This window comes from Micromys minutus (genome assembly GCF_963924665.1).
Source record: "Micromys minutus genome assembly, chromosome: 22".
Taxonomy (NCBI): domain Eukaryota; kingdom Metazoa; phylum Chordata; class Mammalia; order Rodentia; family Muridae; genus Micromys; species Micromys minutus.
The window spans coordinates 18,583,343-18,727,521 of NC_137957.1; the positions used below are offsets into that span (position 1 = coordinate 18,583,343).

Genomic DNA, 144,179 nt, shown 5'->3' on the forward strand with positions numbered 1-144,179 from the left:
GCTCCTCTTTGGCTTTCTTCATCAAGCCCCCCCACCCCATATTTCTTCCCCCCCCCCCATTTATCAGTTTTCTGTATTCTCATGAATCCAACCTCACACGCCACCAAGTATTCAGATTGACTTCTCATCAGTGGATGTCACTGGGTGATTGCATCACTGTGTTTAGATCTGTCTTAGTGTTTGTAGGCAATGTAACCCACACAATTATTTGTGTGGTCAGATTCTCTGAAGTGGACTGTCCCCCTTATCTGACTTGAAGCTAAACATCCGGTTTTGCACTTTCTGAAAGCCTCAAAATCCAGTTTGTGTACTTGCTTAATTATTTTCCTATATTTTCAACCGTGCCTGAGTTGAATACCTGGCGTTGTACCTTTTCCCTCAGTGTAAGCCTCTGCCTATAAAGAGGAGGAGGAATCTGCCTGGCTGTTTACAATAGGGGAGAAAAATACATGAGAGTCTAACCTAATTTTTTAATATAAAAATTTTATTGAGATATAATTCCTATAACATAAAATCACTTTAAAAAGTTCCTACTGTTTTATTATAAAAGTCAACATTTATAAGAACTAGTTTCAAAGAATTCAGTTTATTGGTTTTTAGTATGTCCACAGAGCTACACAGCTCTGATGCTTAGTGTTGTCAATTTGGCAGAATTTAGAATTTCCTGGCAGATGGGTCTCTGGGCATGCCTGAGGGGGATTATCCTGGTTTCACTAATTTGTGTGGGAAAAAAAAAATCATTATTGTAAATGAAACCATTCCCTGGCTCAGGGATTCTGAGCCTTAACAGAGAAAACAAGCCGAGCCCAAGCAGACCTGCATTTCTCTCTGTCTGTTTTCCTATCATTAATCAAACGTGACGGGAGCTCGGGCTGCCCTGATGTCCCTGCCGTCATAGGCTCTGCCTTTGAAGAGTCAGTTAGAATGAACACTTTTACTCTTTGTTCAGAGCATCTTATCAACAAATGAAACACATGAGACAGCAACTATCCCCAATTTGTATACTGTTTTTATTCCCTGTGGCAATTCTCCCTTGTGTCCTCTGGCAATCATGAATCTACCTCATTGTCCGTTTTTGTGGCTTCTTTTCACATCTAGGCATTCCATGTAAGCAAAATCATGTGAACTCATGATTCCCTGTGTCTTTTTTTTTTTTTTTTTTTTTTTGGCTTAGCACAATGTTTTCAAAGTTCACCTATGGTGTGGTCTTGCACCAATTTAGGGGATAATATATTAACCTTCCTTTGGACCATCTGATGTTACTCAACTTACAATATATAATATTTTGCTTGTTTTCTAATCAACTGGTAATATTTGGACTACTTTCTCTTTTATGAATAATGTTGCTGTGAACAATTGTGTACAGTCTTTTTTTTTTGTTTGTGTGTGTGTGTGTGTGTGTGTGTGTGTGTGTGTGTGTGGTTATGTTTTTACTTTTTGAGGATGTATACCCCAAAGAGTTGAGTTGTTGAGTTCTAGTTAATTTAATCTTGAGAATCTGTCAGATATTCTTTTCAAACAACTACATTATTTTCCTCATACCTGGGGTAAAAACTTCTAGGTCATATGATAACTCAATGAAGCAGTGAAGGGCCAGTAAACTATTACCTGGAATGACCATATCAATTTACAGAGCTACTGGCAATGTAAGGAAAGCCCACATTTTCTGACTCTTCAGCGATACTACGTATTATCTGTTATTTTGATTCTAACAATCCTACTGTGTCTGAAGTAGCATCTCATTTTTAAAATTTGATTTGCATTTCTCTAATCAGTAATGATGTATAGTATTTTTTTCATGTGCTTATTAACTATAGCTTTGGAGATGTGTCTATTCAGTTCTAACTATTTTTATTTTATGTGCATTGGTGTTTTGCCTGCATGTATTTCTGTGTGTTAGATTCCTTGGAAGTGCAGTTACAGACAGTTGTGAGCTGCCACGAGGGTGCTGGGAATTGAACCCTGGTCCTCTGGAAGAGCAGCCAGTTCTGTTAATCATTGGACCATGTCTCCAGCCCCAATATTAACTCCTTTAATGTTGCAGAATTATAAGAGTTCTTTATTTTCAATGAGGTACAATAGATATTTTCATCTATAGTATAGATTGTCTTTCTTTTTTTATTTTCAATTTATCTTTATTACAAATTACTTTGTGCCATTCATTCAATCTAGTTATAGATTGTCTTTCTAATTAACATTTTTTTGAAAATTCCATACTTCACTATATATCATTTCCCTCTCTACTTCCTCTCATCTCTCTATCAAATTTATGGCTTCTGCTTCTTAAATTACTACTGTTTTACACACGCATGCACACAAAACTTAAAGAGTCCATTTATTGTTGCTCGTCTGTATGTGTGTGCCAAGTCTTGCCTGGTCACTGTGGAAAGAACAATGTGATACAGTTCTCACCCATGGGGAAGAGTCAACAGGTCATCGGCTTTTACAAGGACTGATGGTTGCTTGGTATAAGGCTTTTTTGTATAATCATATATTTTTTGCTTCATGTTCCTTCTCCAAGAAATATTCTCCCTGCCAACGTAAATAACTCCATAATAACAAGAAACAGCATGTGTCCGGGAGGTGAGGGTGTGTCTACTGTTTTCAGCAAAATGCTTGATGCTGTGACCATCAAGACAGCCATTAAGGCTGTGGAAAAGAACTTTGAAAACATGAGTTCAAGAATGTATAATTTCTCAACTATATAAGATATAAGGATGCAATATGAATTGTATGAAGGGCTTCACAGACTTGAAAGAACAAAGGCAGCTGCACTAATAAGCAGAAAGATACAAAGGCAGGTAGATTCCTGAGCAAAGTTAGTCCAGGACAGATCTTAGCATGTTGTGAATAGTAATCTCAGGATGGGATTCCACCCAGCTAAACTTATTGTTTGTTCTTACAGAGGCAGGCAGATCTCTGAGTTTGTTTGCTACAAAATGTACTTACTGTCTCTAAGAATCAAGGGACTAAAGTCATAAAATACTGACTCATGGGATAATCAAAATGAAACCTAGGCAAATAATTGAATTGATATGTTGGTCTGCAAGAGTTGAGCTATCTACACAGTTGTCTGGAGAGCCAGCAAGTGCAGAGCACAGTGCTGTCAGTTTGTACCCATGATTGACTTCAAGTCATTCTCTCACTGCTCCCAAATACCCCTTCCCCAGGAACTCCTCACCAAGCCAGGACTTTTCCTTTACACATGAATAGGACTGACCCACTGGGGTTAGATAACCTACTAGAGGGCTCATTCCAGCAGCCATTGGTTGCATATAGTTTTTGAACTGGGGAGGAAAGCTTTTGAAATTTCCCTCATCTACACTGGCATGTGTCATTATGCACATTTGTGTAGGTGACCATATACCTGAAGTTTCATGGCTGCAGTGTCTTTGTCAAGCCTAGAAGGTACTGTTTAGCAGCAGGTGTATGAGTCCTCTGACTCTAACACTTTCTGTCCTCTTCCAGGATTTTCTTTGAGCTACAGATTTAAGGGTTACACTATAGATGTATAAACTAGGAACCCTATGATTAGCTCAGATTATTATTTTACCATTGTATTAGCTTGCAATTCCCTTGGAAAATTATTGACCATATATACAGTGGCTTATCTACAGGCTCTCAGATCTAGTTCATTTATCTGTATGTTTGTCCATATGAAGTACTACACTGTATTGATGACTAGATTTGTTGTGGCTTTTGGAATTGTCTGACTACTACTTACCGACTCTGGACAACCCTTTCACAGACTCCTCTGTTTACTCACAATGCCAGAGATATGGAGCATGTGGGGATCCTCAAGTATGAAGCGAGTTGCTTCTCAGCAACTTTATTGATAACTCAGCTTTGATCACTCATATCCCATTAAGCTTCTAGCTTTTGTTTTTGATGCTTGTGAGCTTTCATTGTTCTTGTATGCCTTAAAAAGAAAAGGAAACTTTTTATGTTGCTTCCATATTTTTTTAAAAAATGATTTAAATGAACTTTAATATTGTTTAAAGCATTTTATATAGTATTTTTCATATAATTTTCTCCTTTCCCAATTCCTCTCAGATCCTCACCACTTCCTCATTTACCCTCCTTTGTGTTCTCTCTCTCCCTCTCTTCCTCACAAATGTATTCCAAACTGAAAAGAAAAAAGGAGCAAAACAAACAAACATAAAACAAAGAACAAAAGCAAACAATATAAAAACAATAAGACAAAAAAATACCAAAAATGTACACACACACACACACACACACACACACACACAGTGTTCATCTTGTGTTGGCCAACTGCTTCTGGGCATGGAGCCTGTCTTGGAGTGTGACTGATGGATGTACCCAATGATGCTTGATTAGAGAAAACAGATTTTTCCTTTCTTAGCAAGTATCACTTGCAAATAGCTTCTTGGCTAAGGGTAGGACTTTGTGTCCACTTCCTCTCACTGGGCTGAAATATTTGTCTGGTTTGGATTTGTGTGTGCTTGTGCAGTTTCTGAGTTTATATGTGCAATGGACTTCCTTGGAGACATCCTCTGGCTCATACATGCTTTCTGCTTTCTCAGCCTTGATACTGTGAAGGAAAGTGTTTGTTTGATAAAGACATATCATTTAGTGATGACTGCTCGAAGGTCTCTCTCTGATTATTGTTAGTTGCCATTCTCTGTTTTAATTAGCACCTACTCCAAGAAGAAGCTTTTCTGGTGAGGGCTGAATGGTCCACTATCTACAGTTACAGCATTCCTTCACCAGCTCCCATGTTTAAGCAGGGGCAGTAGCCTCTGGGCTTTTACCTCTTCACATTTCTTGTTCTTTTCATCGCATCGTGTATCTACCATCTTGTTAGACCTGTTGTAGTCTGAGTGGGATATTTTCAGTTCAGCTTTTTAATCTTCCATCTTGCAGTCCTCTTTCAAGGTACTACTGTTCTCAAATGACACTATGTTTATATGACTGCACTGTAGAAAGCCTTTCCAATTGACTTCAGTTACAGGAAAAGTTGATAAAGTACCAAACTCTACAGTGTCACTGGAATCTTGTCATACTCTAGATCTTTCTTTCCTTTTTAATTTGTTTCATGGGTTCTTCCTTTCCCTATATCTAAATTACATAGTTTTTGAACAATAATGGTTTCCTACACATTTTGTTGTATTGTTCCCTATATCTCAAACCATCTCCTTGCTCTTTTTCATTGCCCATGACACTTCCAAAATCACTTTTAAAATTTTAGTTCAGACGACTTCCTCAAGTGCCTTAGGACTCCATAGTATTTGTGGCACTGACGATTCTGTGCCTTTGCTTCTCACGTCTTTTGTAGAGAGGTCGATATGCTTTCTTCTACTTGGTTATTGCACAACTTGATTCTCTCAGCTGGACTGTGATCTCTGTGGTTCGGCGCTGTGTTGGATACTTCTTTGCATCCTCAGATTTAGTTTCAAATCTTAATATAAACTCAGGGCTCAACAAAATTTTGTTGAGTTATACATCTGTTCTTTGCATGCCTCTGTAGTCCTGTGGTCTGCTGAGTCTGCTTTTCTTCACCTCCTTCTCCTTATTTGGAGTGCTTGAGGAGACTTTACAGTGTAATGGAGAACATGGATCCTGAAGCCAAATTGACTGAATTCAGAGCCTACCTTGGACATTCTTTTGTGCTTTAGTACACACACAGACAGACACACACACATACCAACCAGTGTTATGGTAACTGATTATGTTCTGACCTATAAATGTTCATAAAAAGTGTCCAGAGTATAGTCACTTAAAATTGTAAACTATTATTTTTATAATTACTTCAGTTAATTTATTAATGCTTGCTTTTTTTATTAGCCTCTCACTACTGGTCTTTAGAGGAAATTACAAGCTGAATGATTGTTTCCAGAGTTGGATCAAATAATAATCCTAAACCCTCGTCTCCAGAAACAATTAAAATCAGTGTTAGCGTATACAGTCTTGTTTTGAAGAAGCTCCATTTTGTTTTCTATATAACCCAACTGTACAATTCCCAGATTTTGTTTAGTTCTTCAGTTAAACATGCACTTTTGGACAAAAATTTTTCATTCTTCAAAGAATTGCCAAGCTTTCTTGTGGCTTTTTAAAGTTGGAAAGGTACAGATATAATTTTGTCCACACCTGTCAACTTGTTGGGTCTGATCAAGTCATAGATGGAAAGCAACAGAATTGTATCAAAAAAGTATCAAAGGAATGATGGGTTTATGGGCATTTCGTTTCCTTATATTTCTTTTTTTCCTTATATTTCTTACTTAATGAAGAACATTCTAGAAGGTTAGTATCTGAGCTACTTTAAAGCCTCAAATTTTAATAGCCTGAGTAACCTTTACATAGAGACACCACAGGTTTTGGAAACAGACCTCTTATGAAAGCCATCACACAAACACACACACATAAAACTTGCACACCATAACACGTCATGCCACAGAAAAGCTTTTCTTAACTTATTTTATCACTTGTAGGAAACATAAAGCACTTAAGTTCATAGTTACTTAAAGACTATGAGTAACCTTCTAATAGCAGTCGTGAGCATTAAAATTAGACAACTTGTTGCAAGGAAAAAAAATAACCCTGATGTATTGTTCTTCACCATCTCTTCCCAAAGAGCTACTCGACCTATGAAACAAACAAATCTCATCATGAGCACAGATAACCCAGACGTGTAATCTGACTGTGGCCATCAGCAACCAGAAATGAGTTTTTTCTAATCAGCTCTCCATCGGTCCCCAGTCACTCATATAAAGGAACACAGGGAGGGGAGGAAGCTCATTGCTCTTCAGCACCAGGGTTCTGGACAGCGCCCCGAGCAGGCAGCTGCCACAGCCCTTCCTCCTCCAACTCTGCCAAGGCTGCCCCTCTGGTCCCCGCTGCTGCTGAGAGAAAAAAATTACGTCGGGATCCATGCAGCCCGCGATGATGATGTTTTCCAGTAAATACTGGGCCAGGAGAGGGTTGTCCTTGGATTCCGCTGTGCCAGAAGAGCATCAGCTACTTGGCGGCTTAACAGTGAGTATGGAAGATCTGGTGCTCTCCAGTGTTCTTTGGGGCTTCAGTTGTCTTAACCTCACCATATGGACACCTGCTGTAGAGAAAGCATGCAGTTCAACTCCCTCCTCCTCTGTAGTCTCCTCTCACTACCTCCCTTCTGTCTGCCTGAGCTCTCCACAAAGTAAAAGCAGCTGGGCACGTTGCTGGTAGATAAACTCTCCTCAAATAGAAAGTGAAGTTTCCTATCACAAAGAATGAAAGATTATATGAACCAATGTGCTAGATTCACTCCTTCAAACCATAGGAGTTGATAGGCTGATGAGGGAGATGTGGGAGAAGGAATTAAATATATCTCTCTGGTTTCTAAGGACAATATTGTCTCCCATGCCCTACAGAACTAATATGTGTATTCTTGAGATTAGGTGCAGGTTTTGGAATAAAAGAAGAACCATGGCACTTCACAGGTCTTTCTGCATGCCACACTACTCCCCCTTAAATCTCAACTGATGAAATAGTTAAAGAAACATTCAGCTTGTCTCAATATTTACAAGATTTGTGTGTGTGTGTGTGTGTGTGTGTCTGTGTTTAAATACTAACCTTAGAGAATGGTATTTGTAAGGTTATAGTTCTTGCAATCTTTAGATCTTAATTTGAGCAACAATTGTGAGATTTAATAAACACAGCACTTTTCGTTTGCTAACATGCAATAAAACACATATCCAGAGTTCTGTCATTAAAACTTTTTAGGGGATACATCACTGTTGTTCTTCCTGTTTATCAGCCAATCGCAAATTCAGCTTGTCAGAGGAAAGTCAGGCTAACGCCACAGCTCTGAGTATGTCCATCCTATTTATTACTTCACAGAGCCCGAAAAACAGCCACAGCGACTTTAATTAGCACCATCTAAGTCAATTTGTGAAAATGAGGCCAAAATGTAAAATGGATTTTCTAACACGCAAGTATCATGAATATTTGGATGAGGTGTTATGTTGAGGAGTTCTGATATTGTAATAAACTGCAAGGAGAAACACACACACACACACACACACACACACACACACACACACACACACAACCCCCCTCAGTTATGGTTAATGTATGACACTTTCCCATAGAAATGCTCCTTAGACATACGAGACCTGGGTATTACGTGGAGAGGAGGGAGCAGATGTTGAGAATATGAAGGTATTTGAGCTTTTTAATGACTAAACATACTGTCAAATGCCAGTGCCAGCATAAATTTCTTCTCTCCCTCAAGTCATAAATAATAAAGTATCCATTCCTATTATATATAAACTTAGCGAGGTTATCTTAATGCACGAAAATAAAACCAGTAAAGAAATAGCAGAAAGACAATGGCAAATCGATTATCACTTGGTTCCATATAAATATGCAGGTCTTAGTCTCATGACGATGTAATAGACTGGTGTGATCATGGTACCGCACCATTAGCAGGGAAGACAGTTCTCTGCCCAATTCTGCATCATATGTAATGAGTACAAAACAGACCATCATAGTCTTACATTGTCTGTCAAATGGAACGTCCCCGGGTTTGCTTTTCAAACTCTGCAATGCTCTCTGATTGCTAGACTCTGTTATTTCTATCTTTAGTCAGAAGAACTTGGTTACTTTTAAATTCTCGTGTGTGCTTCTAATGGTTAGCTAGCCAGTTCTCTTTCTTCTGCCTGCCCAACTGCCTGTCCTATCTGTGGCTGAAATATAGTAGCCACTTTCCAGACTCAGTTGTGCACAGAGGGACTGGGTTGTGCACACGGTGCTGTCACGGACTTCCTCGGTGAGCAGATGGATTCAGACCGGTGCTATGGTAACGCCACCTTGAGTTTGCGTGGTGGGCGGGGCTTGCAGCATTTAAGAAGAATCTCTGGATAAATTAAATTATGGGAACCTCTGGAATATAACAGACTCTTGTGCTCCCACTTTCTTGAAGCAAAATAAAGCTGTCACTAGCAAGAGCGAGGACAAGAAAAGCAGCAAAGGGACCGGCAAAGGCGACACCACAGAGAACAGCAAGACAGCGGTTGTGTTCTCCCTGAAGAATGAAGTTGGCGGACTGGTGAAAGCCCTGAGACTCTTCCAGGTACATGCAGAGCACACATCCTTCTGCACCCTCAAGGTGGCTGTGTGCCCCGTGACAGACCTGTCACCTGTTATCAAGGCCTTTCTGGATCCATTTCTGAATAACATGGTGAAAGAGTCAAAGGACCCAAAGGTCACAAAGCTTTAAAAAGGGAGTTTGCTCTGCCCAACAGTGAAATAAGCAGGTTTATGCGAAGTGTGATTTATTAATTCAGACTCAGCCTATAGCAACTCTGTTAACTTGTTACCAGGTGAAAAGTCTGTAATTAAAAAAAAAAAAAATGCGAGTTTTGAAGTAGAAAATGCAAAGTACACATATACACACAAAACACACATACACACACACACAACACACATATAGACACACATACACCCCATGCTTCAAAACATCAAGAGTCTTTACCCTGCTTTGATTTACTAAATTTGAACTGCACACAGGGAATAAGAGCACCTTTGTCTCAGAACATGAGATAGAGGGGCACAGGCACTCACTTATTCTCCTAAGCCTCATCTCACGAACTCCATAATGTGTGCCTTGTAAAGTGGGGTTACCATCTTTATCTATATTGAAGGAGGGACTTATAGAAAGATAAGGCATAGCCCCTGGTATGAATCCTTGGTTTGAGTCCTAAATTAAGAGCTTGGGTGAGAAGCAAAAACGCCTTGTGCACCTGATGTCTTCTCCACCTGAAGCAAAAACCCTTACACGTTGCATTTTGTTGGGAGCAATGGCTGGTCACCAGAGCTGTAAGATAAACAGCTAGGTTTTTTTTTCTCGTGCCTCGGGCACACAGTTAGGGGATTTGGACCTGTGTTCTGCTGGATTGGCTAACCGCCCTGTGCCCCTCAGTGTGATTCCCTCATTTGTAAAATGGCAATGATGATAATTCCTTACCTAACTGGCTTTGTTTGGATGAAGCAATTTTATAAAATGCAGACAGGAGGCATTATTTGTGATGCCTCTAGATGACCATAGATTGGGAATTAACCTGATTCAGGAAATGTCTCCTTGTTCCCCTTTGGCTTTGAAGAAAGGATCAGGTCCCATAAACGGTGTTAATGGAAATCTAGAGTAGTATTTTACACATAATTACGCCATGTAGGGCTGTGTCCATACGGTGCCTGAAGGCAAGCCAATTCAATTTGACAGCTGGGTGCAGTGGAAAAAAATCCCTGGAGAGGGGGTTTGCACTTTGAATTTGCACTTTGCCATCAGCTATTCACAAGGTCTTAGGTAAACCACTTAACCTATTGGGACCTCAGTGCCCAGCCTAAAAATACCTACTCTGATACTACCAAACATTAAAAGCCCGAAATGGCACAATTAATGTGGAGTCTCTTGGGCCTTGAACTTAGTATCGATCCCACTCTTATTTTAGGCCATTTATAGAATATAGCATTATTGCAGAGCTTAATAAAAACAGAAACAGAACATCCAGGACTGTTTCAGAAACTGCATGGGAACCAGAGGGCAGTGTGTGCATACGGAGTGGAGCGTGGAGAGAACATAGGCTGTAATTATCAAAGGAGAAAGGTGTATCCATGGGAGACTTAACCCAGATTTTTAAGCATCAAAGTCATTGCTCTTCCCGGAACAGCTTGTTTACAAGGAGATTCACAAAATGGCAGCCGCAGAATATAGCATCCAGTGAAGCTAGCCTGGAGGATGCCAAAGACAGTTCTGATGTGGTTCTATTTAGGGGTTATTATTACTTGCCTCTTCACTCTTCCTGAGTTGTTTCTCTTTTCTGCCTGGGAGATTCTCCCTTAAAAGCTGTTCCTGCTTCCATTTTCCCCCTAAGGCGCTGGCTATGCCTTGGTGAATATTTTCCCAATCTTAGGCATTTTGCAAACTATCCATTTGCTGCCTGTCGTTTCAAAGATTCTCTTTTAAAAAAAAGAGTTTATTTTTTATTTAAGAATTATTATTATTATATAGCAGGGTCTTGCTATGTAGCCTAGAAGAATTTGCAATCCTCCTGCCTCCGAGTGCTGGGATTCTACAAGTCATTATGTCTGGCTCTAAATGATTGCTTTGTTCTTAAACCTTATTTTAAAAGTAGGCCCTTTATTGTTATAAGATTAAAAATCTGCATTTTGTGTTTCTCAAGAGTATGGGAATACAAATGTTAGGATATGACTTTATGGTAATGTAATAGACAATCTATTCTTGCCAATAATCATGCCATAGTCCCAGGATGTGGGCCTCTCTGAGAAGTGATATTTACAACCAGGATCTATTTTTTTCTAATTAAATTTTTTATTGGATATTCTCTGTATTTACATTTCAAATGTTATCCCCTTTCCCCCAATCCATCCCCTCTCCCTCCCCTTGCTTTCATGAAGGAGCTCCCTCTCCCAACCACCTTCTTCACCTCAGTGCCTTGGCATTCATCTACACTGGGAAAATGAGCCTTTACTGGACCAAAGGCCTCTTCTCACATTCCATCCATTTGCCTAGGAATTTCATAAAGTCATTGTTTGACCAGGATATATTTTATAGTGTCTTTTATGTGTCTTCAGTGCCCTCTTCTTTTTGATATGAAACAGGACATCCTATTCAGAGGCATGACGACTTGCCTTTTGTATTGATAAAAATAGTAACTGGAAAAGTTCCCATCTATTAATCAGCCAAAGCATAGTCAATGCTTTGGTTTGGCACCTGACGCTGTATTCGTTGACAGTGGCACAAGAGCAGAATTCCATTTGAATGTGATTTAGAGATAGATATCACTCATGTTTCCACAGGAAAAACATGTCAACATGCTTCACATCGAATCCAGGAGGTCCCGGAGAAGAAGTTCTGAAGTTGAAATCTACGTGGACTGTGAATGTAGCAAAACGGAATTCAATGAACTCATCCAGCTGCTGAAGTTTCAGACCACCATTGTGACACTGAATCCTCCTGAGAGCATTTGGACAGAAGAAGAAGGCAAGGGTCATTTTTTCCCCCTTTCTTTATTGGGTGACCTTGGGATATGGAAAATGTTCCAAAGGTGAGTTAACATCAAACCTGCATTGTTTTCAGCAGAACCAGAGGATGTGCCCTGGTTCCCTCGGAAGATCTCTGAGTTGGATAGATGCTCCCACAGAGTCCTCATGTACGGCACCGAGCTCGATGCTGACCACCCAGTAAGTGTCCGTTTCCCCTGCCCTCTCTCAGCTCTGCCACTTTCCAGACAACGTGCTGTGTTCTGTGCTGTAAGGCCTTATTGTAGAGCAATTCCGTGTTTATCCCTCATGACCGAGAGCAGGCTTTCAGATGATTAAGTCCCCTGTGCGTGTGTTGGCACGGAGTAGGTTAGAAAGATGGCATGCTCACATAGAGTTTATTTATAAAATGGTTGGGCATAGGAGAAGATTGTATGCCTTGGAAGGATATTTCTGTGGAATTAGACAGCCTAAAAATATACTTGCAGATGGTGACCCTTGGAAGAACGGGGAACTGAAATGGATCACACCTTTGGGAAACTAGGGAGGACTAGATGTGATGGGGCTCGGTGAGAGAATAAAATTCTTGCCATTTTCCTTGACTGGAGGTAGTTAAGAGCAGAGTTATGTCTTGACTTCAGTCTCAATGGAAAGGCAGGAGAGCTTTAAAATAAGGCCGTGATGGAAGAGGCATCCCTTCCCACGTCTAGTCTGAATCTATCTACCACTGTTCCCTCCTCTACTCCAATAAAAGTGACCATCTTTAGAGAAATATGACACTTGGGTAAGCATTTCCCATTTCCACCCCCTCCCCACTTTATATCGGTTCTTATTTAACACAAGAGACCTGGAACATCTTTATGGCCAGAATGAAGGACGGTGAGGTAAGCAATATACACATTCATTATGAGCGTTCTCTCCTCCCCAAGTGTGTGGATGGATCGAAGTGGGTAGATACAGCCCTGAGATCTAAACAGATCGGTCATGCTTCGTGGAAGCCTGCGTGCTCTGAGGGTAATGGTTTACAGAAAAGCAGTTTAAATGGGGGGAAAGTCAGAGAATGTGATTGTGTTACTCTGAATGGTGGTACCTAGGAGTATAGGACTGGCAGCATCAACAGCATCTAGGACCTTGCTTTCACCAACCCATGGCAAGTTCAAAACAAACGAGATTTCACTTAAAGCAGTCATTCGGCATGATAAATACCAATTCAACCTAATGCAAATATACCAGTAGTTCCAAATAAATGGTTCAATATACCTAATATTATTGCATTATTTGTTAAGAGCCGAAACAATATAAACATGGTGTGTTGTATTTGCAGCATAGCATAAAAATTCACAGTAATTTCTACAACAGCAAGAAAACACTCCTTTGTAAACAGTGGCTTTAGCTACTACCCATGTGTTATCTTCTCTCTCTCAACTTCAGAAGGTCTGGAACCAGTGCAAGCTGATTGAAACAATTAGGAAGATCAAGACTACACAGGTGCCTGTCGCTAGCGTGCAGAATGGCCTTGGTGAGGTCTGTCTACCTCTGTGCCTTAGGGTTCTTTACTGTAAAAAGTAGAAATGCTTATTGAGAAATTCAAAGGGGTTGTTTAAAAAGCCTAGTTAATAAAGCAAAAAAAAAAAAAAAAAAAAAAAAAAAAAAAAAAAAAAAGGAATTTGGCAACAGGAAATGTTTAAATTCAGTAAGGAAATGCCGCAATAAGCCATCCAGATCGCTACTTAGACAGTAAAGGGGCTTTTGAGAACCTCTCATTTCTAAAAGCTCCCTAAGTGAGGGTTGAAAATTACGTAACCTGGAGGAAGGGGTTCAACTGTTTGAATGGAAACACCACAGGGGGCACTGACCTTGCTGTGAACAAAGCACATTCCGACATCAAGAGCAAATTTTTGGCGCTTAATTTTACTCCATTACTCCTAATTACACCTGATTTATAATACTTTCACTTATTTTCTGTGCAGCCACTTAAAATAATTGCAAGTACTTAGCAATCCCCAACGTCTCTTGTCATTTTTAAACCATATATATTCCCCTTAGAAGCGCATACCAAATATTCGTTATGCAAATTTTCATCCTGACAAGATGGTGCTTTTCTAAGTTTTGATTTGTTGTAGACGGGAGGAGTCATCTAAGTACTTTTTATGACTGAGTCATTCTAAGACAGACACAGGGGCTCTTGACATGGGACGGTGCGGGAAAGGTTTGGAATATAAATTATGCTGCTTGGAGAAAGTAGTAGGGCCGGAGAGACGGCTCAGTGGTTAAGAGCACTGACTGCTCTTCCAGAAGTCCTGAGTTCAAATCCCAGCAACCACATGGTGGATCACAACCATCTGTAATGAGCTCTGATGCCCTCTTCTGGTGTGTCTGAAGAGAGCAACAGCGTACTCACAATAAAAATATAAATCTTAAAAAAAGAGAAAATAATAAATATTATTTATTTATTGAAAGCCTATGGCTTTCAAGTTTAATAGACAAAGAAATTGCCTGGAAAACATTTGGAAATACAGATAGTGACTCCCGAGGGCACAAGACTCTGTATTTCTTGAGAGCTTCCAGTTGAAGCTCACATAAGAGGATATGGGACCATGTTTTTGACTTGCCAGGGCCAAGGTTTTCAAGGTGAGGTTCAAGGTCCACTCTTCAGACACTTTAAATGCAACTTCAAGGCGCTGCCTGAGACCAGGGAAGGAGACTTTCCACCAACAGACTGGGGCCCAGACAAAGGATTTTTAGAAGACTCTGATGTGCAGAACCTCTGGGGAAATGGTCAGGTTTGAAGTGTTATTAAAACTCCCCAAGTGGGTCTAATATCACACCAGGTTTGAGCTGTTTGAATGCTTCTTTGAGTGGCAGCATAAATTGAATTGCGCACATTAGGGTTCAGGCTGGGTTTTCAGTTCATTTTGATTTAATTCAAGGGTGGAGCTGTACAGGAGGCTCTCTCTGGGTACTATAGTCACCAGAGTTTTACATACATACATACGTACATACATACATACATACATACATACATACATACATACACACACACACACACACACACACACACACACACATATATATATATATATATATATATATATATATATATGGTTGCCTAGTAAAAGTGGAAACATTTGTCGTTTATCTGAAATTGAAATTTAACTGGGCATCTTGCATTTTATCTGGTATCCCATCCCTGGCTTCAGTTCAGAATGGATTGCCAAAATTTCGCTGTCGGGAAGGGCTGGTGCAGCTAGCAAACATCTCTTACTTTGCCAGTCTATGGATGAATCCAGGAAGCTCTGGATCCCCCCCCACCCCACCAGCTCACAGCATTTGTGTAATCACTGCCTCTCTCGGCTAATGAGACATGATGAGCAAATCTCTTTCGTGCATCTCTGGAAAAGGTGCAGGTGTTTGCTGAGGAGGGCCTTGAGGTTCTTCTGGAAGTCCAGCAGATGATGATGCAGTTACCATGGTGTCCGGGCTGGCAGGAAACAGGGAACAGGTGCTGGGCTTTTCATGGGACTCTTTCCCTGTTTCTCACAGCCCACTTTCTCTTGAGTCATAAACGTGCTTGGAATTCTTCAGCTTCCTACTCCTGGTAGCCTGGTCTACCAGTGAGCGAAGAACCCTCTTTCCACACCCACAGGATCCTGTATAGCCTCTGCAGCAGGAGACCTTTTTATGTAGGCCGACGACCCTTGTGTAAATGGGGGTAACTATGGTCACAAGCTCTGTCTCTAGACCCAGTAGGGTCTTAGGAGCCTGCCTGAGAGCCATAGTTTAAACAGTCTGAATTGGAAGAGCACGAGGAGAAAGAATGCTGGCGCTGTGTGTGGGACACCTCCCTTTTTACAGTCTTTCGAGTGATCCAAGGAGATTTTCCTCTCTTTCCTCCATTACTAACCCTTTTGTTATTCCAAGAACACAGATAATTCTTCAGTTGTGTCCAGCAATGAGCCCTACTAGGAAGGGAGATTCCTGGCCTTGAGCCCCCCCCCCCCCCCGTCTCTTTCAGTTAGACAGGAGTACTGGGCTGTTTTCTACTGAGTTTGGGCTCCTTACAAACATCCCACCTTGTAGAAATGTTTATATTGCTACTTCAGTAGCCTGGGCCCCTGTGGGCACCTCTTAAATACTACTGATTTTTATGGTCCTTAAGGCCTACATGCTACATTTGTTTCCATGGTCTGCAGCCTCGGCTTCATGGTCATTCTTGGTGGTATAGCCATATACACGTAAGGAGTAGACACAGTTCCCCCTGGACTTTTAACAGCTTGAAGAAACAAGTCCAGCAAGAATTGGTTATGTTTAAATAAAAAGAAAGGCACGTAAGAAGCCTATTACCACGAGGAGAGATGGATTAGTAGACCAGGAAGTCCTCTCAAAAGTCCACGGAACCAATAAGTGGCACACTTGGTGTTTAACTTTTCTAGTGGATGGTGTTAGATTAAAAATATTTTTTAATTATTATTTTATATTTTAGATAAAAATCTTGTAGCTGGCTGAGATATATTAGGTTGAGAGTCCCTCAGTGGAATGAATGGAGCAAACCTGCCCTTGTGAATGAGGTTCTCCCTAGGGTTGCACTATGTGATCATCAACTACAGCAAACCGTCTTTAGTCCCTGCTAATTTGGGGATTTGATAATTACCCAGAGTGACTGAATCTTTAATAAATGTTACATTTATTAGTTATTTACATACAGCAATTAAAATTCGGTTGAACACGCTACACCGACCTGTTTTAAATGAATAGGCTAAGATTAACTTGTTATTAGGATCAATTACTTGCAAATGATTCTTGAAAACAGAAAGGTACTATGTGAAATATTAATCTGCTTAACTTAGTCATGCTGCTTGCCCAGTGGAAAGGTAAACTCTGGCCTGAATTCCCACACATCCCAAATCAGTAGATCCGAACTGAAAGAGGTTTTACCGTGAGCACAATTCCTCATTTGCCGTCAAGTCGGTCATCTGAGGATAAGATTTACATTTGGACTGAGCACTCAGTAAACACCACAGTGATTTTCCTTTAGGCCTTCGGAAGCTCATTTCTCTGGACTTTGTTAAGTGACTTAATCTCTTTTCTGTTTAAGGGATTTAAGGACAATGTCTATCGACAGAGGAGGAAGTATTTTGTGGACGTGGCCATGGGTTATAAATAGTAAGTACCTGCCGTAAGTCTTTCTTGCCACTGGCTGGTTAGGAAAAACACATGCTGTGTTGAACCACGCTGTATTCATTTTAACTCTCGCAGAAGACAGACGCAAGGTGTCTTAAACACCGCCCAACACCCCAGGCTTTAAATGCTGGCCCTGTTTGACATCTGGGTGGAGCTGTGAAATAAGAAACTCTGGCTACATCCCAAGTGGTCCATTGGCACCATTGCCTTCGCAGCTCCATCAAGGCAAGGAGCCATTTCTGTTTATTCTGCGAGGCTGGAAAATCGTGCTCCTGTTTGACTTGGACTTTTCAATTACCCATTTCAGTGGCCTCTTTTCCCAAGAAAAGGACAGAATTAGGCAAAGATGGGCAAAGGAATCCTGCAAGCAGCCAGGGGTGGAAATGAAATGTGTTGGCTTTACAGGGGAAGGAAAATGCCCGACGAATTCCAGCCTGGAGTACGGAGGAGTTTAATCATCTCATAGCGGGGTTTGGAGGAAGGTGTCGTGAGGGTTGTGCATTGTGAACGGCAATCAGTGGCGGTGACAGGCTGAGTGTGTGGCTGGCCGGTGGTGTACATATTTTCTATATGCTTTGCCTGGAAAAACACAGAGCAAGCGTTAGGCCCTGTTTTGTCTGCTCTCACTGGTATATGATCAGCAATATGAAGTGTGTCTTTGGAACGAGATGTAAATTCAGGCCTGGTAGGGGTCTTTCTTTTTTCTCTAGTTGAGACTAGTTAAGAAGTTTAACTGACCTCCAGGGCAAAATTATCACTAATGAGAACGTATGATACACACATATATAGAGAACATCGTTGCCTGTGTTCTTCTCTCGCTTCATTTCTTCTGCTCTCTTTCTCTTCTCTCTCTCTCCTTTTACTCCTTGGGCACATACTTTGTTCCTTCTTCCCATCAGTCTGAATTGTGTCCCCCCCTTCTTGTAAGGCCAAGGTAGCCTTCATCTGCTTTCCATCATCAGTATAAAAACTGTATTTACAAAACCAAGAACTACATGGCACGTGCTTTTCTACACTGTCTACTCTGTGTCTTCCTCACATGCTATGCCTTTTGACAGCAACACATGACTGGCCACAGCCCACACCCAGGCTCCTGCCCTGACATCATTGTCTAATCCTATGTCCTGGAGTATCCCAATCGATAGGCAAGAGAGGATTCTGATGGACTGAATTCACTTTTCCTAGAAAGTGTACTATACTGTAGAGCGCTTGAGTGGGTATGGGTTTCTAGAGGGGCTCGCTCTGACTTACAGACTATCTTTAGGGAGTAAGATCACAGATCTTTGAAGGGATGTGGGAAGGCAGTCCTTTGGGGGCATACTCTATCCAGGATATGATAGAAGTTCAATGTCAAGCTGTCTTTTTCCCTTAGAGAAAAATAAACACTATTCTGGCTTCCACAGGTGCTGCACGCGCATGGTACACACACACACACACACACACACACACACACACGTGTGCACAATAACCATACACATAAAGGAGAAAAAGAAACAAATCTAAAACAAAAATAAGGCATATTTCATAATAGATGCCATGGGTAATGTATATATAACTATACATGATTTAAACACAGTATTTTGTGGGCATAACGACCAAACGAGTAGCTTAAATGTTTCTTCTCTCTTCTTTTTAAGAGCCCAGACACTGGGCAAAGATAAGCGGATGTGGAGGGATGTGGAGGTGATATGTCCCTAGGAGCACTGGGAACAGAAGCATTGGCTTGAAGGAAGTGTGTTCATACGAGGAAGAGAATGCCAGGGTTGGGGGAGGGGGTCTAAGCATTAACATTTTATTTCTGTCTCATCACTAAAGGAGTGACACCAAGCTGTGTCTGAAGTAGGACTTAAGTGTCTGGATCAGCTGAAGGCTTTGTGCTGGATAGAGAAGGACTGGGTAAAGCTGGGGCATCTCAGGACCTCGTTTGAGGCTGGTGTGCTGAGTTCAGGCCCAAAGGACCCAACTCTTATAACGGAGGGCTCAGGAGACAGGACTAGGCAGGAAACTGTGAACTCACTACTTGATAGAGACAACCCTTGCGAGACCCTGCTGTCCGACGGATTCTCTTGTCTCCTATAACGGGAGGTCAGGTCACATCTGGGCATTGGTTGGTGAGGTATAGAGCCAATCTAAGAGTGCTTACCCCAGAAAGGCTGTAATCCAGACACATCACGACCTGCTCCTGGGTGAGTGTGTAGGCTACGTAGGCAGAATAACAAAGTACTTTGAAGCTGGAATCAGACCGTCTGGGTTGGAGAGCTGGCACCGTTATACCCACAAGCCCCTTCATCTGCCGAGCGTTACTATGAGCAGGCCGCATCTGACAGGGCGTAGCAGGGATGTAAAAAGAGGATGTATGTGCTGTGCTTGGCACTGTGCCTGGATCCTGATCAGGGCTCAGGGTGTCAGTTGCTATTACTGTCTTCCTGCTACGCTTTGCTTGCTCATTAAGAGGCTGTTGGGTAAACTGATTATTTTTGTGCTGACAACCGTTCTTTTTTTCTGTGGAGAGATTTCATAAAAAGAGATTATACCCCCTCCCCTTTTTTATGTGTGAAAGAAGCTGTCAAGATACTGGTAACAAACTGGCAGTTGTCTTGGGTGCTTCTTGAGAGTGGAGAGCGAAGGAGGTGTTTCTGGGTTGTTGAACCAGGAGGACGTGACCCCAGGACTTGTGATGAGGAGAGAGCAAGGAGATGTCACTTCTGCAGTTTCTCAAACTAGTGTGAGCTATGGTTTGCCTGAGCTTGAGAATGGATAAAGGATAGCCCACGCCTGTGTGTATGTGTGTGTGTGCCTGTGTGTATGTGTGCATATGTATGTGTGCATATGTATGTGTGTGCATGTGTGTGCGCATGTGTGTGGGTGTGTGTGCTTATAAGCTCGTGCTTTTGGGCTCTCACAGCTGCTCCAGTCAGGCGGAGGAGAGGCACACGTACTAACAAGTTCCAAGTGGCCTTGACTGTTTTCTATTGTTTGCCACTTGGCCATCGAAGTTTCTTTTTTGTTTACAGAAAATGAAGATTTGGCTTCTCATTGAGTTGGTGGTTGTGGGTGCTGGTGACAGTCTGAGTGAACAGTGCCGACACGTACCAATGCTTCAGCTTACTTGCATTGACTTCATCTCAGTGTCCTTTGGCCGGATTTGGCAAGCCCAAACCGGGAGTACTGGTCTGAGGGTCAGACGATTTTAAATTAGGGTAGTCTTGACAAGTCAGCACATGAGGTACCCGCCAAGAGTTTGATGCCACAGTTAAGACCATTGGGGGTTGGGTGGAGATGAGGAAATACTGTAGGTCAGGGGTGGAGTCGTTCCCAGCTGACCAAAGACATAAAGGAATAAAGCTGACAAAGACACACACACACACACACACACACACACACACACACTTATAACTTATCAATATTCAATAAAAAGTATAAACAGGTGATGCCTGCCACCATGAGGACAATTTGCTGTCAGTGATTAGGTAGAGGACTTCCTGGTCCCTGGAGAGCACTGGTAGGTTCATGGTCAGAGACATTGAAAGAGATGAAGTACAGGTGTTTCAAGGTTGTTGAAGGGATCACAGGTTGTAGCTGATGGGTCTCCAGGTAAGAAGGTGAGAGAGAGAAATGAGATATGGAATAATATGTATCGAAACCACAGCCAAGAAGCCCTCTAGGGGATTTGTGTTGAATACTGTGTGTGTGTGTGTGTGCGCGCGCTTGCGTGTGTGTTTATGATAGTCTTGAAAGGATAAAACAGGGGGGATCAACACAGGCAGAGAAAAATGAAAAAATTCCACTCTATGATGAAAAACAGCAGGCTCAAAGTCCATATTGCCGTGAACTCCAAGGAGGTGAGGAGAGGCAAAGCGTCCACACGCTGAGAACCACCGACAGACGCCACTCAGGCACAGTTCTGATTGACAGTGCAGATGAGAAACTCGATTGATTACCCAGAGACCTGCAGCCGCCTGCAGACAGCCCCCCTGCTCAGGGTCTGCAAGGCTTAATTGCCTTCCCAATAACAGCATAGGAAATGGTCCTTAGTGCAAGCGGTATTTCTTATGGCAGACCTGGGAATGAACACCCGACCAGCCTGGGGAGGACAGTGTCCTAACCCCTGACATGCAGATCACACCCTGTCCTCTCCAACTCAAATGAAAGAAGTCTCCCTGTAAATGGGGAGGAGCGTCCCTCATTGATGGGCACATAGACTCGTACTTCCAAGGCAATGGGGTTGTGTGTGTGTGGGGGGGGAAGGGCACATGGAAGAAGATAAAAAGAAACGGTGGCTTTGTTGGTGCAGCTTCCAGGGAGCCCGAAACTCCAGGTTTTCTGTCACGAGCACTTTCAGATTTTAACCTTGCTACATTTCTACACTGAACTTTTGGGGGTTGAGATTAGGGAAAAATCAGAAATACATTTTTTTTTTTTTTAAATTAATCAGCAAATACACCACCCCTTTCCCTGGAGGCTGTTTTAATGATTGCCCTTCAATAATGTGCATGCATATTTAATTAAATCATATTTTTGGTGGGGTGGTGGTAGTTATTTCAATATGGTTCTCTTGGAAGAAGGCCCCAAGCTCTGGCTTTAATTATTCCACTGTTGTTTAACTTCATCTCCCTTGTCGCCTTGATGTAAATGTGATTTCTCCTGGTCGAAGTTTAGACGCAGAGGCTTAGGCTGCTCTGTTTTTTAGCATCTCCACTCCACCCCACGTACACCCCAGGAATCTGAGAAGTAAACTGGCAAACAGCTGATGTCCCCAAGTAAGGTTAGCAGGAGGGGTTTGGCATGTCAGAATTCCAGACAAATTTAGGTTTGGAACCCCTGCCCAGTAAGACTCTTGTTAGTAAATTTAGGGACCCACCTGATTTCTTTCCTTTTCTTTTTATCTCTCTTCTTTTCTTTTTTCTTTTCTTCCCTGTTCCCTCCCCTTCTTTCTCCCTCCTTCTCTCCCTCCTTCCTTCTTCCCCTCCTCCTTTCCCTCCCTCCTTCCTTCCCTCTTTCTTTCCGTCTTTCTTTTTTTGTGACAGGGTCCCTCTATGTGGTCCTGGGTGTCCTGGAACTCTCTCTGTAAACCAGGCTGGCCTCCAACTCACAGAACTCTACCTGCCTCTGCCTTCTGTATGTCCAGGACTAATTTCTTACATTTCTTAGCTTAAGTATTCTCCCCTGTAAAATGGAGGTATAAAGAAAGTATTCATTGCTTCACTTCTGGGAGTACTTAGATGATTAAATGAAACATTATGAAGGGGGCATCGATGTACAATGTACCTCATAGTCCCAACCAAGGTCACGGGACGTACTCAGACCTGCACCACCATGTAGATGCTGGCTCCGTGTCGCTATTTCTTGTTTGACCTGAGAGGGGATCCCAGCTTTACTGTTCACCTCTTGACTGGTCAGGACACATTGGTTAAGGTTTTTCTGCCTCAGTTTCCTTTCTGCAAAATGGTACTCAGGAAATGCACACAAGGACTTGAGGGCACTAGTTTCCCACTCCAACAATTCTCTGCCTTTTGCCAGCCTCGTGTTCCAAACCCTTTTATTTCGGGTTGCTTGCTCCCTTTCTCTATTACCCTTGACGGAGGTTCTCTCTGTCTTGCCTTCCATTTGATTTTGAATCCGTATTATTTATTTATTTATTCATGCACCACAGATTTGCCCCCAAAATTGAGCAGCTTAAAATCAAAGACATCTGTTGTTCCACACAGTGTGTGAGTGCTAAGGACCAGGGAGCAGCTCAGCTGAGTGGTCCTAGATCAGGAGTTCTAACAGTTAGATAGAGCCGCAGTCATCCGAAGGCCCAGTGGGGCAGGTGGCTCTGCTTCCAGAGAAGATGGCTGGAGGCCTAAGTTTCTTGCAGTGTGACCTGTCCAATGGGCTGGCTGAATGCAATATCATCATGATATTGCAGGTGACAGCCCTCCTACCAAGTGCTCCAAGTGAGAAAGCAAGTCAGAAGGTGCAATATCTTTGAAAAATTATTAGCAATATTAATTTTATTTAGACTGGCAGGGTCTTGTGAAGTCCAGGTTAGTCTTAAACTCACTATGAAGCTAAGGGTGACTTTTGACTTTTTTTCTTTAGTTAAAAAGATTATTTAAATTCATTCATCTTGTGTGTACCTGTGTTATACATTCGTGGTTATTCTATATGGTGTAGGTGTGCTGTAGCATGCATCTGGAGGTCACAGGTCAACTCATAGAAACCAGAGCTCTTCTACAAAGTTGATCTTAGGGATCAAGCTCAGCTTGTCTGGCTTGGTAACAAGTGTCCTTGAGATTCTGAACCTGCTGCAACCCCCCCCCCCCGGGACTCTGGGCACATACCAACATGCTTTCTGGGGACTGAATTTAGGAGTGTAGGCTACTGGGTGAGCCTGCACCAGCTGAACCACCAGGAACCCAGTTCCATGATGCCTTTTATAATCTAGCCGTGGGAGTGACATGTCTTACTGGCAAGATTCTTTTGGATTCACAGATTAACCTTGAAAATGGAAGGGTTAAGGGTCAGGTCCTTTGGGGGGGGGAACCATTTTGGGGGTTAGTATCACATTTATCTTGTAATCTATTTCTTTAGGACCCTCTTTAGTGGCTCTCTTATGGTGAGTGCTGATGTATGAATAGAAGGCTCCGTGGGCACAAAGAATCCTGGAGACAGGAGAGGTAGCTGCTGGAGTTCTTTGGAACCTGGCTTGAATTCTCACCCAACACTTACAAGTGCTGTGGCCTGGAGTATCCCTGTCTCAGTGTTAGCATTCTTCTCTTAAAAATTTGGGGGCTGGAGAGGTGGCTCAGTGGTTAAGGGCCTTGGCTGTTCTTCCAGAGGTTGTGAGTTCAGTTCCCAGCAACCACACGGTGGCTCACAGCCATCTGTAATGGGGTCTGGATCCATGTCCTCTTCTGGCACACAGGTGGACACGCAGATAGAGCACTCAAATACATAAAAATGAATCTTTAAAAAAAATTGGGTGCCGTTTCTATCATGTATATTGGAGGGAAATACCAATTGTAAGCAGGGTTCAAGGGATATTGGATAAGTGTTAGATATTATTACTATTTATTATTATTATTATTGTTGTTGTTGTCATGTGTTAAATTAGTAATGGTTTCTTAATTCCCTGTAATTAAGTGTTAAGGCTCATCTAAAATGAATAAATGACCTTTAAATTTTTTTTTGTAATTATATTTATGTACAGAAAATGTGGTATACATTTAACCCAGTTTAGTGGAAAGTTCTTTAGCCTTTGCCTTTTCCAGCTTGGCAATGCGAGCCACAGACTTAGGACCCAGAACGTTGCCTCCCCAGTGGCAGCGGATCTCGTCATATCTGTCATTATAATTGGTCCTGATAGCTTCCACCAGCTTAGCCAGAGCACCCTTGTCTACTGAGTTAACCTGTGGAAGGCAACAGTGGTGCATGTCTTCCTGTGGACCAGGTGCCCCAGCCTGGCCTTTCCCTTAGTGATGCAGTGAGGCACCCCCATCTTTCGACACAGGGCAGGCAGGAAAATGCCAGCCAATAGGGTCTACATCATAGGCAGTCACCACTAACTGAGCCTTCTTGTTCTCCACCAAGGTGGTGACTGTATTGACTCCTGCTCGGAGGACAGGTGGTCTCTTAGTTGGAACATCCCCTTTGCCAGCAGCTTTCTTCTTAGCACGGGCCAGCAGGCTTTGCTTCTTCTCTTGCTTTGTCTCTGGCTTGTACTTGTGGGCAAGTTTTAGCAGCTGAGTAGCTGTTTGCCTGTCCAGGGCCTGGGTGAACTGGCTAATGGCAGGAGGTACTCTGAGCCACTTATAGAATATGGCTCTTTGCCTCTGCAGCCTGATGCAGCGTGGCCATTTGACAAAGCGTGTTAGATCTCTTTTGGGCTGGATGTCCTGCCCAATGCTGAACTTCTTGGGCCTTTTCTCAAACAAAGATTTGACCACTTTTTTGACCTCCTGCTTCTTGATGATGGCAGAGGCTGGGGCCACCTTCTTCCCCTTGACCTTCTTTCCTTTAGGCATCTTGCTTGGCTGGAGGAGATAGTAAATGACCTTTATGAAGGGGTTGAATTAAGGAATTTCAGTCTCTAGCTTCTCTAGATTGTTGGAGCGTAAAAACAACAGCAACAACAACAAAACCACATTTGTATGTGGAAACAGTTCGTAGTTTCTCGTATACATATAATTTGCTTCTTCAGTATGAAGTACTGACCCTTGTAACTCTAGGCTGTGAGTCAAAGGTAGGCTAAGGTTGGAAGGTTTGGTATGAGATTGGCAACACCGCGTTCATCACTGGGTAATGATGGGAAGATGCTCATTATAGTTGGTTTCTTAAGGCTACAAGCTCAAGAATCTTCTTGTTCAGTTCCCAGCAAGTGCTGGGCATTGTGTCAGGCAAGCCCATTTCTAGTGTGTCATTTAACCCGGAAGTAGCATTTGAGGTAGACTTACTGACGGTGAGGCGCACCTAATCATCTCACTCTATCAAGTTCCAGTCATTGCCGTTTTAATCCTTCAGAACAGAGCGCTGAACTGAATAGTAGAACTTGGTGTTTCCGATACTTGCTGTCTGGAATGCCTTCTTTGAAGGGTCAGTGTAGCAGTGATGGGCTGTTCTGCTTTGGCTCCCGATGGATCCCGCCATGAACTATCTGCTCTCTCTCTCTCTCTCTCTCTCTCTCTCTCTCTCTCTGTCTCTCTCTGTCTCTGTCTCTCTCTGTCTCTGTCTCTCTCTGTCTCTGTCTCTCTCTGTCTCTCTGTCTCTGTCTCTCTGTCTCTGTCTGTCTGTCTGTCTGTCTGTCTGTCTCTCTCTCTCTCTCTCCTTGGCGAGCTCAAAGGTTGGGCAGTTCTAATCCTCGCCGTGGCTTACACACATTTCCCTCCTGTAATCCTGGTTTAACGCCCTCTAATTCTATATTTTATCTTTGTTGCCTTGACTTCTGGGCGGCTCCCTAGTTTTTGCTGTTCAAGATGATTCTGGACAACCCTATTGGGGGCCGCATTACTTCTCACCTACATTTTGGATGATTTTCCTTGTGCAGCTCTAAAACTGATCCATATCCCTCCGAATAGTGACCATTCTGTCTCTCTCTTTCCTTTTTTCAGTTCTAAATCTAAAGGTCCCGCCCCGTCTTCCTCTGCCCAGCCATTGGCTGTACGGCAATTCTTTATTACCAACCAGAGCCAGCTGGGGGCAGGCTTCCTTTAGCCTACACGCCGGACACTGCAAACAGGTTTTGGGGATAACACAATTAGAAAGAGAACACCAGCTGCTACAGGTCAGCCCTCTTGGGGAGTGTTTTGTAGAGTTTAAACGTCTATCTTTGCCCACCAGGCCGCCCCCACTCCCCGCCCCCTTTCATTTTGTTCTGAAGTGTGTGTCAACTTCCACTTGACCTAGGTGCATGTTGAAAATAGCATCAACAGCAAGAGTGATCTGGCATCTAAAAAAAGCAATTCACCTCTTTGCAGAAGTCTCAGCAGAGTTGAATCACACAGTTCTTGTCAGAATTTAATTCACTCGAAGCTTTATGCAATCAGGGCTCCAATCAGCCCCTGGGTGACTTCAAGGCTGCGTGGTCTGTCGTAGGCAGTATATCTATCTGGTCTAGTCCCCGAGCCGATCCTGTGGCGTGATTTTTCCTCATGCACCTTACATTGTGAGGCTTTCCCCTCCCTCCCAACCACCAACCCTCCCAACCCATTAGGGAATGGATAGAAATAAACGCAGCTGGGCTGAGGCTTCAGAAACAACCAGGGAGCTGCCACTACGTTTCCTTCTTCACCAGTTGCTGTCTTATTTCTCTCATGATTTCTTGATTTATCAAGTGGCACCCTTTGTGAATTGCTCTGCCCCTAAGAACTCTGTAAAATAGAGACCCTAAAACAAATGCGGGACTAGCCTATTTGAAAAATGCAGCCACCAGCGCAGCAGGCGCATTCAATTTGGGAGAGCCTGTGCGCCCGGGCACCAGCTTCCCTGGGGAGAGGGAGGAGAAAGTTTAACAGAGAGTATGTGGATTCCAACCTATTCATTATAGAGAAGAGGGGAACTTTCACCACTCCCTCATCCTTACCTGCACCACTAAATACTAAGGGATGCCGAGATGGAGCTCAGTAACGTGCACTCAGGCGTGAGGGTTTGAACGGATGCGTAAACACCGAGGGATGTGTTCTAGGACGCACAGGCCGGATTTCCGAGCCAGCTTTTCCTTTCCCTTTTCAGGGCTTTGAAATCTCTTTCGCTACACAGTTCAGCAGGGGGCAGTCAATAGTTTCTCAGGGAAAGACGAGCAGAGGCAAAGAAAGGTTAGTCTCCAGGCCGGGAGCAGAGTTACCTCGGGGACTGGGGACCGTGCATACTGTGTGGGGTTTCTCCTTCCCCGTAGCTCTGTGTTTGAACTGAAGAATTACCGAAGCCGAGTGTTTCCCAAGGGGCAGGGAAAAATAAGCGGGGCGGCTTTCACCTCTTCACCCTTCCCAGAAATTTCAGTTGACCCTAGCGTTTCTCATTTCATTCAAGAAGAGGCGTGATTAATGGACCCAGCTTAAAGGAATACATTACCAACGGGAGTCAGGGGCCACTGTACCTACTTTTAGACAGGCGAATCTTAATTGGAAACAAAGAATAGGAGGTGGGAAGAAAGGAAGGGGAGGGCTAAGCTTTCTCAATACGGACCGACTTGATTTGGAGGTAGCAAGTTTTAAATTTTTTTTTCATTTTTTTTTATTGGGTAACGTTTTTAATCTTTAAGTGACGATGTTCTTTGTAAGTTTTACTGGCTGATGGTCACCTTAATGAATCGTGGGCTATCCTTCGATGTGAGAGAAAAAGTTTTAGTTTTTACTTTTTGTTGTTGTTGTTGTTGTTGTCTGAGAAGAGTCACCTTAGGAACAAATATGTGTTTCTTCCCTGCCTGGGCTAATTTTATCTTTTCCCCATTATCCTTCATTGATTTGCTTTCCCAGGTTTTGAATGAAACTGAGATAAATGTGTCTGTTTGGGTCCCTTTGCCTCCTGCATAAACACCAGTTGTGGATGCTTTAATTTCTCTGAAATGGAGCGGTAAATTGAAAAGTGGAACCAACCCAAATATTTGTAGTTCTGGGGTCATTTCCCTGATGACAAGGCTCGTTTCTGAGGGAGGGTCACATTAGAGGCTCAAGAATGCTTCCTTCGAAGAATCTAAACGTCTGTGCCACTGGGCCACGCCTCTCTGGTTTTTCTTTCTTTTCTAAAAAAAAAATCAAACGAACGAATAAACAAAAGCAACTGCACAGTGACTTCCATTTAACTCAGGTGGTACCTCGGGTGGGCTGAGCAGAGCCGTGCAAATGAACGACCAGGACTTTTAAACTCTCCAACGCACAGAGTAAAAGGTCTGGCCTTTACAGACGGCTCAGGCTCAGCCTGTTTCAAACGCATAGCCCCTGAAGGATTTAAATGACACTAGGCTATATGGAAGAACCATTTTCATGCCAAATACTTCCCACTACCTGATGTTTAGCTGAAAGACTTGAAAGGGAAGTGGGGCCCTATTGCAAGGCAAGACAAAAGAGATTCACTTGGAGAAAGGTTTTGCTTTCCATGTTTATTTTTTTTGGGGGGGGGTTGGGAAGAAGGGATCTGTAGGGTTTGAGGCATGCGCGCGCGCGCGTGTGTGTGTGTGTGTGTGTGTGTGTGTGTGTGTGTGTGTGTGTGTGTGAATGCCACAGTGGGCACAGTGGGGTGATGTCTGATTATAGCATGGTTCTTTCAGCTGTGGAAATCATTAACTCAGTGTGGCCCTGTATCACTCTCGGACAGGGACAGAGGCTGCACCAGATTCTAATGTGTTTCACAGAGAAAGAGGCAGGGATATTTTTACTTTAAAATGATTCCTGTGAACACGAAGGATTCAAATTACTTCCACCAGTCTTGTCCGGAGAGTTGAAAGGATTTATATGGAATGGGGCTGTTTTGTTATCTCCAGACCTATTCCCAGCCCTGCAGGGAACTGATGAAATTTCATTCATTTCATATACCTGGAGGACGCGGGAGCCGGCTGCCCTGAGTATCTGTGAGGTACTAGGCAATGGTTCCTGGTGCTTTTCAAACAGTATCGTGTCCAGTCTTCAGTTCTGCAATTGTGGAAGCAGAAAGCCGAACCGCAATTCTGGGAACACGCTGAATCTCCACCTTGCGCTGAGGTCTGTTGATTAAAAGAGGGTTTCAGGTTGTGCCCGGCACCAACACTGGGCAGCTTACAACTGCCTGCAACTCCAGTTCCAGGGGACCGGATACCCTCTTCTGCCCTTGCACATACCTGTGAACGTGCACATATACATATACTCAGGAATACACACATACATAAGATAATAAATCTGAGAAAAGAGCAAGTCTTGGGGCTGGTGATGTAGCTCTGTTGGTAGGGTGCTGACTTACCATTTACAGTGCCCCAGCGCCATATAAACTGCATGTCAAAATAGGGAAGATCAGAAGTTGAAATTCATCCTCAGCTAGAGAAGTCCACTGACCTGGACTACATGAGACCATGAGAGAGGGACAGGGAGAGGGAGGGAGAGGGAGAAAGAGAGGGTGGAGGGGGAGAAGGGAAGAGAGGGAGAGAAGGTGGACAGAGAATGAGATTTATAGAGCTAGCTTTGCCAGTTCTGAGTCCTTGCTTTGCCACATAAGAACTGACTGGCTTCAGATCCCTCAACCATATAGTGGGGGTATTAATAGTCAGATTCCTGAAAATGAGCTTAGCTGTACGTAATGAGCTGCCTTATTTATCCTACTGTTTCAGTCAAATGATGGACAATTGCTATTGTGGCCACAAGTCAGCACCATTTAATTTCTGCTAGCCTGGTTCCAAGACAAACCAGACTGAGTTTAGAGCTCCGAGGGACGCTAGCTCTGGGTGTCTTTATTTTAGTGGCCAGAGGTGTTTGCCTGCTGTTGGTGACTTGGGGACTGAGGTCTTTTCTGTGTTGGGATCTTTGAGTGTAAGCATCCGTGTGCTGGTTCTGCATGAGCCTATTGACGGGTGCCAAGCCTGTATGTAGGTGTTGTTAGATCTTGCAGATGAAGATCTCTTCTCTGTAATGTGAAAAGGACCTTCTGCAAGGTCTGAGAATGACAAGAAGCCCTGTCCTATGGGGCATAGGACAAATAAAACACACAATTTCCAGGAGTTAAATCTTCCTTCTCCCAAGGCCCCTTGGGTGAAGTGGTTTATTTTCATTATGTCTCTTGTAAGGGAAGCGCCAATATTAGCAACGTGAACTAAACAAAACCAACAATTTTATTCGCTGCCATATAAAAGTTCCTTAGGGCCCATAGACTCATTTTCGAAAATTCATGTACGAGAAACCCATTTGCAAAAGCAAATAAAATACGTGATCACAAATGCTCCTTACCTGACTGGCCTAAGGGAGTTGTTGGAAACGTCGGTGCCTTTATGCGTACTCTCTGGTGTGGCTTAGCAGTTATGTCCCCTCCCCTCCCACTTATGCCAGACCAGTTGAACCTATAATTCAGCTGGTGGGTTAAGCTGCTGCAAGAATCTACCAGTGTCCTTTTGGAAGACATCCTTAGGTGTTTGTGCCCATGTCCTTGAAAACATTTTGGTGTGTCCAATCACCAGGTTACCTAGCCAAAGAAGCATCCCCGTGTTTAGTCATGTTCAGACTTTTATGTCTTTTGGGGTTTCCATATGTTGATTTTTTTTCCTGGTGGAAATTATGCCTCCAGATGTCTGGGTGTGGGAAGACGACGGGGGTGGAAAGCTGTACGGAGAAGAACCAAGAGACAGGAACGGTTGTATGAAAAGTTAAGGTGCAAACAGGCCACATGAAGTGACCAGAGAGCTTATGGGGATCCCAAGACCTTTAGCTGCAGTTTCCATAGCTTGAGATACACAAGGCAAAAATGATGTAAGACAGCTATTTATTTGCCCGATTTCCTGAAGCAGAACTGTAATTTTTTTCTTTTTCTTTTTCTGTAATTTTTTTCAGTACTTAAAAATACACCTTGCTTTAAGCTGACGGCTGGATTTACTCGTTCAGCAAATATTGCTTATTAAGCAGCAGCTTCCACTCTAGGTGTCAGAAATACAAAATGAACAGATCACCAATCCCAATTAGACAACCTTAAACACACGCACACACATGCACAAGCACATATGCACACACATGCACATACATGCACATCCTCGTATATATGAGATACACTAAATGGAATTATCATGTGTTTATGTTTATAAACATATATTGTTGGAGTTTGAAGATGGAGGGAGAAGAAGGGACATATGGAAACACAGTATTCATGTATCCCCCAAAAATTAAATTAAAAATGAACAAATAAAATAACATTTTTAAATCAATGAAGTCTATATCTTAACGACAGATAGATTAGAATATTAATATATATACAACTCTGATTATTTTAAAATTATAACTTATGTATTAATTGTGCACATCAGTTGGGGTCAGTGTGATTTTCCCAAACCATACATCATGTGTACTGAGAAAGTCCATTTCCCCATTATCCAGGCCTCTCTACTTTCTGGACACAGGGAATATGGGGTTCTTACTTCTATATATCTGGTTTACTTCACTCTTTCCCTTCTCCGGTTTTCTCTCACACTCACTCACTTTATTTTATGTGTCTGCATGTCATGGTTGTATGTGTTTATATGCGCGCGGTATCCATAGAGGTCAGAAGAGGGTATTGGATGTTAAAGTGGGGCTCTGGATCATTGGAAGCCACAGTGTGGGTGCTATGAATGGGACCTGGGTCCTCTGCAAGAGCATGCAGTGCTCTTTACCGCTGAGCTATTTCTCCAGCCTCCTGAGTTCTTGACATATCATTTTCCCGAATAAGAGAACCCCCAAGCATTTCTTCTATATCCTTAGGTCCGAGAAATATCTTGTATTTGGTTAAAACCTTAATGGACCACATCCAATCTACACAGGGTGTTTCTTTCTTCTGCCAACATTTTTTTTTCTTAGTTTCGTACGTATAAACTATTTTGCTATTGAACAGCCATCCTTTTCTAAGTCCCCTGCAGGTGATTCGATTTTAGGAAATGTAAGGATTGATCTCTGGTCATCAGGAAGCATGCTCAGGAGCTACTGAAATTTCTGATTACTGGCATCGCCTCGACTGCAGACATGGGAGAAACGCTTACTAACAATTAAAAGTGAATGTTGTGAATGGGCAAATTAAAAATCATACTTGATCAAAAGCTGGCTCTTATAATGAGATAGTCTTAGTGTATGTTGTCACGTGATTTCCCGGAGAGGGAGGAAAGGGGCTGTGTTAGAGATGGCTCCCAAGAGACTATGCATCAATCAAGCTGTGTTTACAGCTCAGCGTAGCAAAAGCCTCTCAGGAGTCAAGGAGAACGAAGACAGAGACCACTAGTGTTGAAGTTCCGGGAAACTTGCTCCAGAGGCCCTCCCATCCCTCAGAGGCCGACTAATTGCTAATAAGCTGTATTTTCCATTTCATCTCTTCCCATTTTCCTTCTGCAACCCCGGGTAGGAGGGTAGGAGTGTCAATCAAGGGAGACTCGATTTGATTCGGGAAGAATGAAAAGAGGCAGGGTCCATTTCAGGTAGGTGAGCAGGTCTTGAATAAGCGAGGCACCTCATGCCCCCAGGGATGGGTAACAGGATGAAATAGAAAGACAGGTTCTTTTATGTTTGCTTGTTTTGTTAAAAATCAGATTCTCCCATCTGAGCCAATTCTCCAACTCCCGTTGGCTCTGCCCTTGCTTCTGAGAAAACCCGACTGTTTACGATGGTGATTTGTGCTGTGCTCCACCCAGTCTTGCTTTCTCCATGTTAATACTATTGACTGGGACCTGCCTTGTCTTTCATCACTGAATAACCGAATGGGTTCCCCATACTGGAGTGCCTATAAGGTAACACAGGCAGAGAAATGACATCTTGGACTGGGAATTCTAGCAGCAAGGACTCTAGGAAGTGACCCAGAAATGCCACTGCACACAAACAAATATTTTGCAGTTCTCCAATTTAAAAAAAAAAAGTGTAAGAAAATGACATTGCTCTCTGTAGTGCTGGAGAAGATCGGACAGTGAAGTGAAGTGAAGGTCTTGTTACGTATTGATTTGGCTGTAAAAATGATCCCAGACAGCTCAAATCTCTGTGCTGCGTGAGCCCCTACGTGTCTGTGTCAAAATGTATCTGGTAATCGACTTTGCTCACACAAGCTCGGGACTTGTGCAGAGTGCTTCCTTTGTACCTGCTCACACCTGCTTTGTCTGTGTCTCTTTCAATTTTGTTTCTTTTCTTTTCTTTTTTTGGTGGAAACAGGTAGGACTTCCAGAAATATTCCCTAGTTTCCAGGAAGAATGGGATTTCTTTCTTTTCTCTTCCTCCTACCTTCTCTTCACCCCAATCTTTTCTATGATTAAGACGGAATCTGAGACCTTGTATATGTCAGGCAAGTGCTCAATCCTAGACACCCATTTTTTTCTCGTGTGTGTGTGTGTGTGTGTGTGTGTGTGTGTGTGTTTCTGTGGGTACGTTTTGTGTGTGTTTGTATGTGTGTACACTTTTGTGAATGTCTGCATCTGTGTGTTGGGTGGGTGTTTTGTGTGTCTAAGTGTGCCCTTGGGTGCAAGTGTGAATGCATGTGTGTGCTTGTGTGGGTGTGTTTCGTGTGTGTTTTCTGTGCATGCTTGTGTGGGTGTGTGCACGTATGAACGCATGCATGTGGAGGGCAGAGGTTGGTGTTAGATATCTTCATTACTTTCTACTTTACTTTTTGAGACACCTTCTCCCTCTGAGCTTCATTTTCTAGACTAGCTGGCCAGTGAGCATCAGGGACATGCCTGCCTCTCGCTTCCCTTCCCTCAGCTCTGGGGTTTGAGAGACTCTCTGCTGTGCCTGGCTTTCACCTGGGTGCTTTAGACTCAGCTCCTCACGCTTGTGTGGGAGCCATTCTGCTGCCTGCCCCACTTCCCAGCCCACACACGACAAGAAAGAGCCCGCTAATAGATTTCGGTATTTCCAAAGAAAGCTTGTTGTCTGAGAAAGCTCTCAGTTTTCATGCTTTCCCCACTGTGAAACCTACATCTCCACACTGGCCATTGGCGCCTTTCTCATCTTGTCCCCTCATTTAAGAGGCTCTAGGTTGTTGACATTCTAGGGCAAGAGGGTAGAATCTACAGTGACTAAGAGCAATCGAAAGTCACATCTGCCTTTCTGCAGAGAACTAGGAAGCCATGGATAATAATTTGATAGTTGTTGAGGATTCCACAATCCCAGCTAATTCTATAAAAACGGAGGAGACTCCATAGATATCCAATTAGATATTTATGTATAATTAGCTTGCTGGGGAGTATTGTATTGTTGGGATTTATAGCAACACAAAATACTTTTCCTACTCATTGCTTTCAACTGTATCGTGTTGAGTCCCACTTTTCTGCAGGGAAGCAAGTTCCTTAGCAACATCTAATATCCTGTCATTTTCAATTATTATGAAAGTCTCACTTGGGTATTTAAGACTTGCTCCTGTTCATTTAAAAAGGATGAATCTCAAACTTGATTCAAAGAGCATCTTCTTTCCCCCATGGTTCTTTGGATTCAGTATGAGTGTGATTTTAGTGGTTTGGAGGTATCTCTGAGCCAGGGTTCTGAAATCTCTCTTTTCCTCTTGACCCAAGTTCCTCTGGTGATAGTGTCTGTCGGGTAGGAGAGGGAAGGAAGCAGGGAGCTAACACATTTTTGTTTTGTTTTTTCATGTGATTGTTGGAAGGTCCAAGGTGAACCTTAGAGCACACTCTAGCTCAGACAGCTTCTCTCTGACAAGATTCTCTTGGTTGGAGTGGTGGCATGTGCACCGTGCTCTGTGATGTTTTCTGAGGGCGCTGTCTCTCTCTCCATTACTCTGCATGCAGAAAAATGCTCTGCTCCCTTTGCCTTGTCTTCATTCACATCTCCGATCTTTCCTCTGAATCAGACACACCATTGCTTGGGACCCTGTGATGCCTCTTCAACAAGGGGTGAAGGCGCCCAGTAGAGGCTTCTGTCTGCAGACAACTGAAAAGAACTGTGGAGAACTAAACAGGGCAGGCTTTCTTAGCTTCCTCCCATGAACAACAGACTGGAAATGTCTACATTTTGCTGGACATTAGGTTGTACATCCAGGCTAACCTTACATTTCAGAGGACACGTATGAAGAGGGTACGTTCTCCCTTTCTAGCGTAGTGTACCATAGTCCCAGGTTTCCAAATGATGACCTGGGGACAGTTCTCCTCTGGAGGCAGTACCAAGGGGTCCTGGGGCTACCGCTTTGGCAAGCTTCATCTGGGAAAGTTAGTAAAAGGTGACAGGAGTTTATAGTTCTTAGAAAAAGTTACAGGCAGTGGCCTAAACTCCTGATAGAAGGAAGAGGAAAAAAAAAACCCTGCTCTTTTCAGCAAATTTTGACACCTCCCCCCATCTCTGACCCATATAAGGCTGGCAGTTGAGGTCTGTGGTCTGGTGGACAGGGTGGTATGGGGGAGCTGGTTGGTGGTGAGGACCTGGAAGGCTGAGTGTTTTCTCCCTAGAATGTAGACTGTTTAAGTCACTTTATTTCTAGTCCAAAGTAGAGTTTTAGGATGCCGAGGCAAGAGTCTGCTATACCCTCATCATAGCATGCACTTGACTGTGTTCCCAGAGGTCCCACGTTCAATTCCCAACAACCATGTTGTAGCTCAATAACATCTGAAATGGGATCTGACGCCCTCTTCTGGTGTGTCTGAAGACAGCTACAGTGTACTCATCTACACAAGACACATGAATAAACATGGAGCCAGTGATAAATGTATAAGAATATATATATATATATATGATATCCCACACCTCCAAAAGTCAGGACATCCCTTCAGCTAGCTTCTAGGGTAGAATTATTAGACTAAGCAAACTCTAACCCACAACTCTCTGCTCACCCACAGCAAATTTGAAGAAACACATGTTTGGGGTTTTCCCATGGCTATTTTTATTTTTCCAAATGTCTCATTTCAAGGGGTTAAAAAAAATTCAGGGCCGTAGAGATGGCTCAGGGATTAAGAATACTGACAGCTTTTTTGAAGGACTCTGGCTTGACTTCCAGTACCCACATGAGAACTCACAAATGTTGTAAATTCAGCTCCGGGTTATCTTATAAATTTAGCTTCTGGCTTCCTCAGAGCATGAGGTTTGTAAACATACATTCATGCAAAACATCCATATGTTACTAAAATGATATAATTAAAAAACATTGAAAATCCCATATTGATGGCTTTACATCTCTAGTGCCCCAACTCCATGTTTATTCTGTAGGGGAGCCCTGTCCTACCTCTGGTCTCTGTGAAAATGCCTTTTGTGATCTACAAGGACTCATAGGTTAATCTTGCAGACACGAATATAGGTCATATTTCTACATACATTTATATATATGTACCTAAATACCTTACTTTAGCTTGGTATATGTCATGAGTTAGTGTCTGGAGTGTGGTTTTACTCTCACGGGTATAAGCAAAACAAGGAAAACTACCACTTTAGACCAGATAATAAGCCTCACTCCAAGATTTTAGACAATCTCTTGGAGTCTCCATTTCCTTATATATAAAACGTGTGGATAAGGACAATATCTATTTTTGGAGTTGTGAGGATGGAATGGGTTTACTCATGTACAAGTGCTCAATCTTCAAAGAGTATCTGGCGTGCAGTCCGAAGAACATAGTATGCACTTCTTGGGTCCAGACAGAAAACGGAAGCTTCTTGTGTTTGCTGTATTTTGAATATTTCCCAATAGATATAAAATGGATTAAACTCTTCTTTTGGATAAAGTTTTAGACTGTTTAAAGAATTATCCAGAGTAGGGGGTCCAGGTGGTGCGAGAAATCACTCCTCAAGACTAGAGGTGCCTCACCTGGGCTCAGGGTCCCAGCCGTCGTCATCATCTCAGAGAGCAGGTGAATGAGCTCCCCCGGTGGGGCAGGCATGCAGAGACAGATGAGAATATCCACAGCCATCCATATTCCCAAGATGGCGCTGCGGGAAATTCATCAAGTACCAGACCTGCGCAATTCTCTCTTCCTGGGCTAATTCACACTTATTCTTCTTTGGTACCCTGTTGGCTACATTCGGCTCGCCTTCGAAGCGCTGCGCATCTGCAGATTGATACAGAAGGGGAAAAGTTTGACCTAACGATTCTTTTCAAATGGCTTTTCAATATTTCATTTATTGTTTCGGCCTCGTTGCCTTTCCACCTCCTGATCATGCACAGCTCTTGTTCGGTTTATTGGCCTGCCTGACTCATCGATTCAGCTGAATTTCTGGATCCGGAGGCAGCCCACTCATACATTTCTTTCTTGAGTCTTTTCTATTTTTATTTTTTGCATATCAAGCTTTTGTTCTAAATTCTCTGTGGCTATGAGGACTTAGCAGTCTTGATCTCCCCAGCAAATATTTGCCAGGTTGTAATTTCTCATTTGTTGTCAACAGCCAAGTTAAACAAGGCCAGTCTTCTTTTAATTTGGTCTGCAGAAACCCTTCTCTGGGTACTTACAGGAAGCAAATGCTCATTTTTAGTTCTACCTTCGGTACGTGTTAGTCCCCCATTCCTCATATATTTTGATTAAAAGATAAACAACCTGTGTGGGGGACAGTAGGAACTACATTTGGATGTGAATGTGAATGCATTATGACAGGAACCTAGGAATGTGTAGAGGGCTGCGGTTGGGAGACCGTGGGGAGATCTGTTTGGGGCCTTTCTTGGTGTCTGATTCAGAAGAGTTTTCGTTATAACCTCAGGGATTCTTCAGAATTATCTCAGCTCCTTGGTGCTGTCCTTCTGCTGCAGTGACAGGGGCTTTCTTGTCGGAGGGTAGTGACAGTAGGTGATTAAACACCTACAGTAGGAGATTGCATTTGAACTGCTAGGTTCCCTCCCTCCCTCCCTCCCTCCCTCTACCCCCCTCTTTCTCTCACTAACAGCAGGAATAGGGGTCAATGTAGGCATTGTGGGTATGCTGGGGTAGCTGTTAAGTAGATCATGATAGGACTTCTCAAACCTAACTCAAAATACCTATGTTGTTTGTTTGTTGTTTTTGACAGGGTCTTATGTAACTCACATTATCCTGAAAGGTTCTTCTTCCTCAGCTTTCCACACACTGGGATATCCCTGGATACAGACTAGATATTCCAGAGAGATGCTAAGTTCAATAGTTGGCTGCAAGGATCCACCTCTGTATTTGTTGTACTCTGGTAGAACTCTCAGGAGACAGCTATATCAGGCTCCTTTCAGCAAGCACTTCTTGTTATCAGCAATGTTGTCTGGGTTTGGTGGCTGCATATGGGATGGATTTCCAGGTGGGGCAGTCTCTGGATGGCCTTTCCTTCAGTCTCTGCTCCAAACTTTGTCTCTGTATTTTCTCCTGAAAATATCTTTTTTCTCCCTTCTAAGAAGGACCAAAGCATCTGAACTTCGGTTATCCTTCTTTTTGAGCTTCCTGTGGTCTGTGAATTGTATCTTGGCTAATATACACTTATCAGTGAATGTATACCGTGGGTGTCTTTTTTTTTTTTTTTTTTAATGTGATTGGGTTACCTCAGAATGATATTTTTTTAGATCCATCCATTTGCCTAAGAATTTCATGTAGACATTGTTTTTAATAGCTAAGTAGTACTCCATTGTATAAATACCACAATTTCTGTATCCATTCTTCTGTTGAAGGACATCTGGATTCTTTCCAGCTTCTTGCTATTATAAATAAGGCTGCTATGAACATGGTGGAACATGTGTCCTTGTTGTATGTTAGAGCATTTTTTGGGTATATGCCCAGGAGTGGTATAGCTGGGTCCTCAGGTAGCATTATGTCCAGTTTTCTGAGAAACCTCCAGGCTGATTTCCAGAGTGGTTGTATCAGCTTGCAATCCCACTAACAATGGAGGAGTGTTCCTATTTTTCACATCCTCACCAGCATCTGCTGTCACCAGAGTTTTTGATCTTAGCCATTCTGATTGGTGTGAGGTGGAATCTCAGGGTTGTTTTGATTTGCATTTCCCTGATGACTAAGAATGTTTCTCAGCCATTTGATATTCCTCAGTTGAGAATTCTTTGTTTAGCTCTGTCCCCCATTTTTAATAGGGTTATTTGGTTATCTGGAGTCTAACTTCTTGACTATATTATTGTATATTGGATATTAGCCCTCTATCAGATGTAGGATTGGCAAAGATCTTTTCCCATTATGTTAGTTGCTGTTTTGTCCTAATGACAGTGTCCTTTGCCTTACAGAAGCTTTGCAATTTTAGAGCATTGTTCAGCTTCCGTGTGTACATGGGCTTTCTGTTTTTGTTATTATTGAGAACTAGTCTTAGTCTAAGGTGATCTGATAGGGTGGATGGGCTTATTTCAATCTTCTTGTATCTGTTGAGGGCTTTTTTTGTGACCAATTATATAGTCAGTTTTTGGAGAAGGTACCATGAGATGCTGAGAAGAAGGTGTATTCTCTTGTTTTAGGATGAAATGTCCTATAGATATATGTTGAATACATTTTGTTAACAACTTTTGTTCATTTCACTGTGCCTCTGTTTAGTTTGTTTCCATGATCTATGGAAACATGTTGAAGTTTCCCACTATTATTGTGTGAAGTGCAATGTGTGCTTTGAGATTTAGTAAGGTTTATTTTTATTAATGTAGGTGCACTTGCATTTGTAGTGTAGGTATTCAGAATTGAGATTTCATCTTGGTGGATGAGTATAAAGTGTTCTTACTATCTTTTTTGATGATTATTGGTTGAAAGTTGATTTTATTTGATTTTAGAATGGGTACTCCAGCTGGTTTCTTGGGACTATTGGCTTGGAAAATTATTTTCCAGACTTTTACTCTGAGGTAGTGTCTGTCTTCGTCACTGAGGTATGCATCCTATATGTAGAAAAATGTTGGGTCCTCCTTACGTGTCTAGTTTGTTAGTCTCTGTCTTTTTATTGGGGAATTGAGTCCATTGATGTTGAGAAATGTTAGGGACCAATTATTGTTGTTTCCTGTTGTTTTTGTTGTTAGAGGTCAAATTATGTTTGTGTGGCTTTTGGGTTATTTGAAAGAAGATTACTTGCTTTTCCTAGGGTGTAGTTTCCCTCCTTGTGTTGGAGTTTTCCATTTATTATCCTTTGTAGAGCTGTATTTGAGGAGAGATATTGCGCAACTTTGGTTTTGTTACGGAATATCTTGGTTTCCCCATCTATGTAGCCTGGGCTTGCATTTGTGTTCTCTTAGAATCTGTATGCCATCTGCCCAGAATCTTCTAGCTTTCTTAGTCTTTGCTGGGAGGGGTGGTGTGATTCTGATAGGTTTGCCTCTATAGGTTATTTGACCTTATTAATTTTGATTACTGCTTTTAATTTTCTTTGTTTTGTGCATTTGGTGTTTTCACTATTATGTGACAGGGGGAATTCCTTTTCTGGTCCAATTTATTTGGAGTTTTGTAGCCTTCTTGTATGTTTACAAGCATTTCTTTTGTAAGGTTAGGAAAGTTTTCTTCTATAACTTTGTTGAAGATATTTACTGGTCCTTTAAGTTGTGAATCTTCACTCTCTTCTATGCCTATTATCCTCAAATTTGATTCTCTCATTGTGCCCTGCATTTGCTGTATGTTTTGATTTAGGAGATTTTTGAATTTTTCATTTTCTTTGTTGTGTCAATGCTTTCTATGGTATCTTCTGCTCCTGAGATTCTTCTATCTCTTGTATCCTTTTGGTGCTGCTTGTATCTATGACTCCTGATCTCTTTCCTAGGTTTTCTATCTGTAGGGTTGTCTCCCTTTGTGATTTCTTTATTGTTTCTATTTCCATTTTTAGATCCTGGATGGCTTTGTCCAATTCCTTCACCTGTTTTGTTGATTTTTGTGTTTCCTCTTTAAGGGCTTCTACCTCTTTACCTGTGTTGTCTTGTATTTCTTTAAGGAAGTTATTTATGACCTTCTTAAAGTCCTCTAACATCATCATGAGTTATTATTTTAAATCAGAATCTTCATTTTCTGGTGTGTTGGGGTATTCAGGACTTGCTGTAGTAGGGAAACTAGGTTCTGATGATCCAAAGTGGCCTTGGTTTCTGTTGTTTGGGTTCTTGGACTTGCCTCTCACCATCTGCTTATCTCTGATGTTAACTGGTCTTGCTGATTATGACAGTGGCTGCTTGACCCTCCTGTAAGACTTTGTGTTAGCATTACTGGGGACAAAGAGTCTTGGTAGAGAGAACTGTAGCACAGGTTCAGCACAGGGCACAGACACAAACTGGAAGGATCCTGTCCCAAACAGCTTCTCAATTTGATGGTTCTGAGCAGGTCCCTAAGAGTAGCAGTGGTAGTCTTACCTGTGTTCTCAAGTGTGTCAGCACTTCTGTGAGACCGGCTTTCTTCCGGGGGGGGGGGGTCTGGATACAGAGTGCTCTGGCACTGGGTCAGCTCCAGGCACAGAGAGAAACCAGGATATCCAGCCCCCTTCTCTTAAAGGCCTCAGGGACATTGGGAGCCATATTCTTTGCTCATGGCTGCTGTCTAGTGTTAAATCAGCACTTCTTGTTACTATGCGGGAGTTCTAGGTCCTCTGTCAGCTCAAGACGTGCGTCTTCCCGAGAGTGTTCCATGACTGAGCTGATCTAAAATGTCAATAATCCAACACTGTCACCAGCACAGAGATCTCATGACCCAAAAGCTTATGACACTTACGATACTTATCTGATCCTGTTCATGGGAACTTCGTTAACACTTATCTTGAAGTAAGAGGATGTCACACGTCTGCCTCTCAGTATGATCTGCAATAAACGTTTCTCATTTCTGTAGTTTGCAAAAACTCTTTTAAATTCAGCAGAGCCGTTTAGTATTTGCCAGACATTTTGGGCACTGAACAAATAATCACAAAATTACACTTGGAAATTGGGGTGAGTCTGGGCAAGGAACAAAGAAAGCTCAGGAAGCAGTTTTATTTTCAACAAAGGGCATTCAGTTATTGGTGTTGTTGAAAAGTCTCTCCTAAGACTTTTGTACTTAAAAGCGCCACATTCAGACAGAGAACTCTTACTTCTTACCCATCTCATCTCAAGAACATAAATCTTGGCAGTGGGCAGATGGCTCACTGGGTAAGAACACTCACTCCGCAGACACAAGGAGCTCTGTGAAAGGCTGGATATGACTACATGCTTGTCACTTTGATTCTTAGTGTGTATGGGGGAGAGAGGAGGACGCTGGGGATGGCAATCTGCCAACCTAGCTAAAAAAAAGTAAGTTCCAGATCCGGAGGGAGATCCTGCCTCAAGGGAATGAGGTGGGGCATGCTAGAGTTGGATACTTAAAGTCCTCTTCTGGACTCTGCATGTATGTGGACACACCACTTCATACATGTATACATAGCCATATACCCCCTCCCAGGGACAGACATGCATAGACAAAAACCACATGTCTTGTCATGTTTCTAAGAGGATATGGGAAGATGTAACTCATTAACAACTCTTACAAGGATACAACTATACACACAGAGTTGTAGGGTGGCACTTATTTCAGTACATAATGGAATCCTTTCAGGCACTTAGTTGCTCCAGTGTGTGTGTGTGTGTGTGTGTGTGTGTGTGTGTGTGTGTGTGTGTCTTCTCTTTCATCAATGTCAAACAGTTTAACCCAGTGGCTGTTTTCTCTTCTTCCCTGCCTAGTGGCCAACCCATTCCCAGGGTGGAGTACACAGAAGAGGAAACTAAAACATGGGGCGTTGTGTTTCGGGAGCTCTCCAAACTCTACCCCACTCATGCTTGCCGAGAGTACCTGAAAAACCTCCCCCTGCTGACCAAGTACTGTGGCTACAGGGAAGACAACGTGCCACAGCTGGAAGATGTCTCCATGTTTCTGAAAGGTAAGACCTCACAGGCTGCCTCTCCTAGTTCCCCATCCCCCACCCGATTTTCGGGGACACAGAGCACATCAATAGCCCCCTTTTCAAAACGGAAAACTTGTGACTTAAGACAAGGAGCACAGACCCAATGATCAATCCAAACTCCCAGGGGGCCGCAGAATGGGTACTTGGCTGGAGAAATGGATTTGGCTATTTATGAAGCTCTGGACCTACTGAGACCTTTTTTTTTGGGGGGGGGGGCTTGCTGTTGTATAGCAAGCCCCAAAGGACACCTGTAAATACTATCAGCTTGGAGTGTCTTCTCAGCACAAACTATTACTTATACTTAACACTGGAGATTAGACATGTATGATTCAGGTGTTGAAGGGGCCATATCCCTTTTGGGGGGCTCCTGTTCCTTTGCCCTTTTCAGCTGTTGGGGGGTTACCTGAAGTGTTTGGAGCATGGCTTCTTCTTTACCATGCTAGCCTCTTATTTCCGTCTCCACCACCACGTCTTGTCTAACTCCTTCTCCTGCTTCCTTCTTGTAAAGACCTCTATGATTTGAACCCACCCCCCCCCCCCGCTGGATAATCTAGGATAGCATCCTCATCTCAAGAGCCGTTATTCTTAGATCGCATCTCTAAACTTTGCTTTTACACATGAGACAACATTTGCAGACTCAGAGTGATCAGGCTGTGGGCATCTTTAGAGGGCTGCTATGTGGATGTAGCCAGCCATCTTTGTCTCTACCTGGACTCTCCCAGGCTGCCACATTGAGCTTTGTGACACCCTACCCGTCTAGTCCCCCCCCTTTTATTCTACCTCTTCTACCCACATTAAGGTTTCCACCATTTTGCCACCTCAATACCTAAGCTTTTCCTTTTATTCTTCTGCCAGTTGCTTCCACACAAACCTCCCTTTTCTGAAACATTACCTAAAATGTCACCTTTTCCCTCACAGATTGGCTTGGAAACTCTCAGTGGCTGTTAAGGGTAGGGCTAGGTTAGTAAATATTTTGAGTTTTGTGGTCTAAGATTTTTAAGGGAATCGTGTGGGCACTTACATAGTCATTTTATTGTGTACATGAAAAAGTATAAAAACTATTCTCCTGCTATCAACAGGATCTCAGTTCGGACTCCTCTCTCTTTGCTCTGGTGAATGTGTTATCCACCAAAGGAATTCATATAACAAGACACATAGAGAATAGTGTAGCAAACAGAATTTATCACACAGTAAAGCAAAGTACACCCTCAAGGGGTGAAAATGGATAATAACCAAAGGGACCGACATTTCAATCTGTGTTTTAGGTAGGTTTTTATATTATTTCCAAATTCCTTAGAACAAACAGTTTTTCCTGTGGGACTTTGTCCTGTCATTTGATTGACAGGCCTGTTTGGATAGACTCTTACAGGAGGGGACAACGGTGTGTGTTGTTCTTTATTAGAATGCCTCCTGCTAGACAGAGATGTGACAAGGTTAGGGCTTCCTAGAGCCAGGTTAGACATTTATTAATGACCTTCTGGTGTGTTTGAGATCTAACATCTCCTCCCAGGAACAGAGAGAGAGAGGACTCTAATCCCATTCCTTTGATAAGAAACTGGACTCCTATTGTTTCAGCTTTTGGTTTATAGGTTATTGACTGAGAGGGAGGTATCTGGTCCTCAGGTCTTCTCAGAATACTAATATTCCCCTGCCTGATAAACACCAGGTCACCCAGACATGGACCAGGAGAAGTACGAACTGCTCAGTCTGTGATTCTTGGTTGTGACAGTCATGACTCCACTGTCTGCTTTCATTCTGTGTCATTTGCAGAACAGGATATAGCCTGACAGCGGGGCCACTGAGAGCCACCGTTAGTCCTGGCCAGGGAGAAGGAGCTTGAGTGTGAACATTGTCCACTACCCTGCATTTGTCACTGAGGAGGAGAGATAGAAAGCCCTGGCCAGCATCTCTTCACTGGCACCTAGTTGTATAGTGCATTCTGCTGTGGTTTAGTGAGTCTTTGTTCTCCTAGATACCCTGCTGCTCACTTTTCTGCTTCCCACAGAGATGCATGAATCTGGATGTTTATAATGGGATCCATTTCTCATACCCAGGATTCACGTTTTGCTCTCTTGTTCCTCAGTCTTAGTCATAAGTATATTATCTCTCAGTCCTTTTTGCCATAACTGTCTCCCAGGTTGCTATTTTCATGTGAGTCAGTGTAGAATTCATTTTCAATCACTCTCGGGCACACAACAGAAACAAGGCAAGTTCAAGTGTGTGGGTTTTGGTTTCCTTAAATTGACTCATTAAAAAAAAAAAAAAAAAAAAACTTGTTTCTATAATACAGAAACTTCTAAGCCAATAATATATACAAAGTTAAAGTTTTCAATGTCGACATTTTATAGCTTTCTAATTTACATGAAACAAAGTACCAAACTATTAAAATAAAAAAACGTTCCTCAGTATCCCGACTCATGCCCCCAAATAGGATACACTGCTGCAATTGACATAATTTAAGAAAAGAAGAAAATACATTTATGTTCTTGATACTCAGGGGAACAATCTAAGGTGGAAATCTCTTGGCATAAACATAGTACTGCTAGATTTACGGCCCCAGGGAGGCCTGAGAACAGTGTGATTTCCATGTTTGTACCAGAAATCCCAGGACAGATTTGTTCTATAAACTTAGTTGCTGTTCCCAATCATCTTGAGGTTCCCCTAATAAGCTGAAAATTTCAGAACAGGGGCTTGTTCAGTGCTCGAATCAGGGGTAATCCCTGGCACAGACGCTATGCTAAGAGCGATAGCCAAAGCCAGAAAGACAAAGAACAGGTAACTCCATTGTGCACGGAAGCTAAAACCGTGGACTATACAGAACCAGATATTGGATCAGTGATGGTCGAGTGGAGGGCGTGGCAGATGTTTGTCAAAGGGTACAAAGATGCAGTTATGCACGGTGCTTAAGTCTAGACATCTAACTTACGTCCGGGTGATAATGGCAGGGCACACGGTGCTTTGTAACGGTAGGTGAGAGGAGATTTTTATGGTGCTCTTACCATGCGCATGGAACTATGCAGAGGTGGGCATATTAGCTTGACTTCAGCAATCGTTCGACTGTGTGTGTGTGTCTATAAGTATGTTTTACCATTAGGTGGAGCTCGGAGAATCTTTCCGGAGAGGGAGAGGATGGGTTGTAGGGGCCAGAGGGGTCAAGGACACCACAAGAAACAGTCTATAGAGCAGTGAACCAGGGACTGACCCGACAATCAGGGCGACTGTATGGGTCTGCACTAGGTCCTCTGCATATATGTGTTCTTGTGGGACTCCCGCCTAACAGTGTGAGTGGTTCTTTTGCCCGCCTTTGGGACCTTTGTCCTCCTACTGGGTTGTCTCTCCTTGATATGAGGGTATGTGCCTGGTCTTATTGTACCTTGATGTCCCTTGTTCCATCGATATCCCTGGGAGGCTTGCCCTTTTCTGAAGGGAAGTGGAGGAGGAGTGGAGAGTACATGGGAGTAGGGAGAGGAGGGGAGGGGAGGGACAGGGAAGAGAGGAGGGAGGGGAAACTACAGTCAGGATGTGCTATGTGAAAAAATAATAAAGCAAAAAAACCTAAAAAAGCATGTTTTACATTTAAACACATACATTTTTACTAAGAAAAAAAGACCATATGGTCAATACAAAAATAACCACTTTAAAATAAAATATTTTAACAAAACACCTTACTCACAGAATTGAGACTATTGGTGAGCTGGAGATTCATTTAGCTGATGGTGACTTTAGATTTTCATCAGATTCTTATTCTCCTTCTTTCTACCATAAAGTGATATAATATGTGGCACTTTAGATTGTCTTTACATCGTTGTGATCCATGCAATGGGACAAAGAACAATGATATTGAGTTACGTTAGGACTCGTGCACGTGCACACACACACACACACACACTCACACACACACATACTCACACACACACTCATACACACATCACACACATATCACACACACACACTCACACATACTCACACACACACTCACACACACACATCACACACACACATCACACACACACACTCACACACTCACACACTCACACACATCACACACACACACTCACACACGCACTCACTCACACACACTCACACACACACACATCACACACACACTCACACACACATCACACACTCACACACATCACACACACACACTCACACACATCACACACACATCACACACTCACACACACATCACACACACACACACACACACACACACACACACACACACTCACTCACTCACACACATCACACCACAAAGGAAGTATTCCAAGCCCTAGCTAGTGGAGGGATTGCACGAGCTGTGTACTACTCAACAGGGCAAGCAGGTTGGTTCTCAGAGGAAGAATTGGGAGGACATAGTAACCTTCACTTTAGGTTATAATCTCCTACGAATTTGAGATTTCTGATTCTAATTTGGCTCTTGAGTTTAAGTGCCTAAAAATATTTTTACCCTTCCTTTTTAATGAACATCTCGTTCCCCTGGAAACTGTCTTTTGTGAGCATATTTTAGTCACCAGAGTTCAGAAATGTGATGTCTGTTAACAGATGTCATTCATTCATCAGCAGTGATAGAGCCTGGATGACTCTTTCTGGAACATCCTCACAAATAATTGAGGCCCTAAAAATTTATCATGGATGAATGTATTATTTAATAACCATCATCGCCAAAGACTTTTCCCAAAGGGTAAAAGCATGCACGGCAAAGTGTCAGAAATGGTAAACAAGCCTCTAGTCCTTAAAAGGTAATTAAGAAAAAAAACTCCTTATGCTAACGACCCATGAGTGGGCCCTCGGATCCTGAGGTTTGAATTTAGTTGATTCTTGCTCTTGCCTCTTTAGAGCGATCTGGCTTCACAGTGAGACCAGTGGCTGGCTACCTGAGCCCAAGAGACTTCCTGGCTGGCCTGGCCTATCGAGTTTTCCACTGCACTCAGTACGTGCGGCATGGCTCCGACCCCCTCTACACCCCAGAACCGTGAGTATTGCAGTCAGAGCTAAACCGAGTGAAGGTCACTGCACTGTAAGATGGTCAAGGTGGACTTGACTCAATTTCATCTTTTTTCTTAATTAAATTTTTATTGGACATCCTCTGTATTTACATTTCAAAGGTTATCCCCTTCTCCCCTCATCCCCCCTCCCGCTCCACTTGCTTCCTTGAAGGTGTGAAAGTGCTCTTTCTCCCAATCTCCCTCTCCACCTCAGTGCCTTGACGTCCCCCTATACTGAGAAAACGTACCCTCACTGGACCAAAGGCCTCTCCTCCCATTGATCCCAGACAATGCTATCCTCTGCTACATATGCACCTAGAGCCATGGGTCTCTCCATGTGTGCTCATTGGTTGGTGTTTTAGTCCCTGGGAGCTCTGGGCAGTGTGGAGAGGGATGAGCAGGCAGGATGATCAACATCCTTAGCTGGGACCTTGGGCCTCTGATAGCGTAGTTCTTAGCTCTCCCATTAGCAAGGAGAGGATGGATAGTATGGGCCACACAGAGAGTCTTGAGGAAAGCTGACAGGCAAAGAAGAAATATACACATCATTGCTACCTGGAAGTTATAAACAACAGAACATTCAGGGAGCTAAGACTGCAGAAGGCACATAATAGAATTCTGAGTTCAAGAATTAACAAAGAAAAAAAAAAAAGAAAAGAAAGAAAAGAAAGGGGGGCATATGCTGTGATGTCTGCATGGAACCCCAACCTCCTGAACCCAAGGGAAGCCTCCCAGTGAGAGACACATGTGTCCCAACTGTGTTCTGATGTTTCCCTCCCTTTCTCATCAGCCATGCAGACAGGCTCAAGCAGAACATTTAGTGTTGCAGAGAAGTAAGAGAGGGAAGAGCACACAGAGAAGCACTGTGGTTGTTTCCTATGATGACATCATGGGTGGGCACTGGGGGTGGGGTAGGGACTTTGAATCCCTACGTGTTAAGCAGCTCTATCCCATATCTGATTCTACAGTCTACAAGTGCCAGATGCCCTGTATTCTACATGCCATGCTTAAAAGTGCAGTATACATTGGATTTATTGGGAAACACCTATGTGCTTGGGTAGTTTGGGAATGAGACAAAACCCTGCTGCCCCTGGCTGGCCTGATGGGAAGCAATGGTTAGTGTGTAAACAGACAGGTGGCAAGTATCAGTAGCACCAGTGAGTGCTGGTAGGTACCCAAAGGCTGATGGAGCAGCAGGGTGATATAGAGAAACTCTTGCTTTACATTTTGCTGTGGGTCCCCCGGGTACTCCATTGGCAGATGACATTAGAGCAGAGATCTGAATGTAAACATTTGAGGGTAGAGAATTCTAAGCCAGAGAAAGAGCAGAGAAGGAAAGATCCTGAGGCTGGGAGCCGCCATGGTTGTCTGCTTCCCTGGGCTCTGTTCAGATGAGTGCCTTGCCCCCCCCCCCTTTCGTCTTAGGCTAATTTCTTGCCCACTGTTCTTCAAGGTTCTCGAGTTATCACTTTGCTTATGATGGTGTTGTACTTGAATAAGCGCATGATTAATGGACTGCCAAGGTCTTCACTGGGGAGCAGAGAGCCCTCCAGGTCCAAGCAGTTAAGTGGCTGATAGCCTCCAAGGTGGGCAGGGATTAGAGCTAAGCTTCTGGAGCCCCCATCCCCCACCTAGGCAGGCACGATCTGCTGGCCAGGTGGGTCCCCGTAGGGTCACTTCATTTTTTTTTTAAAAGCTCTGTTCAGCTTCTCTGAAAGTGTTTTAGGATAAACAAAGGTTACTTATAGGACTCCAGACATTTGGAAAAGAAATGCTTCTTATACTGGAGTGCTCAAAGGAGCATTGTCAGAGTTAGAAAGGCAATCTCTAAATCTAGCCCTGAGGGTTTACAAATGGCCCTGTTTACAAATAGCAGGCACTTTGTTAGCTCTCTTTGAATAACTGGCCCTCCTGAGACGGGTGATAGCGTGCCAATAGGCATGCACAAAAAGAGGCCCAAGAAATGAGATTTTAGCCGCAGAAGTCTATAAAATTTGGGGATAATGTGTTACATTTTTACCAAGGTACTTTTAGCCGATCCATTCAGCAATATTTATGTGCAGTATTAGCAGGGAGGTGCAGCCAGTTTAAAGAGGTGAAGAAAATATAGTTTTGTTTTTGTTTTTGTTTTTCAAGGTAGTTGACATTCGGGCAGGGAAAATAGAAGCACAAATAATCAGAAAAGAATTTGTTTAGGGTTATTTCTTGGGTATATGCAAAGCATTAGAGGATTCTAGAGGACAGAATCATTTAGAGAAGGTAGAACCAGAATAGAATTCAGGAATGGTGAGCAGAGAGCTCATTTTTGGACAAGGTCCCATGAAGAGAGAAAAGAAGACTTTCCAAGCCAAGGGAACAGCAAACACAAAGTTGTGGAGCATTCAGAAGGTATCAAAGCAGGTTTCATAGACAAGAGTGGCTAGGGCACAGCTTACAGAGAGGTGCAATCATCAGAACACATTATAGTTATTTGTCAAAGTAGGACAAACAGGCTTGGTTTTCCCGAGGCACTGGGGAACTATCCACGGTCCTGAAGCATGCTGGGGTATTTGTGTTTGAGAAAGATGACCAGGGACTGCAGATGTGTGGAGAATAATAAAGAAGAAGGGTTAGTCCCTGGGAGCTGTTCCTATGTTCCATATTATGTGTTGAGATAGAAAAAAGTCCGTGCAATAGTACAAGAGGATGTCGATTTGATGTTCTCTTAGCCACATAGGAAAGGGTTTAATAGTATTTTGTGACTGGAGTTAAAGACAAGGAGAGGGAGGACATCCTCCCACCCCCCAAGGTAATGCGTGGCAAGGCTTCTATTGAAAAGGTAAATGACATGTTATTCATGCAATTATTAAGAATATCAGAAGAGAAGTCTTGGGGGAAAGAGGAAATGAGGAAGAGAATTGGACTGGAATATGCTATCTTTGAGGTGCTCAGAGTTGGAATTTCCTGATGAAGAAGACCTTAGTTCTGGAGTTGAGTAAATTTGAAGATTGTATTATAAAGAATTGAGACTGTGAATATTTTATAATTCAATTATTTAATTTAATGTATTTTGATCATAACCCCCCCATTTTCCTCATACTTCCTCCCAAATCCCTTCCTACCCCTCTACCTTCTTAACTTTGTTTCTTCTCTGTCTTTATAACCCATTAAATCCAATTGGTGATGCCCAGATATTCCTAAATCTAGTGGCTATACCAGAGGTCACACCCTTAAAGACAACAGAGTCTTCCCCCAACCTATAACTGAAGATGACTCATGAACTCCTTCCCTCTCTATGTGAGGCTATTGATTGGCTTGACTCTGTGCATATGATCATAGTTGCCATGAGCTCATGTGTCCAGCCAGAAGACACTGTATCACTTCTGCCTTTCCTGGCTTTTGGAGAACGTCCCTTTTAAATTACAGGAGTATTACAGGACTCCTGTGGACATGCAGACAAGTGGAGACTGAGCTGTGGAATAGAAATTAGAGATCCACAAATCTGGTGCTCGGGTTTTGATTGTGTAGTCTATGTGTATGTTTGTATGTTTGTAAGTATGTATAGGTGTATAGGTGTGAAGGGTGACCCTAAGTGTCATTCTACCTCAGGTGTCATTCACCTTGGGATCCTAATGCTTGTGTGGCAAGGCTTTAGGGATTATGCTATCTCCTCAGCCTTAATTTTAATAATATTTATTTGTTTAAAATTATTATTTCATAAAAATGGATACACATATACACAGGATACACATATAGGGCTTGGAATTCATCCCTGTCCAGAGGTCACTCCTGATAGTGGTTTCTATTATATCCTTCCAGAGATACACTATGCAGAATAAATTTTCTGTAGAGCTTTTTTTAATCCTTGCAGGTCACAAAATCCAGTCTCCTCTTAGCCATGCGGTTTGGACCCATAAAACACTGTACAGGAAGTGCCCTTTTCTGCCCAGCCACTTTCGCAGGCTTTGTCTTTATAATGAAATCCCATTTTCTCAATTGAAAACCATCAAGAGGGCAGATTCTCCAATCTGTGAGGTTCAACTCAGTCACTGCATTTGGTGCCTGTTCTCTGCCTCTAAATTACAGCCCCAGTTGTTGAACTGTGGTGCTGGAGGCCACATTAATGAGACAAAGGTGAGCTGTGAAGACCCAGGTAGAAATGGGAAGGAAAGCAACAAAGACGCCTTACCTGAGAAAAAAGACCATTAGAAGATGTCTAATCAGTCTAGATAAAGTACATTTTGCATCACAACTTTCAACACACACACACACACACACACACACACACACACACACACACACACATGTTTTGGCTTGTTTATATGCATTCCTCTTTAAATATATATTTACTTCATTAATTTTAATAAAGAACAGAGGCTAGAAGAGGGCACCAGAACCCTTGGAACTGGAGTTACAGACGGCTATGAGCATCCATGTGGGTACAGAGAATCCTAACACTGTCCTCTGCAAGAGCAATGAGTGTGCTTAAAACTGCTGAGGATTCTATCCCTCTTCTGCCTTTCCCTTAGCTTCTATTTTTATCTTATTTTATGGAGAAGACTGTTTTCATGTAATATATTCTGATCATACTTTTTCTCTTTCTCAGCTCCTCCCAGAAGCTCTCTATCCACCCAATTCCATGTCCTTTCTCTTTTTCCTTAAAAAAAAACCCAAATAATAAAAGACAATCAAACATGAAAAAACAAACCAAGAAACACACACACAGACAATAGACACACAACTCTATAAACACACAAAATCAGAAACCAAAGTATACAAGCAATGGGCCAATAAGACAAAAAATGTCCAAGCAAAACTAGATGAGGCAAAATGTTTACAAAAATATTATTGAATTCATTTTAGATTGGCCATCTCCTCTTGAGCATGAAGTCTACCCCCAATCATGATTAATATAGTCAGTGAGTCTTCACTGGATAAAACTGAACTTCCTTTGCAAGTGGGTACCAACTGTAAATAACTTCTTGGTTGAGGGGCAGGCCATGTCAGCGTCTCCCTCTTAGCCCTGAGAACCTGTCTGGTTTGGTCTTGTGAAGTGCTTATGAATGCTGCTACAAACTCTGGGAACTTATATGCAGATCAATTCCATTATGTCCGGAGAACACTCTTAGCATCATTTGTCTTCCCTGGCTCTTAACATCTTTTTGACTCCTTTTCTGCATAATTTCCTTACCCCGGAGGGGAGAGTTTGGTGAAGACATTTCATTTAAGACTGGATAGTTCAATATCTCTTGCTATGTCACCCTGTTAAGTTGTGGATCTATGTGTTACTTCCCATCCATTGCAAGATGTCTTTCTAATGATGGCCGAGCAAGGCACTGATTTATGGACATAGCAGAATGTCACTATAAGTCATTTTATTACCAAGTTTCTTTAGCAGGATAATAATAGCAGATTTCCCCCTCAGCCCATGGCCTATTGGTGTCAGGTTCTCTGCTACACTGGCAGAGTCGGACATGGTTCTGTCATATGGAGTGGGCCTTAAATTCAATCCAAGAGTGACTGGTTACTCCGACATTGTGCAGGAACATAACAATTGTAGGTCACAGAGTTTGTAGCTCAACTGGCAATTCTATTTCTTCTCTGCTGGCATGCAGAGTACATTCCACAATCATTAGTGCTGAGCAGTAAGAGTGAAGCCTCTAGTTAGACACTGGCTTGACTTCTTTATGTTCAATAAGATATGTAAGTGTTGTCTTCAGCAATAGGGCCTTAACATCAGTTTGTAGAGAGTAACCAATAGACTTGGCAATAGTCTGAGATGTTTAGGAGTTTCCATGAGGCCCCTTTAGCCAACAACGCAACTAGATAGAGCCCATTCCTGCTACTGAGGACTTCCCTTTGTGGTATAAGATATCTAGTTGGAGCATTCTCTCCTCTATTATTTGGTGACTCTAGATTTCTATCATATATTCATATATTTTAGGATTCTTCTTCAGTAATAGGTTTTCAGTGGGCTTTCAAATGGCCCCTAGTGTTTGTTGTCACTTCCCATATTCGCTTGCTTGTCCCTCTCTTCTATTCCTTCCTCATTTGATCCCCCACTTTAGTCTCTCCATACCAATACATTCTATACCCACGTCCTTGGGAGAACCTCCGCTTCCCCCCATCCTTTATTAGGTTCCTAACCTCTGTGGTTATATGGATTGTAGCACAAACATTGAACCCCTACTTCCTTCCTTCCTTCCTTCCTTCCTTCCTTCCTTCCTTCCTTGCTTCCTTTCTTCCTTCCTCCCTCTCTCTCTTTCTTTCATTTTTTTCTCTCTTTCTTAGACTGGTTTTCTTTTTTTTTTTATTTAAATGACTTTATTTTGCAAAACAAAGATAAATGTACAGATTTTAAACATTTTTTGCTTAAAATTATACATTTTTGTCAGTACTGTTTTTTCAGACATTAAAATAAATTTTACATAAAACAATGTGAATATATTTTTTAGTCAGTACTTGATTTTTTTCAAGGGCTTGACAGTATGCATTGAAAACCTACTAGTTGCAATAAGCGTAAAGTACATGCAAAACAAAACGCAACATGGAAATAGTCAAAGTCTTCTTGTTTTGTGAATATATGTATATTTTTTGTTTTCTTTATTTCTTGAACTTCATACTGTGAGTTGTTTCTGGGGGAGTGCAAGCCTCTGGGGTTAGCATCCCACTATCAGTGACTGCATATTATGTCTGTTCTTTTGTGACTGGGTTATCTCACTCAAGATGATCTTCTCTAGATGCAGCCATTTTCTTAAGAATTTGGTTAAGTCATTGTTTCTGGTGGCTGAGTAGTATTCCATTGTGTATATATACCACAATTTTTGTATCCATTCATCTTCTGAAGGACATCTGGGTTCCTTCCAGCTTCTGGCTATTATAAATAGAGCTGCTATGAACATTGTGGTGCATATATCTTTGTTGTGTATTAAAGTGTCTCTGGGGTATATGCCCAGAAGTGGAATAGCTGGGTCTTCAGGTAGTACTATATCCAATTTTCTGAGGTATCGCCAGACAGAATTCCAGAATGGTTGTATTAGCTTGCAACCCCACCAACAGTGGAGAAGTGTTCCTCTTTCTCCGCAGCCTCGCCAGCATCTGCTGTCATCTGAGTTTTGGATCTTGGCCAAACTGACTGGTGTGAGGTGGAATCTTAGGGTTGTTTTGATTTGCATTTTCCTGATGGCTAAGGATGTTGAGCACTTCCTCAGATGTTTCTCCGCCATTCGGTGTTCCTCAACTGAAAATAATTTGTTTAGCTCTGATTCTCTGGTGTCTAGCTTTTTGAGTTCCTTGTACACCTTGGATATTAGGCCTCTATCTGATGTGGTGTTGGTAAATATCTTTTCCCATTCTGTTGGTTGCCGTTTTGTTTTCTTGACGATGTCCTTAGCCTTACAGAAACTTTGCAATCTCATTAAGTCCCATTTGTTAATCTTTGACCTTAGAGCTTGAGCCATTGGTGTTTTGTTCAGGAAATTTTCTCCTGTGCCTATGTGTTCTAAGGTTTTCCCTACTTTCTCATCTAATAGTTTCAGTGTATCTGGTTTAATGTGGAGATCTTTAATCCACTTACACTTGAGCTTTGTACAAGTAGATAAAAACGGGTCTATTTTCATTCTTTTGCATGTTGAGTGCCAGTTGGACCAGCACCATTTGTTGAACAGGCTGTCCTTTTTCCATTGAATGTTTACTGCTCCTTTGTCAAAAATCAGGTGACCATATACATGAGGGCTCATTTCTGGATCTTCTATTCTATTCCATTGATCCACCTGCCTATTTCTGTACCAGTACCATGCAGTTTTCAGCACAATTGCCTTGTAATATAGCTTGAGGTCAGGGATAGTGATTCCCGCAGATGTTTTTTTGTTGTTGAGGATGGATTTCGCTATTCTAGGTCTTTTGTTATTCCATATGAAATTGCACATTGATCTTTCCAATTCCATGAAGAACTGGGTTGGAATTTTGATGGGGATTGCATTGAATCTGTAGATTGCTTTTGGTAGGATGGCCATTTTTAAGATGTTGATCTTTCCAATTCATGAGCATGGGAGATCTTTCCATTTTCTGAGATCCTCCTCAATTTCTTTCTTTAGAGGTTTGAAGTTCTTGTCATACAGGTCCTTCACTTCCTTAGTTAGAGTCACACCAAGGTATTTCATAGTTTTTGTAATGATTGTGAAGGGTACCTTTTCCCTAATTTCTTTCTCCACATGTTTGTCCTTTGAGTATAGGAAGGCTACTGATTTGTTTGAGTTAATTTTGTATCTGGCCACTTTGCTGAACTTGTTTATCAGCTGTAGGAGTTCTCTGGTGGAATTTTTGGGGTCACTCAAGTACACTATCATGTCATCAGCAAAGAGTGATGTTTTTATCTCTTCCTTTCTGATTTGTATCCCCTTGATCTCCTTTTGCTGTCTAATTGCTCCAGCCAGGACTTCCAGTACTATGTTGAATAGGTAGGGGGAGAGTGGGCAGCCTTGTCGAGTCCCTGATTTTAGTGGGATTGCTTTAAGTTTCTCGCCATTAAGTTTGATGTTGGCTGTTGGTTTGCTGTATATTGCTTTTATTATGTTTAAATATGGGCCTTGGATTCCTGTTCTTTCCAGGACTTTTAACATGAAGGGGTGTTGGATTTTGTCGAATGCTTTCTCAGCATCTAGTGAGATGACCATGTGATTTTGGTCTTTAAGTTTGTTTATATGGTGGATTACATTGATGGATTTCCTTATGTTAAACCATCCCTGCATCCCAGGGATGAAGCCTACTTGGTCATGATGAATGATCGTTTTGATGTGTTCTTGGATTCGGTTTGCAAGGATTTTGTTGAGTATTTTTGCATCAATGTTCATAAGTGAGATTGGTCTGAAGTTCTCTTTCCTTGTAGGGTTTTTGTGTGGCTTAGGTATGAGGGTTATTGTAGCCACAAAAAATGAGTTGGGTAATATTCCATCTGATTCTATCTTTTGGAATAGTTTGGCGAATATTGGTGTTATATCCCCATTAAATGTCTCATAAAATTCTGCACTGAACCCGTCTGGACCTGGGCTTTTTTTGGTTGGGAGGCTTTTGATGACTTCTTCTATTTCTTTAAGTGTTATAGGGTTATTTAGATGGTTTACTTGGTCCTGGTTAAACTTCGGGACCTTGTATCTTTCTAGGAATTCGTCCATTTCCTCCAGATTTTCCAATTTTGTGGAGTATAAGTTTTTGTAGTAGGATCTGATGATTTCTTGAATTTCCTTAGTTTCAGTTGTTATGTCACCACTTTCCTTTCTGATTTTGTTAATTTGGATACTCTCTCTTTGCCCTTTAGTTAGTCTGGCTAGGGGTTTATCAATCTTGTTGATTTTCTCAAAGAACCAACTCTTTGTTTTGTTGATTTTTTTCAATGGTTCTTTTTGTTTCTATTTGGTCTATTTCTGCCCTAATTTTGATTATTTCTTGCTGTCTACTCTTTTTGGGTATATCTACTTCCTTTTGTTCTAGGGCTTTTAGCTGTGCTGTCAGGTTGCTGATGTGAGCTCTCTCCAGTTTCTTTTTGGAAGCACTTAGGGCTATGAGTTTTCCTCTCAATACTGCTTTCATTGCATCCCATAGGTTTGGGTATGTTGTGTTATCGTTTTCGTTGAATTCTAGAAAGTCCTTAATTTCTTTCTTTATTTCTTCTTTGACCCTGCTATCCTTTAACAGAGCGTTGTTTAGTTTCCATGTGTATGTGGGCATTTTGTTGTCTTTGTTGTTGTTAAAGACCAGCCGTAGACCATGGTGATCTGAGAGGATGCATGGGAGTATTTCAATCTTCTTATATCGATGAAGGCTCGTTCTGTGTCCAATTATGTGGTCAATTTTCGAGAAGGTGCCATGGGGTGGTGAGAAGAAGGTGTATTCTTTTACTTTAGGATAGTATGTTCTGTATATATCTATTAATTCTAGTTGGTTCAAAGTCTCTGCTAGTTTTGCAGTGTTCTTGTTCAGTTTCTGTTTCCCTGATCTGTCCATTGGTGAGAGTGGGGTATTAAAGTCTCCCACTATTATTGTGTGGGGTGAAATGTATTTTTTGAGCTTTAGTAGAGTTTCTTTTATGAATGTGGGTGATTTTTTATTTGGAGCATATATGTTAAGGATTGAGAGTTCCTCCTGACAGATTTCCCCGGTAATGAGTAAAAAGTGTCCTTCCTTATCTTTTTTGATAACTTTTGGTTGGAAATTTACTTTATTCGATATTAGAATAGCCACTCCAGCTTGCTTCTTGGAGCTGTTTGCTTGGAAGTTTTTTTCCCACCCTTTTACTCTGAGATAGTGTCTGTCTCTGTCTCTGAGATGAGTTTCCTGTATGCAGCAAAAGGCTGGATTTTGTTTATGTATCCAGTCTGATAGTCTATGTCTCTTTATTGGGGGAGTTGAGACCATTTATGTTAATAGATATCAAGGAATAATTGTTTCTGTTTCCTGCCATTTTTGCTTTTTTGGGTTGAGTTGTGTCTGTGTTTTTTTCTTCTTTTAGTTTTCTTGTTTAGGAGTTTTCTTGTTTTTACTAGGCTGTATTTTCCCTCCTTGTATTGGGTTTTCCACCTATAATTCGTTGTAGTGCTGGGTTTGTGGTCAGATATTGTGTGAATTTTGATTTGTCTTGAAATATCTTTGTCTCTCCATCGATGGTGATTGATAGTTTTGCTGGGTATAGCAGCTTGGGCTGGCACTTGTGCTCTCTTAAGGAGTGCATGATGTCTGTCCAGGCTCTTCTAGCTTTCATAGTCTCTGTTGAGAAATCGGGTGTGAGTCTGATTGGTCTGCCTTTATATGTTACCTGACCTTTTTTCCTTACTGCTTTTAGTATTCTTTCTTTACTTTGGGCACTTGATGTTTTTACTATTATGTGTCGGGAGGTATTTCTTTTCTTGTCCAACCTATTTGGAGTTCTGAAGGCTTCTTTTATGCTCGTGGTCATCTCATTCTTGAGGGTAGGGAAGTTTTCTTCTATGATTTTGTTGAAGATATTTACTGTGCCTCTTAGTTGATACTCTTCTCCCTCTTCTATTCCTATTATCCTTAGGTTCGGTCTTCTCATTGTGTCTTGTATTTCCTGGACATTTTGGGTTAGGAGCTTTTTGTTTTTTGCATCTTCTCTGGCTGTTTTGTCTATGTTTGCAATGTTGTCTTCTGCCCCCGAGATTCTCTCCTCGATCTCTTGTAATCTGTTGGAAATGCTTGCTTCTGTGACTCCTGATTTCTTTTTTTGGTGTTCTGACTCTAGGGTTATCTCTTTTAGCGCTTTCTTTATTGTGTCAATTTCTGTTTTAATTTCCCTTTTCCATTCCTTTATTTCTTTGGTTCTGTTCTCCTCTCGTTCTTTGAGTTCTTTGTGTGTTTTTCTTGTTTCTTCTTTAAAAGCTTCTGAATCTTTTTGCTTTTCCTCCCTTTCTTATTTAAGTAACTCTATCAGCGTCTTGAGGCATGATTTCAGGTCTGTGTCTTCTTTTTCTGGAGTGTTTGGAATTCCGATGTTTGCTACTATTGGAGAGCTCGGTTCTGGTGTTGCTAGATTGTCTTGGTTTCCTTGGGATATACTCTTTCTCTTTCCTCTTGCCATTTTGTTGTCAGTGATATGTTCTTGCCTTTCCCTTGTATCTGGTCTGTGTCCCTGGTACACTTTTCGTGTGCACTCTGCAGAGATCTCTCTACTCCCAGGCAGCCCAGGTTCCGGGTGGCAGCTGGGCCAGGCTCCGCTCTGCGTCCTGAAGTCGCCTCCGGGTGGAAACAGACGTTCCTAAGATCTGTTCTTGGTCACAGATGCTCAGCCTCTCCGAGCCACCTTTCCGGCTGGCAGGTGGGCCAGGCTCCGCTCTGCGTCCTGAAGTCGTCTTTGGGTGGGAACAGAAGTTCCTAAGATCTGTTCCCGGTCACTGGATCGGGGAGGACAGGGCAGGTCAGGGCAGGGGGTGCCCTTTCCGTGTGCACTCCGCAGAGATCCCTCTGCTCCCCAGCAGCCTAGGTCTCCCACTCACCAGTTGCTCAGCCTGTACGAGCCGCCTTTCCGGCTGGCAGTTGGGCCAGGCTCCACTCTTAGACTGGTTTTCATATAGCCCTGGCTTGTTTTGAATTTCTCATGTAGCCAAAGATGGCTTTGAACTTCCAATCTTCTTGTCCCTCCCCTAAATGCTGAGTAACTTATTGTTTATTTATTTATTCATTTATTTATTTATTTAATTATTCATTTATTCATTCATTCATTTATTCATTTAAGACAGGGTCTCATGTTCATAGGCTCCTGGCCTTTATCTCACCATGTAGATCAGAGTGACCTTGAACTTCTGGTGTCCCTGCCCTCACCTGTCAAGTGCTGGAATTACAGACATTCATTACTTGGCCCAATTTATGCAATGCTAGGGATCAAATACAGGCCTCACATATGCTAATCAAGCAACCAACCAATTGAGTTATATATCCAGTTCCAAATTTTGCATTTTAAAGACTCTGGGTTCTTTGAACTTGGACAGGCAATAAGACTTGAATTAAAAATGCAGTGACTTATTGGCTCGCTTCCTTGGGAACAGTCTTTGCAGCCTGTAGCACTGTAGACAAGTCTGTTGAATCAGTGATTCCTGGCTTTCCATTTGTTTATGCTTAGACTGAAGGTCACTAATACACCAGGAGTGCAAGGATGCTTGCTTTTTATTCCAGCAGTGCCTCAGGCTACGGATCTGTTCCTCAGGGTAGGCTAGTTGCACTCTTTGATCAGCTGTGATCCCAAATAATGCTGTGATTAATGAAGTATCAATATGAACAAATAATTTCCTTTACAAATATATTAATTGGTCAGTTAATTATTTTAGCAAGATTATGCCTCTCACACAGTGAAATGAGAGAGAAGGGTTCAGAGAGTCAGAGGACAGTGACATATGAACATAATTTATATGACACAGCGAGGGTTTTGAAGTCCTCTTTAAGGCTTCCTGGTCTGAATTTTATCTGTGGGCTTCGCCATGTTTTACCTCTGGCCACTCCATCTTTTTTTTTTTTGGACAGACTTTATTGGCAATTTGTGGCTGCTGCTGCTGTGTATGGGGAAATGTCCTGTGTATTTTGAGACATGTAGGGAAATTGGTAGGCACCACCCATTAGTTGTCAAGAGTATTCTTATTGGACACCCTTCCCATTTGCAGAAAACTACGTGGTGCACCCAGAGGGTAACATTCACTTGGGTTAATAAATACTGCAAGAATAAGAGATCTAACTTCTGCCAATGACTGCGCGTCTCTTCCCTTCAGACACCACCTGTAGATGCTTGTCTTCTTAACATAAAGACCTAAAACTAGCATTTCTTCATTTAATTTTGTTAATCTTCATACACACACACACACACACACACACACACACACACACACACACACGAGAGAATCTGATCTTATCAAACCATTAACTAGCTCCTCTAAAATGCTCCGTGGGGGGGGGGTTGGGGGGGAGGAAAAGGGAGAGGAAAAAAGAGAGATGGAGAGAGAGACAGAGACACACACAGAGAGAGACACACACAGAGAGACAGAGAAAGAAAGACAGGGAGACAGAGAAAGAGTCTCAGCCTTCTGTGAAAGGCAAGCAAGGAGGTTCATTCTGCCTGGAGCAACTCTATCGAAATCCATTGGATTCAGCTCAGTTTCAGCCTTTGGAACACTGGCAGTGTTTCCAACACCAATAGAGGCTGTAATGCTAGGGCATCTTGATTAGCAAATTCTTTAATTTTTAAAAAATCCCTATTAGGGAACAACCCATTATGGTGATTTGCTTTACTTTTAGCACGATAGTTTTAGGAGAAAAGGCAGCTATTATGGAGCTGAGGAAAAGGAGCTAAGGAAGTGTGAAGGTTGCCTCTATAATCCCTTAAAGAGAAAGAGATGAGGTAGGGTAAGCAGAAAGAGACCCAGATGTATGTCATAGGGTGTTAAAAATGTGTTTGTTTTAGTCTCTGGGTAACTGTTTTAGTTAGGGCTTCTATTACTGTGATAAACACTATGACCAAAAAGCAAGTTGAGGAGGAAAGGCTTACACTCCCACATCATGGTCCATCACTGAAGGAAGTCAGGGTAGGAACTCAAACAGGGCAGGATCTGGAGGTAGGAGCTGATGCAGAAGCCATGGACGGTGTTGCTTATTGGTTTGTTTCACATGACTTGTTCAGTCTACTTTCTAATAGCACGCAGGACCACCAGCCCAGGAATGGCACTACCAGTGATAGACTGGGCCCTCCTCCTATTGATCACTAATTGACAAAATATTTTAAAGTTTTTGGAGGCATTTCCTCAACTGAGAACCATTCCTCTCTGATTGTGTCAAGTTGAGACACAAAACCAACCAGTACTGTAACTAATTTTAAATATTGTTTTATGTTGAAGGTTAAAAAAGAGATTTGCCTGCCTTACAAACAATTCACCTCAAGCTATATTCAAAATTATACCTGAGCCATGTTAAATATTAAGGTAGAAACTTAGAACAAAGCTTATGATAATGACAATTTCTGCCTTGCATTTTGGTGGAGGTGTCTAAGGGGCTGGTGTGTCAGTATGTGTGTGGGTGTTGTAGTTGCTGGTATATGGCTGTAAAGAGGCACTATGACTAAGGCAACTTATAAGAGGAAGCATTTAATTGGGGGTTGTCTTAAAGTTTCAGAGGTTTAGCTCATAACCATTCTAATGGGGAGCATTGCAGCAGGCAGATATGGTGCTGAAGAAGTAGCTGAGAACTCACATGTTATCCAAAAGTTGGAGACAGACAGTCAGAGAGACAGTCAAATAGTCAAATAGATAGACATAGAGAGACACACCCAGAGAGAGATAGGGGGAGAGACAGAGACAGGGACGGAGAGACTGGGCTTGGCTTGGGCTTTTGATATCTCCAAACCCACCCTCAGTGACACACCCACTTAACAAAATGCCACACCTTCTAATTCTTCCCAGGCAATTTCTCTAACTGGGTGCCAAGTACTCAAACCACCACAGTGAGTGACACTGAAGTAGGTAGGAGCTTCTTCCCCAGGGAAACAACTGTACTAGGAAGTTAGGGAACATCTAGATTTGTCAGTAAAGTCTTGTGGGGATGGGTGGCAGATTTGGGAGTTGATTCAGTTGAGGAAGTTGTTGAAGTTGGAAAGAGAATCTTCCCCCACCCCTGGCCCTCCAAGCATCTTACTTGGGTCTGGTCTCTTACATCAGGTTTCTGGTTCTTGGAGAGACATTTGACTTTTCAGTTGCTCTGTTGGTTCTTCTCCTTTGTGTCTGTTTTAGTTCATTTGCCCCCCCCCCCCCTTTTTTTTAATTTTCCTTGCTAATTCATTCCAGTGGGATTGCAGTCTTGATTCTTTGGAGGTTCCTGTTCTTTAACGTATCCTATGCTAAGTAGATGTTGAATACTGGTAATTTCATTTGCATGTATACATTTACATGTGTATATGATTTGTAATTCTATTAGTTGTCACTGTAGCCAGTGATACTGCAGAAATGAAGAGTTCTTTAATAAGAATTACAGTTAAAACATCCCCTAGACTCATAATCCACGCCTGCATTAGTCACATTTTTGTTCCTGTGGCAACTTATAGAAGAAGGGTATTTTTTTTTTTGTCAATGGCTCTGAAGAGATAAGTCTGTTATGGGTAGTCATGATGGCAAACAGTAGTTATGGTGGCTAAAAATTAATTCTAAGGGCTCATGTCCTTTACCATAGCATGAAGCAGAGAGCTGAAATCCTACCTCAAGTGACATACTATCTCCAACAAGTCTGTACCACCAAAACATCACCAAACAGTGCTACCAACTGGGGACCAAGTGTCCAAATGCCCGAGACTATGGGAGACATTCTTGTTCAAATTGCTATACCACCCTTCTTGAGATGCTGAATAAATTGATTGAGGTCGAGGACACGGAAGCAGTCAGGCGAGGAAGGTTCTACTTTCCAAATTATTGCTACATGTCTCTCTATATTAATAATATAGACTTGTTCTCTTCAATATAGGCTAAGCCTGCCATGGTCCAAATATATGGATGGAGAGAGAGGTGTCTTATGGCTCAATGTCTTGTGCCCCCTAGAATGTAAACATTCTTTACAACAGTGTGAGAATCATAGCCAGAGTCTGACTTCCTAAAGTAATTTCCATTTTTTTTTTTCAGAGAAGGGCAACCAGAATTTAAAATATAAAACACTTTGGCATTGTTAGTTCAAGCCTGTGCCATATGCTTTTCCAGAAGAGGTATAACTTAGTTTGCTTTCTGTTGCTGTGATAAAAAAATGCCCGTCAAACAACTTGGAAAGGGTTCATTTTGTCAAGTGAAGTCAGGGCAGGAACTCAAAGCAGGAACCTGGAGTCAGGAACTGAAGCAGAGGCCATGGAGGAATGTTGCCAGCTTGATCCTCATGGCCTGCTTGCTTTGATTTCTCATACCATCCAGGAGTACAAGCCCAGAGATGGCATTGACCCCAGTGAGCTTGGCCCTGCCACATCAAGAATTCATCAAGAAAATGCCTTGCAGACTTGCTTCTAGGAAATCTGTTGGAGACTTTTTTTTTTTCTCCCAAAACGAGCTTTTTCTTAGACAACTGTAGTTCATGTCAGGTTGACAAAAAAACCAGCCAGGAGGGGAGCCATTGCCGAAGTAGAAGAGAGAAGCACAGATGCACCAGAAATTTCTTTAAAAATGCCTCCATGAAAGCATTAGCAATTACAGATTTTATCTGACGTTTTAGATGCTGTGTTTAGCATATCTGCAGTACGAATGTGCTTGAGACAGCAGAACATATGCTCCTTAGATCAAGGAGCTGGATTTAGTGCTGTGTTGGGATCATAGTTCCTTTGGCACATACACATGGGACATAACTGCAGCCCTGGTGCCATGGCTTGTCAAATCATGCCCTTGGCCATTAGAAATAAGTCACAATGCTATAGATGAGCCCTGCAGGCTTACTGTTATAATACACCCAAGTGCATGCATGTGCAATGCAAACACAGCCTTTCTGGCTCACGGTCGAACAGTTTAGGGGCAATTAATGCTAGTTTTAAATATAACTGTTTTAGAGTCTACAGAAGGTTTTGCTGCAACTAGGTGGTGCTTTTTTTTTTTTTTTTTTTTTTTTTTTTTTTTTTTTTTTTTTTTGTAATCACTGCTGTGTTTCTACTTAACAGAAAGAGTAAAAGGGAATTATCTCAGACCATATTTTTTATTATGTCAAGGGAAGTAAGTGCAGTTTAAGCTTAGCCCTTGCTTATTACAACAGAATTCTCCCAGGGCTGGCAGAGATGTGGTCTTTTTTTCTTTCCTTGGGGCTCAGATGTAAATTGTTGTTTGTTGCACAAGAACAGCGTCGGGTAAGGATGTGGACGTTCACATTTACAAAGGTTGGCCGGTCCTCTCGCTAAGTCTGTAACCAGAGCACAGATACCGGTCTTACCTTTCCTGTCCTTCTCTCCTGGGGACGTTGGGTTCTCACGCTGGTCAAGCATGAACCTGGCCACCATGAGTGTTTTCAGGATAAAGTCTTCCTAAAGACTGGTCTAAGCCTGGTCTCAATGTAAGAGTTATTTAGATGGGACTGTGCTTAAGTTTCCTCTTTCTCAGAGGACACATAAGTAAAGCACCAAGCCTGCCCAGCACTCTGGCTTTCTTTTTGCTATTGTTCCCCTTGCTGTTCAAGGCTGCAGCAGTGACTGAGATGATGGTGTGTTCTCAGAAAGCTTAATACATACATCTGGACTGCCCGTCCTGCCTTTCACCCCACAGCTCACATGCCCACTCTGGTAGCCATCTTCTCCCTCAGGAAAAATTTTGATATACTCAGGGCCAGTGAAGGTGGTAGAGTCTTGAAAAACATTGACATCACTTGTGTCTTAGTGAAGGTTTTACTGCTGTGAACAGACACCATGACCAAGGCAACTTGTGGACAACATTTAATTGGGGCTGGTTTACAGGGTCAGAGGTTCAGCCATTGTCATCAAGGGGGGAGCATGGAAGCATCCAGGCAGGCATGGTGCAGGTGAGCTGAGAGTGCTACATCTTCATCTGAAGGCTGCTAGTGGAAGACTGACTTCTAGGCAGCTAGGATGAGGGTTTTAAAGCCCACACCCACAGTGACACACCTACTCCAACAAGGCCATGCCTCCTAATAGTGCTACTCCCTGGGCCAAGCATATACAAACCATCATACCTAATATTCTTGAATCTTAGTGATTTCAACAGGCACCACCATTACCAATGTCATGGTAGCAATGATACTTTTTCTAGTAATAGCAAACAAGTATAGTTTATGTGTCTACTAACAGTGCTGGGCACTCTAAGTATTTAACATGAAGGAACTCATTGAAAATGAGTTGTTTTGAATTTATGAATGGGAAAATGAGGCAGAGAAATGTTAAATAATTTGCCCATGGTAACATAATTAACAAATAGGGAAGCCAGGATATAAACTGGATCAATGATTATAATAATTTGTGGGTTTAACCACTACTTTTGATAAATAGACACACAAAATCAGAACTTCCATATGTGTTGAAACCGAACAGTTTTCTCAAAATCCTAATTATAAAGTTTATACAAGACTCAAAAATGACTTTTTCCCCCTTTGGTTGTTCTCTGACTACTCTCTGTGCCTATTGGAAAGACTAACTCTGTGCTTTCTGGTCTAGTCTTGTCCCAATTACCAGGCTTGCTGGAAGGTGGCCCTCTCTTTTGATCTTCATAGGGTTGAAGCTGCTCATCCCCTAACCCCCATTTATCATGAGGAGGCAAATCTCCCATGCCACTTGAAAAAAGAAGGGCACAGCACCCCAGGACAGCATGCTGAAGCCATAGGAGACCGAGTGTGCTCTGTCCTCAGGCAGAAGCATGCAGGAATCCATGCCCTGCAATTCATGCCTTACCCTCAGTGCTCAGTGTGACACTGGCAAGCCATTTAACCTCCCTGTGTGCTGTGTGATGAAGCAACGCTTTGATCTTTGGAGAGAAGAAAGCTTGACAGAAATACCAAGTAGGCCCAGTCACCTTCTGCACCTCTTTACGCTCACATGGAGACCGACGCTTCTCATAAAATCCCAGAGTATTCTTAGCAAAAGGGTGATATTCCTGGGCACAGAGTCCCAGGTTTCCAAACATAGTGCCTTGTTTTGTGAAGTGCCTAGAAGCAAACCAGCAGCCCTAAGACTTTTTACAGAGCCCGTTGTCTCAGGGGCGTGAGTACCCTTCATGGTACTAAGGTCCCTTTAAAAGAGTCCTCTACATCGTTTAAAGCCTGTGCAACGAGAAGCGGGGTTTGTGCCTAAATGCCCACTGGAACCTGAGTTTTGCGCTTTGAAGATAGCTGCTCTGGCTTGTGATAACATAGTCCCTCTCCCCCTTTCCTTCCTTTAAAGCTGATTTCCAGCAGCAGCCCCCCCCCCCCCCATAGTCCCTGTTCTACACCCAGGATTGTCTTCTATGTTTGGTGCCCAGGATCCAAAATTAGAGCACTCAGAAGCAACCACACCTGGATGAAAATTCATATTCCTTCAGCTGGCTTGAGTCGGGGAGAATTCATTATGCATCTTCAGGTGTGTAGGATAGTGATGTCTGGGGAGCATTTTTTTTTTTCAGAAATATTTGCATTTTTAAATTGAAAGTTCAGAAGACGAAATTCAAAATGATTGAATTCTAGGGAGAAAAAAGAGGTAATCGCCATCCAAGCCTCTTCATTGTCGTGTGAAGAATGACACCCGTGGGTAGGCTCGTCACAGACACTGCCATTAGAGGAAAGGCAAAGGAAGCTGACATCTCCCCCACACATTCTATCTGTCTGGCATCAGGCCGCCCAATTTGGAGAGGTCTGTGAGACCTTCACCATCTTACAGATGGTGATTCTAAGGTTCAGAGGAGTCAGGTAATTTCCCTAAGGTCATACAACCTGAAAAGAGCAGAGCCATGATTTGGTCCAGAGCCCTAATGTGATTGTGGAGATTAGGAATGGTGCGAGTTTCACTTGGATTCTTCCTGGTGTGGAGCAGTGGCGGCTCTTCAACAGCTGCTGTGTTTAGGTGAGTTGGCCATTTCTCATGTGCCAGGCTCGTCCCAGCACTAGCTACTCAAAAGGCATGTGGTATGACCTCTATGCTGGGTATGCTTACAGATCCTTCATAATAAAAAGTAGAGAGAGGGCAAAACTCACTCAGATATGAAAGCTGAGACATAAACTCAATTTAGTGCAATATGAGTGATAATATTTAACATATGGAAACATGCTTTCAACACATTGTATTTCTACATTGTTTAAAGGTGAAAGGGACTCATAACCTTCATCTCTCTAGATGAAAAAAAAATAGTAGGTTTCTGTTGACCAATATGATAAAATATGCCTCCTGGCAGTTATTAAGTGAAATTAATTAAGGTTATAAATCAAATATCCAGCTGCATTAGCCACATTTCAAATGCTCTGTAGTTATTACGTCAAGTGGCCATTTCATGGCACAGTACAGACAGAGGGACTCTGTCACTGCACAGTGTCCTGTTGAATAGGGATAAGTCATTTGCCTTCGTGGGGGGGGGGGTGGGAAATCGACCTAGGAGATGACTCCAGAAAATATCATAAAAAATTTTTTATTTTAAAATGTTCACCACTGATAGTGGTTTGAGTGATTTTCGCCCTATAGGCTCTTGTTCGAATACTTGGTCCCCAGTTGGTTGGACTATTTGGGCAGGATTTGGAGGTGTGGTCTAGTTAAAGGAGGTGTGTCTTTGGGGCAGGCCTTGAGGTTTCAAAAGCCCATAGAATTCCTAGTTACTGCTCTCCTCCCAAACCCCTCCTCTCTGTCCTGTGTCCTGTGTGCCAGATGTAAGCTTTCAGATGCTGCTACAGCACCGTGCCTGCGTGCCACCATGTCCCCTACTATGGTGACCATGGGACCTCAAGCTCCACAGACTGCATGCTTTCTTTTATAACTTGCCTTTGTCATGGTACTTTGTCATGGCAATACAAAAGTAACTAAGACCAATGACATCTGTTTTAGCGGTAGATCAGGCCCAGGGCCTTGCTCTTGCTGGCACAAAGCGCTACCCTGGGGACAAGCCCCCTAACTCCCAGAGTATCTGCTTTTACAGAGTGTATCTTATTACTGGTTTAATTTTCGTGAAGTGGGAGGGGATTTCAAGTCTCTCTTGCTTTTATGAGGAAGGTGAAATGTTCTAGAAGTAGAGGGGTATTAGTGACAGAGGAAATGTCGCTGTGGCCTCTACTCTGTGTCATTCTGGAAGCTATTTCTTTTGTAGAAAGAGAGTTAATACTTTCGGGTCACGGCCAGTTTTGGATAGCCAACATAAAGGTAACCTTCTCAAGGTGTTTTACCAAAATCATACCTTATTTACTTTTAAACTGTGGCTCCTAATATAGTACCTAGTGTGTATGAAGCACATAACAAACCCTTTAGAGAAAGACAGAGCCAAAGGATGCCTCAGCAGGTAAGGGTACTCATGAATTCATATCTCCAGTGCCTATTTAAAAGTGGGGCATGGCTGTGTATAAACCCAGCCCTGTGAGGGCAGAGAGAGGAGGGTCACTACAGCCTGTGGTAGCCAGCCTAGCTCCTGGTTTGTGAAAGACCAGCCTTAAGGAAATAGGTAGAGAGAGATACTGCAGGGCAACAGATGTTCCCCCAGGCCTCTACACATGTGCACTGACACATGCAGTACTCCACGCATATAACAGACACACACCACAGACAGACAGAGACACAGGTAGACGTGCATAGACACATGCACATACACAGGCACACATACGTACAGCACAGACATAACACACACAACAGACAGACAGATAGACACATATAGAGAGACACATATAGAGACATGTACACACAGAGATACACACAAAACACACATAACACACATACACACGGCACAGACATAACATACACAATGGACAGACAGACAGAGACACACATAGAGACACATACATACATGGAGACACACACACAACACATATACAGACACATATATATATATATATATATATAACATACATGACACACACATGACACACAGACATGACACACATAGTCAGACATGCAGACACACAGGCACATACAGAGACACACACAAATACACACAGGCATACCCAGACACACCTACACAGACAAACACAGACACATACACACCAGAACACATACAGAATACACATACACACAGAGGCACAAACACAGAGATTCATACACAGACACACAGACATACACAGACAGAGACAGACAGAGAGACAGAGACACAGAGAGATCTGTAACATTATTGATAGTCCGAAAAGACTATAGTGAAGAATAAGACTGTTAAAAATCCTTAGGATTCTTAAGGAAGGAAAAGTAAAGATTTCCTCCCAGGCAGCATGTGAGTGTGTGACTTTGCAAAAAGAGGGCCACATTTCTGTTTACATATTCTCTGATGGGCTGCAGGTGAAGTAATTATAAGAGCCGCCAAAAATACTTATGTGGGCTTGATTTTATTTGTCAATTTTTGGAGACAGTCGCATGTAGCCCAAGGGCTGGTCTTGAACTTGCTTTCCAGCAGAAGCTAGTCTTGAGCTTCTCACCTTCCTGTTTCTACGTCCCATGGCCTAGGCTATGCTGTGTACCACCAGGTCTGGCTTATTTATTTTAAATCTGAACTAAGGGAGACTCTGACTGCCTAGCAACCTCCACGGACAGGTTGCCTCAAAACCAAATTAGTTCCCCATTATCATCCTAGTGCAGTAAAAACAAAGCAAATCTGCTCTGCACCCCACACATTTATCCCACATGACCTGCTTTCCCACGAAATGTCCTGTGAAGAAATACTGTATTCTGGATCCCAGCTCACCCTCCTGCTTATTCTCACCAAGGCAGACCCCCCACTTCTCCCTCTTATCCTCTTTCCCTTCGTCTTATGATTTAGTGTGTCTGGCTTCTGTCAAGCCGAACAAACAAAACCCTCGGAGACGTGTTTAAAAGGACCGATGCTATGCGTTGCCTCGGGTTGGGGAACCCGCCTCACACACCTACTCACCGCCTCTCAAGGGCTTTCATTTACGGCAAAAATAAAAAGCAGTCGTTGAACACTGAGCAAGAGGAGTCGGCTTTGGAAACTGATAAGAGGAGAGAAAAAAATGCCAGACTCATCTTGAATTTGAACGTTATAACAACCTGGACCTTTATTTCCCTGCAGCAAAATGATGTCGACTATTTTAGAGTGATTTAAGAATTCCCCGGAGACGCTTTGCCCGGGCCCCTTTGTGGGCCCATCTCAGCGGCTTTAGAATCCTCCTAACTGGGCTTATCAGAGAAGATTCCAATTTAGAGCAGCAAAAGTCTAGTGTCTGATATCAGTACTAGCCTCCCCCCCTTTTTTTCCCCTTTAAGAGACATGATGTTTTACAGTGCTAACAGTTTTGAAAGGTCCTACGTTTGCAGGCAACAGAGCGCTTTTGTGTGAAGGGCTCTGAAAAGCATTATTCAGGAGAAAATGCATCAAAAGGAATTGAAAAAGAAAAAAAAAGAGAGAGAGAGAGAGACGTTTGCTGATGTAGAGATTGGGAGCAGCCCACGCTGGCAGGCGCAATTATGACCAAATAATTGAATCTTTTAAGAGAGATAAGATGAGATAAAGCAATAGTTGTTGTTTCCCGACGGGAGCAGGTTTATTAGATACTAAGGGGTCCAGCTGTGGAGAAGTCAACTTGCAGAGGCGCCTTGGTGTGCTTTACACTCAGGGCCTAGTGAAGTCAGGGTGAGAGGCAACACGGCTTCAGCCCTCTGGACTTTAATTGGCAGGAAAACTTGAGAGGAGCCTGGTGCTCAGGACCCTCAATGGGATAAGAGGTCACACTCTGGAACCTTTCAGACCCCTAAAACCACTAGCATCCTCAGCTCTACCTCCTTCAGAAAGAAACTTCAGGGAATGGAACCTTTCATAGCTAACAGGTTTTTTAAAGAATTGCTTCAGATCTGTTTATTTCATGCACCGGAGTGTTTCTGTTTACAAGTATAAAAGTGTACAACATGCCTATCTGATGCTCACAGAGGCCAGAGAGGATATTGGTACCCTGGAATTGGACTTTAGATGGCTGGGAGCTACCATGTGGATGCTGGGAATTGAAGCCAGATCCTCTGCAAGAACCACAAATGCTGTTAACTGCTGAGCCAGTTCCTTAGCATCCAGTGAACTGTTTTATTTTAAACCAGCAATGCTGATCGTCTTTCTTTGCTCATTGGTTAAATTCTTTGCTCATTTGCTCATTGGATGCCTCCTTCTTTGTCGCTAAGTCTCTTTGTCAAAGACAATGGGAGACAGAATGATACAATGTTTAGCTTAATGTTCCACTAGCCTCAAAGGATAACAACCTTGTTCTTGATCTTGAAATATGGGACCTCTTAGCCTTGGCCCGTGAGAAGTAAGGTTCCTGTGACTTCTGCATCCCTATTTTCATTGGGAATATTTCTCAGGGTTCTTGCATGGGGATGATGCTGAGAGAAGAGCAGAAAGTAGTGAAATCAGGCACAATCATTTCTCCTCGTAACAGAGCAGAGGGCATCCCTAACGGTCTGTTAAGGGTTCCGTTAGACATCTTGCTTCGGGCTTTCATCCTTAATAGAACAATGTAGCTCACTCCGTTATACTGTATAACTCGCTTCTTCCAAATCTATCCTTTCTTTCAGCCTATATACAGTTTGCTTACCTTGTCATTGTAACGAGCTTAGAGGTTTTGAAGTTTCTGTAGTGTGTTACTGTCTTCTGATAATGGCACCTTAATTTAAAATCCCGGTCACAGGTCTTTTTTTAGCCAAGGGGAATTGATTCCTTACCGCCGTTTGTCAGCCTCTGTGTGCTTTCTTTCTTTTTTCCTCTGCAGCTGCAGACCTTTACTTTAAAGCAAATTTTTTGGACTCTCTTCTTACCTAGGTACACGGGAAATTGCCCTTCTATGTCAGGCCTTTCAGTTTACATTAAATACTAAAATAAGCTTTCAGTTTTTTTTGAAGTTACCCCAAAAGATCAACCCATATATTGTAGCTATGACTGACTCTGTTATACTGATTACAAGATTGTAAGCGTGACCACACACTGCTACGTGATGCATCTAACATCTCACCTCTTCAGAATTCCCTGGAATCCTTACTTGCCTCTTTGTTCCCTTGGTTTACTAATACTGGGCTAATACCAGTCTTAGTATTTTTTCCAGGACAAGATATCTGGTCTGCTGCGGCGTTATTGTCGACTTCTTTCTTCTAGGATCAGGAGGGTGTTTTAGTATTGACATCAAAGGCTAATGTGGGAGTACCCAGAGTTTTCCATGGCAGGACACTTGACCTCAGTCTCAGCATTGATGTAGACTCTTGGACTGAGATCAAAGACTCCACTCCCAGGATGGAAGTGTTGGACATGTGCCCAAATTGAGTGCAAGTGGAAGAGTAATTAGTTACCTGTTATTCACGCTCAGCTTTTCATCCTTCTTCAGGGTCATGGTGCAACTTTAGAGGAAATCAGCTTAGCATCCGCACATCATACAAGCACCTTCAACCGCAGTTTGTTTGTGAGCCTAGCTTTTAACATCTGAGTCATCTCTCCAGCTCAGCCACTGGTTAGTTGTTTTGTAAGCCTGCTGGGAGACAGCCAGTGCCATTAGCGGTGAGAATGGGTCTCGGCTCGGGCTAGGTCTCATTTTCACCTGGGGAGCTTTAAAAAGTGATTTTCTGGTCAATCCCAGGAAGCCTGATTGAACTGGTCATAACTTGGTACTTTTTAAAAGGCCCCTCAAGTGCTTTGGAAGCATGAGGCCAGGGAATGGCAGAAAAAGACTCGGGCGCGCTATCTATGACTTTCTTATGCTAGTCATGTGGGTTATGCTCTCTGTCCTTGTGCTAAGCATGGCCTTCGTCCTCACTGCTGCCGTATCTGTAAAACTCAAACAGCAGAGAGCAGAAAGAACACAGCTTTAAGAGAGAACTTCCAGCCCCGTCTTTCTTTCACCTAAAGTATGACAACCAGGAAGATTAAGTTTCCTCGTTGATCCAAAGGATATTATGAAGCTTCTTTGCAAGGGAAGGTTACATCACTAACATGATACAAAACCTTAAGCGATATTTCTGATTCATAAAGCTTCAGTATACTGTCCTATGTGCACCCACGCATCTGTGCGTGTGCGTGCATGTGCATGAGTGAGCGTGTGTGCACATGTGCATGTGTGTGAAGGTCAGAGGTTGACATAGGGTCACTACTCCCCATCACTGTTGTGGCAAGCTTATCTCCATCTCCTAACTCTGGGGTTATAGATGCCAGGCTTTTGACTTGGATGATGGGGATCCAAACTCAAGTCCTTTTGCAAGGGCCTTAAGCACCGACTGGCATCCTCAACCTCCCGTTTATTCTTTCTTACCACATCCTGGCAGAGCTTCAAAGATTGGGGCAGAGCAGGAACGAAGAGAAAACAGACCCACAGACACACTAAAGCCGGAGAGGCTGCTGCAGTACCATGAAAGCTGAGTGTGTTTATTCCATTCAGCTGACAGGGAGGTGGGGTCATTACATCTTACTCAACAAAGGGGCGGGGTTATCACATGCCTATCAACAGTCAACCTGGTCGGTCTGTAAAGTGTTTGACAAGGTTGGTCATGTAGCTTGAATTGTTAGAACAAGGTTATTTGTTTGAGTGACTGCCTGTTTGATGTGAGTATCAAAATCATAACATTTGCTGTCAGTCACTATTTGGTCATCCAACTTTATCTTTGCCATAAGGATGGTAGCACCAGACTTTGGTTATACAGCACTTACGAAGTAATACATTTCAGAGAAGCTCGGGTGAGTTCAGAAACATCTTTCAGTTACTGTGTAATCTTTTAGGACTTAAAAAAAGTTTTGGTCATGAGCATAAATCTTTCTACATCTGGATCCATGCTCAGAGAATTATGGGAAAATTAATTTCAGTGTAGCCTGGTAGCAAGAAACAGTTTATTATTCACGACAACAACTTTAGGAAGTCCACGGCCTTAGACACATACCCATCCCTTGCCCACTTATCCAGTTCCAAATGGAAGCTTAAGCAAATAAACGAAGGCAGGCTTTTGTTATCTCCAGGGTCTTGTACAGGTCAGAGAACTGGGAGAATGTTCCGAAGGCACTTCTCAAAGGAGGAGCGCATGTCCCAGCCGATCAGCTGTCCGAGGAAACGGCTTTGTTGACAACAGGTGATTCTCTGGTGTTTCTCAGAGCCACGTGAAGCCTAACAAGGACTCTGTGCAGATTCAGGATGAGCACAAGGTTTTCGAAATCGTGAGAAGCTGAACTGAAATTTTGGCTTTATTGCTATTACTAAAAGGCAGAAAATTTAGTTAAAAAACTGTAATATGTTCAATTGAAAGCAACATGCTCGAATGCGCGCGCGCGCGCGCGCGCACACACACACACACACACACACACACACACACAGTTGGCTTTTATTTGTGATCCCTGAATTGGGCTTTAAAACCACAATAAGTCAAGGCTGCAAGGTGGTCATAGAATGATTATGGGCACAAAATGGAAGTGACCCACAGGGACAGCTTAATTGATGATAGCGGGCGATTGTCTTATTTGAATCAGCTAGCTACCTGTGATTGAACTTGAGCTGCCGGAATCGGCTCTGACTCAGCTATTTGTTATAAACCGTTACTCCCAAATTAGGCTTTCAGTTACTCTGTACCAAGTTTGGCTGCAGTTTGTTACACAGAGACTCAATTTCAAAGGCGTCCTCAGGCCCAAATTTAATTTAGTTTATTACTACTTATGCCTAAAATCAGCAAGCATTCTCTCTTAAAGGGCCAGAGAGCAATTATTTTAGAATTTGCAGAACTGTGATCCCAGCAACAGCTATTGGACTCTGCAGTTCCTGACAACAAGGACTGTAGACAGTCTGTCTATAAGTGGGCGTGGCTGTGTTTAAGAGGGCGTGGCTATGTTTAAGTGGGCGTGGCTATGTTTCAGTCAGACTTTGTTTATAATATAGACAAATTGCCAGAGAATTGGTGGTTTGCCCATCCGCGCTGCAGGATCTCACACCAAGAAGTTCCGGTTGCTAAGGCTGTCCGGAGGATAACTATGTAACACAGACACTATGTGCTCAGGATGGAGTAACACTCAAAAACAAGCAGCTTCCCAAGGTCATGCCTGTTGGGGAAGCTTTCTTCCGGAGGAAGCACATCAGGGAAGATTTCAAGTTCCAGGCCTCTCTCGGCTGATGGGCAGGACCACGTCTCCCAAAAGTAACGGCTTTTATTCTGCTTTATTAAAAGTACTGTCTTCCAGTCTGACGAAATGTCTCAGTTGGCAAAGTGTTTGTCTCTTAACATGAGGACCTAAATTTGAGCTCAGAACCCATGTTTAAGAAAGTCAGGTTACTGTGGTGAAGACACAGCAGGGGCTCACTGGCTGGGCAGGCCAGTCTATGAGGTGAGTTTCAGACCAATGAAAGACCCTGTCTCAAAAAACAGGAAAAAGAAAAATGGCGCGGAGCGCCAGAGGTCGCCCCTGGCCTTCATAGGCACGTGACCACACGTCCTCTCATATGTGCTGTCTCTCACACAGGATTTTATACCTTACCCGAAATAACATCTCATCCAGCCTAACCTCTCATTAATCATATGATACATCTGCATTTCAGGTATGATTAGTGGTAATTATAAAATAACATATTATATAATAAATTATATATAATAAGATTATATGTAGGGTCTTCAGTCTTGTTCAACAGGTGATACTTTGAAACTTGTTGTGTAACATGTGTTTGTGATTGTTTTTGTTTCCTCACAGAGACACGTGCCATGAACTCTTGGGACACGTGCCACTGCTTGCGGATCCCAAGTTTGCTCAGTTTTCACAAGAAATAGGCTTAGCGTCTCTGGGAGCCTCAGATGAAGACGTTCAGAAACTAGCCACAGTGAGTTACTTTTCAACTTAAAAAAACTGTTCAGTGCCTAATTGTATGATGAAATAAAGCTCATGGCCTTTGACCATGACTCCTAGACTAATGTTCTGGGGAGAGCATGGTTTTACCCTAACTTTGCTCTTGTTTTGCAAAATGATAATGAACTCTAGGTTTATTAGCTACCAGAATATGTATTTTAGTCTTCCTGTTTAGTTGGATGGATGGCTATAAAGGGGTAGTCAATATTTTAGGGTTGGAGCCTTGTAATCACTGTCAAAATTAGCTCGGCTACCGTGGAGCAAAAAAGCAGCCGTAGAGAATACACAAGTGAGTGAACATGGGTATATTCCACTAAAACTTCATTCTCCAAAAGCAGGGGTGGGTTAGATTTGGTCTATAGGCTGTAGTTTATCGAATCTGGTGGAAGTATTGTCATAGAGAAAGGTGTACATTGGCAGAGGAGTAGGGATTGCAGCTAGCACTATTTCTTTGACAAGTTGATGTGGTTATCATCAGACATGAGGTAAGGACAGTGGTAAGAATCTGAGCTTAACAGTTCTTCTAAGTAGAAACAACAACAACAAAAAGATGGACCAGATGTTAGTTATGATACCAGGAACATTCTTCCCCAGACAAATGATGGAGGAGGAAAAGCAGGGTTGGATGTTGTGTTTAAGATGTTAAAGGATCACATCTAGAAAGCTTTTGCCACCTGCTTCTTCCTTATTTCAGAGTCTAGGACTACAAAGACGTTTAGAAGCTCACCGATCTGCCAGGCTAGGAAGCTTAAATGAGTATAGCCTCCTGGTAAAGAAAGGAGGTCTTAAACCGAATGTGTTTGCTGCAGTTATATATCGAAACATGACTCTTTACTCCCAACAAGAAAATTTTTCTTTCAGTGCTAGGAGATGGCTCAGTGGGCAACGTACTCAGGATGCAAGCATGAGGACCTGGGTTCTAATCCCCTGCACCTAGCTATCAGCTAGGTATGGTGGCATGTGCCTGTAATCGCAGTATTGTGGTGGTGGTGGTGGAAGACAGAAAGATTCCTGGGTCTTTCTGGACAGGGAGTCTAACCAGTCAGTGAGCTCTAGGTTCTGGGAGAGATGTTTAAAAGAATAAGGTAGAGGGGGAGAGAGGAAGATGCCTAATATTGACCTCTGACTTCCAAGCAGGTACATTTACCCATGCATATTCATACACTATATGTACACAGATAAAAAGTAAAACTACATTTCCTTGTGTGTGTGTATGTGTGTGTGTGTACGTGCACACTAGAAGATCTTCACCCTAGTTTCTTGGAAGTCAGTTTTCTCTTTTTTTTTTTTAAACTGAACAACTTTATTTTAAAAAACAAAGATAAATGTACAGATTTTAAGCATTTATGCATAAAAGTATGTGAATACATTTTTGTCAGTACTTGTTTTTTTTTTAAAGGTTTGATAGTATGCATTAAAATCTTACTAGTTACAATGAGCATAAAGTACATGTAAAACAGGATGTAACCTGGAAATAGTCAAAGTTTTCTTGGTGTGTAAAGATTAAGCATAATGGGTTTTCTTTTTCTTTTTTTTTTTAACTGTTTTTCTTGAACTTCATATAGTCTGTGAGTTGTTTCTGGGGTGTTCAGAGCTTTCTGGGGTTAGTATCCAATTATCAGTGACTGCATATTATGTCTGTTCTTTTGTGACTGGGTTATCTCACTCAGGATGATATTCTCTAGATGCATCCATTTTCTTAAGAATTTCATAAAGTCATTGTTTCTGATAGCTGAGTAGTACTCCATTGTGTAAATGTACCACAATTTTTGTATCCATTCATCTACTGAAGGACATCTGGGTTCTTTCCAGCTTCTGGCTATTATAAATAGGGCTGCTATGAACATGTGGTGCATGTGCCCTTGTTGTATGGTAGAGCTTCTCTGGGGTAGATGCCCAGAAGTGGAATAACTGGGTCTTCAGGTAGTACTAAATCCAATTTTCTGAGGAATCGCCAGACTGATTTCCAGAGTGGTTGTACCAGTTTATAACCCCACCAGCAGTGGAGAAGTGTTCCTCTTTCTCTGAATCCTCACCAGCATCTGCTGTCATCTGAATTTTTGATCTTAGCCATTCTGGTTGGTGTGAGGTGGAATCTCAAGGTTGTTTTGATTTGCATTTCCCTGATGGCTAATGATGTTGAGCAGGAAGTCAGTTTTCTACTAGCAACCTTCAGATGAAGACGTAGAACTCTCAGTTCCTCATGCACAAAGGCTGTCTAGATGCTGCCATGCTCCTACCTTGATGATCATGGACTGAACCTCAGAACATGTAAGCCAGCTCCAAGTAAATTTTGTCTTTATAAAAGTTGCTTTGGTCATGGTGTCTATTCACAGCACTAAGTAAGACAAGTCTCAAGTGTTGTTCTTCAGGAATTGCCCATCTTTTTTGAAACAGGATCTCTCACTGGTCAACCCAACCCAACCCAACCCAACCCCCAAACATATGTTTGAGACTAGGATTTTGAGGGCAGAACCTAAAAAAGACAGTATTCGCTAACTGCAAAATAATGATTGGCAAGTGAGGGAGGACCAAATGTCCACTGAGAAGGGCAGCTGGCTTGCAGTCCTGCAGTGATTTTGACTGACAGAAAGCTGAGTGTAAGCTTATGCGAAACATTCTGAGTCTCTGTCAGTATAGTTGAAATGTACTTGTGTACATGCGTGAGTGTGTGCATGTATGAGTGCGTGTGTGCCTGTGCATGTCTGTGTGTGTTTAGTGACCCTGCTTGATTTACTCACTTTTATTGATATTACCCAACCTCCCATTCCCAATCCCTCCGACTTTCGGAGGCTTCCCAGCCTAACAGTTTCAGTTCCTTTCCATTCTGTTAATTGTTTGTTCACCTTGAAGCGTGGCACAGCAAAGAAGTATCTGGAAAGAATTTTCTGTATGGTGAGGAAAATGAGAAGGGCACTCATACTGTAGTAAAGCTGGTGACTTTCGTGAAACAGGAATTCAATTGCTGTGGGCATCTGAGAGCCATTACCCATCTCTCTGTTAAAAACAAGAGAGGTGGGAAAGTCCTGGAAGACAGTACAGGTTCTGACCAGACCATTTCAAAGTACAGGCTGAATAAATAGCCCGCTGGATACCATGCATGTTAATGGCTTCCAAACCCCATACTAAGTGACTCACTTATAAAGAGTGAGAGTTTACGCTTTCAAGTCCCACTGGCAGTGAAGTTCAGTGGCTGGAGAGAGTTGTGGCTGGCTAGGCCTCATGAGAAGTGGAGCTATTACTAGTCCATTTAACCAACTCATTTGCATCAAGAGCCCTGAAGAAGTAGTAGGTGAAAAGGAGAGATGAGCTGTACCAAAGGAGAAAAATCCACAGAGAGGACAGATGGAAAACTACATCCATTGCTATTTATGTATGACCGTGAGACAGGCTGCATTACTCCTATACTCTGGGTGAGATTTATATTATTAATGCTTCTGTTTATACAGTGCCTGCTTTTCCTTGTTTATGGTGAATTTAAGCACATATAAAAAAAGAATTATGACTCATGAAAGAAGACACTTAATAACTTTCTGGAATGCACTGTCAACAGATCTAAGGAGAAAAACAACATCCACTCAGACTAATTGGCATCGCTAAGCTTGGTTTTGTCTAAGGCTGCTTTTGGACATCTGGGACTGGTTTCCAGAGGGTCCAGACTGCATTGCCTGTAGACACTCTATCCCCTTGCTATATTTCTGCCTGATATTTATTTTGACGTGTTAATAATGTTCAGTTTTGAGAATGAAGCTATCTCAGCTGCTTCTCTGTGGGCAATGGTTTTTATGCCCTGAGAACAATTTAAATGAACCTCCTTTGTATCTAAAGAAATTGATGATGATGCTTGGCGAGTGTATTTCAAAGGCATTGTTACACATGTAAATAATTTGCCCTCTGGTGGGTAATGAATAAGGCCATTAGTTTTGGCTGCCAGATTCTTTTCTTACTCCTCCTAGCTGTCCCAGTTCTGTGCATGACAGATATGCAAAAATATTTCCAATAAGGGCTACATGGCATGTGTTATAATTTTGAGATAAACCATTTCCCATTTCTGGCTAAGGTGGATTTAATACATTAGTGTGCACATTGGGTTCGTAGACTTAAATGCTGTCAGTGGCCGGGTAGGTGCAAACATCTATGAAGGAGCCGGATATAAATGAATAAGAAGCTTTAGAGTCTTGGAGAACTGGAGAAAACACATTATGACTAAAGGCCTTCAGATGCAAAATTAAAACAAAACCAAAAGTCCATCGGTAATGAATCACATCTCTACGTAGAAACTGAACTATAGGTGGCCAGCTTTTGTTTTGGACTTGAGAGTTTTACACTGGACTACACCATGTTGAAGGGACAAGATCACATGATCCTTATGGTACACTGTATGTCCTCAGTTATGAGGTTCTGTTTGGTAGACAACAGAATATTTTTTGTAAAACGGCTACTACAGTAAAGTATCTTATTGTGTTAAAAAGCAAGTTGATTTGAATGATCATTTAAGTATATCTGTTTACATACTTGTTTTTTTTGTGTGTGTCCATCCGTGTGTGTGTGTGTGTGTGTGTGTGTGTGTGTGTGTGTGTATGTGTGTGTGTGTGTGTGTGTGTGTGCACACATGTGTGTGCCTTAGTACAGTGTGAAAGTCAGAAAACAATTTATGGGAATTGGTTCTCTCTTCTACCAAGTGGGATCTGGGGATCAAATTCAGGTATTTTAGCTTGATGAAAAGAGTATTTTATCAGCTGAACCATCTCACAGACCCTGAATTATAACTCAAAATGGCTGTAACCATGATTTTCATACATGTATCCTGAGCACGTTTCAATTTATTAATCCGGAAAAAGCAGGGCAGTTGGACAAGGTGCAACTCTAGGAACTGAGACTTTACAGGCATGGAAAGAAAGAATTTCATAGTTAGGTATAAACTTGTTTATGTTTCTGTAGGCAGTAAAGCTAGAGCTTCCTTATTTGTTCAGGACAAAGTCACAGGTAGCTCAGGCTGGCCTTGAATTTACTATGCAGTAAATTCCCCACCAAATACAGCTCAGGATCTTCTGCCCTGGGACTGGTCGCTCTCACAATTAAGGCTATTTGGAAACTACTTATCCTCCTGCCTCTACCTCCTGAAATGCTGAGATTAAAGGAATGCATTACCGGACAGGGCCTTGCCTAAGACCACAGTCTCAAGGTTAGTTTTTCTACCAGATGCATACCATTTGCATGTCCAATGGACAAACACCATGGCAAGATCAAGGGAAGGGTGAAGAGGTTTACTCCAGCTCAGGGCTCAAGGGTACAGCCCGTCACTGCAGGGAAGCCAAGGTAACAGAGGTCCCATAGCTTCCACGATGCAGATGCAGGGAGGGCATCCATGTGTGATAAGCTCTTCTGCTTTTCTCCAGGTCACCATCTTCTGCTCAGGGACCCTTCTGCTCATTATTAAGATGGGTCTTGCCATATCAATAAATATAATCAAGACCATCCCTTTGAGACTTTCTCAGAGGCTAACCTTCATCTAGACAATCCCTCCCAACTTATCTTTAGATCTGTCAGTTTGACAACAGCAACCCTGGCAGTTTGGTAGCAAAAGGAGCTGGTGACATTGAAGAGAGGTAGTTAGACAATGCTCCCATATGCCTTTCCTAAGTAATCTTCCAGCGTCATTTGTATATCTGAGATCCCTTTTATGCAAACACTAGAACTGTAGAGTGTCCTCTTTGTTATGAAACGTCCTGCTGCACAACCTGAAAGAGGACCCTGGCAACTCTAAGAGCTGTCAGTGAGCGGGTGCTGTTTTGTATTCTGCTATTCTGTCTGCAAGACTAGTTACTCATCTGCACAGTGACGCACAGACAGAAATGTACTGATCAGAGGAACTTAAAAACCCAGCCCCGGAAATATACAGCTGTCCCTTCCTCCCAAAGTTAGGATATAGAGGAGAGAATCTGTCAGCGAACAGTGCACCCCCTCCTCTGATGCAGAAGGCTTTTTTTAAAAATTTTTTTATTTTTTGGCAGTTCACTCCTTACATCATGAAGGAATTTGCAACTGACCATGTGGTACATCATCTGGAGGAGAAGCAATCAATCTGAGCACAGATATTTCCTAAGCAGAATGAATTGGCCCCTGGCCCAGCTAGAACTTTCCGTTTATATAAGGTTTTAGGTCATCCATTTGGTTCTGCTGACCCTGAAATGTGTTCACCTTCGCTTTCCGATTGAAGGGATTTTATTAGTGGGTCTCAATAATGCTGACGAGAGGCGAGTGCTAGCCAAGGGCAATGAAGGAATAAGCCATCTTTCCCAGGACCTGTTCCCAGAATGTCAGTCTCATGCAAAAGAAACAACTGTGGGCACAGTTTGGGAAACAACTAAGTAAACAAAAAGCTTTAACTTATAGCGCAATGTAGGACCTTAAATGAGATAATATGCCCAGTGAGTCTTCACTAGTGACAAAAGTTAATTTTCTAAGTTTGTCACATGTCCTCCGTTCTGAGATGACAGCTGTATGTAATACAGGCTAGTTTAATAGTAGGCTTCATTTTCTTAGTTGAGATGGAACTTTCAACTAGCCCACATTTTTTTTTTTTTTTTTTTTTTTTTGACATTGAGAAAGATGAAGGTTCACTCTGAAAAAGCTAAAAGTGTGAAAAAACACTGAACTTGAACATGAAGAAAAGACCTGAAGCGGCGTCCTCGTTCATGGCCTGCATGTTAACACGTTAGCCTCCCATTCTGCTGATATGCCAAGAAGCATGGTTCAGGAGATGGATCTAATGACTGTCTTCTGAAAAAGGTAGAGGCCTGGCCGTCATCTAAATTATTCTCTGGTAAAAATCATCAGGATATTCACAATACTGAGATCTGTTTGTACTTTCTTATCAAACAAACACATTGTTTCTACAATAGTTTCTGCTGGCTAGGGATTTGAGAACCATCATCAAATGTGCTTGGGTTTGTGAGTCTAACCTGTACTTTCCTTTTGTTGGGAATATAATCAGTCTTAAGCTAAGAACCAATCAGAGTTCACATTACAATTGTAGTTTATAAGGTCAGACTTAGTTTATGAAGTTCTTGTTTATATTTCCTATGTTCTGAGCACACCCACTTTTTTCTTGAACTGTCTTTTTTCTTCACGGTAGCTGCTTATGGGTGAGCAAACTTGGGATACTAGGAGATGTATGCGCATCTTCCTGAACACGGATGACATTAAGAATGACCACTTTAGTATCTTTGTAGGAAGCCTGAGTAAGCCTCAGGCTTATTTATTCTCTGTAGAGTCTTTGAACTGGTTCAGCTGTTTGAATCATTTGATACAAAGCTGACAAAGGGCTGGAAGGAATGCGCTTCTCTATATCCTTAATTGAGATGTTTGGGTGAATGATCAGTTTGTATGTTATTACCAAAGAACTTAATTAAAAGTTAATAATATCTATTCCAACTCATTACTCTCACTTTTCTATCTGCTGCGCAGATAGAAAAGTAGAATCCTCTTGGAAGCGACGCTTTGCTTCTTTAACTAACTTGTTTGTGTTGGCTTTCTTCATCATTCCTCTGCTGTCCAGATGCCCCGAGGCCCTGCTGCCTTTGGACTAATTTTCTTCTGAGAACATTTAATACTGTGGCCAAGGCTGTTTGGTCCCATCCCTTTGTGTTTTAGTCACTGTGTGTGCTGTTCGGTTGTGAAGGATTTGTCATCAATTCATATTACAAGAGTCCTGCCTCTTTCCACCTGGTTCAGGAACAAATCTATTTGTAGTGTGAAATGGTTGTACACTTTAGCACCTCAAATCTTTCTTGGTCATTTATAACTGTATCCTAGGGGCCTTCGAGAGCCATCATCTAAGAGAGAGAAGAGAACAAATATAGACCACATAGTTTAGAAATTTGGAGACTCATAAAAACAGTTACTGTGGTAACTTTATTCTCCAATCACTGAGGGAACGTGGGTCTATTTGCTATATTCTAAGATCAGTTTGTCCTGACAGTACCCCCAGAGCCAATGGCTGGTTCTCTCAGTGCTCCACAGACACTGGTGGAGAGGATATTTGGGCTGTCTGGCAGGTAGCATAGGGAAATCTCTACCTCTCTTTCCCTCTGGTCCTGGGGATTGAACTCAGGGCCCTGCCCTTGTCAGGCAAGAACTCTACCCCAGCACACTTTCCCTTTGAAGGCTCAGTGGAGTCTGCTGAAATGAAGTCACACTAGAGATTCGCGAAAGACAAAAAAGCATATAGATTTATTAGTATGCACAAGCATAGGGCTTATGTTTAGAAATTAAAATATCAACGTGAAACATTGATTTCTGAGCCCCAAGCACAGTGAAAGGTGCCACACAAGGGGGATGGACAGAGCCTACGTGTAAAGTCATCATAGGTGGATTTGAGTGGCAGCTTGACTAATTCTCCATGTGTCCTCAGGCTAGGCACTAATTCTGTTACCTCCTTAAGTCCCCAAAGCCTTCAACAAAACAGTACTATCATTTTCTCACCCACTAGGGGGCGAAGAACAAGTGACATGAGCCACCCTTACCTTGGGCACCGTGACATCATTGGTACCCTACTCAGGCATGGCTGCACTTGCTCTCATCACTGCTAAAGAAACCCTAAGAAGCTGTTAAAGAATTCTAAAGCCACTTCAGAACCACAGTCCTCCAGATTGTACTGTGCCTTAAAAGTCCCGACACGGAGGTCTTCTGACTTTTTTTCTTCTCAAGAGGAGTTTGAATGCTTTCATCAAGTACAGGAGATTTCTGTAGTCACTTTCATTTCCATGAAGATATGCGGGAGAAAGAGGTTTCCGGTTTAACTACAATGGCACAGGCTATCAGGATCTTAACTTGCATTAACAGAAATATCTGCGGCGTCATTCCATTTCCAGCAAAATTGGAAAGAAGATGGTTGGCATTTTTTTCTTTATGAGCTAGAATAGTGGAGGTAATGTTATATCAAACTATAGGAATTTAATTACCCCATTCCACAAATGTAGTTTTCAAATAAAGGAGTCAAAAGGATTTCCAAAGCCATTCTTTTGAACTGAGATATAAAAACTCAGAGTACATTTAGGAGATGTAAAATGTATTACTGTACATTATGAGGCTCTGCGCTGAATGGCAGGCAGCATAGACACCCGACGTGAGACTGAACACACAGTGATTAAAAATCCCGTTCGTTCTTAGCAATACTGCAATTTTTCTGGGGCTTTACATGCTTGTCGCTGTAAGGACGGTCATCTGGGGAACAGTTCTGGTGGGTGGATTGAAACTTCAGGACAGGTCTTACAGACAGCAGAGACACCGTCATTCAAAAGCTTAAATCTAGACAGAGGTGTAAGGGAGAAATGCAGTTAAGGTTGGAAGGAATAAATCATGAAGTGGCTCACCAGGATTCTTTCCAGTGCTTGAAAGCCTGTCCTTTACAGTGCCCATAAAAACAGCAGTAAAGGTGTTCGTGCATGCGTGTGCATGTATGTGTGTGTTTGTGTGTGTGCATGTGTGTGCACATGTGTGTATATGTTTTTTTGTGTGTATGTGTGTATATGGGTGTTGTGTGTGTGTGTTTGTGTGTGTATGTGTATATATGGGTGTTGTGTGTGTGTGTATGTGTGTATATGGGTGGTGTGTGTGTATGTGTGTGTGTGTGTGTGTGTGTGTGTGTGTGTGTGTGTGTGTGCTGGGTGTCTCAGTAATTCCACTACTACAAAGTCTTCCCAAAAGCCATTGTTTCTCCTTCTGATGGGAATGACACACGCCCATTATGGAAAGTGTTTAAAAACTGGATAGAGAAGGAAAAGACAACACAGGCCATTTGTAATCTCACCTGCAGCCATGGCCACATTTAGCATTTTGGCATAAAGCCCTCATGTTTTCCTTAAAAGCCATTTTACCACATCAAATGAGTACTTAATGTAAGTCCTGGCTCTAGAGGAAGGACGGATGAGGTGTTCGTTTGTTTATCAAATACTCATGCTGCCTGGACAGAGCATATCTTTTACCTCTGCAGAAAAAAGAACTGGGAAAAAACCATGGAAAGTGAAGTTCAGTAGCATTTTGCTCACTGATGTCTCAGTGTGGTTTTGTGACCATCACATAGGGCTGATGAGCTTGGTTGGTTGTTCTGACCATATCTCGTCATCTTTACTTCTTTCATCTGTCATGGTCCCTCCCACTAGTAAGTGATAATTTATACAATTTAACGGATCCTTACCTCTTTTTATTGCTTTCTTTCTCTCTCTCTCTCTCTCTCTCTCTCTCTCTCTCTCTCTCTCTCTGAGTAAAATCATACACATGTATCAATAGCCAAAGAGTTCCCCAGCTTCTCCCCAGCACATGCCCCCAGGACACTTATTGCAGAAGGAGTTAGGGAAGACCTGAGATCTACAAAGCAGAGAGACTTCCACTCTAAAATTCCCGAGCCTGTGCATTGTAGGGGCCAGCGTGAGAGGCAGTATAGCGTAGTAAGTGATTCATACTGGGGTCCAAACCTGGGTGTTGTCAACTACAGGCTGGGTATCATGAAAGCTAATATTATGTATGATATAATGGTCAAAGAACGGTAAGGCAAACTTGGTTCATTGCTATCATAGTCGACCCAGGGGGACTGTGATGGGCTTTACAATAGGAGATAGTTGGGCTCAACTTCTAGTACACCAAAGACAAACAAGACGTTATAGTCACTGTGCAGAAAGGGGGTGGTCACTGCATGGCAAGTTCCTAAGAGAATCCTGAGGAATGAGGAGGCATTCTGTTTATTCTGATGTTATAGGACTGTGGCTGAGGTTACCTGGAAGAGGATGGGAGACAGGAACCCGTTGAGATTCTGGGAATGGGGGAATCTGGCCACATCAAACCAACACGTTTCTTCTTAAAACGGGACAATGTAGGAGCATGGAAGCGTACAAATCAAGGCCTGGCCGGAAAAGACAAGACTCTGGCCAAGGCCAGAATCATAATAACCTCTTCCGTGTTTGGATGTCATTATCTTTAAAATGACACTAATAGTGCTCACTCAGGCCAGAGAGATGTAAAATTGATGAGCTAATGCACCGGGAAGCTGCTTGGCACGGTGGTGAGTGTGAGAATCCTGCCAGCTTGTCCATTTCACACTGCTGTGCTCCCAGGCACCCAGGTGGCCATGGGAGTGAGTGCTCACACACAAGGGAGGCCCCTGGAGCACTTCTGCTTTTGCGTGTGACCTTGGGGGTAATCTGACTTTCAGCACCCCAGCGCTGTCTTTCTGAAATGCAGATGGTTTAGTTTACTGCATAAAGGAATCTTAGATGGGGCCAGTTTGCTATTTGACAATGGAAAGTGTTTTCTCTATAAATAATAGAAGAAAGGGCCTCGGCTGGAATGAAGTCAAACTTCCCCCTGGAGATGGAGGAGCTGCCTCTGACTTAATAGCACACCTCCCCTGAGCAAACACAGAGAAACAGACAGGTCACAGGAAACAGCTTGGGAAAATAAATGAGGAGATATTTGTGTGTGCCAGAGAGAGCACATGAAATATGAATTCCTGACGGAACTTCTCAAGCAGATTAGCCGTGATGCTGTTAGTCAGAGCAGCCCTCCCTTAATAGCCAAATGAAGCACTGCATTTGGGGGCTCAGGTCTTGGCTGCTCCACCTTGTGAGCTTGTGCTCCGACGACCCCGTCCAGGTGTTCACGGTTTGGATGGAAGACGACTGAATTTAATATAAAATTATATAAAGTGGCTGCTGGGTGAGAGCCAAAAAAGGTTGTTTGTTCGAGTCTTGGATGCACTTCGGTTTCACCTCCACATGTGCACACGTGGGTCCTATGTTGATGTTCAATCAGCAAGGCTTAAAAACTCTTTGCAATGAGCCAAGGGGAAAGCACCTTTAAATGGTTTGCTTTAGAAACACTTAAATGCAAAGGTGGGTTATCTGTCTGTCTGTCTGTCTGTCTGTCTCTCTATCTATCTAGTTGCTTACTTTTTTTTTTCTCAAATGCAACTAAGAATTCTTGATTCTTAATGAAGATGAAGTCTTAGCCAAGATAAAGTCAAGGCTATGGCTGATGAGTGAGCAATGGATTCTGATTCTTTACAAAGGCATTCTAGCAGAGCAAAAGAATCTGAGAAGCTGACTTGCAGTTCTTATGTGGGTGTGTGTAAATATATTCTTGCGTGTGTGCACACACACGTGACACACACATATACCTGTACCTTGTTTAAATTAAAAAAAAAATCGCCCACATTTGCCCAGCAGAACTTTTCATACAAATACCTGGATTCTCAGATTTCCAAAGCAAAGCGATCTGATGTCTTCGTGCAGTAGGACAATTGGCTGGAGCTGAGATGCTCTTGTACCATTAGACAAGGCTCAGTGTGACTTCCATGTTTACCCGGTTTTCTTTCTCAACTTATTAAGTAAAAGGGAAAGCTGGGGGATGGGATTGTCATTCCCGGCAGTCACAAAACAGCTTACCTAGTGGCCAGAGAGCTTGGTAAAACGATTCCCAGAAGAATGCAGAAATAGCTCAAGTCATGGTATTCTTTATTGTCTCATGAATTCTCAATGATCTAGAATTAATCTTGTGGCTATAAACGATGCATCTAAATCAAATGCAAACATGTATTGGTGTAGTTTAGCACTATATTTTTACTCGATTTTGTGCTTTGTAATATGACTTTTAAGCTATAAAAATCGTGCCTTATACTTCTGACCTAATGTCGTTTGTCATAGTATATAGTCTTGGCTCTCTCAAACTATATTCTTCTCTTTGAAGTACTGTTTTCCCCAGCAAGTTCCAAATGACTTCCTTCATGCCTGGTTTATAGCATGGGTTTCTCACTGGCTTCCATTGGGTCTGTATAGTGATATCTAGATGATCTAGGGGTCATAAAGGAGGTGAAGGTACCCAGCCCAGAGTAATCTGTAGGGGATAGCCTTGGAAAGGCTAGACAGACTTTAATCTGTTCTGGTGTTGTGAATTCCACTCTCAAGAACCTTAGTTCTAATGTCCCACGGTGTTCAGTCACTTTGGGAACAGAAAAAAGACATTGATATATAGACACACAGAATTAGGGGCCAGGTTCACATGCTTATAATCCATCTTTATTTGTTCCTTAAATTGCAAATCTACTCAACCCAAGCCTCAGTTATTTTATCTGTAGAATGGGGGAGGGGTGTGTTCACTGAAATATAGTAAGAGTTTAAGAAATAGTTACTCACAATATTTTCCCTGTTTTATAGACAAAGAACTTAAGACACAGAATTGGTAGAAATAACTTCCTGGAGGTTAATGTGGGGATTGCCCCTGAACAATGGTTCTCATTTCAAAGTCAATGTGCTCAGACTTCCAAATGACATCATCTCCACGGTGCCTTCCTCTCACGGCCACTGTGAGCAAGCTGTAAAGTTCTCCGTACTGTGGCTCATGAAGTGTAGGCTCCAATACCTGGCAGTGATTATTGTTAGAGTCAGGAAAGCTCACATGAGCTTGAACACTGTCTAGAGTTTCAATTCTTATAGACCATCATGCGACAGGTACTCAGATTCAGGAGTACATCTTTCCAACCCTTTTTACACATACAGATGGTTGGTGTCATCTGTGAGCAGGAGAGATGAGGATGGTGGTGGTGGTGGTGGTGATTAGAAAAGAAACAGGACCTCATTAATAAAATCATAAAGTAAGAGGTCTGATCAATGCAACGGAGTGCTGAGATCTGCTATTTTTCCTGCTAAAAATACCTTTTCCCCTCGACAACTTTCCAGATATATAATAATCTTTTAGAATTCTTGGACTTGCCTGGAAAGAAATCAGTGGGTAAGTGTAAGGTTGTTAGCCCTAATGTCTGGGAGGGTGTTGCTTTTCGGAATGCAGGGATAAAAATAAAATGACCCTCTAAAGAGGGTGGCTGCCCACAGCTCATTTGGAAGTCAGTAAAAAACCTCATTTTTTATCTGAGCATTGGAGAGCTGACCTTTAAATTCACCACATCTGGGGAGAATGTGTGATTTGATGCAGAACATTTTGGGGGCCATGCCCAAGGATGGATGGCCAAGGATATGCTCATCACTTTGCTGTTCCTTCAAGGAGCACAAAATTGCTTAGGTTACGAGTCTGTTCTTGGGTAGTTCCAAACCTGTAGCATATGCTTAAATGGGTCTTCTGTGCAAGGAAGATTAAGCGCATGCATAGATTGAATGCTGATCCATGCATCTGGTAAGAAAATGATGTGGGCATGTGTGTGTGTGTGTGTGTGTGTGTGTGTGTGTGTGTGTGTGTGTTCACAGGAAAGTCGAGTTGTTTTAAGGCAGCTGGTTGGTTGTATAATGAGTTAAATGAAGTCTTTAGGAAAGAAATATTGGTATTGCTTTAAAATCAAAACGGTATTTTGTGAATTCCAGTTATAGAGATGTCGCAATGAGGGGCCCTTGCACTGCCTCCAGGGTCTGGGAGGCAATACTGAGAATATAAAACTAGCATTTGATTTGTGAAACTCAAAATACCTGCAGGTCCATGGAGTATGAAGAGAAGCCTATCTGTATTCCTAATATGCTTTTAAAAGAGCAGTGGATATTGTGGGAACAGAATGGGATGGATGGACATCTTAGAGAGTCATCTCCTGGAGAAAATAGCATCCTTCTGATCTTCTGTGCTATCATCAGCCGAGTGAAGGTCTGGGCGGTGATGCTGACAGAAATTCCTTGTAGCTGCTAATTCTGAACAGTCTGGATGAGGAGGCACTGTAGTGCCTGAATCTGTCGCATCATAAACTCCTTCACGTTCTGACCAAGGACTGTTAGCATTTTCCCTGGCTAGGCTTCAGTTGGCTCCAACCCTGAGAAATAGCAAACTGAGAAACTTTCCCCCTGACGTTTTTTTTCAGACGAGGATCCAGATGTCAGAATCAACTGAGTTTTCAGCCACCACTTGTAACGAGGAGGCCAGAAGCCATTTAAACACCAGGGCTGCCTGAGTTTCCGAGCTTCTGAGGCAATGCCTGCCAATTAGTCTCCAGTCATGCTGCTAAGAGCCTGTAATGCCAGGAGCTTGGCTGTGGCCAGGAAGTCAGTTCCACCTTTCCTTACTCACGTGGGGATGGGTGAGGGTGGGGAGGCTACCGTTAAGGTAAAACGTTGAATGAGGTTATGAATGGGTAGATCCATTTCTGAACCTGTAATTGAAAATCTGATGGCTACTATAGAGAAGTTCTCTCTCTCTCTCTTCTCTCCCTCCACCTCCCAAATCTGTAATATTAAAAAAAAATGGCTGATCTTAGTGACTGATAATTCAGGCTGGCTGGTGTTGAATTTGTAGGCAGGGCCCCATTCTCTTCTTATTCTTCATATTTGTTGAATACCTACTATGTGTCAGCTAGTGGAATATGGCAGTCAATGGAAACACTACCACAGGAAGATAAAGCATGTTCCCTGACTTCAGTTAGCTTAGCGTAGTGTGGGGGAGGGGGGCAGGCTTAAAGGGAACATGGTGGTTTCAGTATGACTCTGTCCTAGGAATGCTGTGTTAGGGATGGAAGGAGAGCCACCAGCCCTGGAAACCAGCAGGGATTAGACAATGGCTGTGTGAGAGCCTTCCATGCAGAGGAAACACAAGTGTAGAGATCCAGACATAAGCAGAAAGGCCAGTCTGTATAGTTGCCACCGGTTTGAGGGTCATGGGGCAGGATGCTTATATAGAGCCTAGAGAAAGCAGGGGTAGGAACATGGAGTCTTTCTGTCACTTGAATAAGTTTTGACCTTAACTCCAGGGCTGTGGTACACTGCAAAGTCATGATGGGAACACCATCTGGCCACTGCTGTCACATAGCCCTTTGTCACATCCCTGCTAACTTCAAGTTAGGTGGCTCTCCTTACAGCTCCAACATAGCATTCCTAGTATGGACTCATACCGAAACCTCCAGGCTTTGACACTGAGCTCTAGGTGTGGGCGTGTCCTAACTGGGTCTTATCCGAGTAGAAGGATGGGCCCATTGCTTAGATGGTACTGATGTTAAGTAAATGCATGGCATTCCCATTTACCTCCATAGTGGGTGGAAGAAGCCAGGGGTATTTCTTTCTTCTTCTCTTTCCCATTAAAAAAAAAAAAAAAACATTAAATTCTGACATAGGAAATGCTAAACGATAATAAGTTCGGTCACCTTCTTTGAAATGGAAAATTCTCTCAGATAAGCTGGAGATGAGGCAGTAAAGCTGAAATGGCCAGAGGGCTCTTAAAAAAAGTCATGCATTTATTTCAACAGCGCACACACACACACACACACACACACACACACACACACACACACACAGCTGTGAGAAACAGGAGTTATTTAAACACACAGGAAAATTCCCACTAACACAGGTAACTGAAAACTGCCTATGTCGGTGTATTCAATAAAAGTTTTTTTCGTTTTGTTTTGTTTCTTCTTCTTCTTCTTCTTCTTCTTCTTCTTCTTCTTCTTCTTCTTCTTCTTCTTCTTCTTCTTCTTCTTCTTCTTCTTCTTCTTCTTCTGCTGATGCTTTTTTCCTCTTTAAGCTCGCCTCTTATATTTGATGATCAATTTCCACAAGGTTTGCCTCAATGCTTTCTCAGAGCACAGGACTTTGCGTTTTCATTCACTCAACGAGTGCTTGCAACTAGAACCATGTTTGTTTGTTGTTTTCACTACTTGGGGGTCACCCACAGCTGACAGGATGAGTCTCAAGTCTAGACTTGGGTTTCTCTGCTTTGGCTGGAGGGCTACTGGCAAAAGAAATGACTCCCCTCCCCCATTTACTCCTTGTCCTCTTCTCCTTCTTCCTCCCCCTCCTCCTCTTTTTCTCCTTCCTCCTCCCTTCCTCCCTCCTCCCTTTTTCTCCTCCTCCTCTCTGGATCTCTCCTGTCTCTCTGAGACAGTCTTATGTACCGTGAAGTGGCCTTGAACTCAGTATGCAGCTATATAGCCAAGGCTGGTCTTGATCCTGTGATCCTTCTGCCTCTACTTCCTCAGCATTAGCATTATAGGCGTGTATTATTGTGCCTGGTTTATGTGCAGCCAGGGATCAAAACCCAGGGCTCTGGGAATGTTGGGTCAACACTCTACTGCAGAGCTATGCCCACTTACAAACTGCAGGTCCTGTGGTTGTAGTTGATCTGGTCCATTTTAAAAACATTTATTTATATATTTACATCCTAAATGCTGTTTCCTCCCGGTTCCCCCTCACAAGGTTCCTCCTTCCACCCCTCCCCTTCAGCTCTGAGAGGGTGGTCCCCCCTTGAGTATCTCCACACCCTGGTGCATCAAGTCCCTGAAGGACATCTGGCCATTTTGTAATGCACCTGTCTGTGACGTACCTTTGTAAGCCCTCAAGGTTCAAGGTTCTGCAGGAAGTACTGGCCACTCTTTCCAGAAACTTTCTTCCTCATCCAGTGACTTCCTTCCTTAAAGCTCATCTAGGAATTCTTTAAAGTCCAACAAGGGCTTCAAATTCTCCCCAAACCATCATTTTAAACTAGAGTGAGAAGCTTGGGGGGGGATTACACCCGGGACCACTTAAAATCATAATTGTTATTCTTTCCTGATCTATATTATTCCATCCTCGAGAACAGAGAAGTCTCTTCCCTTGAATTTTAACTGAAGAGCAGTATAGTAGAATTTGAAACACACACACACACACACACACACACACACACTCTTTCACACATTTTTGGGTTTGGTGCTGGAATCGAACCCATGAACTTGTGCATATCAGGCACATGCTCTTTATCTATCTGGGCCACATCTCTAGCCTCCACCCCCCAATTACAAGCTTGGTCTAAATTGTGACCCACTAGTGTGTTTTATTTAGAGATCTAGCAGGTTTTATTTAGAGATATGCTATCTTACTGGGAATCAGAACACTGGGCCAAGTCTGAGACTTTCACTTTCACACTTTTATTTTACAGAGGGAAACCAACAGACTCAGAGCAAACCAACAAACCAGGCAAAATTCCTTTCTTTCAACAAGTCAGATTCCTGTGGGGATTTCCCTCCTCAGGAACCTTTGCCGCAAAGATGGCAGCACTGGACGGTCACTGTTTTGTGTACAACTCTTAGAAGTCGTTAAGAGTTCAAAGGGTTGAAGAAATGACAACAGAAACGGTTGTGGAGGGGGAGGAGGTGGTGTGGCATCCCCAGGGTACAGAGATCCCCATGGTTTAAGTGACACAACCATTAGTTTCACCTTTGTTATCAATATTTATTTTTACTGTGCTAATATTTCTATTATAAAGCTTTCTGCTCCACTACCGGGCACCGTTCTTATTGCAAGCCCCATTATCAATTGCGGTTTAATCAAGCGAAAGGAATTTTGGCTAAAGGCAGGAAAGCATGCACTGTTTGAGAACTGAAGTCCAAATGATGCTAAAATTCAAACTAGCCAGGGGTGGGTGCTGTGGTCGGGGGTGGGAGTGAGGGTGGTGGTGTGAATGTCATAAAGGTGTGTGGGAGGGAGACTTGGATGTCTTCCTCTCAACAACCTTGCCAAGCGGTACGCTGAAAGGAAGTGGAAATAATTCAGCAAATACTCCAAAAGGGCCAATGACCCCTTTATGCTTCTATCTTGACCACACCACAGATTGCTGGTACCGGAACACCTTTCCGAAGCATTTCTTTTCTTTCCTTTTTTTTTTTTTTTTTTCCTGAGCCTTATCCTTTGGCTATGACAGGGACAACCATGGGGCAGATATTTGTTGTTCTTCCTGTCCTGTCCTGGACTACCTATTTCTGCAGGCACTAAGCCTTGATCTGTTACATCACAAAGAAGAAATGGTGGTGATGATGGTGGAGACAGAACCCACAGGGGACCGCAGAAGGATGGTTTCCAAGTGGAGGGATAATAGCCACTTACTCCCTGGGAACTATTTCAGCACCAGGCCCTGTCTTGCCAGCATTGTCACGTCACAGCATCTGGAAGCTCAGTTAGGAAAGGTGCTGAATGATCTGAGGCTGGAAACTCAAGTTTGATTCATAACTAGTAGTTCCAGAATTTTGGGTCCCAGCTTTCTCAAGCAAACAAAGCAGCCAATAACTTCTCCGTCTGCTTCACTGGCAGGTAGGAAGAAGCAACTTACGTAAGACTGCTTTGTTAAGCCTGGCTAGGTTGCCAGCCAATGCTTTTAAGCTCTAAGTAATTTCTACTATCTAGTGAGTCTGGAAGCACCTTGCTATTTAATTGCTGGATACTGTGCTTCTGTGCCTTTGGCAATTTTGGCTTTTCTCCTTGTGTATTGTTCTTGTTCTCTTGTTCTTTGAGGATCATGGTTTCAGTCAGGCTCTTTCCAGCTTCCTTTGTGAACGTCTTGTCTGGGTAAATGGACAATTGCGTTATAGGTGTGAGAGAGTGTGTGGTTGTTAAATAAAAATATACACAACTACTATGCAAGAAAGGATTTTTTTTTTTTTTTTTTGGTTTTGGAAAGGTGACAGAAAATATGCCATTCATCTTCCCAGCTAGTCAGGAATTTGGTAAGTGATGTGCTGAAGTTTGTTTCCCAGACAAAAGAGAATTAGCATCTTTAGCCTAGAAGTTCCTGTGTACCATTTGAACCAGATTTATCAGTACAGAATGACTCTCAGAAGAGGGACACCTAATTATTTTTGAGCATACAGGGGGTTTAGAGGTGGAAGGCCAAGAGACTCTTCAACAGAGAAACAAGAAGAGAGAATGTTCATTGAAAGTATTCCACGATAGAGCTAAACCTCTCTTTAACTAAAACATGCGGCCATAGCAAGACCCTCAAGATGTTAACCCCAAACGTAAGGGCAGTGTTGCAGAGAGACCTTTTTCTTCCTTCCTTCTTTTCTTTCTTTCTTTCTTTCTTTCTTTCTTTCTTTCTTTCTTTCTTTCTTTCTTCCTTCCTTCCTTCCTTCTTTCTTCCTTCCTTCTTTCCTCCCTCCTTCCTTCCTTTCTTTCTTTTTTTATTACTTTTATTTATTTATTTATTTATTTATTTATTTATTTATTTATTTATTTATTACAAAAAAGTCATTTCCCCCTTCCTACTCTGCCCTCCCACAGTTCTTCATCCCATTTCTCCTCTCCTGTCTCTAAGATGATTTCTCCCCCGACCCCGAGGCCTTTCCACTCTGTGGGGCCTCAAGTCTCTTGAGGGTTAGGTGCATCTTCTCTCACTGAGGCAGACCAGGCAGTCCTCTGCTGTATATGTGTCACGGCCTCATATCAGCTGGTGTGTGCTGCCTGGTGGGCAGTTCCTTGTCCTAGAGATCTCAGGGTCTGGGTTAATTGAGACTGCTGGTTTTCCTATGGGGTCGCCCTCCTCCTCAGCTTCTTCCAGCCTTTCCCTAGTTCAACCACAGGGGTCCTCAGCTTCTGTCCATTGCTTGGGTGTAAGTATCTGCTTCTGTGTCAGTCAGCTGTTTGTTGGGCCTCTCGGTGGGCAGCCGTGCTAGGCTCCTGTCTGTAAACACACCACAGCATCGGTGATGGTGTCAGGCCTTGGAGCCTCCCCTTGAGATGGATCCCAACTTGGGCTGGTCACTGGACCTTCTTTCCCTCAGTCTCTTCTTCATTTTTGTGCTTGCTTTTCTTTCAGACAGGAGCAATTCTGGGTCTGAGTTTTTGACTGTGGGATGCCAACCCCATCCCTCCACTTGATGCCCTGTTTTTCTAGTGGAGGTGGGCTCTACAAGTTCCCTCTCCCCACTGTTGGGCATCTCATCTAAGGTCCTGCCCTTTGAGTCCTAAGAGTCACCCCCCAAGTCTCTGGTAATTTCTAAAGGGTCCCCCTGCCCAAGGTTGTATATTTCTATTCTGCTGGACCTCAAGCTATCTCCGGTGTCTTTTTGCACCCCCATACCTGATAATGTTCCCCCTTTCCCTCCCCTCTCTCCTCTCCCATCCAGGTTCCTCTTTCCCTCTGCCTCCCATGATTGTTTTCTTCTCCTTCCCAAGTGGGACTGAAGCATCCTCACTCAGGCCCTGCAGAGAGATTTTTTTTTTCAATCACCACATGAGACCATTCTGTATTATTTTGTCATGATTTCACATTGGTGAACTTGGTTCTTTTTTTTTTTTTGCATTTTTTATTGGATATTTTATGTATTTACATTTCAAATGTTATCCCCTTTCCTGGTTCCCCCTCTCCCATTCCCCCTTCCTCTTCTTCTATGAAGATGCTCTCCTTCCCACCTCACCACCCTGGAATTCCCCTACACTGGGGGAATGAGCCTTCACAGGACCAAGGGCTTCTTCTCTTATTGATGCCAGACAATGCCATCCTCTGCTACATATGCGACTGGAGCCATGGGTCCCTATAGTCCCTGGAATCTCTGGGGGTTCTGGTTGGTTGATATTGTTGTTCTTCCTATCTGGTTGCAAACCCCTGGTTCTTTCAAACTTTGATCACTGTCAGGGCAGATCTGTCTTGAGAATGATGTATTACCCTCAGTGATCTGAAGATGGCAGCATTGTGCGCCCTATCTGTGTTTTTTTTTTTTTTTTTTTTTTTTTTTCCTTTCTGAGCACTCCCTAGGTGTGTTCTGCAGCCCTTCGGAGTTCAGATTGTCACTCAGGCTGTCTTTTCTCTGCTTAATGACTGTGAATGTAAATTACTCTGCTTTCTTCTGTGGAAGAGGTCCCATCTATCATTCCTGTTTTGGTTTTAAGCTAATGATTATATGTAATTATATTCAAATAAAATATTTACAAATAATTATATGTCACTAGTGCGAATAAGATTTGGAATTCATGGACGTCAGCGTCGATGAAGGTAGCCTTCAGTTTGTGAGGCTTTATCTCACTGTTATTATTTATTTTTGTTTAAAAGACATTAGCGGCCGGGCATCAGCAAATCTCGTTCACAGGTGTTTCTTTTACAAGGCTCAGTGTTTTTATTTTTTTCTTTACCTTTTGAATATTTATTCTGTGATAATGGGGAGGACATTTGTCTGGAAAAAAATCTCCAGGGAATATATTATAGATCCACATCTGGAGAGTCTTTTTGAGGGGAATAAATTACATTTTCTTAAAATTTCCAGAAGCAGTTAGCTATCCTTGAACTCTTAAGACATTTTTAGGGGGGGGTCATTCAGTTCAACTCTAAGCTGGCTTTGCATAGAAAGCCAGGCAGTAGACATGTGTGGTCAGTCCCTCCCTCCAGTCAGTGATCTGACGGAGGTCTTCACTACTCCTGAAAGCAAAAAAAAGCATCTCTAGCAAGTCCCTAATTCCAACTTTGACAACACTTCAGCTTTAGATGTAATTCTTCATTACCCATTATCCGTTAGCCACACACAGAGCTGACAATGGAAAGACGTGTCAGAGCAAAAGGTCTGGTTCTATGAGGAAAGCCGGCTGCCGACGCTGCAGCCAGGGGCTTTCTTTATGATGAATGCAGGAAGCCCAAGGGGAAGGTAGGCAGACAAGGAACAGATGGAGCCCTGTAAGGGCAGAGCTTTTGAGGGGACTCCCAGATGAGGAAAGGGGGCAGAGAGCACTAGAGTCATGGGAAGGAAGATCCACAGGGCTCTTCTTCCCTTGGAGGCCATTCTGTTGCTACAAGTGTGTTAGCTAAGGAAACACTGGCTAATCCACCACTCAGCATTTGGCTTTTTAGTCAAACCAATGCAGGCCTTTACATTCTTGCTAAAAAATCAGACAGAAGGCCAAATCTAGGGATGATGTCGAGGCAGATATGGTAGAGTTTCCTCAGGAGCCCTGTCAGCCTGTTTTGATTTGGGTGGATAGCAGTGGCTTAGCATTATGTATTTAATGATGCTATGTGGGGGAAATTAAAAACGCACTTAATTGTTGACCTAAATACTCCTGTAGTTGGCACCATGCGTGTGTTTCGAATACCTTGCATATGATGACACATTTGCCCACAGACTTTTCTACGTCCAACATTGTTTCCAAGGATGTTATGTGGTGAGCTAAAGATGCAAGATAAATCAAGGAGGCGAACCAAAAGCAGTCTAAGGAGACACCATGAGCTTCCAGCTTCCTTGTTCCAGGCCTTCACTTCCCCATCATTTGGTTATAAAGGGAAATCACACACCTACTAATTTTTAATTTAGAAACCTTAAGTGATGGCAGATGCTGATGTTGGGCTTCGTAAAAACACTGAGCTCTGGATCTTGTAAATGGCACTGTTTCGCTGAGTCCTGGATATATCACCCACCTTCCTAAGTGTAAGCTTTTCATTCTTTTGCGTCTCCCAGGCTTCTCTGTGAATATTAAATACCTTGCTTCACTGTGAGCAGGATTGTCCTCAGTTGTTCGGATGACAGACTTGAGGCTTTTCAACATGTTAGCAACTCTTATTTTTGGTTCTTCTCGTGAGACCTCAATGAGACCGACTTCTTCTAACAGCTTGACATCCTGACCTATGGCCCCCTCCTCATCCTCCCGTGGTGCTGAGGATAAAGCTCAGTTTTAACAAACAGAGTATTCCTAGAGATTCGATATCATCCCTGGTCAATTTATAGCAACTCCTGAAACACTGAAAGAGCTTGTCAAGCACTAGTGGATAAATATTGAATTGATAGGTAAATAAATGACAAGTTAGGTTTGTGTGTACTCTAAAGTGAAGACATCAAGGACCTGAGTTGTAGTCTAGCATCTGCTTCTCTAAGCTAGGTGACCGGCAGTGGCTTCCACCCATGGCCTCATTCACCTACTCTATAGATATTTCTAGCAATTATTTGATGCTAGACTCTTGTCTAAATGTCAAGATTTTGCAATGAAGAAGAAGGCAAGCCCCTGGTCCAATCATGGCTCATAACTACTGAGCAACAGCAGTCATAACAGTCAAAGGATAGGATGATGTTGGGTGGAAGATGTTCTTCATGTAACATATCAGACAGATACTAAGCAGAGAACATGGCTCCTCTTGTGGTCAAGGTAGCCCTCGATAACAAGGTTGACATTTAAGCTGTGATCATTTTCATGAACCAACTTTTAACTGAGAAAGGACAGTTCAGAGAGGCTTTCTCCAGTAGCTGATGGGAGTGGTTGCAGAGATCCATTGTGTGGAGTGACGGTCTAAAATTGAGGTCTTCCTCGGAGATCAGGGAACCCTGCAGAAGGCAGAGAGGAAAGACTGTGGGAGTCAGAGGGGATGGGGGACACCAGGAGAAGAACATGGTACAGTGAATCAACTAATCAGGGCTTACAGAGGCTGGAATGGCAAATACAGGACCTGCGTGTTATGCCTGTTGACTTGGTGTTCTTGTGAGACTCCTAATGGTGGGAAGCAGTGCATATCTGACTTTTTTGTCTGCTCATGAGACTATTTTCTTCCTATTGTGTTATCTACTCCAGCCTTGAGGGAGGGCCTTGGGCTCATCTGATTGGCCCTTGCTTTGCCATGTCTAGTTGTCACCTCTGAAGGTCTGCTCTCTTCTGAAGATGAACCAGAGGGGGAGTGAGTCTGGGGGAGAGAGGAGATTCGGGGAGCTAGAGAAGGATTTATTTCCAATAAAAATTCACAGAAAAGAACAAAAATGACCTCTATATGAATACCTATTGAGAAGAGTCTACTACCAGAGGTGATAGCAAACACAAAGTCTCTGGAGCCAGATTCATTTATTATTTCCAGGGGCATCAGAATGCTACTGTATGGTGAACTGGGCATAAAAATACAGTCAGTGAGATTGCAAAATCCAGTGTGACATTCCACTGTTGTAACTGTGTAGAAGCTCATGGAGATGACAGACTTTGGATCTGGTTAATTTTGGTGTGTGATTTTTTTTTTTTTTTTACTTGCACACTCTTTATAACATGGTTTTAATAGACAAGCCACTGTCTTAGCTGCAACAAAACATGGTGACCAAAAACAATTTGGGGAGAAAAGGATTTATTTAATCTCACAGCTTGGTGCTATTATCCAAGGCAGGCAGATCAGGAACACACTGCAGGCACCTGGAATCTGGAGCAGGCTTAGAGATGCAGCAAGCATGGAGAAGGCTTACTTACTGGCCCGCTCCATCTGGTTTGCTCAGTTTTTCTTACAGCAACCAGGGACACCTGCCTAGAAGTGATGCCACCCACAATGGTCTGTGACACCCACATTAGCCGCCAGAAACCATCAAGAAAATGCCCCCCACAGGGCAATCTTATGAAAGCTTTTTTTTTTTTTTTTTTTTTTTTTTTTAAATTAAAAGTCTCCATTCTATTCTGAGACTGCCTCATTTGGGGATCCACCCCATATGCAGCCACCAAACCCAAGCACTATTGCTGATGCCAAGAAGTGCTTACTGACAGGAAACAGACATGGATACCTCCTCAGAGGCTCTGCCAGAGTCATACAGATACAGTTGAGGATGCTTGAAGCTAACCATCGGACTGAACACAGGGACCCCAATGAAGGAGCTAGAGAAAGGACTGAGGAGCTGAAAGGGTTTGCAACCTCATGGGAAGAACAACATTATCAACCAATCAGACCCTCCAGAACTCACACGGACTAAAACACCAACCAGTGAGTACACATGGAGAGACCCATGGCTCTAGATGCATATGTAGCAAAGAATAACAGTGTCTGGCATCAGTGGGAGAAGAGGCGTTGGTCCAGTGAAGGCATTATTTCCCAGTGTAGGGGAATGCCCAGGCACTGAGGTGGAGAGGGTGGTTGGGAGAGGGAGCACCTTCATGGAAACAAGTGGGAATCGAAGTGGGGGGAGGAAAGCGGATATCATTTAAAATGTAAATACAGAGAATATCCAATACAAAAGGTCTCCATTCTGAGATATGTTTAAGTTTGTGTCGAGTTGACCAAAGCAAGCAACACAGCCACTTTATGGAGCTGCCTGAGGTGGGGGATTTTATTGGGACGTAGAATGACAAAAAGTATCCTGTAACACAGGACAGCCTCTCCAAACAGAGATTGTTGTAAAGTATCAATGGCACTAGAATTTATTTTGCTTTTAAAGAATAATATGTGCTGAATAGACTTTATACTTAAGGTGGAGAGACAGATTAAAGCAGTTTGTATGATGCACAGAAGTATCCCAGATACTGTCAAAAAGCAGCAAGAAAATGTGGGATAGGGTAAGGAGGCATATTCACTGGAGACATGGTCTTTAATTTTGGCTGTTTTTTTGGCAACTGAATCAGGAAGGAGGCCCTGCTTCTGGAGGTGAAGCCCCTTGGCTTAAAAGTGGCCAGTCCTTGTTGCAGATCAGTTATGCAGACCATAGGACCACTCAACCTCCGAGGTTATCCCTGCATTACAAAGCAAACAAAACCCTTGAGAATCAAAGGACATTTCAACCTCCAGGTAAAAATAGGGCAGGTTGTCATGGGCTAGAAATGATAATTATTTTCTGTCCCCTTTCAGGAGTGTTTAAACTCTCTTCTTTCTCAACACCTTCGGTGCCCTAGCACCGCGGATGCAGGACAGTGCTAATTTCATTCAATTCTTATTATGTGTTGCTAGCATCTCACTTCTTGATTAGAGCAAAAAACAGTGTGATTCCAGCCCCTCGCAAGTGTTTCATGACTGTGCAGACTTTTTCTTGTCCGGGTTGATCCCTTGAACCAAACAGAAACAATTGCAGATTTTATTTCAATTTCCCCCCCTGCTCTTTTATTACTTTTTGAGAATTTTGTATAATGTATTTACCCCGTATAACCACATTCACTCTGTCTCCAGCTCTTCCCAGATTCCCCTGTCCTACCCACCCAATAATCTCCTTAAAAAGTATGAATAGACATGCATCTACATATGTATATATTAGTATCCATATAAGATTTTTACTGAAAACACGCTGACACTACAGTTTGAATAGCTTGGTAAGTACATACACTTGTTTTCTTTGTCTCTCTTGCATTTCTCTACTAAACACTAGCACCTAGTCGTTTTTCTACAAATGCCGCTAGAAAGACTTGGTTATTTACATATTTGTTTGTGTGTTTTGTGTCTATTTATGTGCATGAATGTGCTTGCTCATGTGAGGGCCAGAGGTTGACATTGTGCATCACTATTGTCTATTTTTGTCCACCTTAGTTTCTGACATAGGGCTGAGCCTGAAGGTCACTGTTTTCCTAGATTGGCTGGTCAGTGAGACCCTGGGGTCTGACTGTTTCCCCTAGCACTGGGGTCACAGACATGTGTTGCCATGTCCAGCTTTTGTGGGGGTGCCAGGGGTCCAACCCCCCCCAAACTCAGGTGAACACACGTTACCACTGGTAATACTGGTCTGATCTCCAGCCTAATGAATGTCTACCAAGGGGTTAGAGATGGCTCAGAGGTTAAGAGCACTGGCTGATCTTACAGAGGTTTTGAGTTCAAGTCTCAGCATCCACATGGTGGCTCATAACCATCTATAATGAGTTCTGGTACCCTCTTCTGGCTGAATCATGTGCTGAAGTTAAGCAAAGTTCATTGAGTTATACAAACCAGAGTAGGATCATTAGGCTAGAGAATGAATTACAATAAATACTCCTAATTTAAATTTAGTTAAAATTTTAAGGCAATTATACACAGCACATTTTATTTTGGGTGCCATTTTATTCCGTGACGAAGCTTGTTGACCAGTTCACTGAATGTGTATCCATCTTTATTCCCCCTTTCTTTTTAGTGCTATTTCTTCACAATCGAGTTCGGCCTTTGCAAGCAAGAAGGTCAACTGCGGGCGTATGGAGCAGGGTTACTTTCGTCCATTGGAGAATTGAAGGTATGAAGCGGTGAATGAAAACACCCGTCCCAGGCAAACTGGTTCAAGGTCATGGAAGATATTGATTTGTTTGTCTGAGCTTTCTACTCACAGCTCCCCATACATATTTAATATATACGATCTGGCACCTCAGATGTGGGTGCTGACCTCCCTTTTTGCAGCTCTGAAAATGGGTCAAGCCTTTCTGTGTTCGTGGTGTGACTCAAATGGATGAGCAGCTATGAGCCCACGTCAACAGGAATGACAAATGTATACTCAATGCCAGGGAACAAACGACTGGCCTCAACTTAGTGCTGAGAGCAGGCAATGAGTTGACAGGATGCTCCTGATTGACAGGGATGCTCCTGATTGACAGGGATGCTCCTGATTGACAGGATGCTCCTGATTGACAGGGATGCTCCTGATTGACAGGATGCTCCTGATTGACAGGATGCTCCTGATTGACAGGGATGCTCCTGATTGACAAGGATGCTTCTGATTGACAGGAATGCTCCTGATTGACAGGGATGCTCCTGATCGACAGGGATGCTCCTGATTGACAGGGATGCTCCTGATTGACAGGATGCTCCTGATTGACAGGGATGCTCCTGATTGACAGGATGCTCCTGATTGACAGGATGCTCCTGATTGACAGGGATGCTCCTGATTGACAAGGATGCTTCTGATTGACAGGAATGCTCCTGATTGACAGGGATGCTCCTGATCGACAGGGATGCTCCTGATCTGTTGGGGAGCTGAGCTTTGCTGCCCTGATTTCTGTCTCCCCTGTGGCTCCATGGACAACTTAGCTTCTACCACTTGAAGAGGAATTGGAGATTATTTAACCTTCTTCAAAATTAATTATGTTAAAATACTTTTTCATTTGCAGGGCAGTGGTGGTATATGCCTTTAATCCTTGTACTGGAGAAAGAGAGGCACACAAACTCTGAGTTTGAGGCCAGCCTGGTCTACAGAGTGAGTTCCAGGACATCTAGGGCTACACAGAGATACTCTGTCTCTGAAAACAGCAGCAGCAGCAGCAAGAACAACAACCAAAAAAAAAATTGTGTATATTAACAGTCTAAAAGAAAATAAACAGAATAAGTGTAGAGTCAAGGAGACATTTTATATGTATTAGTGATGCTAAAATTGCTATTTTTTTGTTAAATAATAAAACGATCATTTATCTGAAAAGGTAGGCTCTGGAGCATTCTGATAATTTTAGCATTCTAGTAAGTTTTGATGCATTTAGAAGGCAATATGATGTATAATCTGGAGATCATGCTGAAAATCATCTTTTTTTTTTGATTATTCAGACTAGGATCAGGATCATGGACTAGCTTAGGGTGTTCTCTTCAGCACCGACTGCTGTTCTTTAATATGGTTGGGAATGCCTTGTTGCTGGAATGCTTTGCTTATTCGAATTCTCAAAAGACACAATCTCACTGCAGTTTTATAACCTTGATAATTAGGTAATCTATTCATTCCCAAAACCTTTCCTCACAGTGTGGCCTGCACCAAGCCAGGTACTGAGGATCCAAAGACAGAATGATGAAGAACATGGATCAAAGGAAACAACACAGCTTATCAAACTCTTAAGCCGTGTTTCGGGTTTTTGTACATATTAACTCAGTCCCCAGAGGAACACGATGTCATCATTGTTAGCGAGGAGACAACCGAAGGCATACAGAACTTTCCTAAACCACACACACAGCCAATGTGCTAGAGCCAGCCCCAAATGCAGGGGGTAGACTGCAGCGTCAGCGTTCTAGAAACAACAGCCCAAAGCTCTTACTATTCAGGACTTGACATCGAGTTCCAGATAAAAAACCAAGTAGATAATAAAAAAGTGTGACAGTTGTGTCTAGCACATCCCGGGCCATGCTTGCGAAGGTTTGCTGAGGAGGATCCTGCTGCTCACTGTGAGGTTTGAAGAATCGGGAGGGGTGCTGGGAAAGGAGCTGATGCACAGACAAGCAAGGGACCAATGGAGTGAGTAACAGCTGGGCTGCAGTCAAAGCTCTGCACATCTGGGAAGCTGACTAAGGCTGGGTGTGGCTAGGATAAAAGACAATGGTCAAAATAACAAACACTTGGTGGTGTGTGTGTGTGTGTGTGTGTGTGTGTGTGTGTGTGTGTGTGTGTGCGCAAGCGAATTCCACAGCACATGTGTGGTCAGAAAGTAACTGCAAAATTGGTTCTCTCCTTCTGCCATGTGGTTCTGAGGATTAAACTCAGGTCGGTAGGGACACAGCAAACCCCTTTACCTGCTCTGCCATTTTGCTGGCTTTAAAAAAATAGTCAATAATAATATAGTTGGTGTTATTCTTAATTCACCAGTCAAAGCCTACAGCAATAATTTGGCATGATTCCCTATCAGACCATCCTCTCTAAGAGTGCTTCTTAGTTCCCCTGAAAAATTCAGAAAACAAAACTCCTGAGCTGTATCTAGTTACATTCCCTTCAGATGGCTTATAAATTATTCCAGAACCAAAAGAAACAAATCTCTCTCATGGCTCCCAACTTTTGACAGGGTCTCTTGGTCTGGTTAATGAGGCATGTGTAGGCAGCATTGGGGTGAATCTGTTGTTTTTGTTTCTACTGGTGTGGACAGAATCATCTAGAAATGGAAATCAGCTAGAAATATGTACGGCAAAGGGCATTGTTTGCCTTTCGGCTTCCTGTTCAGGTCCATCACCTCTGGACATTAGCATTCTTCCGTTCTCAGATTTCAACACCTCAGCATCCCTATGATTGCTGTTTTGGACCGTTTTTATAATTTAGATGTTTGTTGCATAAGAAATACCTTCTAACTGTTCACAGAAAATACAGAACTCTGGTATTTTCTTTAGCATCCCCTCTCTCCCTGTCTGTCTCGTTCCTGTAAGTGTTCAGAGCATTTTACAGCTCATTTGAATACTTGACAATTATATTTGTGTGAGTTTCTATGTGTGTGTGTGTGCATGCGCACAGGAGTGCAGGAGCTCACAGAATCCAGAAGAGGGTGTCAGACCCCCCAGGTGGTTGTGAGTTTTTCTCTCATCTTCTGAAAGAGCAGTGAGCACTCTTAGTCACTGAGCTGTCTTTCCAGTCTTCCTTTTTTCTTTTTAATTTGAAGAAAGATATGATCCTAGACCCACTGTAGAAATGGCTTTATTAATAGCACTATCATAATATTTTTGTAAATATTTTTACAATTTTGAATGATGTTATCTATGTCAATAAAGTATTTTCTACTGCCTCAACTAATGCTCTAATGTAGGTCCCTAAGTTGCTGGAGGCTTTCAGTCTCCATAAATTTCATCTAAGTGGCCACAATTCACCTTTTCTCTCAGAACATAAAACTTCTAAGATTTGTGCTGTAATTTTCCCGAGGGCAAAGATGTTGCTCTTCAGAGCTGGCCAAGTGTTTCTAAGCACAGTATTTGTAGTTTGGAGGAGGACTTTCACTTTTTTTCATATATATATATATATATATATATATATATATATATATATATATATATGTATATATGAAGAAAGATATTATGATCCTAGACTCAATGTAGAATGTAGGATGGCTTTACTAATAGCACACACACACACGCACATGCACACGCAGACACATACACATAGTATCACAAACAAAACGAAGTGATAAAATCATACATATATACATATATATCACTTGATTTTTATTTCAGAGACAAATAAGGCAAATATGACACACACATATAATATCATAAAATGAAGTGATAAAATAAAATCATACACACACACACACACACACATACACATATATCACTTGATTTTATTTTCAGAGACAGAAATAATTCAAATATGAGAAAGCTTATAAAGGTGAGCACAAATCTGAATGAAACCCAACCTCAGCATGATGGTTGACATGCTGGGAGGAACCCCAGAAGTCTGTGAAGGTGGGACCTTTCTACATGTCTTATCTCTGCAGAGAATAGTTAACCATGAGCTAAATCATATGGAAAATCAACCTTGAAGACCAGATTGCAAACTGGATAACTGGGCCCTTTTACCAACTGCCTAGCATGTGTCTTGCATGTCACCCTCTCCCCCCCCATTCTACAGTTGATCTAACAGTATAACCATTATTTTTCATTTGTTATTTTCTTGTTTATCCATTCACTTTCTTCAACATGTCCCAAAGTTGATGGCCTGAGTTGTGAGAAACAGTCTTGTAGGAAAAGCCTGAGAAAGGGATTAGTATGTTACAGAACCAACAGTGAAGGGTGTTTACTTTGGGAGGGGTATGAGGTATTTTCCGTGTCATCTGGGGTCTTAGTCAGGTTTCTTTCTGTTCCTGCACAAACATCATGACCAAGAAGCAAGTTGGGGAGGAAAGGGTTTATTCAGCTTACACTTCCACTTTACTGTTTATCACCAAAGGAAGTCAGGACTGGAACTCAAGCAGGTCAGGAAGCAGGAGCTGATGCAGAGGCCATGGAGGGATGTTACTTACTGGCTTGCTTCCCCTGGCTTGCTCAGCCTGTTTCTTATAGAACCCAGGTCTACCAGCCCAGGGATGGCTCCACCCACAATGGGCTGGGCCCTCCCCCTTGATCACTAATTGAGAAAATGCCTTACAGCTGGATCTCATGGAGGCATTTCCTTAACTGAGGCTCCTTTCTCTGTGCTAACTCCAGCTTGTGTCAAGTTGACACAAAACTGGCCAGTCCACCTGGCTAAAGCATCATGGGGAAGGAAAGGTTGCATTTGGTTCTCAAGTTCCAGGGAAACAGTACATCGTCTGGGGACGGCATGGTGGTAGGAGTGTCTGGTCACTCTGGTGGAGGGAGACGGTGATGTGCCTCGTTCACACCTCGCTAACTGAGGCAGAAGCAAGAGCAGTGCTGGGCTGCAACTCTCGACCCAGCAATTCACTTCCTCCATCTGGGCCCCACCTCCTGAAAGCTCCTCATACACCTTCCAAAACAGTGCCACTACTGGAAACCAAGTGACTAAATTCGTGAGCCTATGGAGGCACACTAGATAGTAAAGAAATGAATGCTAATGATAAAATGTGAGTCTTGCCTTAAAAAAAATTAATCTACTTCAGATGCAAAAGGGGCAGTTTCTACCCCCCTTCTTTTCACGGAAAAGGGTGAATTCTAGTTCTTCCCTCCAGGGCAAGGACTTGGTGGCTTAGTCTCTCCTCTACAGTAATTGCTGTAATACTACGTATAAACATGTCTCCTTCGTGTTTCAGGTTTAAGCAGTTTTGACTACCTGGTTTTGGCTTTGGTTTCAGGATGTCCTCGCATGGTGAATTTTATATAGCTATTAATCAGCATTCTCCAAACAGCTCTCTATTTATTACAATCATTTGAATTTACTGCCACTTCTAGCAGTGCTGGGAGGTGGTCAGAGTTAATGCCAGGCTGTGGGGAGAAGCCTGGCGGGCCTTGCAGGTTTTCCGAGTTTACCTGGAATGTTAGCGTTGCTGCTGGGGTGAGGGTTCAGCTGCAGAGCTCCCCAGCCTCCTGGGCTCTGGTGGTTCAAGCTTCTGTTTCCCATTCTTTCCCTTTCCCGAAGGAGATCCTGTTACTAAGAACAGAGTTATTAAGGAGAAGGAGGACGGAGGGATAGAAACTCCTGAGCTCGGTCCACTGAAGAAGAAGGCTGCTCCCTTGCCTATGGCTCTTATTCAAACCAAGAAAGCCCAGCATCACTGAGGAAAATTAAGTGTGAGGAACCATTGCTGAGCTTGGCAATAGAGATATTGATCCAGCAGAGGGATGGATTTAATTAATGGCATTATCATAATCGCTACGTAAACATCCTTGCAGTTTCCAATGAACTGCAAGGATATATATTACACTGAAATATTTTATACTGTTGCAACGATTGGCCTGAGGTTGGTCCCTCACTTGCTGGAGGCTTTGGCATCCACAATTCATATTGTGTCTGGTTAAAACAGTGAGCATACAAGTGAGGTTTAATAAGCCATTACCTACATGCCTGCGTTTGTGTCTGTGTGCAAGAGCAACTCTACCTGTTCCTTGTCTTGTGATAGTGGAAAGATGACTGTGGTGTGAACATAGGAGTCTGCAAAGCCTTACTTGAATTCTAGGACCCAAACTCCTCATAAATCTGACTTCACACCTGAGTTGTTTTTTTTTTTCCTCCAAATTTAACTAGTCCTAATATAGAGACTGAGGATAGCAGGCTCACATCTGCAACAGCTGAGATAATACCTCTGTAGAAACTGGTGTCTGAGAGGAAGGATGATGTCAAGCTGTTGAGCCAGAGAAGCTACTATTGTACTTTGAGTCTTACAAGTCTCATACTGGGGCCATTCTTCCCCTACAGGGTCTAGACCTCTGGGGGTGAGGGAGGACACGCTTAACGGGCAGCACATAAAATCTTCTCTAGGACAAATTAGGAATGATAACTAAACACGTCGAGCATGTCCCATGATAGACATTTGCATGTGTTTCCCATTTAATTCTGACTACAACCTTGGGCTGTAGAATCCATTAGGTTCCCCAAAATCTACAAGAAGGAGTAGAACCAAATTTAATCTCCAAGATTAAGATGTATGCATTAAATTATCTTGTATTATTATCTATCAGCAACTGGAAGTTTTTGATGTCAAAAGGATATTGACCAATACCAAGTAACTGGTGTTTGGTCATCAAGGGTGACATGGGTAACCTCAGGACCAATAGGAAAGGCAGTGTTGGTCAATTTACACCAACAAAGTAGAGTGTGTTCTATGCTTATAGGTCTTGTTAAAATTATACTGCAAGAAGATTCTTGGATTTGTGTAGGATAGACCTTTTATATATGCCACAGAGGAAACTGCAGCTCATTTTGAGATACTTCCTCATTTAATATTACAATATTACTGAGTGAAGTTTTCTCTTCAGCACTTGTCTTCTTGACAAGTTGAGAAACAGCTAGATCAAGTAGAAGTTTATTTAGCAAAGAAGTTGTAGATACTCCAAAGGGAGATTGGAACAGGGGACCTCAAAGGGAGAAGCAGACGGGAGAGTTATGAATCGATTCCTTCAGAAACTTTGATGAATATTTATTTATCTCCTTTAAGGTGTTTTCTTCCCATGATCTTGAAAAGATTGGAAGTGGGTGGGAGTTTCAAAACCGTGATGCAAATGACATTATGTGGATGCCAGCATCTTTTGAAGATGCAGACTCTTTGTTAGTGTATATATGAGACAACTGTGCAGGTTTTCTGGGTGCTTTAGTCTCTGATACAGCAGCAGGAGCCTAACTATAGCTTTCAGATGCTTAAATCACAAAGGGGCATTAGAGTTATCAAGAAATACAGTTTCCATGGGCCAGCTGCCATTTTTCTAGGTTCCTTCATATTTAATGCTGTGCCTATGCAGGCTTAATATGTCTACACTTTTGACATGGTCATATTGAGAAGCCAGGAGTTCTGGTTCCAGTCATGTACCCCTGTTTTTAGCATTATGGGAACAACCAAAATAGGTTCTTTTAGAGCAGTGGTTCTCAGCTTGTGGGTCTCGGCCTTTTTGAGGGCTGAATAACCATTTTGTAGGGGTTGCATATGAAATATTCTGCTTATCAGATATTTACAATATGATTAATAACAGTAGCAAAACTACAGTTATGAAGTAGCAATGTAAATAATTTTATGTTTGGGGGCACCACCCATGAGGGACTTTATTAAAGGATTGCAGCATTAAGAAGGTTAAAAACCACTGTCACAGAGTTTTCAGACAGGAGCAGATGACTCTTAAATATTCTTGCACATTTGCAATGGCTTGAGCATTATAGAGCTCTCCATAGAAAAATCAAACTAATTCCTGAACATTCCAGGGCTTCAGAAGGTCAACACTTCAGAGAGAATTCACCATAGAGTCCCTGTGGGACATTAAAAAAAGTTAAACAGTATTCAGAGGCCTCTTCCAGAACATTCAGGGGAGGGCATAGTGGCTGATTCTCCAAAGTGAGGTGACTTACAAGAACAGGATAGACTCAAGAAACCTATTTGGTCAGTGGCTTTTTGTATTGAAGGAGACATGGATGCTATTTTTCATCTGTTGAAACACATAGCAGCGTTCAGACATGAAGACCTCATGGGCAGCCTGGATATTGCAGTCAGTCACCACAAAGGTGAGCTGGTTGTTAAGTAGGTGAGTCTAAAGCACGGGAATTTCATTTGCAGGCTTCTCCCTCAACTCCAGACTCTTATTATTTTTCAGGCTAATCCATAGCTGTTATTAGTGTCCACACATTTATTAACAGACGAGGGGTAGTCCTGCTTTCATGCTTTATGGGTAGAAAGGACATAAAGAGGATATGAACCAAAATATAATATAAAGTTTTCTGAGAATAAATCATAGTTTTGACCACTTAAAACAGTAACCTCTCTGCTGGGTTTGTGTGGTGCTTTTCTGTAATCACCATGCTTGGGAAGCTGAGACAAGAAGATTGTGCAGGAAGCCTGGGCCACATAGTGAAACCTGTCTTAAAACAACCAACCAACCAACCAACCAACCAACCAACCAACCAACCAACCAACCAACCAACTAACCAGTTGAACAACAACAAATTCCACTCAACTTCCATTTTTCACTAACGTATTATATTGGCTAAGTGCCATGTGTATGACCTAATGATCCTTGCCTTAAACGATAAGCTGTGTGCTCAGTGGGTTTTCTCCCTTGAAGTCTAAGGTAGGGCACCTTGTCCTCTGAGGATTTTCTTGATCTACTCTAATCCTCTTTTCCTGCTAAGATGAATGGGTGCAGACATCTGGAGAGTCAGTGAAATAACCTCATGATGGATGTTTCAGAGCCTATGCTGGTTTCAGCCATGGTCACTGAGTACACACATTGTGCAGGTTCCCTGTGCACACACCGACTGGTTGCTAAAGTCTTCTAGAGGCTTTAGAGATGGGTAGGAGTCACTGATGAGCTCCATTTCCTTTTTAGCTTGTCTGTGAAAAGTGTTTGGCTCAGCAGAGATGTCCCAAGGATCCATGGCTTAATTGTTCTCATAGCTTTTGCTGCTACCAGTCTGCCTCTGTCTCTCAGTACAGGGAACAGAGTAGGAAAATTGAGGACACTGAGTCAATCAGTGTCCTTCCTTCCGTGCACCAATGGATGAATGGACAATCTGAGTAAGACACATCGGTTAAATGTAATCACAGCATATGGCTACAGTGAAAGCAACTTCTAATTCTGAAAGCCACAGCCAAGAGGAAGCTAGCTCTTCTCAAAGGGGCAGTAGCTCTCATCAAAAGACATTTTTGTTTGTAAAACTGTGAAGTTGTTTGGAAAATGTGGACAGGATTTATTGGTCATGTGGAATCAAATTTCCCTGATGTTCAATGTTCTGTGCTGAGTCCTGCAAAAGAGTGTTTGTAGGTGTAATGACCTTCTGCTTTAGAATAAAGTTGTTCTGCAGGCCAGAAAAAGAATGAGCTCATTCCGAAGGTCTTCTACTTCACCTACAGTCCATGATCCATATATGCATTGATCTTGATCTGGACAACAGGATTTTTGTGGAAAACAAATTATGAGCCCTTTGTCTCCTTCTGCTCATGTTGGTATGGCTTCTCAATTGTGTTTCCAAGCACGGAAGACCACAGCCTTCCTTACCAAAGGCTGTAAATAATCGTGTGCACTTTGAAATTGTTGGAGGGAATGCACTTAGAATTTCGATGAGGAGGGCATTGGTTTGAGCATTTTCAAGAAATTCTCACTGTTTGCTTGAGAAGGCAAAGATGGAGAGACATTTTTTGGATGGACAAATAGATGCATTAGCATGTTGAATACAATCTGTGTTTTAATACTCAGCTCAAGGCAATTTCTGCTACCATCTTCTCCTTCTCTACCAATGGAACTACCTCTTAAATTATGAACAAAACCTACAGAAGTATCGTTCAAAAACACTTTATGTCAGAGTCACCTTGGTTGCTTATAAAATACTCTTCTGGATTTCACCTAGATTTAAGAGATAGAATGAAGGCCTAGGTATCTGAACCATCCATTGAGAGTTTAGAAGCAGGGAGGTGGCATATGGTAAGAAATGACCATTACTTTTAATGTCACCGAATTTATTTTGAAGACATAGTTACTCAGGATTCTTTACTGTTCTTAGTGCCAAGGCATGTGGTGAACTAAATGGAGCCATCAATGGTTCAAAGAGTAATTATACTGGCTTTCCTGGTTTTCTAATGCCTGCTTTGGGCTTAAGTATAACTATTAATATTGGTTTCTTGCACTCCTACCAGCAATATTTATTTGCTGTGTATTGCTCTACTGTACTTTGTCAAAGGTGAATGAGCACTTTGCAAGCACCCTCCAGTATACAGGCCCACCCCAGTTCTCTGTTGGTACACAGTACCTGGCCTCAAAATGTCTCCCAATGAGTTCACAAATAGTTGAGCGAGAGTCTCAATTACCGCTTCACGCAGGTAATTATTACTTCTGCCATTTAAGTGAAATTTCAGTACATTGCTTATAGAAACACATTTAGGAGCATATTTCTGCTACACCTGCCTCTGTTCAGAGGGTAGATTTAAAATTCTATTTGTGTCAGGGGATAGTGCTAAACTGTCCTTCTGCATGGAATTGGTTGATAGTATATGAAATATTAAGATGATCTCATTTTCTCCAACAACTTCTATAATAGACTTTAAAAAAAAAGCAAAGCAGACAAACAAACTCCTTCCCTAACACTCAATTTGCCTGCTGCAAGGAAGGTTCTATGTCTGTGGTAGACTAGTGGCTGAGATGGTATATGGCTTGCTGAGCTGGGAAGTGTGCTGCCTTGGCATTTTGAAAATCTCTTTATGGTCTTGACTGTGTTCTGTGGTATCTTGCAGCATGCTCTTTCTGACAAGGCGTGTGTAAAAGCCTTTGACCCAAAGACAACCTGCTTGCAGGAATGCCTAATCACCACCTTCCAGGATGCCTACTTTGTTTCAGAAAGTTTTGAAGAAGCCAAAGAAAAGATGAGGTACGCTTCTTTTTCTACCTTCTATAGAAAGTAACGTTCATATTTCTCTGGCCATTCCTTCTGTCTGTCTGTTTCTTGTAACCATGGTGGTTGATTGTGTTTCCTTCTGTTTTTGTTTACTCTACAGGGACTTTGCAAAGTCAATTACCCGTCCCTTCTCGGTATATTTCAACCCCTACACACAGAGCATTGAGATTCTGAAAGACACCAGGAGTATTGAAAATGTGGTGCAGGACCTGCGCAGTGATTTGAACACAGTGTGTGATGCCTTAAATAAAATGAACCAATATCTGGGGATTTGAGGCCTAGAACCAGTGTTATTGTCAGCGTGAGCTCTTGGGGGCTTAGCAACAACGCAGTTACTGTTCTCCAACATCAACAACTTTCTGTGGCATGGCTGGCTAGTAAGCATGTAATTCTGTGTGTCTATACCTCTGAGTAACTTAATATACAAAAATGCTCTAAGAAACCCATGCAAATAACCATTCACCATTTGAAAGATTGTGATCTATTTGAACACCTCAAGTAGAGTTGACATTTATGATTAGTGAACAAACTAACTTAAGCAAACTGTGTCTTTAAAATTTATAGCAAACGTTCCTCACACAATTTTAGTTGGCGAGTTTTTGACATTTTCTTCCTTGGACCGAGAATTTCCTCTGTGTTCATTAGATAAAATGAAAATAGTTGGGAGATGGTTTCTATTTTCAATAGTATTTGTGTTATTTGAGATAAACTAGAGTTGCTTCAAGCTTTGCATTATAGCAACAAAAGATTTAATATTCTACTTCAGAAGCTGTTCAGAAACACAGCGGTTGGAATGAATCTGGATGGAGTGTTCAGACAGTGCAAGAAAAGAAAACTTTTGATAAACAGGATGTATGGGTTGCACTGACCTTGTTGAAACCAATTTGTGGCAAGCTTCCTGAAGTGCTTTTGGAAGGAAACATTTTGATGGAGACTATTTGGAACGCTTAAACAGAAGGGAACAAAATCCTGGAACTGTGACTGTGTCATTAGAATAAAGTAAATTATTGCAGGCATTTGACTTCTTTCTCTTAGATTGAGAACCCCAAATCCCACCAGGATGTAAGTACCATCTCTGATTCCAAAGATTTGGAAACTGAGTCATAGAGAAACAAAAGGATTTGCTTCAGTTAGGTCTGTTGGGATGTGCTGCAGTCATAATCCACTGCCCTTTTATGCTGGACTTCTGACAAGTCTACTGTAGTGTGCTTATGTATTGATACAGAAAGAAAATAATGCTTATAAAACTAATGCTTCTCAATAAACAGAAACTTGCCCCCAACAGGGTATCTCTTATTTTTTCTCACAGATCGAAAACAGGCTCCATTTGTGGTGAGGGGTCTATTTTCTCAAAGTCTGGGCAACTCTGGGGTAACAATAGTGATTTGCTATAAATTTTGGTGGTCCTCGCTATAAAACAAACAAACAAACAAACAAACAAACAAACAACCCCCACCGCAAGTATCTAAGTGAGCAAATGAAAAACTGCTGAATCAGTTAATTGTCTTCTAATGGATTCCCTCAGTGAACAATCCCCCTAATTCTGCTTGTTCTGGGAAGTAGTACAGAGGTTGAACATAATGGGAGGGGGTAGGAAGAAGAAGTATAGAAGAACAAGATGGAAAAATAACTTTGAAGTTATTGTATTGGTTTCTTTTCTATTCCTATGGTAAAACACCATGACCAAGGCAAGTTATAAAAGAAAGTGTTAAATTGGGGTTATCCTTCCAGAGTGTTAAATGATGGTGGGATAAAGGAATGGAGGCAGGAGCAGCCAAGATCTCACATCTCAAACAGTGAGTGGGAAGCAGAGAAAGTTGTGAGTCTTTTGAATAAAGCCTGCTCCTCAGTGACTCATATTCTCCCACAAGGGCAAACCTTTTAAAAATATTTATGTATTCACTTTAATTCCCAATATCAGCTCCCCTCTAAGTACCCCCCAACAAAGATCCTCCTTCATACACCCCTATCCCTTTCCTCTGAGAGGAGAGAGCCTCCCAAGCACATCCTTTACCACTGAGACCAGAGAAGGCAGCCCAGTCAGAACAGTATCCATAGGCAGGCAACAGGTTCAGGGATTAAACCTGTACACCTTAGTTGTTGGACCCACATGAAAACCAAGCTATACATCTGCTACACATGTGCACAGGGAATGGAGGAGGTAGGTCCAGCCCATGTTTGTTCTTTGGTGGGTTAGTCTCTGAGAGACCCAAAGAGTTGAGGTTAGTTGGCTCTGTTGGTCTTCCTGCAGAGTCTCTGTCCTCTTTGGGTCGCTCAATCCTTCCCCAAACAATTCCCCCAAGATGGACTCTCTGAGCTCTAGCTAATGTTTGGCTGTGGGTCTCTGTATCTCTTTCCATTGGCTGCTGGGTGGAGCCTCTCAGAGGACAGCTGTGCTAGGCTCCTGTCTGCAAGCATAACAGAGCATCATTATTAATGTCAGGGATTGGTTCTTGCCCATTGGATGGATCTCAATTTGGACCAGTCATTGGTTGTCTATTCCCTCTGTCTCTGATCCATTCTTAATAGTTTCAAACAGTTCCATTAACTGTAGACCATATATTCAAACAGACAAATCTTATCTAAACCACCCCATCCTCCTCCTTGGTGCCCATATACTCGTGGCCATATTGCAAGTCATTTAATTTAACCTTAAAAGGCCCCATCATCTTTTAGTCTCAACACTGTTCAAAAGTCCAAAAGTCCAAGTCTCTTCTGAAATGCACCTTCTGTAAAACCATAAAGCAAATTATAATGTACAGTGGCACAAAATATACATTAACATTTCAAAAGGAAAGATTTGAGGGGCATAGTGAAACAATCCCAGGCCAGCAAGACCGATACCCCGTAGGGAAATTCCAAATCCTTTGGCTCCGTTTCTGATGTCAGGGTACTTCAGTGGCTCTTTCCTTCCTTCATTGTTGCCTGCATCATACTTCTCTCCCTTAAGATGGCTCCACTCCTTGTCTGCAGCTCTCCTTGGCAGATGTCTCACAGCTCTGGCATCTTTAACATCCTGGGGGGGTCTCTGACTCAATCCAAATTTCACAGCTTCATTCAATGGCCTTTCCATGGCCTCTATGAAGGGACATCTCTGTCACAGACATTTCCTGGCCTCCATGTCACTCTGTAATCTTGGAGGGAGATTTTACAATCTCTTTCCTCCTTTATCTGTCATGACTTTAAACCCAGCACCACAGGAATGAACCTGCTGAGCCTGGCTACTTGCTGGGATGGAGTCTGGCCTCCTTGAACCACATTTGTAGCAGCTTCTGTTTGTTGTTCTTTCCTAGGAGTAGACAGTTCCTTACACTACCTTCATTACAAGTCTAGCTGAGTTGGGTGTTGCTCTGAGGGTATTTTCCCTTTTTTACAATGCAGATTTGGTTCTTACTAATGGAGCTAATCTCATAACAGTTAACAAACTTTAGCTGTAGCATTAAGCTTGCCGGTGTCCTGGTGTCCTTTTCATCTGGAAACTGTAGAGTTTTACATTTCTTTCTGCCCCTGTACACATTTCATGGTGTAACCTACATTAGAATGACTGCTCATAACTATGTAACAGAACCAACAGCATGCTGTCTTTTTAAAAAAAGATGTATTTATTCATTATATATGAGTACACTGTAGCTATCCTCAGACACACCAGAAGAAGGCATCATATCTCATTACAGATGGTTGTAAACCACCATGTAGTCACTGGGAATTGAACTCTGCACCTCTGCAAGAGCAGTTAGTGCTCTTAACCACTGAGCTATCTCTCCAGCCCCCAGGTTGTCCTGAAATGCCCTCCCCTAAAGAAATTAGTCCAGTGCTTTTACATTTAGCCTCAGGCAAATTCTTAGGACAGAGTGAAAGACAGCCACATTCTTTGCCAGAATATTACTGGAATGCTTTCTAGACCAGTTGCTAATATTATTAGCTGGATCCTCTTGACCTAGGCCTCCACAGTCTACATAGCTCTCAGCACTATCATCTTCCAAGCTCCTTTTAGGGTGGACCATTAAGCTTCATTTACATTGTCAACCATTTTTTCAGGTACAAAGTTCCAAAGCCGCCTGCATTGCCCAAACAAACAAACAAAACAAGCAAAAACAAAACAAAACAGAAAATTCTGCACAATATCACCATCAGCATGTTAGACCTGTCACCATGATACCCCATTCCTGGTACCAATTTCTGTATTAGGTACTTATCTGAGCTGTGATAAAGCACTATGACCAAGGCAGTTTATACAATAAATTGCCTAATCGAGTTGAACAGATGGGGGCTTACATCTTAAACTGCATGCAGGAGGCATAGACTACATCAGGACAGAAAGAAGGATTTTGAAGATACAAATTTGCCCCCACACTTCCCTCCAAAACAATTCCACCAACTGGGGACTATGTATTCAAACATGAACCCATGGGGGAGCATTCTCATTCAAGCCAGCATAGTTAGAAACCTATTTAGATTAGAGCCTTGAGCAATTTATGAGGATGCCCCATTAATAGCACATAACATGAAATTTAAAATCAACTCAGAATCTTATATGGGACCTATTATTGCTTAGATAACTTAGGTCTCAATATATGTGAAAGAAATGTTCAAATATGTATCAGTGAGCGGTCAAACTAAGATGAAAATTCAGGGTCTGAGAATGGATCTCTTAGCTTATTGGCAGAGTAGTTGCTTAGCAACTGTGAGGGCTTAGGCTCAGTTTATAGCACCACGAAACAAAAAACAAAGGAAAAGAAACACACTAAAGACCACCACCATCACCACCAACAAAAATAAAAACCTCCCACATTATAACAAACAACTAAAACACAAAAGGATGAAAATTTCTAGAAGCTTGAACATTGAGTTGAACATTGGTTACATAACTATAGAAATGCTGCCCCTTTAGAAGCATCCTTGGAACAGCTGAGTTCTTATGAAGATGCTTGGTCTATAGAATGTGAACATCCTGTAGCTTGTTTGCTGCTCTAGGTGAAGGCCAAAGTGTCTTGGGAAGTTATTGGTAGCAGAGAAATGATGATCAGAAAAATGGGACACGAAGTCAAAAAATTCTAGAATGATCCAATAACTGTAGATTTTAAGTTTTATAGAACCATTACTATACTTCCTTATACTTATTTTACTAGATCTAAATGATCTTGAATATTTCCTGATAAATTACATCCCAGAATAATCTCCTGGAACAATAAACTCTAACATGTTTAGAGTAAGTTGCCGAGTTTTCTTGGAGGATAAAATTGGCTATGAAATCCTAAACATGTTCCATCCCCGCTGTTTTTGTGATTGAGTATAGCTTCCCACACATGTCCTGCAGAATGCTGTTTAATGCTATATGACTAAAACCAAACAGACAGACCATAGCCAGAGTAGCCAGTGAACTGTTTGTCTGGAGAGCTGTAAAAGGACAAAGTCTAAGTTAAATGTACTTGAAAGAGAATTGTATTTAATTGTAAACAAGTCTCCTAGACAAAAATAACATTTGGAGTGTCTTCTGCTTGGCTGATTGTGAAATCTTCAGTTTGTTTTTCACATGTATAAGAACCCATTCTGTTTCAAAAATAGAAGAGCTGCAAAGTAAGCAGGCTTTCCCACAGAGTTTACATGGGTACCACAGGAGGAGGAGAAATTAAATGATGCTTTTTAGATTTGTCCTCCATTCAGGATAGCAGTAATCATGGCTTTCACCCTGTGAAACAATGGAATCATGGTTTTCATTTGTTGTGAGCATTTAACATGTAAATGCCATTACAGCTAATGGTGGGAAAAATCCTATAAAATTTAATAGCCATTATAGGAGAAGTGTTGGCTGAAAAAGTCCTCAGGTGGCAATAGTGCAACAAGATGATCCCTAGCAGCCTCTTGTCATGTCTGATACCTGCTCTGTGCAGTCATTTGTCTCAATTATGCCTTGTGACTTTAGACTAAATTAAGTAGATCCAAGGGCAATTATAAATTTAAAGACCCTTGCTCACTGTCATCTTGTAGTGAGTCACCACTTCATTTTGGCATTGCTTCTGACTTCTATAATCAGCTAATCAGAAATCAACGCCTATTTCACAGCAAAATCAAGTTTCTTATGTGTTGCTATTTGTAAGAAAGAGACAGGCAAAAAAATATGATTGGTATAGGCTGAATTTTGAACATTTTTGAACGTTAGGAGACAGACAGGGTATCTAGTGCGTTCCTGACTGATCTGTTTACTTGATCCAGTAGAAATGCAGCGGACAATATGCATATCTACCTCTTAAAAGCAGGGAAGTTTGAGTAGAGCTTTAGTATTTTCTAACACATTAGTGGAAGTGTTGTAGGGTGGGTTTCTAGCTCAGTCTCATATGTTTACTGTGTAATTTAGAAATAATGCTTTAGAACGACTCTATATCTGTGCTTGTCTAACTTGCACAATAGTAAATGGGCCTGATCCTAATAAATGTAAAATATTGAAACATTTACCAACATAAAGAGTCTAAAATGATAAAAAAAAAGAGAGAGAGTGCTTTAATGTAGAAGAAAATAGAAATACAAAGTCTCATTTTCATATGAAGTCATGGCTCACATCACCTCATTGTCTTCATTCGAGGAAGAGAACATTAGCACGAGATGCAGTTCTCCCATTCATTTGATCTAATTTCCAACTTCCAGAGCGCTGAGGCACTGATGCTTTCTCTCGTGAACCTTGTCTGACTTATAATGAAAAAGAAAGTAGCCTAGAGTTTTCTGGTGTACTTTAGACGTTTTTCTTCCTTTCCTCTTCTTCAATTTCCAGAAATACTATCTTAGCTTGTAAAAAAAAAAAAGGACTCATATGTAGATCACCATATTGTAGGAAGAGGCAAGACACTTAATACTGGGTCACAGCTACTCAACATTAGGTTTGCATATTTCAAAACAACTGGTGAAATATGAACTGGTGATTTTTAAAAATACTATTTAGTTTCTCAAAACATTTTCCATCCCCCTTTGGCTCAGAGCATACCAGGATCTATTTAGGGCACAAGAATGAAGTGGGGAATTAGGCAGAGGAGGTTTATACCCACTTCAAATGTTTATCCTAGTGGGAAAGACACAGGTACAAAAACAACCCATGTGGTTTGAAATGATACCTCTTATGATGAAAGTAATCATTGTGATCTGAGAAAAAGCAGTGGGGTTTCTGTAATATCCTGTGTCTGTTGTGAAGAGAAGTCTTTTTGGCATTTAAGGACTATACTTATATGTGGGTATAAGGACAGAGGGTAGTTGGGGGTTATGTTGGTTTAGTAAAGTGGTGGTTGTGTCTTCTTCAAGATACATTATTTCACTAGTCCTAGGCCAGATTTCCAATAGCAGGTATACTTTCCCTCTCGGTGAGCTGATCTAAGTCTAATCAGAGAGCTAATGGTTTTGAACAAAGTACATTTGCCATTACCACAACCTTAGGGTTATGGTGCCATACTGGCTCATAGTGTGTCATAGCTGGGTTGGACTATTAGTTGTTTCTCTCCTTTCAAAGCTTGCATGGTTATTATAGAAAACAACACAAATCAAAATGCAGAGTTGTGGATCCAAGTCTTAATGGATACAGCTACAAAATACTTTTGTACCTAAGGGATATGGAACATTGTGGAAGAAGGAGAGAAGACTGTGAGAGCCAAATGATCAGGGAGTTTGCTGAGAGACCCTGTCTCTGAGTAATTTCAGAAGCTACACTTGTAAAGTCTCACTAACATGACTGCCTAAACACAAGCCAAATAAAGACAACAATAGACATAACAAAGTGGACTTATGTATGTACAATGGGGAAAGCTCAGTCCTACATAAAAAAACTACAGGCAACTACGGAATCTTGGGAGTAGCAGGAATAGCCTTTCAGTGGGGATTGGGGGGGCATGCTTATTGGTTATTCAAATGATCAGCCCTGAAAACATACAAGTAACATAATACAGATTGAGCAGGTCATATGTATTACATACATATATGCATACCATATATGTACACACAAACATATATATATGTATATATATTTATATTTACATATATTAACATCAAATAATAAAAAGTAGGCTATGAACTTGTAAGAGAGTAGGGAAAGGCATATGAAAAAGGGATATTCAGTAAGATGGGCTTACCTGTAGATGACATTGGACCTAGAACCATGGTATCAGAAGCCAGGAAGGAAGAAGCCATAAATAGAGCATCCCATGAGGAGATGACAGTAAGGTGACTGGAGTAGAATGACGGGCAGGTGGAATCCGTGTGAGCTAAGGTGTAATTCCATAGCAGTCAGGAACACTCTTAAGGCACTGTCACGACTAAACAGCTGGAGGGAAGACATCGGTAAGATGCACTTTCTACAAAGAGATTACTGACTGCTGTGTGGTAATGAGTTGGTGTGGGGATAAGAATCCAAATTGCAAAACCAATTAGAAGGTCATCATAGTATTGAGTTCTGCAGAGCCAGGATCTTGCTGGATCAAAGTTCTAGACTAATGTGGGCAAGAAATACCAGAGGAAATTGCAACAACCCGTACACATGTTAGGTCTCCTTTGGTTGGAAAAATCATTTATCCAATGAGACCCTTTGTCTTTATCAAATTCTTAAAATGCTGACAAAATAACGAGGCATTGCAGTTTCCCTGGACAACATGTAGATAAGCTAGAATGGAAAGAAAAGATATGGTCCTTGTGAAATTCAAAGACCCCGAAGAGAAATAAGGAAGGTACTGATATGTAGGGTAATTCAGGACAAAAACCCCCCATTATTTATTTCAGGCAAAGTACACACCATATACACACCTTTGCATTTGTACAAGACTGTATACACTTTTGTTAAATCTACTTTTACTTTTCCCATTGACTCCTATCTCCCCATATGCATATTTTACACACACTACAGAGGGCACACTTGCTGGGTTCCTTCTCTCTCCAAGAAGGGTGAGTCTGGTGTAGCAGCTGGAAGTATATTTCCTTCTTTGGGAAGATTGCAGTGAGCCTGATGTTCAACCCAAGGGCATCTGTGGTTGTGACGCTTGCAAACAACATTCTCATAACCCAGCCTGGATACAGTTTTTATAATTGAACAACAAAGGCATCTGGCAGATGTGGGCAGGGTAATTTGAAAGCTAGATGGCACAGAGAAATCAAGTTCATTTTCTGTCAAAACCAAATCTTTTAAAAAAATGGATACAAAGCTAACCCTTTATATTTAGTTTGAGAAAGAAAATTTTAATTAACGGGAAGGTGATGCGAATATTCGGATCCCCTTCCACATCCTCTACATCCATTCAGCTTCTTGACGTCTTAGCTTGTTCACTTCCATAGAACCAGCAAGATGCTGACTCAGGAGTCTGTTATTCCCAAAGGTTTGCAAACCACTGAACACATCTAATGTACAGCTTGCCCAGCTTTAGTGAGAAACTAACTTCACAGACTTTAATGAGGCCAATTATTGGCAACTGAATTCGAAGCGAAGAACACATTAGACTTGCCACTATAGTCGTTATTTGTTTATCAGAATTGATCGAGGCAAACTTCCTTTTGATCATTACACCTGATTGATCACTGCACATGGCATTATGAAAGAATGAGGTTTCCAAATCCAATAGCTACCGAGAAGAAAAATCTCTACCTTGCAAGGGCAGAACACATTTCCCTATCCCATTTCAGTGCGAAAGCCTAGCCTTTAAAATGGAATAGATCCTAATTAGTCTCTTTACAAATCTCTCAAACTCTCGGTCTTTCTGGTAGGGCAGGCCTTAAAAAGAAGCCCAAATTCTTTCCTTGCCCACGTAGAGTCAATATCGAAGAAAGTAACTTGCATGGTAATACTTACTGCCAGGAATGAATGCAGACATAGCAATCATGATTTGAAGTGGCATTGGAAAGTATAATTTGATTCACCCAGCCAAATGATTACTGCAAGTACAGATCATCAGTACGGCCCACTCCAGGACATTTGAATTGGTGATCAGCTGACAGCTAATTGCCAGCCTGTTTGCCTCTTGAGCTACTGCCTAGAAATAGAGGGAGAGAAAACCCCTATAACTCCTGCAGACTTCTAGCCTAGATGGAGGCCTTTTCCTATTGCAGTAAATATTAAAAAAGATTCTGTTGCTACCGGCCCTGCGGTCTCACCCCATGGGAGCCACTTCACCCGGTCCCACATAATCCTCTAGTCAGTTAGTTACCCACACATCTCATTCCATGGACCCTGCGCCTTGAATGGGCAACAGAGCTGGAACCGCAGGCTCCAGCTGCCTCTCAGATATTGCTTTCACACAGCCTGGTAAAAACATGACTCAACAATCAATAACTTATCAAACAGATTTGTATGCTAAATTCTCAATCCACAATACATCCAAACAATAAATTCACTGTCAATTAAAAAAGGTATAAACCACCCACCTAGAAAAGATAAAACCAATCTAGTTCATGTGGGTCTGAAACATCCTCCTCTGCCACCTCCATCTTGAATCTCTTGCTTCTCCTTCTCTTCTGCCTTAGCAAAACTCTTCTCACACCCCCACTTTACTGTCCAATCATGTAGCACCTTGACATCAACCTACATTTTTCCATGTTGGAAATATGTCTGTTTGGGTGGTTGTCCCTTTCCTGTACCACCCAGTTGTAGTTGACCCAGCTCCCTGCCTTTTTTGTCCAGTAACTATATCCTCATTTTTTGGAGAACCCACGACAATGTCTTTGTCCTAACTTTCTTGTGGTTGCTGCAGTCATTCGAATGACCAAAGGCAACTTGTGGAGGAAAGAGTTTATTTGGCTTATACTTCCTCATTATAGTTTATTATCTGGGAAGCCCAGGGCAGGAGCTCAAGACAGGAACCTGGAATCGGGAACTGAAGCTGAAACTACTACTGGCTTGCTCCCATGTCTAGCTCAGCTTGAAATCTTATGCAACCAGGGACCACCTGCCTATGGAGACATTATATGTGGGAGTAGCACTTTCCACAATGAGCTGAGACCTGCCACATTAATCAGTAACCAAGAAAATACTCCAGACATGAATCTGATAGAGTTCATTTCTCCATTGAATTTCCTTCTTCCTAAGTAACATCAGTTTGCATTAAGTAGATAACATCTAACCAGCATACAATCTGTCTCAGCTTCCTGATGGCAGCTTTATGTCATCACGTCTGGCTTTATATTTTTCTTTTGTGAGTCCCGCCCCACTCAGTTCAAACCTTGGGTGGAGCTGATTCCATCACTTAACTCCAGCTTTTGGCCAGAGTTTGGTTAATGGGTTATGTTCTGCTTACAATGAAGGACTCAAGGGTGGTCATCCTTTGAGTTTTGAGCTGACTACAGCCCTTGAGAAAGAAGTGTGCTTTCCCCTGTGATTTAAGGGTGACAGGCTGAGTCTGCATCTTACACGGATGTCCACAGAAAGAGAGACCAGTAGTAAAAGACCCAAACATTTGTTTTTTTCTTCAATTTTTTTGGGGAGCGATAATATAATTACAGTTTTTCACTTGACCTTTCATTCCTCCAACCCTCCCATTTACCCCTTCCTTGCTCTTTTTTTATTGAAAAACTTTATTTTAAAAAATAAAGACAAAGATAAATATACAATTTTTAACCATCTTTGCATAAAAGTATACAAAAACATTTTTGTCAGTGCTTGGCTTTTTTTTTTTTAAAGGTTTGATAGTGTGCATTAAGATCTTACTAGTTACAATGAGCATAAAGTACATGTAAGACAGGATGTAACCTGGAATTAGTCAAAGTTTTCTTGGTGTGTAAGGAGTAAACATAATGGTTTTTTCTTTTCTTTTCTTTTTTTTTGAACCTCACAGTCTGTGAGTTGTTTCTGGGGTGTTCAGAGCTTTCTGGGGTTAGTATCCAATTATCAGTGACTGCATATTATGTCTGTTCTTTTGTGACTGGGTTATCTCACTCAGGATGATATTCTCTAGATGCATCCATTTTCTTAAGAATTTCATAAAGTCATTGTTTCTGATAGCTGAGTAGTACTCCATTGTGTAAATGTAGCACAATTTTTGTATCCATTCATCTACTGAAGGACATCTGGGTTCTTTCCAGCTTCTGGCTATTATAAATAGAGCTGCTTGGCAGTTTTTAATGGTTTTTTTTTTGTTTGTTTTTCATGAATAGCACCAATAAATTTGAAGTATTTAAAAAAATAAATAGAGCTGCTATGAATATTGTGGTGCATGTGTCTTTGTTGTATGTTGGAACGTTTCTGGGGTAAGTGCTCAGAAGTGGAATAACTGGGTCTTCAGGTAGTATTATGTCCAATTTTCTGAGGAATTGCCAGACTGATTTCCAGAGTGGTTGTACCAGTTTACAGCCCCACCAACAGTGGAGAAATGTTCTTCTTTCTCCACATCCTTTCCAGAATTTGCTGACATCTGAATTTTTGATCTTGGCCAATCTGACTGGTGTGAGGTGGAGTCTCAGGGTTGTTGTTTTGATTTGCATTTCCCTGATGGCTAATGATTTCGAGCACATCCTTAGATGCTTCTCAGCCATTTGATATTCCTCAATTGAGAACTTTTTGTTTAGCTCTGTACCTCATTTTTTAATAGGGTTGTTTGATTCTCTGGTGTCTAGCTTCTTGAGTTCTTTGTATACCTTAGATATTAGGCCTCTATCTGATGTGGGGTTGGTAAAGATCTTTTCCTACTCTGTTGGCTACCGTTTTGTTTTCTTGACAGTGTCCTTAGCCTTACAGAAACTTTGCAATCTCATTAAGTCCCATTTGTTAATCTTTGACCTTAGAGCACGAGTCATTGGTGTTCTGTTCAGGAAATTTTCTCCTGTGCCTATGTGTTCTAAGGTTTTCCCTACTTTCTTGTCTAATAGTTTCAGTGTATCTGGTTTAATGTGGAGATCTTTGATCCACTTGCACTTGAGCTTTGTACAAGGAGATAAGAACCTTGCTCTTTTTCAAATTGATGGTCTTTAAAATTTATTACATGCACATATGGTTTATGTATACACATATATGTAGTCAAGACATATAACTTGCCTGGTCTGTCTAGTGTTAATTGTATGTATATTTTCATGGATGACCATTAAGGAATGTTTTGATGACACTGCCAAGTACATCGATGGACTTGAGCTGTACATTTGGAATTGGAGACTCTATGGTCTTTTCTGCCCTTGCTCTCATTTTTCTGCTCACATTACCCTGCTCACTTCTGTTACTGGCAATGGGAATGTGCTAACACAGAGGTTCAAAGCACGAGGGCACTGCAAACAACTGTAGATCGTTCTTCACCTATCACTCCTTGGTTCTGGGAACTGTAGCTTTCTTGAAAAGTTCTCTTATCCCTTTGGCTTGATATGTACCACTGAAGTGTGCGCAGTTCGGCCTGCATATTCCCCCTCTAGTTCTGAGAATTAGGACACTTCTTCCAGTAAGACACATACAGCAGGAGTGTTCAACAGATGTGTTTTACTGGGCTGTAGGTGACAACTCGAGATTCAGTTTGTAGGTTATTGATCTTTCCCATGGAAAGAGACTGTCACCGTAACAGAACGTAAACTGAGAGGCAGTTTAATAACTGGGTACATCTTTTATTGTAGTTCTTTATAGCAGTTTCCCCATAGGATTGACCATTCTTAAATAAGGACTCTCCCAGTGATGTGGACATGGCCCAGTTGAGAAAGGGTTTTCTACCTAAGCACAAGGACCTGAGTTCTATTCCCAGTACCTACAGAAAAGCTGGATACCACAGAGACATGATGGTCCTTGGAACCCACTGTCCAGTCAGCCGAGTACGAGTAATGAGCTCCTGCTTTAGTGAGAACTGAGGAGTGTGATTGAGAAAGACACACAATATTCATGCATGTGAGCATGTGTGCATGCTTGTCCTCCATTCATGCAAACACACCTCCCCTCACCTCCAAACTCTCAGGGTATGGTAAATGGAACATGGACTTCGAAATCAGGTAAATGGAAGTTCAAAATCTGCTTTGTTTTGTTTTGTTTGCTAGCTCAGTGACCACAGTAGATTTATTGATACATTCTACGTTTCTATTTATTTTTTTAGGAAAGCAGGAATGTACATAGATCATATTTGAAGAATTATCATAAAAACTAAATGTATATTCACTCAGTGGTCACTAAATGGTGGGGTTTCTTTTGGGAATTTGATTTGATCCCAGAGTGTATTCACCTGAATGTAAATGGCCGAGGTCAGTAACTTGATGTGGTTTCTCAGAGTAATCAAGAAATGCGGTAAACACAAGATGGGTGAGTCTATTGTCAGCATAGTGTGATGATGCAGTATTTATAGCCACCCCCCTTTTTAATGGGAGTGCCCTTCCCTTAGGCATCTTTTGCTGTCAACTCATCCCAGAGTTATCTTGAAGAGTGCCTGGGCCGGAGAAATGGCTCTGAGGTTGAGAGCACTGACTGCTCTTTCAGAGGTCCTGAGTTCAATTCCCAGCAACCACATGGTGACTCACAACCATCTGCAAGGTAATGAGATCTGCTGCCCTTTTCTGGTGTGTTTGGAAACAGCAACAGTGTAATTATAATAAATAAATAAATAAATAAATAAATAAATAAATAAATAAATCTTTAAAATAAAAGAAGAATGCCAACCGGAAGACTGCCTGTGAGCATGTTGTGAAATAATAATTGTGAATTAATGTAGGGAAGCTCAGACCACTGTGGGAAGCACATCAGAGGTAGACTGTGTTCATCTACATAGTAAAACTAACTGAGCCAACCAGCAATCAGCATTCCTTTATGTTACATGATTCAGCTTTTGCTTAAGCTCCTACCCTGGCTTCCACTGGTGAGAGATTGTTACCTATAAGAATAAACCTTTTCTTACTGATACAGATGATGATACTTACAACTAACCACCAGACCGAGCATGGGGACCCCAATGGAGGAGTTAGAGAAAGAACTGAAGGAGCTCAAGGGATTTGCAACCAATAGAAAGAAGAACAATATCAACCAACCAGACCCCCTCCCCAGAGCTCCCAGGGACTAAACTACCAACCAAAGAGTGCACATGGAAACACCTATGACTCCAGCCACATTTGTAGCAGAGGATATCCTTTTCTGGCATCGTAGGAGAAGAAGCCTGTGGTCCTGTGCAGGCTCGTTTCCCCAGTGTAGGGGAATGCCAGGGCAGGGAGGTGGGAGTACGTAGGGTTTGGTCTTGCTCTCACCCAGTTACTGTGATGGCTGTTCTTGGATGTCAAATTGACTAAATGTGGAATTAAACGAAACTCAAGCAGCGGGTACACCTGTGAAGGATTTTTCTTAATTAAATAATCTGAAGTGGAAAGATCAAATTTTAATCTAGATCTTTTAAGGTGAGAAGATCTGCCTTTAATCTAGGCCACACCTTCTGATAACAGTCTATATAACAGACATGGGAAAAGAAAGCTTTTGTTCTTTGTCTGCTTACCCTCACTCTCATTGGCAAGACCATTTGTTCACTGGCATTAGAGCCTACTTCTTTAGGATACTGGTGTGTCCTGAAAACAAGATGAGACATCCAGCTTTATGGATTGAACAATTACTAGATTTTGGACCTTACTATGATAGGCAGCCATTGTTGTACTAGCTGGATCACAGTCTGTAAGCCATTCTAATAGATAGTCTCCCTCCTTCCCTCCCTCCCTCCCTCCCTTCCTCCCTCCCTCCCTCCCTCCCTCCTTTCTTTCTTCCCCCATCTCTCTCTCCCTCTCCCCCTCCCTCCCTCTCTCTCTCTCTCTCTCTCTCCCTCTCTCTCTCTCTCTCTCTCTATATATATATATATATATATATGTGTGTGTGTGTGTGTGTGTGTGTGTGTGTGTGTGTGTGTTATATTTTTATTTAGATGGTTATATGATAGGTTTACCTCTTAGGCTAGGCTTCTTCCTTAATCTCCTTGTCTCTTTCAGCATAAACCTTGACAGCAACATTGAGTTTTCAGTGCCTTTTCTTCTATTCAAATTTTACATTTTGCATTTTTTTCTGTCCCACTTGCTATTTTTCATTGGAGAGCTGAATAAGACTGAGCATTAGCAACCATATGACAGAGTCAGTATTAGGTTTTCTTGAAATATCCTCCATTAAGGAAATTGGCTCATTATTTTAAAATTCAGCTCCAGACAAGTTCTTAGGACATGGGTAGAACGTGTCCACAATATTTGAATATCAGAAGAATAGTATCTAGTCCGGTTGTTACTATTGTTTATATCTAAGACCTCAAGAGCTGGGTTAGCCTTCACAGTCTGCATAGTTCTCAGCTCTACTATCTTCCAAGCCTTTACTAGCATAGACTGTTAAGCTTTACTTACAATGTTCAACTGCTTTTCTAGTCCAAAATTGCAAAGTTTCCCACATTTCTCCAAAGAAATCACATCACTGTCAAGCCCGTTACAGAACACCCCACTCTTGGAATCAAATTTTGTCATAATTGCTTTCTTATAGCTGTGATAAAACACCATGATCAAGGTTTATAGAAGAAAGTGTTTTCTTGGGGGTTATAGTTCGAGAGGGTTAAATATTCATCACTGGATTGGTGGGGGAAAAGTGGCAGCGGGTAGACATGCCATCTGGAGTAGAAGCTGAGGGCTTGCATTTTGAAACAAAATCTCAAAGTAGACAGGGCACATTGGGAATGGTATGAAGTGTTTAAATCTCAAACCTAACCCCCCAGTGACTCAATTTCTTTAATAAGATGACACATTTTAAGCACCTTCTATGGGGGGGGGGTTCTCATTCAAACTACTATGTGGTATTTATTACAGGAACACAAAACTTAGTCAGTCCTCAAAAATAATGATAAAAATCATAGTGGAGACACAGTCACTTATTGTTATTATATACTATGTACCGCACATAATTGTATGTGTTATGTTTTCATATGGCTGGTTATATGGTAGGTTTGTTTATAGCAGTGCTACTGTTGAGGTGTGAGTCAAGCATGGTGCTGTGACATCATGGTGACTACAACCTCACTAGGTGTGAGGACATTTTCAGCTCCATCCTAATCTTCACCAACCATTGTTTTCAGTCTGTTACAGACTGGGATACCATTGTGTAGGACATTAGTGTGTATTAAATATGCACACATAGATTTTATAAGTTAAGGCATATTGGAGCTGAGCTATTTTACAATTGTCTAAAATTGGACATTGTGTTCCTGTCATCAGACCATCTACTAAACAGAAGTCCCCACCAGCCCCATCTGTGTCAGAGGTACTATGTCCTCGAGCCTTTATTCCAGAGAGCAATTACTCAGTGTTGTCTGTGACAAAAATAAAGTCCTAGTCAGAAGGAACAAATTAAGTCCAGAATGTAAATGTATTTTACTTTCCAAGTTGGGTAGGGAAGTACTAAGTGAAATTGGAAATTGGAATATTCTGTGTTGGGAGAGCTGTTCCTTTCATCCTTGTAGCTAATGGACTGAAAAGAAAATGAACAATTGGTTTCGTATGATGATTCTCTAACAGTAACTGACAAGGTTTCCATTTCTGAGTTCCGCTCCACATTCAGCTGTCTGTTTTGTAGTGCAATAATGGAATTATCTGGCCATCTCCTGCAATGCATAAACAGGATGGCTGAAATGGACATGAGGAATAACCACGGCTGTCTAACACCTTCCTGCTGAAGGAAGGTGTCTCAGAGTAGCCATGTGTTTCCTCTCTGATGTTCTCTTCTCTCAGGAATTTACTTTTAGCAAAACACCCGGAGAGGGGAAGGAAACAATAACTGGATTCAGTTTTACTTTGAGGTTTATCTTTGCCTCCATTCTGTCTTTGTTGTAAATAAAACAACTTTAAAAAGAGCTCTTCTTCCAGTATGGCCTTAGACAGAGCATCTATCCTGTGGCTTGCCTTGACCCGAAGAGGTTAGCCTGCCATACAGAAATATGGCATCTCTTTGATTACCTCATTTTGGCAGGTTTATAATTAAGATTCGTTCAATCTTAGCTTCATTTTCCATTCTTAAAAAAAAAAAAACTTTATTGATTCTTTAAGAGTCTCACATTATGCACCCCAGTCCCGCTCATCTCCCCATCCAACCATATCTGCCCTTTACCCTTGCAAACTCTCCTTCCCCTAACACACAGACACACAGACACAGACACACACACAGACAAACACACAGACACAGACACACACACAGACACAGACACACACAGACACACACAGACACACACAGACACACACAGACACACACAGACACACACAGACACACACACACACACACACACACACACACACACACACACACACACACACACACATTTCCCACCACCACCAGTACCACTACCATCACCACCACTACCAACAATGAAAAAGAAAAAAGCAAGAAAACATCATGGAAGCCGTAGTACGGCATAGTGTGAGTGTGCACCACATATCACTGTCTACACATCTGTCTTAGTCCATAGTATGGCATAGTGTGCTCCACAGTATATTACTCTGTCTACACATCTGTCTTAATCTGGGTTTCTATTCCTGCACAAACATCATGACCAAGAAGCAAGTTGGGAAGGAAAGGGTTTATTCAGCTTACACTTCCATACTGCTGTTCATCACCAAAAGAAGTCAGGACTGGAACTCAAGCAGGTCAGGAAGCAGGAGCTGATGCAGAGGCCATGGAGGGATGTTACTAACTGACTTGCTTCCCCTGGCTTGCTCAGCCTGCTTTTTTTTCTCTCTTATGACTTTATTTTTAAAAAAGAGGAATACATATACAGATTTTTAAAGGCATTTTTGCATAACACTATATGAATATTTTTTGTCAGTACTAAATTCTTTTAGAGGTTTGATAGCATGCATTGAAATCTCACTGGTTACCATAAGCATCAAGTACATGTAGGACAGATGTAACATGGAAACTCTTGAGTATAGATTAAGCATAATGATCTTTGAATACCAAAAATTGCCACAAGGCTATATTCTTAGTGCTTGGATTATTAGTGATTTCAGGTCCAGGTGAACCACACTCTGAGAGGGTGCTATACATTTTTTCTCCTAAGGACTGAGGCTTTCATTTTTTTTGACCTTTGTTTTTCTTGAGTGTCATATGGCCTATGAATTTTACTGAGGTGTTCAGAGCTTTCTGGGGTTAGTATCCAATTACCAGTGACTGCATATTATGTCTGTTCTTTTGTGACTGGGTTACCTCACTCAGGATGATATTCTCTAGATGTATCCATTTTCTTAGGAATTTCATAAAGTCATTTTTTTCTGATAGCTGAGTAGTACTCCATTGTGTAAATGTACCACAATTTTTGTATCCATTCATCTACTGAAGGACATCTGGGTTCTGTCCAGCTTCTGGCTATTATAAATATGGCTTCTATGCACATTGTGGTGCATATATCTTTGTTGTGTGTTGGAGCATCTCTGGGGTATATGCCCAGAAGTGGATTAACTAGGTCTTCAGGTAGGACTATGTCAAATTTTCTGAGAAACTGCCAGACTGATTTCCAGAGTGGTTGTACAGCATCTGCTGTCATCTGAGTTTTTGATCGTAGCCATTCTGAATGGTGTGAGGTGGGATCTCAGGGTTGTTTTGATTTGCATTTCCCTGATGCCTAGGGATGTTGAGCACTTCCTTAGATGCTTCTTTGTCATTTGATATTTCTCAATCAAGAATTTTTTGTTTAGCTCTGTACCCCATTTTTAATAGGATTGTTTGATTTTTCTGGCATCTAACTTCTTGTGTTCTTTGTATACATTGGATTAGACCTCTCTCAGATGTGGGGTTGGTAAAGACCTTTTTCTAATTTGTTGGCTGCCATTTTGTTTTCTTGACAGTGTCCTTAGCTTTACAGAAACTTTGTAATCTCATTAAGTCCCATTTCTCAATCTTTGCCCTTAGAGCACAAGCCATTGGTGTTCTGTTCAGGAAAATTTCCTCTATGCCTATGTGTTCTAAGGTTTTCTGTACTTTCTCATCTAATAGTTTCAGTGTACCTGGCTTAATGTGGAGATCTTTGATCCACTTTTACTTGAGCTTTGTACAAGGAGATGAGAAAGGGTCTATTTTCATTCTTCTGCATGCTGAGTGCCAGTTGAACCAACACCGTTTATTGAAGAGGCTGTCCTTTTTCCATTGAATGTTTACAACTCCTTTGTCAAAAATCAAGTGACCATATGTGTGAGGGTTCATTTTTGGATTTTCTATTCTGTTTCATTGATCAACGCGCCTATCTCTGTACCAGTACCATGCAGTTTTCAGCACAATTGCCTTGTGATATAGCTTGAGGTCAGGGATGGTGATTCCAGCAGTTGTTTTCTTGCTGTTGAGGTTGGATTTTGATATTCTAGGTTTTTTGTTATTCCAGATGAATTTGCACATTGCTCTTTTCAACTCTATGAAGAATTGTGTTGGAATTTTGATGGGGATTGCATTGAATCTGTAGATTTCTTTTGGTAAGATGGCCATTTTTACAATGTTGATTCTTCCAATCCATGAGCATGGGAGATCTTTCCACCTTCTGAGACCGTCCTCGATTTCATTCTTCAGAGATTTGAAGTTTTTGTCATACAGGTCCTTCACTTGCTTAGTTAGAGTCACACCAAGGTATTTCATATTGTTTGTGACTATTGTGAAGGGTATCTTTTCCCTAATTTCTTTCTCCGCATGTTTGTCCTTTGAGTAGAGGAAGGCTATTGATTTGCTTGAGTTATTTTTTTTTTATCCAGCCACTTTGCTGAAGTTGTTTATCAGCTGTAAATGTTCTATGGTGGAATTTTTGGGGTCACTTACATATACTATCATGTCATCTGCAAATAGTGACATTTTTACTTCTTCCTTCCAATTTGTATCCCTTTGATTTCCTTTTGCTGTCTAATTGCTCCAGCCAGGACTTCCAGTACTATGTTGAATAGGTAGGGGGAGAGTTGGCAGCATTGTCTAGTCCCTGATTTTAGTGGGGTTGCTTCAAGTTTCTCACCATTAAGTTTGATGTTGGCTATTGGTTTGCTGTATATTGCTTTTATTATATTTAGGTATGGCCTTTGATTCCTGTTCTTTCTAAGACTTTTAACATGAAGGGGTGTTGAATTTTGTCAAATGCTTTCTCAGCATATAGTGAGATGACCATGTGGTTTTTTTCTTTGAGTTTGTCTATATGGTGGATTATGTTGATGGATTTCCGTATATTAAACCATCCCTGCATTCCAGGGATGAATCCTACTTAATCATGGTGAATGATCGTTTTGATGTGTTCTTGGATTTGGTTTGCAAGGATTTTGTTGAGTATTTTTGTGTCAATGTTCATAAGGGAGATTGGTCTGAAGTTCTCTTTCCTTGTAGGGTCTTTTTGTGGTTTAGGAATGAGGGTCATTGTGTCAGCCTGCTTTCTTATAGAGCCCAGGTCTACCAACCAGTCCAAGGATGGCACCACCCACAATGGGTGGAGGCGCTCCCCATCCCTTGATCACAACTGGATCTCTTGGAGGAATTTCCTCAGCTCCTTTCTCTGTGCTAACTTTAGACACAAGCTGGAGTTACCATTTAGAATAGATTATATCAATCCAGGGAATATTAGGTAATTGCACACTAACATTAATTAGCGTGCATTGATAGGATTATCCTAATAGCCATTATTTTAAGTATCAATGCTATATTTAAAGTGTCATTAAAGATAACATCTCCACATTACCCTGTCTTTTAGAGGCACAAGAGTATAAATGCCTCTATTTTTTAGATTCATATTTTCTTTCTTTTTGCATGTGTGAATTTGTTTGTCTGTGTATGGATGTGGAGGCCAGCGGCTGTCTTTGGAAGCCTTCTTTTGTTGCTTCCTCTCTTAGATTTTGAGCAAGGGTCAGTCCTTGAGCCTAGAGATCACCATTTTTGCTAGTCTGTCTGGTCAGTGAATCCTGGGGATACACTTGCCTTTGCCCTCAAGTGCTGGTGTTATAGGCAAGTACTGCCACACGGTGACTTTTATGTGGGTGCTGGGGACCCTAACTCAGGCCCTTATGTCTGTGTAGCTTGTACTTTATGCAGTGAGCCATCTTGCTAGCTTTGTGATAAGCATCAGTGTAGGAAGAAAAAACAAGACTGCTTGTTCAGTGTGAGTCCCTTCACTATGTCATATAGGAGACGGGAGTATAGTTATTAGGGTCAGATAACACAGTTGAGCACCCAGTTCAGCTACTAAGTATCAAGATTTGGTGTAACTACTTATCTGTAGAATGTAGAGTAGCAAATTTTAGAGATTTTAGAGAAAACCCGTGCTGTGGTTAAAGTATTAAAATAGCACATAGTAGCTGTCTCACAGAGTTTTCTCAAATAGAAAAATATGAGTCAAGCACTGGTTCCGTGTCTGGCACTTGATTTTGTAGACAGAGTAAGCTATCATAACACTTCCTATTATTTTTTCTAGTGTTTTAAAAAAGACAAATAGTTATTTCTTTATAATCTTTTTTTTTTGTCACACAGTGAATAATCAACACGATGGGAACTGGCAGATGTCAGAGATACAGAGTGGAGAAAAATGTATAAATATTCACTTTTGTCCCCGGCCTCAGGTCAAACTCAATAATGAACAACGTTGGATAGAGGAAGAGTCAAGCCCACCCCTCATCTCTGCCTGTTTGTCCAAATTGTTCTGTATGCAATTGTCAGTGTTTGAGTCTGAAATGTCACATTTCAGGCTAATGTGTTTGAACACTTGGTGCATAACCTGAAGAACTTAAAGAATTGAGGACTTGGATTCTAACTGCAGCGAGTAGGTTTCTGGGGATGGGTTTTGGGGGGACATGTTACCCCCTATTCTTTCCCATCACATTCCGTACTTCTAATCTGCTAAGATGGGAGAAAATTGTCTGCATATTCCCGTCACCACAGGTCAAGTTGCTCCTATGGCCTTGCCTTCTGTACCATGATGGACTTTCGTCCTTTGAAACGATAAGCCATAACAAGTCCCTTCTTTCTTAAATTGCTGCTGTCCAATTATTTTATCACAGTGATGGAAAGAATAACCAATATAATAACACTTCCTGTTGTTCTCCAATTTGTGCAGAATTCTAAGTAGACACAGTTTGGGGTTAGGTGTCCTGCCAAAAGCTTCTAATCTTTGCGCTCACTTTCTGCACATTGCACTCACATTCTTTGCTTAATGAGATTGTATTTGGGGATGGACTGAGGTAGACATATTGTGCCTTGGCAAGCAATTTTCATATCAAAGCAAATAACTCTACTTTATATATAGATCTTATGCAACTGAATCACATTTGGAGTACAAATAGACCATCCATCGCTAACCATTTGTATCGCATGGACATTTTTATGTATAATTTTTCATTATCACACCTATTGTCAGAAATAGCCTTTATGAAATATACATTATCTATTTATTTCTGAGCACATGTGGTTATTTCATGGGAAACATTTATTTCTGGAAGTAGCATTTCAATGTCAGTGAATGCACACATTTGTAATGTCGATGGCAATAGCCGGAATGCAGCTTTCCCAAACCTTCATAGAAAGTTTTTCACTGATGGAAAGAGCTACTGACTTTAAGAGTCCCCACTTCTTATATACTCACCAACTTGGAAGTCACTGGTCCTAATTAATTTTGCCAATTGGAGAAGGAAAGAATAGAACATTATTTTACCATGTAACTATTTTTTATTGGTTATTTATTTACATTTCAAATGTTATCCCCTTCCCTGTTTCTTCTCCAAAAACCTATCCCTTCCCCTGTATCCCCAGCTTCTAGAGGGTGCTCCCCCACCCACCCACTCCTGCATCAGCACCCTAGCATTTTCCTACCCTGGGGCATCAAGCTTCCACAGAACCAAGGGGCTCCCCTTTTATTGATGCCAGATAAGGCCATCCTTTGCTACATATGCAGCTGGAGCCATGGGTCGCTCCATGGGTACACTTTGGTTGGCGGTTTCATCTCTGGGAGTTTTAGTTGGTTGATATTGTTGTTCTTCCCATGGGGTTGCAAACTGTTCCTTCAGCTCTTTCTCTAACTCCTCCATTGGGGTCCCCATGATCAGTATGATAGTTGGCTGTGTGTTCTTAATTGCCAGTGAATTTGATTCACTTTTAGCAGTTTGGAAGCTTTGTAGTGTTGTTGTATACATGAACTCTGCTTGCTTTCTACTGTTCCTGCAGAACTTAAGTTCAGAGATGTTAAGATGTCTGCTACAGTTCCATGGCTCCTAGTGAGTTTTCACTCCTCCCCAAAGTCTGTATTCTCTCTGCTGTTTGTATCAGCAACTTTCAGTTGTTTCTCTCCTGTTCATTGCTTCCTTGTCCCCCGACCCTGTCTCTATGGAGCCAGCCAATCTACAGTCTTTCTTTTACTTTTTTTTATTGACTTCTGAGATTTTAATGTCTTTGACACCTCTGCTGAAAATTTCAACTGCTCGTTTATCTTAGGTGTTTGCAGTTCCTTCTTGAAGCCTTTTAACGACAGACTCAGGTTCAATACCTTTTTACTTTATTAGTTTCCTCTGACTTTACTCCTGTAGCAAAGAGGTGGACCTTGGCACTGCCAGGGGAGGGTAGAAGGTCAGATTCCTCACATAGCTTTCACTGATTCAAAGGTCAAGAAGGTCCTCCTTTACTTCTGATGGTGGAGTTCATGGCCACTGCCTCCTCTGTCGGCATGTGGACATCACTGACTGTCACTACTTAGTGTCCCCAGAGTCTCACTCATCGTTGTCCGATGGCACCCTAAGTAGGGAGGTTGAGGTGTCTCACTCTGAAGATGGAAGTCTTGGTTGCCTGGCTTCTGCTGTGGGTTATGGCCACTCTTGTGGTATATATGTGTGTGTGTGTGTGTGTGTGTATGTGTGTGTAGTACTAATATAAAATTCCTCACTACCTGCCCTAAGGTTCTGGGTTTCCGAATGAAAGATATACACATACCCTTTATATTTTGATATGCCTTAATCAGTTCAAGGTCTGCACCACTCCCTAACCTCCATGTGGGTAATCCACCTCCCTCTGATGATCCTGAGTTGTTACTTATTAAATCTTATGTTCCATCTTACTTATTTTTTTGTGGTTCTGGGATGGAACCCAGGACTACGCACACATTAGCCAGTGATCCTCCATTTAACTGTTATACCCCCTCCCCGATACCCTACAGAGGATTAAGCTGAAGAATTATGTGGCTTAATTAGAAAAACACCCTGTGAACAAATAATTGAATCTGTCTATTGCCTGGGTTTATCAGACGAAAGGGGATGATTATGGAAAGTCAAGTATGATAAAAATCTATAACTTCAGACAATAATGTCAGTTATAGCTCATAAACGGTAGAGCCATATACATTCAAGCACTGTTAATTGAGCCCCTCTAGAAAGGGAGATGTGCCAAAATGTGGCCACCTCCATTAACTCAGGATCAAGGTAGCTGGAAGACAGAACGACTCATAAATGTATCATCTGCTGTCAGAAGGGAGATCTTAGCCAAAATGTGATAGAACAAAATCGTGTGGTCTTTCTGAGCTGTGCTCTGACTTGTGCTTAATGAGGAGCTCCTGAGGGGCTAGGGAGATGGCTTAATCAGTAGCATACTTGCCAGGCAAGAATAATGGCTTGAGTTTGGTTCTCCAACATCTACCTCTGACCGCAGCACTGGGGAAGCAGAGACAGGAGGATCCCTGAACGTGGATTGTCAGCTACCCTAGCGGAAGGGAGAAGCTACAGATTCACTCAGGGAGTTTGTTTCTATAGATTAAAGTTGTGTGGCTGGAGAGGTGGTACTACTCTTGTGGAGGATCTCCGTTCAGCTTCTAGCTCTCCTGTCAGACAGCTTACAGCCACGTATAAATCCAGTGCAGTGGTTTTTATATGCTTGTCTCAGGGAGTGGCACTATTAGGAAGTATGGCCTTGGAGTAGGTGTGGCCATGTTGAAGAAAGTGTATCTCCATGGGGGTGAACTTTGAGACCCTCTTCCTTGTTGCCTGGAAGACAGTCTTCTGTATGCCTTTGGAACAAGATATAGAACCCTCAGATCTTCTAGTACCATGCCTGTCTAGAAGCTGCCATGGTTTCTGCCATGATGATAATGGATTGATACTCTGAACCTGTAAGCCAGCCCCAATTAAATGTTGTCCCTTATAAGAGTTGCCTTGGTCATGGTGTCTGTTCACAGCAATGAAACCCTAAGATATCTAGTTCCTAAGGGATCCAATAACTCTGATCTTCTCCGACCCCTGGGTTCACAGTGCCCCATCAATTAAAAATAAATTTTAAATAATATTTAGGAAGACCTCAGACACAGACCTCTGGTCTCCACATATACAGTGTACTTTTGTGCACATGCATCCATACGCATACAAGCACACACATGAATACAAATCCTCACACTCTACTATCTGCCCCAACACAACAAGGAAACAGAAAAAATACTATTCTAACTCTTGAGAGAAATCTCTTAGTTTATCCTGAAAACTACCAACATTCGACTTGCACAAGAAGTTAAATATGAGACCCACTGGAGTTCTCCAATAAACATGCTTTGTATTTTGTCTTTGGTACCTATTTTAGTTGCTTTTCATGAAAGAGACATTTCATTTTTCCAAGTAGAGTGTATATTTCTCAAGGATGGAGATTATTTTCTTCACAAGATCAATTACCATGTTTTTCAGAAGGGAAATGCTTAACAATGATTCTTTGCCAGAGGCCAGGATAAAGTAGCTTCTGAAAATCTAGTTACACGAGCTGCTGTCCTGTGTCCACTTCTTTCTTTGGGGTAGCCACATTCACTGTATTCTGTGCTAGATTGGAGGGAGAGAAGCTTAACGGCTGCAGATAGGATCTTGGTTGGCAGTGAGTACACCAGCAAAGAACACACCCTGGGAGAGCTTTAGAGAACTGGCTCAATTAGGGGGCCTGAAGAAAGGGGTATTTATTCCCCTAGAAAGGTGGCCATGGTCTCTGGGGCCTGGTTTGTGTGGCCATGTTCAACTGGCCACAACAGCAGTGTTGAAAGATGCTTTACCTGTACACTCAGGGGCTGTACTGCATGTATGTGTGTATGTGTGTGTGTGTGTGTGTGTGTGTGTGATTGTGTGTGTGTACTTGTGTGTGTGTGTGAACTTATATAGTTAAACAAGGGTGGAAACTGATAACTGTCAGGGTAATAAATTCTTACTAGGGTTGATGGTGGGACATGGTACCAAGTTGTAGGGGAGGAGGGAGCCAATCTCTCCTGTCCTTATCTGAGGTATCCAGGCTTATGCTTTCTTCAACCCTTTCTCCATAGTCCTGGGCCATTATGACCCCATATTGATCAGGACTTCGAAAGAACAAGAGATTGGTATAAAGACTATTTAATGGTAGATAGGAGAACTGCCTTGGGTCTCATGAGAAATGGCATGGACCTCTTCCCTTAATGCTGCCCCCTAGACACGCACACATTTCCCTGTTCTCTCTCACTGCTGTGAATCATTGTCATGGTTCATAGCCTTTTGAGAGTCAAGGCATCACACTTCTTTTTGATGGTGTTTCTTTAATTTTAAAACTTGCCTTCAAGTACATTTTCTATGATACCTGGGAGAGGACTTAGAAGATGCTGAAGTTTTAGGGGACATTTAAGAAAAATATTTTCGAAGTCAGAGAAAGATGAAAGTAACTCCAAGTAAAGCTGTGTTGTGTATTATTTATCAGGTACACATACAAAGCTGGGTGTGCTGCGTTGCTCACCTCTACAACAACCTCACGAGGTACAGCTTTTTGTTATGCCCTTTCCTGTTTTTTTTTTTTTTTTTTTTTTTTTTAAGTCAATTGTAGGAAATTCGGAGAAGTTTAAATAAACTGTATCCAAGGTCATAATGAGGGCCTGAATTGCATTTTGAAATGTGTCTGACCTTGAGCTATTCTGTTCTTTGTATGGTGAAGTGATGTTGGGAGTGGAGCAGCATAGGTAAGGTCCGACTCTCATCCCACACTTGTCTAAGACAAGAGCCTCTCATCCTATACTTGTACAAGACAAGAGCCCTTTACAGCTAGGCACAGTGTAGCTCTGGAGTTCGGATTCTCTTACTGGCTTGAGAAAATTCTATTTCTTGTATTCGAGACATTATTTAGTTCCTCGTGTCACCAAGCATGACTAGGAATGGCTGAATCTTATGTCTTCTTGGGGTGTGTGGCACCCACTGCACTATGGGATAGGTGGAGAAAAACATCAGTTTTTGATCACAGCTTTAAGAGTCCATAGTTTTTCTTCTAGTTTTATTTCTGTTGCCTTGGTAACACCCTCCCCCTGGGGGGGGGTTAGGGAGGGGTTTATGTGGCTTCAATTCTAGGACACAGTCCATCAGAATCCAAGATGAAAGGAAGCTGAAACAACTAGGTGTATCACAACCGGCCACACTGCCTGGTTACTTGCTTAGCTGGCTCTCTGGACTCTATACAGTGTAAGGTATAGTTACAAAATGGTGCCATCTACATCCAGGAGGGGTCTTCTCACCCAGTTAGCAATGAAAAACAATCCTACACAATAGTCATGCCCACATGCCAATGTGATCTAGGTAATTTTCCCCCCAGTTTTATTGGATACTCTGTATTTACATTTCAAATGTTATCCCTTCCCCCTCCCCCACTCCCTGCCTCTTCCCCCTCAACTATCCTTGAAGGTGCTCCTCTCCCAATCACTCTTTCTACCTCAGT

At 42.1% G+C, this 144,179-nt stretch overlaps 1 protein-coding gene and 1 pseudogene across 2 annotated transcripts; one reads left to right on the plus strand and one right to left on the minus strand.

Annotated features, from left to right (window-relative positions):
- Window positions 1-6,891: 6,891 nt before the first annotated feature.
- On the plus strand, window positions 6,892-115,872 carry TPH2 (tryptophan hydroxylase 2; the record flags this gene model as incomplete). The annotated part of the gene is made up of 11 exons (XM_080936000.1): window positions 6,892-6,996; window positions 8,927-9,076; window positions 11,824-12,013; window positions 12,113-12,207; window positions 17,102-17,169; window positions 42,862-43,058; window positions 47,922-48,057; window positions 76,855-76,981; window positions 104,531-104,626; window positions 115,437-115,570; window positions 115,698-115,872. 11 exons carry the CDS (start codon window positions 6,892-6,894, stop codon window positions 115,870-115,872), a joined length of 1,473 nt encoding a protein of 490 aa, XP_080792126.1.
- Window positions 24,399-25,199, minus strand: LOC308434871 (large ribosomal subunit protein eL8-like; annotated as a pseudogene). Its single transcript has one exon. The product of its transcript is annotated as a large ribosomal subunit protein eL8-like (transcript).
- Window positions 115,873-144,179: the final 28,307 nt, after the last annotated feature.